The sequence below is a fragment of the Danio rerio genome, chromosome 6 (assembly GCF_049306965.1).
Source record: "Danio rerio strain Tuebingen ecotype United States chromosome 6, GRCz12tu, whole genome shotgun sequence".
Lineage (NCBI taxonomy): Eukaryota > Metazoa > Chordata > Actinopteri > Cypriniformes > Danionidae > Danio > Danio rerio.
In genome coordinates, this window is record NC_133181.1 from 19352707 (window position 1) to 19496885 (window position 144179).

Consider the following 144179-nt stretch of genomic DNA (forward strand, 5'->3'; position numbering starts at 1 on the left):
CTCTAGACCAAAGAAGAAAAAGGCCATCCAGATTGTTACCAGCAGCAACTCTAAAAAGCCAGGGTCTTCCATAGTATGGGGCTGTGTCAGTGCCAGATACCTGAAATTTATACTTTAGAAACAGCTTCTATTTCTTGTAGCTGAACAATAGAAAACTGACAATGATCACCTCAGGTACACCTCATGTGCTTTATTCAGTGTTGAATGCTAATAATGTGAGTTTGAATGCCATTTTACTAGACATTTATTGTCATACTACTGAAAGCAGCAGCAAACAGTTCACCTGCAACCAGTATCCCCCACATTTCGTATTTTAGTCATCGACGCATACTTTGGGAGGCTTCCTTACTGGATAAATAAATTAAATATGCCGTTTTCCACCGAGGCAACCCAGTGTGCTGAAATATAATTGGCTAAACTGGCATTGGGCAGGTTAAAGGGACCAAAACAAAGACAGTCATTCCGGCAAATAATGCATATTTTTAAAGCGGAATAACAAGAATGTTCACTTAGCATGTTTCTTAAATATCTGCAAACATGTTATGGTATTTCTATGCTTTAGAAGAGTCAAAAACTTACATACAGCACCTTTTAACATGACAGTAACATATTATTACAATCATGTCAATGATCTTTATTCTTTGTATCATCAAAGTGGCACAGAAATAAGGCACCAAACTGGTGTCATTAATTTTGAAATATTTCCATGCTGCTGAGGCTGACATTGTTTTTCTGCTGCTTGAACATCTGTGAGCACTGAAAAAGTTCTGTCAGTGAAGTCACTGGGTATTTGTCTTTGGTATGGGTGTGTTTTCATGAGTAGAAGTACATGAGCTCAGAACAAGATGGCAAAAATGTAACTTAAATCTAACTTAAAGAAGTATAAATCACTGAGGTATGAATTACACATTATTCTTTATACCTCCACAACAAGTCCACCAGTCCACAGCTCCTGTCATCATGAATATTCCAAAGCAATTTGTTAAAATCTTTATGTAATTGGTAACTAGAGGAACTGGGAATTTTAACCAGTGCTACAGAACTACACAATTGTTTGGATTGTTTATTATTATTATTATACTTAATATTATGACTATTTAGCATAGTTTGTTTTCTTCCCTGTTCCCTGAGTGGTGTCAACCAGGACAGTCTTACCAATTGTTCTTAAAATTCATATACAGTATATGCTCCTAAACTGTTCTACATTAAGCATCACTTTGGTTCCAATTGACCTTAACATTAGTTGCATTTAGAAGACACTTTTAGCTTAGCTATATATTTTAGCAGTATACATTCCCAAGGAAATAAATCTATTACGTTAGCGCTTTAAGCCATGCTCTTGTTGACCTACATGAATGTCTATAGTATTGACATGACTAATGTGCACACACTGACCTATTTCTTAGGTGAATATGAAATCATTCATCACCTAAATCATACATCAATAACATAATTTATGGAAGACATTTTGGTTTTAGGTGATATTAATCATACCCCCATATTTCTTGTAAACATCTCTATCTCACTAGAGCTTTGAATGTCATTTCACTCTCAGAAATAAAATGGGTAATGGGGTGGTACCTTTTAAAATTTTCACATTTGTACATTAAAGGTACATATTAGTACAGTAACTAAAGTTTAATGTCATTGATTAAAAAGTGCACATGTGTTCTGAAGTTTTGAAAAAGTTTCATTTCAGATGACAATTTTAAGTGTAAGTATATACAATAGACATTCACTGCTGTCAGAAATCCAAAATAAGATAAAGTTTCAACATGAAACAAGGTCACACTTTTTTCTTTGTTAGCCATCAGAGAGACTTATGTCCTATCACAGATGTCCTGTAGGTTTGCTCATGAATGGATACCTTTGTTTTAAAGCAGCTACATTTGGGGAAATGTGACCTCTTAAAATAGACGTGGCATGAACTGAATTGAAGGTTATAAGGTTCCTTGTTAAAACATCAGGGTGTGGTTGGGGTTGAGCAGTGACCTCAGTGGTGACACACTGCTGTCCAGTTATTTGCAACATATGTATGAGATGAGAGATTTGAGGGAATTAAGAGTAAAGGTCATCAGCATCAAAAGTTAAGAGCCATAAAGGTCATTAGCTCTGCCCTTTCCAATACTGTTTTTGACAGAACGTGACTTTTAAACATTGGAAATAACCTAATTATTGATTGCCGAAATCTCTGTTATCTTTACTGTTGCTATGCTAAAGTTGGGTAAATCTGAATGAATGATTATTTGCACAATGCCAGGATTCATCACCTTCATCCCCAGGATAAACAGCCCACCAACATCAATTCTACTTTCTGTTTCAAAATTGCTTTGTTGACAGTCCCGATTTAAAAACAATTTAAAACAATACATTACAGGTTCAGAACCATATAATGCTTAAAAATGTGAGACCATGGACCAAAAAACAGTCCCATGTGTCAGTTTTTGCAAATTGAGATTCATACATTTTGAAAGCTGAATAAATAATAATTTTATAATACATTGTCATTGGTCTGTGTATTGTTAGAATTGGAAAAATGTGAGCTATTGAGACTGGAATTTTTTATATTTTGATTTGTGGAGGAAATCTCCTTTAAAATTGTCCAAACAAAATTTTAATGGAATTAATCAACTCTTATTGTACTAATCAAGACAAAATGTTCAAGAGTTTAGATATATTTACACTAGGAAAGTTACATAATGTCTTCATAGATCATGATTTTTACTTAATATTTTAATGACTTAAAATAAAAACTCTAACCTAATCTACAGTGTACTATATATATATATATATATATATATATATATATATATATATATATATATATATATATATATATATATATATATATATATATATATATATATATTTTTTTTTTTTTTTTTTTTATATTTCCCAAATTATGTTTAACAGATTCAGGAAATTTTCATTTTTCAAATTGTTTTTTCTTCTGGAGAAAGTCTTATTTGTTTTATTTTAGCTAAAAAAAGAAGCAGTTGTTAATTTTTAAACACCATTTTAAAAACAAAATTATTAGCCCCTTTAAGAAATTTTTTTCGATAGTCTACAAAACAAACCATCGTTATACAATAACTTGCCTAGTTACCCTAACCTGCCTAGTTAACCTAATTAACCTAGTTAAGCCTTTAAAAGTAAATTTAAGCTGTATAGAAGTGTCTTGAAAAATATCTAGTAAAATATTATTTAATGTCATCACGCCATGATAAAATAAATCAGTTATTAGACATAAGTTTTAAAAACTATTATGTTTAGAAATGTGTTGAAAAAAATCTGCTCTCTGTTAAACAGAAATTGAGGAAAAAATAAACAGGGGTTACATATAGCATGCACTATGAGACTTTGGGTAGATTTTCATTCATTTGTTTGTTATTCATTCATGATTACCTATTCATTATAACCAAATCTAAATTACATTGGATTAAGTGTCTTAAAGTTAAAGGTGGTAAATAATTGTATTAAAATATTTAACCAAACTGTTTGGTTTATCTATATTTTACAAAATTGAGGCAATTTCTCATGAAACCCATCCAAAGTATGGCTATAACTTACTACCAATGTAATAGGGGTAACACAACGTGAAGCCTGATGATGTAAACTCTCTTTACTTAAATTTAGTTAACTCTAAACACAAATACAATTAATGTAGGCCTTACCCCTTTTAATTAAAGACAACGTTTTTTTTTTTTTTTTTAGGTCCGAGAAATGTCTTCATTGCTGTTGTCATTTTTAAAGTAGCAGACTTCTTTTATCTCTCACAACATGTTCTTGCTATCTTGTTTCACTTTATCTGAACCTGCGTTCATGCACAGCATCACTCCGGGATCCGCCCAAAAAGCACCAGTACCTTTAAATGTGCATTGCGCCTCCCTTTATCGTGGTGAACATGAGCAGGGCTTTCTACTGAGAGCAGCTCTCACTGAACGCTGTTCGCTTGATGCAGAACCGGCACATACTCCTGAAGTGTTGATATGCATTTTTGAGATCTGTGCTCTTTCCCCGAAAGCTGCTGAACCCATTTCATCACAGGACATTGCCTTAATTACTAGTTCTTAAATGCACCTTTGGATTATTCTGTCAAGTGGTGAGAGGATTGATCATTTGCATTTTTAAACACCAATACATAGGCTATATATCTTTTTGGTCGATATACTTTGGTACTCGGGAACCTTAAACGATACAAATCTTCGGTTTTGCCATTTCAAAGCTGGTGAAATAGGTGTTCTACAGTAGGACGATGCTGCTAAGTTTGTATGCTCTGGTGGCATTTGTATGGGGACTAACCGGCATTTCTGCGTCGTTCGTGCCATGTGAGCCGTGTGACCAGAAAGCAATGTCCATGTGTCCTCCGGTGCGGAACGGGTGTCAGGTGGTGAAAGAGCCCGGCTGCGGATGCTGCTTGACCTGCGCGCTCATCGAGGGACAGGCGTGTGGAGTCTACACGGGTACATGTGGACGAGGACTGCGATGCCTTCCTCGGATTGGGGAGGAAAAGCCGCTGCACGCTCTGCTTTACGGCAAAGGAGTTTGCATGAACGAGAAACTAAGTCCATACAAATCAATGCATATGCCAAAGGGTATGTTTTATTGACTTGTAGTATTTGTTTTATATGGGACAAAAGTAAACGGACATAGTATCTATCTATCTATCTATCTATCTATCTATCTATCTATCTATCTATCTATCTATCTATCTATCTATCTATCTATCTATCTATCTATCTATCTATCTATCTATCTATCTATCTATCTATCTATCTATCTATCTATCTATCTATCATCATCTTTTATGCAGCCTTAAAAAATGTTCTATGATGGCATCAATGGAACCATTGACATCCAAAGAACCATTCCATTTCACAAAATAAGATTTAGAATAAAAAAGGCAAAATATATGTATCTATCGATCTTTTTTATCTATTCTGTCTGTCTGCTGAGTTATCTAGGTCAGGACATCCGTAGCAGAAAATCTTGTAGGATTTATTTCACATCGTCTGAATGAGTTTTTCCATTTGCTGAATACAGAATTGGTATTCAAATCAAATTCCTTCTTAGCAGCCCTCCACCTACACACCCTTGGATCTATCTCTCTATGATCTATTCTCTTGAACACACAGTGTTTCACAGGCATTAGCTTTCCCCTGCCTTTTTTCAGCTGTATAAAAAAATATGTGATTAACTCTGTCAGCACCCTTATGACTGTGCTTATGCGATCTCATCACATTTACTGAAAACAGCTGCTGCAGCTATTTCATTCTGAATTCATCTTCTTGCAAGTCTGTAAAAAGGTAGCTCTGAATTGAAGGCTTAGCAATGTTCACATAGAAAAAGAGTTGGAAAAATGAGGCAGCATTCAAAAAAAATGCAAATCCAAATTATATGTGAAAATGCAATTCTGCATAATGATAGTATACTATAGATATTCCCCTAAGTACTAAAAGTAAAAAAAAACACTATAATGGAATGGAATTATGTTGGTAAAATCTTACATAGCGATATTTTGTTTTGCTGCGATACATATTGCCATATGACAACAATTTTACTAGATGGCTTGAATAACTCCATTTGTGAAAAATCAGTCATTTGGATTGGTTGAGTTGATTTTGTAAGGGTGTAAATCATGTAAAAAAAAAAAGATAAAATTGCAAGAATAATTACAAAAGAGCAAATAAAAAGGTAAATAAACAGTTCTTTAAGGTTTTCCCGGAGAGTTAAACAGTATTCATATACAGAAATTTCGTCATGTAAAATATAGTCGTCATTGTATTAATTAATCAGTAAATTATTCTACATTAAAGTTACACATGTTTTATGTTATTGTGCCCTAATGCTTGATGCTTTCTTGAAATGCTTTTAAAACACAAGCAAATAAAAAAAGTTTCAGTCTGTTATGGTTATACATTGCAGTGACTCTCACTGATAAATCTCATGTATACTCAATTGTTGATCGACTATAATCCCAACTTAACATTGCATATGTTGCAATGTGACTATTGCGGACACACACATTGTGATATAGATGCCGAAACGATATATCGTGCAGCCCTAATGTCTGGCATCCAAAACGGGATGCAGTGTCCGCAAATAATTAAATACTATTCAACAACATATTTGTGATGTGACATGGCTACCTTTAAAGATGGAGAAATTTGATTGAGTTCTGTATTTCTTGAGTCCTGGAATTGTTGCAATATAGATATGTCTAAACATTACATTTAGTAAAATGTTCTCACATTGAGGGCACAAACTTATAAAACACTGCCACAATTTTATAAAATGTGGTTATAACTAAACTAAAATTAACTCCTTATTGAACAAAATATGCCAAATTTTGTGGTATAATTGATATTTGTGGCGACAAAACCTTTTTGTTTTAATGTATGCTTGTCATGTGTTGGACTTTCTTTAAACAGTTTGTATGAATACATTGCTTTGGTGCCACCTTAGCACTGTGGTGACCCCTGATAAATCAGTGACTAAGCCTAAGGATAATGAGTAGTGGTGCCACCTTTGTAGTGTACAATTGAGACAGTAAAAGGCATGTTTTACAGTATGTAACAGAAGACATTGAGAAGACAAAGCCAAAAGAGAAAGAATTAGCACACCTCCTCTCTCAGGGCCACATAGATCTCAGATTAGCATGCATTCCCAGAACAATACCCGCAGATTACCAGACTTGCAAGTGCACTGAATGCACTAACACCACTAAAATAAAACACAATATCCCTCAAATATAGCATCCGGTTAACCAATGCATGCCAGATGATAAAAAAACAGATTAAGAAAGACGTGGAAACACAATGTTGTCTGTGACGTTGTCACAAATGGCTTGGGAGATTTGCTTATCTGTTGTGACCTCTCCTGCTTAGCTTCTTCCAAAGAATACACAGAGGGGCGAGGAAAGGGTCAAGCCCATGAATCTGATTACTCACTGTACAGCTGGGCAGCGTAGTGACGTGTGTGTGAGAGAGAGAGGAAGAGGGTATAGACCAGGCAAATTGAAGTTGGCATCTGGCATCTCTACTTTCAATTAAAGACAGAGTGGGTGGTTGAGTTCAAACTGTTTAGAATTTAAGCTTGATTTTATTCTATGACGAGTGAAAGTGTAACTAAACAAACAAACAAACATACAAACAATTAACTTTTTGAGGGTACATTACGGCCACTGATATTTCAGTGCAATTTCCTTTTTTTTTTGGCCATACTTGATTGGTTTCTGCTAAGACAGTTAGTTGTATAATGTGATAATGAGAACTTGACCTTGATGAAGCAAACAGCTACAGACACAATCATGTTGATCTGTTGTTTCTGGATGGATTTCTGAGTACATTTACACCTCAACTATGTACTATACTCATTGTTCTACACAGAAACACAGCCATTCAGGCTGCTATTATTGGTTTGATTATCAAGTACTCTTGTGTTTCTATTAACTGAAGACATAATACACATGCATGACATCAATGATTTTTCAAATGTACGGTTTTTAAATTACACCTAGATGATTATGATGTCATTTTCAAAAATTAATTTTCAGTGGTGAAGTACAAAATTCAAGTGCTTGAGTAAAAGTACAGAGAGTCAAATAAAATATTATTCTAGAAAACACTTCTTTTTCTATTTACTTGAGTTAAAGTACCAAAATTACTCTTGATTTTTGATGTATTTAAATATTCAAATTAAATCTAATGTTTATTTATTTTACATAAAAATGTAATATTATTACCCAAACATGTCCTATAATGATAACCATACTAATTGCACAGAAAATTAACCATACTGTAACCATATATATGCAAGAAACCATACGATAACCATACTAATGCAAAAAAAATATATAAAAAAATACCATATAGCCTAGTATAAAGCAAAAATTAAGAAATAAAAAGTGTGTAAATGTGTACTGACGAATATAAAATATATCAAAGATTTTGATAGGAACACTATGTAACCATACTACTACAGAAGCAGGGAAGATGCATGAGCAATAATTGGTGTTGTTCTAACCTTTTGTTCTGTTTTTAAAGTTCTTACTGTAAATAAGTTTTTAAATAACTCCTGTTTTTAAGTTCAAGATTTTCATACATCTAAACAACTCAACCTTTTACAGCAGATTTACTTCACAAACAACTGACAAGGTTGTCACTGGTCAAAAAGGTACCAAAGTGAATACAAAACCAACTTTACCTCAGTAAAGGAGGCTAGGTGGAATAGTGCCGTTTACTTATGTTTTGTTGTTAAATAAAAAAAACTTGTACATTATCAATGCTATTTAAGGTCCCTTATGAAATTGAAAATAGTCACATCAAACTTTCGCTGGAAGATTTCAGTGGCTGAACAACACTTTATTGCATATAACCCATTTGTAAAACAACAAAATCTTCATAAGCTTTGCGTGACTAAAATACTTTGAAAGCATGACATGACCTCTCTGAAAGAAATACTTCAGCCATGGTGTCATCCTTCCTCCAGTCACTCGTACACGCAAACGGTGGCTCTGCTTGAACAGGGGTGCTCAGATGGACAAATCTACATTTACTGAAAGACAGTTTGGACTACTAATCAGGATTATGGGAAATGTCAACCCACAAATGAACATTGTTTAGTCTTATGCTTTACTTAGAATATAAAAATACATTTAAACACATTTAGATCGTTTATTTTAATCATTACTGTTGGAATGTGAAGAGACTTTCAACCAGCACAACAAAAAATGTTTCTGAAGACAATCACCTACTGCACCTTTAATTAGCAACATTCAGCTTATTTACAAAAATCAAAACAATGCTATTGCGTCTCTTTGGGGTTGGCAGTTGACAAAAAGATCAGAAAAATATTCATGACACACTTCTATTGGCCTAATGACAATCATGTTTATAACACATTTACAGTGCATCCGGAAAGTATTTATAGCGCTTCACTTTTTCTTCTTTTTTATGTTACAGCCTTATTCATTTATTTCCTCAGAATAAGTATTTACACCCTTTGCTCTAAAGCTCTAAATTGAGCTCAGGTACATTTTGTTTTCACTGATCATTCTTGAGATGTTTCAGCAGCTTGATTGGAGTTCACCTGTGGTAAATTCAGTTGACTGGACATGATTTGAAAAGGCATACACCTGTCTATATAAGTTCGCAGGGTTGACAGTGCATGTCAAAGCACAAACCAAGCATGAAGACAAAGGAATTGTCTGTAGACCTCAAATACAGGATTGTATCAAGGCACAAGGCTGGGGAAGGTTACAGAAAAAAATTCTGCTGCTCTGAAAGTTCCATTGAGCACAGTGGCCTCCATCATCTGTAAGTGGAAGATTTTTGGAACCATCAGGATTCTTCCTTGAGCTGGCCGGCCATCTAAGCTTAGTGATTGGGGGAGAAGGGCCTTAGTCAGAGAGGTGATCAATAACATCGTGCTCACTCTGTCTGACCTGCAGCGCTCTTCTGTGGAGAGAGGAGAACCTTACAGAAGGACAACCATCTGTGGAGCAATCCACCGATCTGGTCTGCATGCTAGAGTGGCCAGACGGAAGCCACTCCCTGCCTGGAATTTGCCAAAAGGCATCCAAAGGACTCTCGGACCATAAAAATCAAATATTTCTGGTCTGATGAGACTAATATTGAACTCTTTGGAGTGAATGTCAGGCGTTACATCTAGAGAAAAGCAGGTACCGCTCATCACCAGGCTGATACCATCCCTACAGTGAAGCATAGTGCTGGCAGCTTTTCAGCAGCAGAAACTGGAAGACAAGTCAAGATAGAGGGAAAGATGAATGCAGCAATGTATGGAGACATCCTAAATGAAAACCTGCTTCAGAGTGCTCTTGATCTCAGACTAGGGCGATGGTTCGTCTTCCAGCCGTAAAATGACTCAAAGCACACAGCCAAAATATCAATTGAGTGGCTTCACAACAACTGTCCTTGAGTGTCCCGGCCTGAATGTTCTTGAGTGGCCCAGTCAGAGCCAGGCCTAACTCCTATGGAACATCTCTGGAGAGATCTGAAAATGGCTGTACACAATCACTTCCCATCCAACCCGATAGAGCTTGAGAGGTACTGCAAAGAGGAATGGGCAAAAATTCCCAAAGACAGGTGTGCCAAGCTTGTGGCATCATATTCAAAAAGTTGAGTTAACTTAAGAGTGTAATTGCTACCAATGATGCATCAACAAAGTATTGAGCAAAGGCTGTAAATACTTATGTACATGTGATTTTTCAGGTTTTTTTATTTTATTTTACCACCTTCACATAAAGTGCTACCGAAATTTTAAACTGTTGATCCATTAACTATTAATCTCTCTTGGCTTTTAGTGTACCATTACATTTTACCATTGTCCTCTTTTCAGATCAAGAGTCAGATGAAGATGGCATGGTTTCAGAGGTAACAGAGGATCTGCTTCCTCAGGCCAAGGTTCCATTATTCCAGCGAGATCATATTAACAGCAAGAAGGCTCAGGCCATGCGAAAGGATCGGAAGAGACAACAAGCTAAGCTCCGGACCAGGAGCCATGTTGACTACTCACTTTTTGGAATGGAAAAACATCAGTCTGACATTGTAGGTTTCTTTATAAGCATCAATCTGATATTAGAAAAAAAACAAAAAAAACTAAAATAACAATTGTAACATTTTCATTTTGTTTATATTCATTCCTGACACCTTTTCCAGAGTGTTCTGTTAATAGCATGTTTGCTAACTGTAGGGTCCATGCCGAAGAAAGCTAGATGGAATTGTACAGAGGATGAAGGACACTTCCAGAGTGATGGCTCTTTCTTTATACCTACCTAACTGTGACAAGAAAGGCTTCTTCAAGCGCAAACAGGTTAGTTCTGCACTTCAGCATGTTTATAGATGACAGCTACTGGCAAGCTTAGTTGTCGGAAAGTTTTCTTTCCTATAAACACTTGGCTCTTGGCTGAGGGCAGGGTCATGTTACTTTGCTTACTTTGCTTTGTCCATTTTTGGTTTATGTCACAGTGTAAGCCCTCTAGGGGGCGCAAGCGGGGCATCTGCTGGTGTGTAGACAAGCATGGAGTTCAAATGCCGGGCACTGACTTTAATGGAGGCAACATCCAGTGTAAAGAAGTTGAAAGCCACAGCAACAACAACGAATGAGACTACTTAAATTCGATCACGTAAAAGCATCATACACTCTCATCTACTTTATTATGTGATTTGCCAATCATTTCTAATCTTAATCTTAAAGAGTCTGACATTTGTTTGTGAAATGCTTTAGTATACTCTGAAAGAGGATATGCAGAAGACAAGCTTTAGTTACTAAATTCTTCCTCTTGTGTCAATGGGATCATGGACTTAGGGATAGCTCGCCCAAAACTCAAAATTCTCTCATCATTTACTCAACCTTTGTTTGTTCCAACTTATTCTTTCGAATACAAAAGAAGATATTCTGAAGAAAGCCAGAAACCTGTATCCGCTGACCACTGTAGTATTTGTTTGTCCTACTCTCACTGGGGTGATACCTTTTCAAAAGGTACAAATTTGTACCTGAAAGGTCCATATTAATACCTCAAGGGTACATATTAGTAGCTAAAGAGTACAAAAGTGTACCTCCTAAAATTTTTAGTTATAATTATTTTACTTTTGAGGTACCAAAATGGACTTTTCAAGTACAAATGTGTATCTTTTAAAAGTTACCACTCCAATGACAGCTCGTGTACTTTTATTTCTGAGAGGGTACTTTAGAAGTTAGGTTTCAGCTTTCTTCAATATATCGCCTTGTGTGTTCAACAGAAAAAGAAAAAAAAAAAACATGTGAAGGTTTGGGACCACTTAAGAGGAAGTAAATAGTGAGTAAATGATCATTTCTTGGGTGAACTATCCCTTACGTATCTTATATATACACACTATATTTTAGAGACCTTTTTTTATGAGATTAGGGATAGAGATTAGGGATGATTTGTCCAAAAATGAAAAGGATGTTATTAACTCACCCTTATATTGCTATGTAACATTTTTTTTATTCTGTGTAACACAAAATAAGAGACTTTAAATGTTAAGTGTTTTGTTCATATAGTGAATGATGGTGGGGTCAAAAACAACACTGGAACCTATTTTATTTCATGCAGAGAAAGAAAAACATTATTCATTTTACAGTTGCAATCAGAATTATTAAACCCCCTGAATTATTACCCCCCCTGTTTATTTTTTCCCCAACTTCTGTTTAACGGAGAGAAGATTTTTGCACATTTTTAAACACATTTTTAAACATAATCGTTTTAATAACTCATTTCTAATAACTGATTTATTTTATTTTTGCCATGGTGACACTAAATAATATTTGACTACATATTTTGAAGACACTTTGTCACCTTGGAATTATAAGGTTCTATCTGTATTCTGAATGATTTTGAGATATTGAGCTTTAAAGTTTTTGCATTCCATAGCAAACAGTATGTGTGTAACATTTTGTTTTTTTTAAATAACACGTCTTAAAATGTAAACAACTTATAAAAAAACATCCCATAATGTAAATAAGTTGTCATTTAATAAGAATATGTTAGTAACTCAATTTTGACAAAAATGTCAGTTAGAACCTTGTAATTCTTAGGTGATGACTTCTATACAGCTTATAGTGACATTTAAAGGCTTAACTAGGGTAATTATTGGTACATATTATTGTATGATTTGTTCTGTAGACTATCAAATATTGCTCAAAGGAGTTAATAATATTATAAATATAAATAACCTAGAATAAATTGCTTTTATTCTAGCCGAAATAAAGCAAATAAGACTTTCTCCAGAAAAAAAAAAATATTCAGACATACTGTGAAAATGTCCTTGCTCTTTTAAACATCATTTGGGAAATATTTAAAAAATAAAAAAAAATAAAAGGGGGTTTAATAATTCTGATTGCAACTGTGGCTCCTCAGAAAAAAGAAATGGATAAAATCAGGTTGAGTGAACAGAATTTTCATTGGTTGAACTGTCCCTTTAATATGACAGAGCATTTGTCCATGACACAGCACTTACTTACTAAAGAGTACAGTGCACGCACACACTTTAGTTTTGTACAAACCTTTCCAAAGATTATAAGAAATTAGCTTATTGTCTTTTTTCTCATGTTATTGTGCCACCTTGAATGAAACTTTATTTTCCAACAGCCACTGGTTGTGCACTACAAAAGAAAAAATATATATACCTGAAAGAAAAATAAGCAGAAATTCACCATAAGCTATGACTGTTTATGTGAATGACTACAGAATATGAAAGAATGCTGACAAGCCAGGCTGTCAGTAATTTTTGTAATTGTTTTGAAGGTTTAACAGATCAGGGTCCTTGGGTTCTTATGGAAATGTCAGTGCCTTTTTCTACTCAAATATTTGAATAGTGATTTACATCACAGGCATCAAAGGGGCCACAAAGGCAAAACACAAACACTCCAAATGCTGACCTTCAGCTTGCAGGACTGTAGATTCAAAACAGCAAATTCAATGTTCTCAAAAAGCAGGCAAATTGAGATTATTTACATCATGAAAATGACTAGTAATAGGGCACCAAAGGTACTATTAGGGTTTGGCTCACAGAGTAGAATTTAGTGCAATCAGTGTTCCTCTTTTTATAGTAACAAAAATGCTCTTCATGCTTATGTGATTATATGGATTGCTTGTGTGTTGGATCAGAGGATGATGGCAGAATTGTTTTCTGTTTGTAGAACTGTAGAAAATCCTCTGTCATAAGCATTAACATGACATCTAAACCAGATTGACTTTATTTTAGCCATAATCCTCAAAGTTTATGAACAATGGATTCTGAATGATACCGCTCCATGTTGGGGATTTAGGCTCACTGTAATGAGACAACAAAAAAAGCAAAGCAGACCAGTGTGGCAAACCCTTCCAACTTATTAATTGTGTTTTTTTTTCTTGTTTTTTTATTTAAAATCGGTTGACTGTCTCCATTTTTTTTTTTCAGTTTAAGGCTTTATTTAAGCACATTTAAGCTGAGCCCAAATCAAGTAACACGGGTGGTCAAATTCTTAGTTTGACATCTACATATCTGTGTGCAATATTTATTCACCATGTAATTTAAATAATCTTATTCTTGTCTCTTTTGAAAAGACAAAACATTTATTTAATAAATATATAAACATAAAGCTATTCAGTTGCAGGGATTTCTTGTTTCCAGAATCTTACATATTGTAAGAAAGTGTTTCGTTTTGTGTCTGTGTGATGTGCTTTATCAAATACAGTTTGAGATGAACACACTATGGTGAGTAATGTCAAATATTTAACTTGTGCATAAATTAAGTATACAGTTGAAGTCAGAATTATTACCCCCCCCCCCACCCCCACCCCCCGTTTATTTTTTCCCTCAATTTCTGTTGAGAGAGTATTTCAACACATTTCTAAACATAGTAGTTTTAATAACTCATTTCTAATAACTGACTTGTTTTATCTTTGCCATGATGACAGTAAATAATATTTTACTAGATATTTTTCAAGACACTTCTATACAGCTTAAAGTGACATTTAAAGGCTTAACTAGGTTAACTAGGCAGGTTAGCGTAATTAGGCAAGTTACTGTATAATGATGGTTTGTTCTGTTGACTATCAAAAAAAAAAAGCTTAAAGGGGCTAATAATTTTGACCTTAAAATGTTTCTAAAATAATTAAAAGCTGCTTTTATTCTAGCTAAAATAACACAAACAAGACTTTCTCCAGAAGAAAAAAAAAAACATTATCAGCTCTTATCATTATCATGCTCTGTTAAACAAAATTTGGGAAATATTTAAAAAAGAAAAAAAATCAAAGGAGGGCTAAAAATTCTGACTTGTATATACATTTTTGGTAAAGCTGTGCAAAATATTTTTTATTAATTCTTCACATATTTTATGTATTCCAGTTTTAGTTATTGTGCTTTCTGACTTCACTTCATAAAAACAGAAAAATCATTTAGTTTCTCAATGCATATAACATCTTGAAATAACTTCTTTATTTTTGTACATGAAAAACACAGGGTCCAAAATAGCAAGCGACAATGGCATCTAACAGAAAGATTAAACTGTTTATTCAGTTTGCACAAACCACAATGTGTAGTTGAAATAGTTAACAGTTAGGAGCAAATCTGTTTAACACTTCTGCAGCAGGTTTTATTCAGAATTATGCATTCTCTTCCTTAGTGTCACCACCAGGTGGAAGTAGTTACTTGCAATTGTAACAGAACCTCAAATGAATTATTACAAACGGTGTAGCCCATTTGAAGGAAGGCACTAGCTTACTAGTTTATTAGCAGAACACTGTCCTATCCAAAACAAACCTTTTCCTTACCATGTTCTGTGCAGTGTGAAAGGTGCACCCTACTTTCTGTATTGAAACAAATAGCACCAGCAACTTCGTGAAAGAAAAATAACAGTGTACATCATGTTTAGCACAAGATACCTACTACTGTAAGTATGTGAAAGTGTTAAAAACACATCTCTTGTTAATATTCTATAGGACAAGTAGTATTAGTAGTATCAGCCTGCTAACATCAGTCCTCTGGTCATATTTAATCTCTTAGCTTAGATTTAATGGGTAGGATCAGTTCAGATAGAGCAGTACATGAACTGTAACAATACTGTTTTGTGTAAAGTTTCTCAAACCTACAAGCGCAGACATGTCTACACACACTTAAGATATAATTGTAGCTTGTTTAGAGAGTGTAAAACACTGACTCCTCTAGGGGCTTAAAGGGCAAGAGGGTAAGGGATGGGAAGGTTCGGGACACTTCTAGTTTGGAGGGTCGACAGATGGATCCATCTCTTGACCGTCAAGATACTGGTTGCAGTTTGGATCACCTCTTATCAGTGGAGAGGTGGGCATGGGACGTCCTGTGTGTGGATTTACACACCAGCATTCGCCACGATAGCCATTCACTGACATCTTACACTGAAACACACATGAGAGTCAGTCAACACAAGGTTCATTCATTCATTCATTTTCTTGTCGGCTTTATTAATCCGGGGTTGCCACAGCGGAATAAACCACCAACTTATCCAGCAAGTTTTTACGCAGCGGATGCCCTTCCAGCCGCAACCCATCAATTTTTATTCAACCCAATTATTATTCAACCTTTGGACTTTGGGGGAAACCGGCAACATGCAAACTCCACACAGAAACGCCAACTGAGCCGAGGTTCAAACCAGCGACCCAGCGACCTTCTTGCTGTGAGGCGACAGCACTACCTACTGCGCCACTGCCTTGCCATCCAACACAAGGTTCTTTTCGGTTAATTTACCAAAGACATATAAATATCTCAGATTTGATTACAATGCCTTTTATTCATGTTTTGAAGGTGAACACACTTCCTATGGGTTTGGAAAAAACATGAAGGTGAGTAAATAATGATAGAATTGTTCAGAAGTGACAGAAGTGATTTTTATTTGTATATGTATATGAATGCAGCTTATATGAATACAATTTTAATCAGTTTTCAGAAGGTTAAGGTAAAGGATCCTGCCATGAATTTTAAAGTTGGTAAACAAATCATGAGTAGTTTATTAATAGCAGGCCATGGTTTAAAAGGCTGCTTGCTTGCACATTAACAATAATGAAAATGAATAAATAACACAAATCTACTTAAAATAGGTTTAGATTTAATGGTTAATATTCAGATATGGCAAACGTTTACAAATGTGACTTGTTTTGATCTGCAGAGTATTGAATTAAATACCTGTTTCAGGTTGTACTGCCCCCTCTTGTCACAGTTGGGTATGTGCAGGGAATAAAGGTCTTCCAGGGGAGTCCTGTTATCTTTGAAAGTTATTTTTGAGATCCTTTCCAGCACCTGGTCAAGCTCCTGCTGGCACTGGCTCTGAAATATGGACAATAAATGTGTTGGATTTTATGTTTTTTCACAATTATGACTTGAAGTGTTTGGTAAGAAGTTATGACATCTGGGCCAAATATTTACAAACTTTTCATTTTTAAATACAAATTTTAACCCAGTTGTTCGCTTGTCCATAATTGAATCCATTAAATCAACTCTGAATTTTGAAGTGTGTACATATTCAACAACATTATTTATGAGGATCTTTCTTACTACAACTAAATATTAAGAGTATTATTAGACTGTTTAGCAGAATGAGTATTCCTATAAGTTATTTATAGTCAGTAGAATATTCATGAAGGTGCCATTAAAATAAATTATTATTTGATATCAAGCCAGATGGTCCACTGATACTTTAAAAAAGAGGGTGACTTTAGCTATACTCTAAAATGACAAAATTTGCCTTCCCAAATGACAGTTTTTCTCTTTAATGCAAATATAAGTAAAATCAGAATCAAAATCATACCTTACTAAAATTAGTAAAAAAGCTACAATTAATAATGCTTACTAATACCGTCATAAGCAGGGATAAAATCTAATTCGTATTCATGACGTGTCATGTCATGTCATGATTATAAAGCTTTCATGACAGTCTTAAGAAAACCCCTTTAAGTAAAGTGTTACCAAACAATTTTACTGGTTTCATTGTTTACATCACCTACCTGTTTAGCATGTGGTGCTTTAGGGTCCTCTACTTTGTGGTACTTCATCTTAGACTTCAGCTGTTGGCGGTGCTGAAGAACTGCACTCTCTTTCCATGGACTGTCTTTGGTGGGCTTCCTTATTGGAGGAACCTCAGTCAGACCAATATCCAAAGGGTCCTGCACCTCACCTAATAATAAATAACAAACATTTTTCAATTTGTCAAAAAAAGTTTACTCAATAAAAGTATAAATGTAAGACTAGTTTTTGCTCTCACTTTTCATGAGCTGACCTCAAAGATCTAAAACGTTTTTTATTCTGTATAAGACCTATTTCTTTCAAAATTGTCCATAGTGTATGAGTGTGTGTAAATGAGTGTTTGTGGATGTTTCCCAGAGATGGGTTGCAGTTGGAAGGGCATCCTCTGCGTAAAAAACGTGCTGTCAACCCCAGATTAATAAAGGGACTAAGCCGACAAGAAAATTAATAAATGAATGATTATTGCACAGGTGTGCCTTAGGGTGGTCACAATAAAAGGCCACTGTGTTTTCTCACACAGTACAATGCCACAGATGTTGCCAGTTACAACTGGCATGCTGACTGCAGGAATGTCCACAAGAGTTGTTGTCTGTAAATTTAAAGTTCATTTTTCTGCTATTGACCTTTTTCTAAAATGCGGAAATGCACCTGTTTTGCGATTGTTTTAGAACTTCCGATTCAGTCACCTATATGGGAGTAATGACTAGGAATAATAAATGGCAGAATACTGTCAAACTTGCTCTACAAACAAATGTTTGCATCACTATACAGATCAAGTAGAATAATATAATAAGAAAATATCAGTTTGCAACATTAAGCAGCGTAACGAGCAGTTTTTAACGTCTAAAAATGAATGGAAGTGAATGAGACCTGAAGTCTCGAGCCAAAAAGATTTAAAAGGCTGCGACCGCTCGTCGCCAAAGAATAAGGTGAATAAGACATCTTCAAAGGTATTTCAGAGAATTTAGCAGTAAATCCATCTGGTGTCACAACCACAGACCAAATGCATCTTCACTTTCAGGATTGTCTGAGACCAGCACCCAGACAGCTGTTTCAACAACTGGTTTGCTGAATCATTGAAACTGAATTTAGTTGGCAAACGCACACATTCAATGGCATCTGGCACTTTGGAAAGTTGGTCTCTTTACAAACAAAAAAAAAAAAAACCCAGCAAAAAAACAAAGCTCCTGGGATGTATTTTGCTTTCTCTAGAAATGTATATAGGTGTACGTAACCAGAATGAGCCTGGGTTGGCAGTTTTCTTATATCAACGTTGTGAATCTAGCAGCTCATGGTGGCAGTGGGGTTGTGATATAAGCAGGCATATGTCATGCTACTGATGGCATTATGAATGCACAGAGACACTGCGACAATTCATGGAAGCTGAAAAAATCTCAGTTCTTGCATGGCTAGCAGAGTCACCGGACGTGTCACCCAATGAGAATGTTTGGGATGCTCTGGATCACCATATACAGCAGCCTGCCAATATTCAGCAACTTTGCAGAGTCATTGAAAAGGAGTGGACCAACATTCCACAGGTCACAATCAATTACCTGATCAAATCTAAAACTGACAGTTTTTTTTATTTTAAAAGCTCCATTAGTTATTTGCATACTACAAAAAAGTTGCCATGTTCATAGATTTATTTCCAGATTTCAAAATATCAATGTTTCTAAACTCAGAAGAGTAAAAAAAATAAATATCTGATATTTTTAATGCTTTAAATGACTAAATTAGGAAGAAATTTTATGTTTACATGAATGTTATCAAAAACATTAATGACCTTTACAGAATGAAACATTAGATAGAAGATATTATAATTTTAATATACACTATGTTCTAGAGTTTTGGGACAACGGTCTTTACATGCACATGGACTTTGTTGCCTTTGTTGCCACACATTGACTTGCCAATCTTAGTCTGTAGGGCTTAATATGGAGTTGGTCACCCTTTGAAAGTACAGTGTAACACAGGGTTGCCCAAACTTTTTCGTATGAAGGGCCAAAAACAAAAATCATTGAGATCCGTGGGCCAAAGGTAAATATACCAATATTATATTAAAATTGCCATGGGTAATTTTTCAAAATAAATAGAAACATTACTTTAAAATGTATTGTCTAATGCAGTATAACTGTTGAAATGATAACTGATTGCAATAAAAACATAAACAATCACATTTATAACACAGTGGAGTTCAATGGTGAATACACTAGCCAAGCAGAATCTGCCTTTGACTTGATTTCCTTACCAAATTCTCTGCATTGTCGGGTGACAGTTCAGTGTGTACAATTCAACAAAATCTGATTCATTTACACCATTTGATTAAAACATTTAGTTTCAGTTTAACAATAAAACAAACAAACAAGGGGTTACATTAAACTTGAACTGATGATCTTAAAACCATCAAGGGCATTTTCCCTCTCTTCTCAGATGGGATGGCTGGGCCAAATTAAAAGCCACCATGGACCCTATAACAGTTTCAACATCTCCACAAGGTGTGTTTATGGGAATTCTTGACCCATCTTCTGGAAGTGCACTGATGTTGAACAAAGTCTGGTTGACAGTCTGCACTCTAATTCATTCCAAAAGTGTTTTGTACGGTTGAGGTCAGGACTCAAGTCAGGCCAGTCAAGTTCCTTCATTCACACATGTGTGATTTTTTTCAAATTCGAGTTCATTAGTGGTCTGCTTTAAAATACTGCACCCAACACTTTACATTGCACTTGGTGATGTAAGGTTCAGCTGCTTGGCCATGGAAACCCATTCCAGAAAAGCTTTTATGTGCTGTTATTGAGCTAACCTGAAGGCCACACAACGTTTAGAAGGTTGTAGCTACTCATTTTCTGCAGAAAGGTGCCAACACTGTGCACCTCAGCATGTGCTGACCCCACTGTGATTTTTCATTGCCACTTCACACATCACTTCATGGCTGAGCTGCTAATATTCAATTGAGGTTTAACTGACCAAATAACATCTTGATTTTATCTTGGATGTTTGATGTTCAACATGATTCACGGTGAATTTTTCTTGCTCATTGTGATACCAAATGTTTAGCTTGATAAAAAAAACTTTTCTCTGTGTGGATAAAACATGACACACACACAAGGTGAAATGACACATGTATGCAATTTCTTGGTCTTGTCAGCTCTAAAATATAATTTATTGTAAGTTTATTTTTTTATTGTAAATACTATTATTGTAAGTGTATTAAAAAAAATTCACAAAAAAAAAACAAAAAACTGTAAAGTCAAATAACATTTAGAAATACATGTACAAAGGTAAAACCTGACATTGAAAGACATGAAAAAAATACATTTAGAAATTGACTGATTATTCTGCATTCTCTGTCTGTTTTACGATGACAGGATGTCATGTGTGTCATTCAAAATAGTAAGTTGTCTTAAATTTGTTTTTTGCAGTAAAGCAAAACTGATGTTGACAGGTTATGTAACAATGAGTACATGGCTAAGAAGTCTTTTTTTTACTTTCATAGAAGTAATATTTTTGCACAATAATTCCATCTCCTTCAGAAACTCAGAGATTTGTATTTGGATAGCAGCTAAATCAGCACACTACCTTGTTGTTTGTCACAAAAAAGTTAATAACAATAATAATAGTAGCATATATATATATATGTTTTTTTTTTTTGTTATGCAGAGAGAGAGAAAAACAACATTCTGGGTTCGATCTGCTTCAAAATCACCAGTTACGCCTTGTAAATGGTAAAAAATTCTCTAAGCGAAGTGAAGTTAAATGATCAAATGCAAGAGATGGGCTTTCCCACGCCCACGGTTTACAGCATCCTTGCTTTTTCCAAGGAACTTTGGACACAGTCTGTTTTGGCATGAAGCAGGATAACCCCAGCAGGCAGAGGCACGAGTCCTGCACACCATGTCCCTTCTTATCTGAACACTGAAGATTAGAGCTCTTTCCCCTATCTTTACATAGACTATGAATCTAGATGACTTAGAAATTTGAGTATTGTTACTGTTAAACTTTACAATGAAGTTTATACTATTCCAGTATAGTTTATATTTATACTGTACTATTAGTTTTAACATTTGTCAAAATACATTTTTAAGTTTATTGCAAATGTTAACATGCTTTGAATCCAAGACCTACCATATTTTATATTTTTGTTAAATATTTTTAAAAATGTGCTTTAGAAAATAAAAACATTATGGGTATCTTGAAACTAAACGAAGAAATAATACATTTCTTACAAAAGTTATTTACGTACAAGACAGTCAGTGCTTTCTTTAGTAAATATTATTTTAACCCTGACAATTCAGAAAATAAGCAAAGGGAGAGTTCACCAAAAATGAAAAAGGGGTTTCAAAAATATATGAGTTTTTTTTATTATTATTTTAAACAAAAAATAAGATATTTTGAAGAATGTTGAAAACTGTGTGTCAAAGAATGTCTATGGGTGTTTCCCAATGTTGGTTTGCAGCTGGAAGGGCATCCACTGAGTAAAACATATGCTGGAATAGTTGATGGTTCATTCCACTGTGGCGACCCTGATTTAATAAAGGGATTAAGACAAAAAGAAAATGAATGAATGAGTTTTGTCTAAAAATTGTTTTATTAGTTTGTTTGTTTATTTACTGTACACATATTGTGCTATGATATGCTTCATATTCAATTATTATTATTTTTTACTTTTTTTTAACTTTTTTTTTTTTTTTAGCTAGAATGATTTTGTTTTGTATGCATACATGATACTTTGCAGTTATCTATAATTAAGTCTTATGATGACTTACTGAGTCTTATCTTTATGTTATTTGTGCTTATGTTAGCATAGTAATGGAGGTAAAATCCTAAAGAACTGTTTAGAATACAGGGAAAAGCTGCACTTTGGGCATACTTTTCAGTATTAAAGCAAGTGGAAACAATTAAATATTTAAATAATTTACCATGCAGAAATGGTGCTCAAATGAGCTATGCCTAGAAAACACATAAACCATGTTTTTTATTTCTTTTTTGGTTGTTACACACTGCAAATGTAATAATATTATTTTAGGTTTTATATCTTGAACTGCTTTATTCAAGTCTAAAAACTATGCTTGAAGGCTTATCTTCATGTTTTCCATGAATTTGTGTTCACAAGCCACCCTTAATAAGCTGCAGCGGGCTTTTTGGATGTCTTCAAAAGTTCCCCAAGAACAAGCATTCAGTGGAAAGTGGAATAAACTGTTTTAATCTGCAGATGTTTTCCAAGTCCTTGAGGAAATAAATAGGGGGAGGGATGCATCCATAAAGGATGGCAATTCTTAAAATAGTCCACATGGAAGGTTAATCATCACTGTCAAGCCGGGAACTCAGGAACACAAAATGAAAGTTGTTTATTTTTTACAACTGGGGTCAGAGTGTTTTTATTAAGTGGTATCTATTACTTTTATACGAGCATGTAACTGCATGGATACTCAATATTTATGCTAGTTTGAATGGGTATAAACTTACAGTGCTTGAAGGGATGCCAAGTTGTTGGCGAAGGGTTATGCCAACTAGCTTAATCACAACCATCTTATCTGGCATCCTTCTGTGCAAACTCCACACTGGAACTCTGGCATAGTTGCCAGCACTCATGGTACATAGGGAACTGCATGCTCCTTACCTTAATATGCTTGTTTGCTTTCTTTCCTAAAATGGGTAGCAATATATCTTTCAATTGCTTCCAGGTCTTCATCAGTAAGAGTTGGCAGAATTATAATATGGAACAAAAAAAATTCCCAAATGTCAATTTAATATTGAATGCATTTCTGAAAATGATAATATGCTACAGTCAAGTTCTCCTAGAAACTTTGTATTTACAAACTGACAAGCTGTAAGATTGGTTCAAGTCACATTGGAAAGATTAATTTTTATTAATTAAAATTTTTATTAATAGCTATTTGTAGTACTATGTCATTATTTTTTTTTCTCTGGGTCTATGCTACAAAATGTAAAGGTACAAATAGAATCAAACATATAATTTGTCAAAGATGCGAAAAGGATAAAATATGTCATATAAAAGGAAGCGATAAGTAAAAGAAGAAATAAGTTTAAGTAATAGACGAATGATGTGGTAATGGGGTGGGAAAATAATAAGCTTGTGCTTTATCCCACTCCATTTTCGACCATGTTGAAATGTAGTTTTTGTTAATGATATTTTATGTATGATATTTTGTTCGGACGCCCTTCCAGCCGCAACCCATCTCTGGGAAACCTCCACAAACACTTTCACACTCAACAGACAATTTAGCTTACCCAATTCACTTGTACCGCATGTCTTTGGACTGTGGGGGAAACCAGAGCACCCAGAGGAAACCCACGTGAAGGCAGGGAGAACATGCAAACTTTACACTGAAACGCCGACTGAGCCGAGGTTCGAACCAGCGACCCACTTGCTGTAAGGCGACAGCACTACCTACTGCGCTACTGCCTCACCTTCAAGAATAATGTACATTTATATTTATATTCAACATGGATGGAATGTTTTATTTTCAAAATGATCAATGAACAATGTCATCTCTGTGTTTAGCGCTTTTCCACTATCATGAAAAACCAATCTAAACCCAGCAGGCACCTTCATGTCAAACAACATCAAAAAGCACATCAAAAACGCAAATTGATCTGTTGTCATTTGACTGTATATCAAAACAACGCGAAACTGGACAGGATTTTCCTGTAATTGATTTTTATGTGTACTCTGAGCACAATGTTAGATGTCAGTTTGATGTAATGGGCATATAAAACCCAGTGTGCATATACATTTTAAGAAGAACATAACTGTTCATGTATTATAATACTTTTAGTGTTCTATTTAATTGTTATTTTGGTGGTCAAAGGGCAATAATATGTGGGTGTCAAAAGAAAATCAAGGTTTTGACATAAAAAGTCATTGTTTTAGAACGTTAATGTCATTTTTGTGACATCTAGGTGTTTGCTGGGGAGAGCTATCGCGTACGGTTCCAGTTGTGTTTCAATGTGAGCCTAGAACAGCGCAACACAATTACAAAGCGTTCTTGGCCCAGAAATCTAGGCATGGTTAGACAACTGTGCTGAACTGGTTGGGAACATGTGCACATGATGTTGCATGGTTGACAGTTTCTCTATAGTTTGCTAGATAGAAGAGTTTATTTATTTATTTATTTATTTTTGTTTGGTATTCAACTAACTAGATAAAACTATAAATAAAATATTATAGAGTAAATATCAGAAAAAAAAAACATTGGATCATCATCAAAATCGCTGTTTATATTACACTTACAGTGTATTACATTCCAAAGATTTCTATTATCAGCAACACAATGGAAAATGAAACTGTTTTTCTGCACAGATCGAAACTGTTAACTGTGTTAAGCAACAGAACTCTTCAGCCCTACAGTGAGAAAAGCAGCTTTAGGTTTTTAAAATCAGTTTTTAATCGTAACAGCACAAAATGATCATATTTTGAAGATGCAACTTAGTATTATTGTAAATTACATAAATTGATAATAAAAATTTAATCAATTTAAACAAATTTACCTCCAAGACTGGTGAATTATACATATTTTCTCATAGACATGGGAACATTTAGAAACTCCAGGCTTAAAGAAAATACAGAACTTCCCCTTTCATAATTATGATGTTGTAGTCAAGTCTAGTTACATTTCGTTCAATAGAGCTTAATAACGTCTAGATAGTATCAAAGCATCTTCACAAGGATGTGATAATAAAATCAGGTACAAAGTTTAATCAGTGTGAAACATGCTTGATATATCGAGAACAATTAGTTCATTAAATGCTGGTTTTGTCTTGGTTGGTAAAGATTCAGTTCAGATCATTACATATGACATTGTGACAGACACAAGGAACCAATAGCCTGCAGTGCACTTATCAGTGGCCTTGAGCATAATTAGCACCCTTCTTGCTAAACATGCAGGTTCCAGTCAGCTCTTGGTGGTGTGGGGTTTAAGTTGGCCATGGGATCTAGTTGAAATCAGAATTATTAGCTCCACCTTGGATTTTTCTTCTTCTTTTTTTTCTATTTCCCAAATGATGTTTAACAGAGACATGGAATTTTCACAGTATGTCTGATAATATTTTTTTCTTCTGGAGAAAGTCTTATTTGTTTTATTTCAGCTAGAATAAAAGCATTTTAAGGTCAAAATTATTAACCACAATATCTTGCCTAATTACCCTAACCCTGCCTAGTTAACCTATTAACCTAGTTAAGCCTTTAAATGTCAATTTAAGCTGTATAGAAGTGTCTTGAAAAATATCTAGTCAAATATTATTTACTGTCATCATGGCAAAGATCAAAATAAATCAGTTATTAGAAACAAGTTATTAAAACTATGTTAAGAAATGTGTTGAAAATACTTCTCTTCGTTAAACAGAAATTGTGGAAAAAAGTAAACATAATAATTATTCAGGGGGTTAATAATTCTGACTTCAACTGTATGGCACATATAACAATTTATCTCATCACTATGTTTTTAATGAGGATCAATCATGTGGGCTCATCTCAATTATGTCCCTTTTAATGTTGTACAGCTGTGCTTATTCTCAGCACATGCCAATCATCTTTGCTGGATAAGGAACAGATCCCATTGAATATATTTGTGACTTGTAGTGGTGTTTATGTGCTTTCATCTGATTAAAAAGCCACTTAGTAAGTACTTATAGGGCGGGTTTTAATTAAATCATGAGTAAGTCTTAATCTAGAATAGTTAATCATATTGGCTTTAAAAGTGCCTTTCTGAAATACAAATTAAGTACTGATTGCTAACACCTGGACTATAGAGTCCCAAACTAAAATAATACCGCAGTCACACAAATTCTGTCGTACAGTGCGGCAAAAAGAGGTGGGATTAAACAAGATGATTAGACATTTAAAAAAATCAACAATTGGTCCATATTTTAAGTTTCTGTCCAGAGAGGTCATGTTTTTATCCTCAATTAGTCTCACGCAGTGCAATTTTAAATGTCAGAGTTTACCAAGCTTGAACTTTGCAACGTTTTCAGTCTGACACATTCACAGGTGTATGAATGGAAGTCTATGGGGAGGAAAGTCCAATGTGACTGCAGTTTAATCGATTAATTTCAAAGCACCTTTGCAAATCAGAAACAGCTGGGTTGAGGTTGACAATAAAATATGGAATGAATAAGCCAAGAATATTTTAGTATGCAATAGCGATGGGAAGTTTGGATCTTTTCCACGAACTGGCTCTTTTAGACCGTTTCATTGAACCAGTTTAAAAAAAAAAACAATCACCAGATGTTTAACGCTACAGTGTACTTACAGTATCCGCGATGATGTAATAACAACCCTACGTAAGTACTCAACATATAAAAAATATATATTCAGCAATAATAATTTCTGTCAGTTAAAACATCACCATGATCTGAAAAGTTGCTTAAGTTTTAAGAAACTTGATGACATATTACATTTTAAGAAACTTAACACCTGCAGCTCAATCAGTTGTCCAAGTTTGGTTCACACCGTTCTGTGCTGCAGTGTCAGTCACAGCAGGCTGTCATGTACTCTTTGTGTTTGGTTCCCGACCGGTTGAATCAAGCATATGCAGTATTATCAGTTCACCGGTTTTTAAATCTGACCTCAGTCTATACAATTATAGTAACTGAATAACTCTGAAAATTGGTTTATTTCAAGTCAGAGTGGGAATCAGGCATGCAAAAAGTAAGCAATTGGTGGATAAGTGCTACTGGAGACGGAGACCATTTCAAATGATTCTGTTTTATTTGGTGAACTGGTTTGACCAGTTCACACACCAATCCTGTTCCTGGAGATCACCTTCCTGCAGAGTTCAGCTCCAACCTTGATTAAACACAAATAAACCAACTAATTAGGATCTGAAGGATCAATTGGTAATTAAAGAGGTGTGTTTGATAAAGGTTTCTCATATACTTAGAAAGAGCTTGATTAGCTGGTTCGAGTGTATCTATTTGGGGTTGGAGCTAAACTCTCCAGGACACCGAAACTCCATGACCAAGTTTGGACACCCCTGGTTCAGTGTTAAAAAATAAAAACCTAAACTAAATTAGACTTGTCATACCATTTATTTATGTTGCTTTTGACTTTCTGTCCCTGTGTTCCTCAGCATCTGGAGTAGAGGGATGCTTAATGACATTTCGTATTCCATCTATGCATCCTGTGACTCCTGGGGTCCATATTCATAAAATAGTATCTTGTAGTTAGCCTGGGTTGTAGCATTAGCCTTTTTATGTATGGCCTTAAATCACAAAAGCTCTGACATACTGTGAATGACTTTGAATAATGTTGGTTCACTGACACCACATAAATTCCCTGTTTCTCAAAGAAAGGCACCACATGCCAAAAACATTAAATTTATGAGCACTAGGAGACAAACTGGAACAGGCTGTCCTCTTAGGGTCGCAGATGAAAGCTTGGGTTCTAAAAGTGAAATAGTGTCTACTGTATTTATGTATGTGGAAACTTATTTCATCAAAATGTTGCTATAGGTCACTTTTGTCTGCAAGAACATGAATAGCTGGTGGTAAGGGCTGGTTTTCAATGCATAGTCCAAGTAATCCATGTGTTCTCCAAATGACATTAACTTAAAGTTAAACTCCTGCATCCTGGTAGGATTAATTTTGTTCTGAGAAACTGCCCTATAAAGTTTAGCAAACAACTAGGTCTAGTGATCAATGTGTTGAATGCAGAAGAAATGGGCAAAGTCAAAGGTCTGAGAATCAAGGATAAAGATCGAAATCTAAATTTAAACTTACAACCTCAAATCAGAAGAAGTTGGGACCGTATAGAAAATGCTAATAAAAAAAGAAAGTAGTGATTTCCAAATTTACTTTGACTTGTATTTCATTGAAGACAATGTGAACACAAAATATTTCGTGTTTTGTCTGTTCAACTTAATTTCATTTGCAAATATACATCCTTTCCTGTCATTCAGACCTGCAACACATTCCAAAAAAGTTGGGACAGGAGCAATTTAGGTCTAGTAATCAGCAAAATTGGTTAAATAATGATGTGATTTGAAACAGGTCATGTCAACAAGTGATTGTATTTATAATTTTGTACAGAAGCAGCATCCAAGAAAGATCTAGTCTTTTAGGAGCAAAGACGGGCCAAGGATCACCAGTTTGACAAAAACATATGTGAGAAATGTACTGATGTTTAAAAACAATGTTTCTCAAATAAAAATAGAAAGACATTTGGATATTTCATCTTCAACATTGCATAGCATATTTAAAAGATTCAAGGAATCTGGAGGAATTTCAGTGTGTAAAGGACAAGGGTGCAAGCCTAAGCTTAACTACAATGGTATTCGATCCCTAAAGTGGCACTTCGTCAAGAATCATCTTCATCTATAAGTAATATCACCACATGAGCTCACGATTTTTCCAGCAAACCTTTGTCAAGTACCACAATATGTATTTACATCCACAATTTCCAGTTTAAATTGTACTGTGCTAACATGAAGTCCTATGTTAACAGTGTCCAGAAGCGGCATCGACTTTTCTAGGCTCAGAGGCATCTGGGATGGACCATCACACAGTGAAAATAGGTACTGGTATAGGTTGAGTCAGTGCCCTTGGAAAAGGTAACTTGCACTTCTTCTATGATGGCACCATTAATGCTGAAAAGTACAGCGATATTGGAGCACAATATGTGGAGGAAGAGGATACAGGTTTTTGACTGGCCTGTCTGCAGTCCCAACCTGTCTCCAATAGGAAGGATAGGCTACAACTACACCTGAAACACTTTATGACTTGGTGTCTTCAGTCCCTAAACGTCTTTTAAGTGTTGTGAAAAGGAACAGCAACATTACAAAGTGGTAAATTTTTTAATATTACAACATTTTTTTAAATATGTTGCAAGAACAGAAATAAATAAAAAAATGTTTATTTAAAAATAATTAAATTAAAATCACACATTAAATGATGTGGTGTTGTATTGTTTCCAGTGAAATACATGTCAAAGTAAATTTAGAAATCACTTCTTTCTTTTTTATTTCCATTTTCATAGTGTGATCACTGTCCTTATTTTATTAATTTGTATTATCATTGTTTATATTTTTATTTATTTAGTTTTGTTTATACTAATTTTATTTTGCAAAACAAACACATTAACACATTCATTCATTAATATTGATTCAATGCAAGTAGAACTTGCAGTGATGGTAAAAAGCAACATTATTATTTTTTAAGTTTTGGTAATTATGACAAACAAATAAGCATTTTCAATTAAATTGATGAGTGTGTTTGTGTAAACCTTGGAAACAGATACACAAACACTTCATACACAAGTTCAGAATGTTCTATTTTTCACACTGAGAGCTACTAACTCAGACATTATCAATGGTTCTATTCTTTCCCCTATTTGAGCCATGAATAATTTGTTCTTCTTGCAGTGCTGATTTTGATTTATTAGGTTGAGGGATTTATTTCTTTCAATTGTAACACCACTGACCACTTGATTGGCAGTAATAGTGCATGTGCTTTTCCATTTTCTTGATAAAACTCAGAACAGTGCCAAAAATGGCTGTATACTCATGACTCATAATTTATGTTCTTGCTTTCATTATCACTATTAGCAAACGTCACAATATTTGAGTTCTACACTTACAGCACATCCTTTTCAGTTATAGCTTTGCAATATTTATTTCATTTCAGTTTATAAAAATTCAACATTTCAGTTTTTATTAAGGGGATGGTCCACTACGATGTCATATTTTAAACTTTAGTTAATGTGTGAACATAAACATCTCTGAATGTAATACACTCAAAGTTCAATCCAAAGGGAGATTTGCCTTTTACAAAATTAGCTTAGCAAAGCATACAGTGAATGAAGTGACTACAAAAAATACATCCGGGTTAGTGAGATCACAAATGCTTCAGATTACACTAATTTATCATGTACATACACCCCGCGCAGCAAAGGGACGTGACCAGATTAAAGACCTATCTTTTTAGTAAAGCATACACACAATGCATCACATTACGGCAAGATGCATGAGTGTGCTCTATGCAGGTGTGCGGGCTTGACAACCAACTGTAGGACACACTCCATCTGTCTTAATGCACCAGACATTTTGTTAGAAACACTCATATGCTTTACATGTTTGTTTCTACTGTATGTCTGCTCATATAATTACTGTTTTCATTTCATTAAAGCACTTAATTTTTGCATCTCATGTATAAATAGACTATTAACAGCAGCTACACTAATTATTTCCTTTATTCTCTATTTCCACCGGGGGGTTCTCATCCTGAGGCCCCCCAGAGATTATGCAGCGCCATTGATGTGATCCAAGACCTGTGAAAAAATGATGCCAAGGTATCCATAATCCTGGACCAGGCCATATCGTGAGCTGATGTTATGGTGGTCAGCGAGATGTGGATTGCATGAGACTGATTCCTGAAAGACCACAGTGACAGACGAGTCCCCACATTGATCTTGTGGGCCAGCCTGATCACCCACCGGAGTCACACCTGCAGTTCTCCACGATGGACGTCCAGCGTTCTCCAGCTTCCAGCGCCTAGACTACAGCTCCACTCAGGAAGTTTGGCCAGAGGAAAAATGGTCATGCCCAACAGAGCCTGGTTTCTCTCAAGGTTTTTTATTACTTTGTCAGTTGGTAAAGTTTATTTTTCCCCCTCCACTGGCTTAATTGGAGTTGCGCATTGATGGATTTGCTCATCAGTGTTTGAAATTTAAACCACACTGAATTGAAATAAACTGAACTTCAACTTTGAAATCTAGACTTTACTAGAACTTCTATGTTAAGCGGCTTTGACACAATCTACATTGTAAAAGCACTATATAAATATACATGAATTAAATTGAAAGCGAAAATGCATTCAATTTCTACAGAGTTTGTTCTGTTTCTGTATTTGGGCATCCAAAGGACACGCCACAAAGAGAGAAGTGCTTACAATGTAATTTTAATTGTGTACTAGAGAATTATGAAAAGTATATAGCTAGCATTTGACAAAGGTCAGCTTTAAGAATTTCTCCCAGTTCAGTGCTGGATTTAGTTAAAACTCCTCAAAGAAGGATAGATGAATAGATGAAGCTGTAGATAGCGAGCCACAACCTGTAAGAATTTTTATTTGTTAAAATTGATCTATTAAATGCATAGTGTCTAGCCTTAACGGTATGTTGTAGCAAGGACGTAAACAAGGATGTAAACAATTGGTAAGGCTGTTTAGAACCGTTAACAATTTAGTTTCAAATTCATATTTATCTGTTAAATCTCTTGTAAACACCCACAATCTTCACCAGCGCTGCAGTGTCTCTCTATGCAACTGCTTTCCATGTGTTCTACATCTCAAATAACAGACTCTCAAAAATTTGTGAATGTTTCATACTAAACATGCTTATTCTGAATATATGTGAAAGACATTTGTCACATTTTATTTTAGAGACCAGGCGTAAGGTTCAGCAGTGTCCTCTGTGTCATTTTCTGTCTGATTTAGGTTCAAACTGATATGGCTAACAGCTACTCTGACTGACAGCATTTACACAGCAGAGGCAAAGCAAATGCATGCTTGTAGGGGAGTGACACTTTTACTGGTGATGTGGAGCCTTTCCGCGAATCACAGCACATTATTTTAGCTGACCAATCAGAGCCTCATAAAGAGCAGGCCTTTTGGAGGAATTAGGAAATAAGACAATCGTTTTCATGTCAGCTGAGTAGCTGTATATAATTAAAGTAAGATTTATAAATAAATACCATGATTTTCTAAAAAAATGAAGCATGAACACACATTGCTTAGCATCTTACAAACAAAACCAAGCCTTAAAAATATACTCTAGACCACCCTTTGGATAACACTGACCTGGTAACATTAACATTAACATTTTCTAACTACTTTGCACAGACAAGTAACTACCATCTACTATAGGTTCCCATTCAGTAAATAACTACAAATTAGGCCAAATGATTTTCTAGGGGATCCACATAGAAGACAAATAACTCTCTGATTTGTATAAAAATGGGCCATTGAAATGTCTATGACATTGACAAATGCAGCTTTCACAGGTGCAGCCACATTTGCAATTATACGAGTAGTGCCTGCAGGTTAGCACAGCACACTAACACTTCAGAGCCCCACTTGACTCTCAAGAAGAAGCATCAACTGAGAAGCTTGCAGAGTGGTCAGCAGGAAGTACACTGAATTTAGTGGCAGATAATCAGGGTTTTCTGTCCTTGGGTACTTCAACTATCTCTGAGTCAACCATCTTCCAGCCTCAGGGGTGCCTGCGGTCCCAGATCTTGACTTGGAGATGGTTTCTATGCTTTCCCAGGTGGAGGTTTCACAGCCATTAGTGCAACGGCCTTGGGGATAACAAAGGAGTAAAACCATTTGGCCTATTGTCCTGCTTTTCTGAAGCTGCATGGTGAGCTTACCTCCTTCACTCTCACTACCTATTATTGTGGGCTGGCCAGGTGAAGAAGGCAGTTGCGGTCAATCTTTGTGGGATGTGCCACGCCTCTTGTCCAATATATGTAGGCTTTCTGCATCACTTGTGACCAGAGCTTCAAATCACAGGCATTGACTGAGCTGCATGCAGGCAGTCCTTCCCCATGTATCATGCACAATTTCCAGACAGCTACTAACTTTGCTCTGATAACCACCAAACAGCTGCCTGTGCCCTGGGGAGGACAATGGCCACCATAGTGGTCCAGGAACTCCTCTGGCTGACCCTGGCCGATAAGGGAAGTCATCAAAGTTCACTTTCTTGAAGCACCTATATTCCAGTCTGGCCTAATCATCAACATTGTCAGGGACTTCACTCAGGGTTTCTCGGCAAAGATGGAGCAATCTAGTGCAATTAAGGAGGTCATCTACCACCTGCCTAAACCTGGCACCACTGTTCGTCATTGAGAATGTCCCACTGTAGTGCCTACCATACCTACCATGCTCTGTCTCAACATCAGGACTGCATCCGCTGTATTACTGTATTAGCCCTTAACACAGGGGCTGAATCACAAGCTGAATGCCTGGTAGAGTTTGGCCCTTCAACAATAAGCTTGTTGAGCAAGCCTACAGGCACGACTCATATACTCCTGATTGCTGGGAGGCTACACCTGTGGGAGCTGCACTCACCAATTTTAAAGACGTTTATTGGTCTGTTTTATTAGAAATCAGAGTAATTGGGATTTCAACCAATTCTCGAAGTCCACTGGTGTCAAACTCAGTTTCTGGAGAGCCGCACCTCTGCACAGTTTAGTTCCAATCCTAATTAAACATACCTGATCAAACTAATTGAGTCCTGTAGGCTTGCTTAAACCTACAGATAAGATTGTTAAAGTTGGAACTAAACTCGGCACGGATGTGGCCCACCAGGAACTCAGTTTAAAACCCCTGTCCTAGTCAATCATTTGACAGTGTCTCCACTGTTTTTTACCTATTGTCACTATAGTGACCTAGTGTCACTATTTTACCTATTATTAGAGTGATTTGAAGTTTATAGGATGTGATGCAACAACCATTTGTAAAAAAAACAAAAACAAACAAACACATTTTTTTTGTTCTGATGCATGACAACTTTTTGTCTTTGATCACTGCATTTTTTCACTGAACATTTGCAAAATAGCCAGACAACAGCCATCCATTTAATAGGTTAAGAACAATAGTCTCTTATGAGGTTTGCTTTACAGAAAGCAAGAAAAGCAGGATAATACAGTTAGTTTAGTAGCTAACAATGTTTGCTGAAAAACCATAATCTCGGCCTTGGGGAAACAATGTTGCCCTACATCCTCACCCCAAGACCAACATGGATGAACTATAACTATACCATAAAAAACACCACCTCTGCAAATTCCAAAGAGGTTCTTAGACCATTGCTTACTTCCACCCCAAGCTCACTCGCCTCAACATTTCTCACATTGTTTGTGTTATCTCCAAGCTGCTGCGGGGAGCTAGAGAGTTTATTCTGGACACAGACACAGTAAGATTCTTGGCATTTGAGTTGCTGAGTCGCCCTGGGGGGGATGGCAGCCATGCCCGCTCTTGCAGAAAACTGGGGGATTAGTTTGCTCTATTTTTGTCCAACGGGTACCGCTTATCCACAGCCTTGTAGGTACAGCTCTTAAGCAGTTAGTTTATTTTTGAATCCCTTCTGCCAGGTGCTGAAGGCTTTGTGCTGCCTATTTTTTCGGGTCATTGAAAATGGGAAGGGGGTCACCAGCCAATTCCCTATGGGTAAAGATGGGACCAGTATACGAAGATCTACTTACTTAACACTACTGGGGGTTTTCCATGACCCATTTTTTTAAATAAAAAACTCTTGCACCAACACAACTTGTGCTATATAATTAATTGATACATATAGGCAGAGATGCTGCGATTAAGATATTTGCAACTGATTTGCAATACTGGTTTCTTATCATCACAGTTGTCTGATATAGATCATAATCCAGATCATTTGAGCATTTTATAAGTAATATTAAATCCCTTTGTTGACTGACCTTTTTTCAGATAAAGAAATAGCTCAAATGTTGTTTTGGTTATGATTTGTTGCCATATAGTATAATGCTGGTTTAAGTAAAAATCAAATCATTTCAAATTGTAATCGACATTTTTAATAGTTTATCACTATCCATATAAGAACAGTAAAAAGGTCAGTGGTTCGAGCCCCGACTGGGTCAGTGGGCATTTCTGTGTGGAGTTTACATGTTCTTTCCTGTGTTTACGTGGGTGCTCTGGTTTCCCCCACAAGTCCAAAGACATGCACTGTAGGTAAATTGTGTAAGTAAATTGTCCGTAGTGATGGGTTGGAACTGCAAAGGCATCCACTGCGTCAAACATATGCTAGATAAGTTGGTGGTTCATTCCGTTGTGGTGACCCCAGAATAATAAAGGGACTAAGCCGAAAAGAAAATGAATGAATTAATGTAACAATACTTTGATGATTTAAGAGTCCACAAGACAATGTCAATCTGAACTTATAATATCTGCAACCTAGAATGTGTAATTAAGGATGACATTCTGGAAACACAGAAAACATGTATGCAAAAAGTAGAACAAGTAGAACAAGTTATGCAAAAAGTCACAGAAGTTGCAAAATGAATCTCTTACTTGCATCATTACAGAACTTTGTTAGGATAATTAACAAGTACTGTAATTGCATTCGCTTAGTTATTTTAGAAATTGTGATTAGTTGTGGGATCTTACTGATTCTGATCTGCAGTTGATCAAGAGCATCCCAACACTTAGAGTCTCACAGGTAGCAAGATGTTCAAATTCAAATTATCTTTATTTCTTTAGCACTTTTTACAATGTACTGTAGATTGTGTCAACACAGCCTAACATAGATGAAGTTCCAGTAAATTTAAAATGCTTCAGTCCATTCATTCATTCATTCATTCATTCATTCATTCATTCATTCATTCATTCATTCATTCATTCATTCATTCATTCATTCATTCATTTATTAATTAATTAATTCATTCATTTATTCATTCATTTATTAATTCATTTTCTTTTCGGCTTAGTCCCTTTATTCATCAGGTGGGGTCACCACAGCCGAATGAACTGACAACTTATCCAGCATATGTTTTACGCAGCAGATGCCCTTCAAGCTGCAACCAATCACTGAGAAACATCCATACACACTTATACACTACAGTCAATGTAGCCTTCCCAATTCACCTGTACTGCATGTCTTTGGACTGTGGGGGAAACCGGAGCACCCGGAGGAAACCCACACAAATGCAAGGAGAACATGCAAACTCCACACAGAAATGCCAATTGACCCAGCCGAGGCTCGAACCAGCGACCTTCTTGCTGTGAGGTAACAGCATTACCTACTGCGCCACTGCGTCGCCCTGCTTCAGTCCAGTTAAAGTTTTTCACAGTTGAAGTTCAGTTTAGTTCAGTTCGGTGTAATGTAAATGACACTATTGGAAGCCAAAACACTTCCACTAGTCAAGACAGTAAACACAATGTACTGTTTTTATGCTGTCATTGACACCATTTCAGGAGGCTGTGTCAAGTGTTTCAGCTTTGAAAAATGCATTTTAAGACCTCCTTGAATATGTATTTTTATTGAAGTGTTAACAACAGCTGCTTTATTACACTGGCTTTGTCAAAAAGCTGAAAAATGCTGCAGCATATAAAGGCAAGAAAAAATCTGATGGCTGTCACATCATGTCTACAAAAGTAGCTTCAATTTATCACTTTTTGAAGGCAGCATAGATATGTGCCTTGCTGTCTTTTATTTTCCACTTTCCTGTGTGATCAAGTGTGTTGAGCTAAAAATAATTGAAGTTTAAAATTAAGTTGTTATAGAAGCCTTGCAGACTGGATTCAGGTGAGTAAGAATGTTTTTTTGGGAGTAATAGTGTGATAGTGCAAATTCTGTGACACTTATGATTAGTTTGTGTGTACAGTGAAATGAGTCATATTCTTTTTAATCCAGTTTTTAATACAAATTAGGTGCGTTCACCTTTTGCAGAAATTACAGCAGCACATCTCTCTCACACAGTGTCAGTATATTTCCTGAGAACTGAAGCCTTTGATTTTTGTGTATAAGCAAGTCTGTGTGCTTTAACAGTGCAATACTTGGGGAGGTTTTGTGGAACCTTTAACTATATACCTTTATGCTTTAAAGCAGCAAAAACAGTTCTGGGAAGTAACTTTGGCCACAAATGCTGCCTACAAAATCAGTAACTCATAGGGCAGAGAGGCAACAAGTCAGCTGCCCAAGCTTTCGGATGCAGCCACTGAATTAATTTGTACCAGGTTGCCCTTGCACTCAATTAAAGCCTATTGCATTACTCTTTCATCATTTATTTTCACTTACAAGAGTAGCTGTTTTTTTAAAGGAACACCTTTTTACTTTTAACTACAACAACCAAATTAGAAAAACCTAAACTAGAAGTGGGGCATCACGGTAGCGCACTGGGTAGCACGATCGCCTCTCAGCAAGAAGATCTGAGCCCCGGCTGGGTCAGTTGGTATTTCTGTGTGGAGTTTGCATGTTCTCCCCTTGTTCGGTGAACACTTTGGTACAGGTGAATTGAAGTAAAATTGGCCGTAGTGTATGTGTGTGAATGCAAGAGTGTGTGGGTGTTTCCCAGTTTTGGGTTGTGACTGGAAGGGCATCCGCTGCGTAAAACATGCTGGATAAGTTGACGTTTCACCCCTGATTAATATAGACTCTAAGCGCAAAAAAAAAAAAAAATTAAAGAATGAATGAATAATCTAGTAGTTGTTAGTGATTCAGTTGAGAAGCACAGTTTATTTCATATTTTTATTATATTGTATTTATTTTTCTTTCCTTTGCAGAGTGGAAAATAACTGTATATATGCAGTTGAAGTCAGAATTATTAGCCCTCCTGAATATTAGCAACCCTTTTCCTCCCCAATTTATGTTTCATGGAAAGATTTTTTTCAACTTATGTCTGAACATAAAAGTTTTAATAGCTCATTTCTAATAACTGATTTCTTTTATCTTTGCTATGATGACAGTAAATAATATTAGACCATTTTCAAAATACAAGCATTCAGATTCAAAGTGCATTCAAAGACTTTATCAGGGTAATTAGGCAAGTCATTGTATAACGGTAGATTCTTCTGCAGACAATCAAAAATATTTATTGCTTAAGGGGGCTAATAATATTGACCTGAAAATGGGTTTCAATATATTTAAACCTGCTTTTATTCTAGACAAAAAAATAAAAATAAATAAGCCTTTCTCCAGAAGAAAAAAAAAATTGATAGGAAATACTGTTAAAAGTCCTTGCTCTGTTAAACATCAGTTGGGAAATATTTATTTAACAAAAAATAAAAAATTAGGAGCGCTAATTATTTTGACTTCAAGTGATAATTGTTTTGAATAATCAAGATTACAATTATGACCAAAATAATCGTGATTAGGATTTTTCCCAAAATCGAGCAGCCCTACGATAAAGTGATGAGTCTTTCCCAAAACCTTAGTTTCTCTGTCATAGATCCATCGTTTGAATCATGTTAGTTGGTACGTAAGACGTCCATAATGACTGCCGGGAACTTCCCCATAATTTTTTTTTTGTACAAATTATAATGTTTTACACGAATGGTCTCAAACTCAATTCCTGGAGGGGGTGCAGATCTGCATAGATTAGCTCCAACCACCTCCAACTCACACCTGCTTAATAGTCTCTAGTTATCTCGAACACCTTGATTAGTTAGACCAGCTATTTTTGATAAGGGTTGGTGCAAAACTGTGCAGAGTTTCGGTCCTCCATGAATCACATTGTTAAAGAAATTCAATATTAATTTTTTTCCACAATTTTTGTTTAACAATTTATCCAACACATTTCTAAAGATAATATTTTTAATAAATCATCTCTAATAACTGATTTCTTTTATCTTTGCCATTATGACAGTAAATAATATTTTACTAGATATTTTTAAGACACTTCTATACAGCTTAAAGTGACATTTAAAGGCTTAACTAGGTTGTTTGGGTCAACTAGGCAGGTAAGGGTAATTAGGCAAGTCATTGTATAATGATGTTTTGTTCTGTAGACTATGAAAAAATACATATTTTTAAAAGGGCAAATAATTTTTACCTAAATTTTATTTTTTATTTTTTATTCAAAACTGCTTTTATTCTAGCTGAAATAAAACAAATAGGACTTTTACAAGAAGGAAAATATTATCAGACATACTGTGAAAACTTCCTTGCTCTGTTAAACTTCATTTTGGAAATATTTAAAAAAAGAAAAGAAAATTCAAAGGGGGGCTAATAATTCTGACTTTAAATGTGTGTATGTATATAAATATATATATATATATATATATATATATATATATATATATATATATATATATATATATATATATATACATCTTATGCAATTTAATTTAGTGGATGTTTTTATCCCAATCACAAGGAAAGGGTAGTAAATTTGAACAGTGCACAAGCGCCAGTTAAGTCTAAAAATTGCACTTTAAGCTTAATACTAGTGTCCTTCGAAATAAGTAGAAAATATTATGCACTGTCACCATGGCAAAGACAACAAATTAACCATTATAAATTAGTTATTAAAACTATTATGTTTAAAAATGTGTTAAAATATATCCCCAAAACATTTTGAAAAGAATTCCAATTTCAGAGGAAAGTTAATAATTTTGACTTCAACTGTTTATATATGTATGTATGTATACTATCATCATGCCTTAATAATAAAACAGAAAAAAACACTTAAACTTATGATTAAAGGAATCTTTTAGGATTTTCAAAATTTGACTTAGGATATACAAATCATAGCCAAAATCACTGTGTGAGCTGGACTTTAGTTGTTGGTTGTTATCTGCTACACCTTTTTCTCATTTCCTCGCCTATAACTCTTGCTTTGACTGCTGTGAAGTGCTAGATTGTCTTGTACCCTATTTGCCCTGCCTTTTTTATAATAAAATAAAAAATAATAATTTCTATTAATATTAATAAATATTTAGCTTAAATTGATCATTATTATAAACATTCTTTTTTTTTTTTTTTTTTTTTAGTAAAACAGACATTATTTTCATTTACTTTTATTATCTTAGTGTAGTATTTCCCAAAGATGGGTTGCGGCTGGAAGGGTATCCGCTGCGTAAAAATGTGCTGGATAAGTTGGCGGTTCGTTTCGCTGCGACCCCGGATTAATAACGGGACTAAGCCAAAAAGAAAATGAATGAATATTAGTGTAGTATTAGTGATTCATCTCATCTATTAAATTGTCATCTTTGTCTGTTTATTATTTGTCTTTATTCATTTTTGTCAAAACAGAATGAATTGGTTGGCTTTAAAAGTGTACTCAATTTTGCAGTTCAACACAGCCAAACAGAAAAATTTTTCACTTATTTTTATTGTTTCTACCGATCCAGCAAAGTCCTTTCAAAAAAGTTCACTAAGTATTTGTTTGGCGTTTTATTTTAAAAGTAAGACTTTCGAAACTTCCCATTCACTGTAACATCAGGAGTCTCAGTTTTCTTAAAGGACAGGTATCATTTTGCTTAATCTCATATTAATCTAGAGTAGATGGACAGTTGTACTCCATGGACAATTTTAATCCATCTTTTCTCTAAGAGATCTTTAGCTTATAATACATAAAAGTAAAAGACACAACTTTTTTTCAGCTTGGAGGCATGCAGTGAGCTAATCTACAGTGTAAATGTGTGCATATAATGCTGTAAATAAAACAGGGAGAAATAATTGCAATCTAGACCCTTTAACAGATCAGTCTAAACTGGTCCCTGGAGCACACAATTAAAATGTTCATAAATTCAAATTAGCACTGAGCCACAGAAAGATCCACTCATTACTGGTCAAAGATCAAAGCTACGGCAATGATAATGGTTTTACACCAAATCTGATGTTGAGTTATTCAAAACAGATACATCCTCTTTAGATAAATAAAATGTTTACTCTATTTCTCTCTCAGTTAAACATCCACTTAATTTCATATATTGTTGTCAGTTGCCATAGTTCCACCCTTAATAATAATAATAATAATAATAATAATAATAATAATAAAGCTTCTAAAACAAGTTTCAACCTGAAAGTACTATTTTTGACAAAGAATTACTCTTTCATACCTACTAGGCATGGGCTGGTATAAGATTCTGACAGTATGATAACCCTGGATAAAAATATCACGGTTTCACGGTTTTAAGGTTTTGTGATTACTGGTCTAAAATATATTCTTTGTAAATGTCTGGATAAAACAACTAAAACTTTTTATTTCCTTTTGAACACAGTATATTTCATTTTGAGAAACATATATAATATTTTGGAGCAGTAAACGTGTCGAGCTAATAATTGACTTCTGTCTTAATTTGTTTCAAGAAACAGATTTTTTTTTTTTTTTTTTACAAATTAAAACATCATCTTTGGATATCTTTTCTGCTGGAGAAACTGTAGTCCTAACAAGTTTCAGTATTAAAATATACAGTGGCAAAAGTTAAACTATTGAAAAAATTGGCCATGCCTGGTGTGTGTAGGAACAGCTGATGGTGGCCATAGCAATGACAAACAGCAGGAAAGTACGAGTTCATAAAGCATTTAAATTGGTAAAGGTAAAAACATGCGCCACATTTTTAACGTTATTTTAGACGCGATATGTGAATATCCCCATAAAGATTTAACCTAAAAGATACATTACAACGACTGATCTATAGTAGATAAGTGATTACAAGACACACAACGTTATTACAATTTAAAACACATAATTAAATACATATTTTGCAAACTGCAGAAAATGAAGCAACTATTTTTTTCACCCTGGTGATTTGAAGAAGAAACTGTTCACGTTGGGAGGAAGAAAAAACTGTGTAATAGTAACTGACAAAGTCCTATACTTTGCAAATACTCAGCAAATAGTCTTTGCTCACTCTCCGCTTGCATACACTCCGCTAGTGTTTGAAGGGAAGGGCAAATTCACGTTTTACTGGATCCAGCACTTCATATTTGGCTCGTATCAACGTTGAGGCAAAAGATTCAGATGCAAGACATCATTTATTCGACTCTGAGTTGACTATTTCCTTCAAGAATCAATCATTTTAACCACGGTGCACTTTCAAATTTAAACCTCAGCTGGATGTTTCATTCACTTAAAGCTGTGTAACACACTGCATGAAAGATAATTTTCAAAAACCCATAATAGGGGCTTTTTAATCAATAAGTAGTATTCAATTGTTTTTATTGTTTTTGTTTTTGTGTAAATGTAAAGGTAAATCTACTAAATCATCTAGTAAAAACCTAAAATAAACCTGTGTGATAAGGTATTTGCATTCAAATGTCACACAAAAATGATTAAATAAATAAATAAAATTGCTTATTCAGCCAAAAAAAGATACTTATTAATACTTAATAACCTTATAACTATGTCAAATGTGTCATGAAAATATATTATAAATTAAGAGGCCCTGATGCTAAACGCAGCTACAGAATGCTCGCCATTCAAAGGAAGTGTATGTTTTCCTCTCTTTCTCCAAAAACTTGACCTCCACCACAACAGGATTTGGAGAACACTTGTGAAACTTCAAAGCACAAAGATCAAATGGGCACTGAGAATGTTCAAGATTTTAAACAAAAACACTGGATTCCTAAGCCCATTCTCACTGGGCACAAAAATTCACCCATAGACAGACCAAAATTGTTTATTTTTATGAGGAATTTTTGGTCATGTTTTCCAAGTGCTCTTGCTCAGCCCTGCATGTTGGTGCTGCTAAAGCTATTTAGACGACACTGGTGTTTGACATGGGGATGCATTTGTACAGTTCATGAGCCCCTGCTGCAGTTTATATAAATTAGTCCTGTTTTATATGAGTCCTGTTCTGAAAGTCTGCTAATAATGTGCTAGGCATGGGACGATAAAAGTCAAGGAAAAGTCAAGGTTTTAAAACCATTCAATTTTTTTAACTGTTCCTATGGAATAAGTAATTTTTTTTTTTTACACAACATTTTATTTAACTATTTTGGGCAACATCCAGCATCCCAGCATGCTATAGTTGCTTACTTTATATGCAAAGAAAAGAAAGATATCCAAAGATGCCTTTTCAAGTTGTAAAAAAAATCTGTGTTTTTAAACTAATGGAGACAAGAGAAGTCAATGATTTATTTGAATTATTAAGCCTGATATGTTTACAGTTCCAAAATACTTAAAATGTTTCTTGAAATAAAATATATTGTGTTCAATGGGAAAAAAGTTGTAGTTTTTCAACCAGACATACTGTATTTTAGAGCAGTAATCACACTACAGTAAAACCGTGATATTTTTATCTAATGTTATTATACCGTCAGAATCTTATACCAGCCCATGCCAAATATGTAGAAATAAAAGGTTACCTGGTATGTATTATACATTTTGACAAATTGGGAAAAGGTCCTTTTAATTTTTGTTTTGGTTTTTCTATTTATTTTTTCACTTTAATTCCTTTAATATACATTTTTTTATATTACCACAAATTATAAACTTGCTTGCATTGCACTTTTGTTCAAGGTTATTAAAATTCAAATATTTAAAAGTTTTGTCCTCACCACTGGCTTGCTTGGTTTGGGACTCGTGGAGCTGTGCATCGATGGATTTGCTCTTAAGTTTTTGGACTTTAACCAGTGAAAATTTAACCACACTGAATAGAACTAAATTGAACTTAAACTCTGAAAACTGGACTGACACAGTTTCAGTTTATTAGAAGTTCTATGTTAAGCTGATTTGACACAATCTACATTGTAAAAGCACTATGTAAATCAAAATAAATTAAATTGAATAGTATAAATATAATAAATGTAAAATATGGTCAAATAAATATATGAGTTTATAACACCTGAAGCTTCCAAAATGCTTATCTACATGATTTTAATAGTGTACCCTGCTTTGGATGTAAGATCATTGAAGTGTAGCTTAAACACTGTGCAGCTTTTTATATAATCTGGTCATTATACTGTCAAATATTGTTTAAAAAAAAGTATTTAGTACTTTTGGATGCTGTTTTCCGTCATTCGGAATTCCTTTAAAATATGGTCCCAGAGACTACAAAAACATCTAATCAAGTATATATTTTAATGCTATTAACTTTAAAATCCAAATAATTTTGCCCTTTGGCAACCTTTAAGTTATGTTTTTTATGTCTGCTAATGCATGCATATAATCTATACACTGTTACCACAATTTTCCCCAAAAATCCATATCCAATACAAAGTCAAAACTAATTATGTGCATACCATGACATTTTGCTCAGGATGTAAATCTAGCATGCTTTTTTTTGCCACAAGTGCTTAAATATCCTCTGTTTTATGTTGTCTTGCACAAAACAGACTCTTGTTGTCACTAGTCTAGTTTATTTATAAGTAAAATCACATAAGGTATAGCATAAGAAAAATCTACAACATACATAAGGGGTAAAATATTATGGCAAGGCACTTTTATAGGCTACTTTTTGGCATGCCACTTTAACCTTTTTACTAAACCCATCTAGCCACCCCATTAATTGAATGTCCTTAAGGCGCCACAGCATGCTCTCCGTCGAGACCCGTCCTCTTGCTCTGCTTGTTCAGACCCATCCTCTCTATCTCTCTCGTGCACAGACACACACACCGCGCGCGCCACGATGATAAATTTACTGCAGGAAAGGGTCAAAGCGCAAAATCCGTCTTGCTATCACTGTTGCATTCCACTACTCCCCAGTTCTCCAGAAAGCTCTTTCGTCTTTATTTCTTCCTTCCTCCCTTCGTCGCCTTATATTTAATTTAAGAGGGATAAAACACTTAATCATAGGCTTACTGCCACAACAGGTGCCTAATTAACAGTGTGTTAAAATAATGCAGTTTGAGTAGCCTGCAAAAGACTGACTCCAGATGCTGACGCGCTCAAACCAATTTATCGATGACCGCCTAAACTGCTACTGCAGAATATGCAGAAAACATAGCTTTTAATCAAACGTGTTGCATTCGGGTTTTTAGACTGCATTTGATTATTAACAATTTAAGGTGCAACTTGATTTGGTACTTTTACATTATTAAATTCATTCAATCGGCTTTCTACCAGCATTCCAAGCAATCAACTTGCAGATAAAAGTTGTGCAAACCTTTTATTTGCAGTACTGCAACAAATAAATCAACTGCCATCCATTAAAACACATACCGCTGACTTCCCGAGGCTCTGCGCTTCCTGTGGGCTCAGTGTCCACTTTACGTCCGCATCTCCCGAGCCCTTGAACCAGCAACTCCAGGGGCAACTCCGAATCCGGCTTGGGATAACACCGCAGACCACTGGAGCATCTCGGTGTGTAAACGCCGCACTGCTCACCCTCTTGTCGGGCACACACGGGACAGCAGCCGCAGCCCGGCTCGCGCACAATCTCTCCGCACGTCTCCGTGAGCATCGGGCAAGCCGCCTGGCGCTCCGCGGTGCAGCTCGGACAGCGGAACACCATTTCTGAGCGAGCGGTACCGTGAAAAGTCACCAATGCCAGCAACAAGCCGCAACTCACATAGGACAACATCGTGTCCACGATATAAAAGGTCTAAAAATCGGAGGAATAACTTGTGCAGGTAAGAAGCGCACTCGGACAGGTGACGGCTAACTGGAGCTGCTGCGGCTCCTATCAGTGTTCATATGCCGCTGACATCATAGGAGATGACAGGCGGGCTGCAGCTTTGTCAAACAAATCCTCAAAGGGCAACAGTGCCAGAGCCGTTTTCTGTTAGGCCTGTCCTGCCTCAATTTTAGAGCATATATTTTAATACTAGCTAACGCTTTTTGTGTTGTTTAGACTGTCAATCTTATTTAACAATATTGCAGCTCCATGGAGCAAGTAACCAGTCTGAGCTCCAGCAGACATTAAGTGAATTCCTGAGTTAAGCTAGACCAGCAGGGTCTTGATAAATTCAATGGCTTAATTAAATCAGATTCTTGGTGATAATTACCCTGAAGTGGAATTTTATTTATTAAAGTTATTTATTTTCAACTGGGGGAACCCGTCCTCCTCTAAAACACCATACAAAAATTCACTTAACAATGTGCAGATCGGCTTATGCTTATCAAATACATGTAGTATTGTAAATATTTTAAAAAAATAATTACAAATATTTTATTGATGATCTTTATAAATAGGTATTGCTAAGCAAATAAACAGTTGAGAAAATTTTGTGCTGTAAACATATGCATATCAAAACCCACTGACATTATAAATGACACCTATACCTATACAGGCTGAATGTTGTAATCTCTCAGTTGCCTATTGATTACAGGGGCCAGGAATCAAGATATCATGCTTACCATCCAAACAACCATTAACCCATCCACAGTAAAGCCTGCACTCTGTTCCCCTTTGAGAATTCCTTGTTGTTTATTTAACAGTTCAGAAATATCTGCATGCTTCATGCCAGATTGGCTATAGTTGTCAAAGTGAAATAAATGAGTATTATTTTTCTATTCGGGTGCCCTCTAGTTTTATGGGATGTTATTTGTTGACGGCAGGATTTTATTTAACCTTAATTTTGGTAAAAAAGGGGTACTTTAGAAATAAGCTACCTGGTGGGTATCGTGCTGAATCAGGATAGTGTTTGAAAAACATCATGTCAGCTTTTTGGAATCTCCTAAGCACTTTGTCAGTGAACCCATAGCTTGTACATCTGGTTTTCTGTAGGATTTTGAGGGTTATAAGCCCTCTTGCTTTGATAGTTACAATACTATCTCCAGTTGTTTAAGTGCAACTCTCTATCAAGGACATTTCTGAGTAGACAAGTGACACACTTCACTAATGATCAGAATAACTTCAGTAGCACTGTTCATATCAATAGATAGAATTGTTTTTACTAAGATTAATTTTATTAGTACATTTTAAGTGAGAGGTTTAAGCAAGGTTTTTACAAAAGTCTATATCTTTATAGCTATCTATTATTTTGAATATTAAAAAATGCACACCATTTTTCTTCAGTAGTTTCCAAGTAAATACATTTTACATTAAAAATTATGTTTTAAATGATAAAATGTATATATAATTTATATAAAATTATACATTTATGTAATATTAAATATGATTCATAGACCTAGTTCAAATTTGTTTTTTCAAAGAAAAAAAAATGAATCCCAATGAGGTAATAACATTTTGGATGTGCTTAATAAGGACTAATTATTTTATTCTTCATTATTTCTATTTTACAATAGGCCTATAAGCAAATGATTTTAAATTGTGTGTAGTCTTACTGAACTGTGTACTCAACTGACTTGTTCAGTGCATAGAATTGAATTGTGTACTTTGGAATAGTTTTCTGGGGTTTAGTGTTTGATTTCCAAGAAAAGCAGATTTTTGTGTAGTCAGTGTGGACACAAGCAAAAGAACAAACATTTTTGGACATACAGTTTTACATGTCTACCATAAAACGACAGTTTCACAGTGATGTAAATACTGCTGTTTTGCACTTTAAGACATTGTAAAGATAGCACTTTCAATGAGATACGCAATTTTTGACTGAGCTGTGAGGGTGAATCTTCAAAGAAACAAGATTATTCTTTACCTGTTTTTATGTTTTGTTTTGTTTTTACGCATTTTTATTATTTGTTTTTATTTTTATTTTACTTGTTTCTTTTATTATTGTTTATGTAAAGCACTTTGAATTGCCATTGTGTATGAAATGTGCTATATAAATAAACTTGCCTTGCCTTTAATAAACAAACAATTGCAGTTAAATCAGGATAATCGATGTAATGTTCTAAAGCCATTACAAACAACTTACATTGAAAAGATGTTAATCTTTGGTATTGTGATGGATGTGGAAATAAACGCAGGAGGGCGCGCTTAGTTAAATAAACACTTGTTTGGCTGCTTCGGGCCGCCGTACCTTTAAGAAACAAGATCATATGACCGTTACCATCAGGATGTCAACAAACGTGAAAGGGAATTTAGCTGAACTAATGCCATGAATCTTAATGCTTGTTCAAAATTGAGCTTAATCTTAATTGTGACTACGAGTCACGTATTTTTGGAAACATAAGGTATGTTGCAGCTCATTCCTGAGAACAAATATGAAGCGAGACTATTCTTAGAACGTCAGTAAGAGTTGCCAGTTCCGTTCTTGGTTAAATGTTGCTAATGTGTTATAGTTTTATCAGGATTTGTGATAGTATATTTGCTACATACGATTGGAGCTTGTCTAGAACCCTGGATTTTTGTGAACATATTTTAAATACAAATAATAATTCATCATCTTTACCGTAGAAATGTTGTATTGCCCAATCTAATTTAACGTTATAGAAAAAATACAATTATGCTTACAAGTTAATAATGGTCCCCACTTGTAACGTTATGTATTTGGGTTAATTCTGTTAATATGTTTCACTCTCTTTAGGATGTCATCCACTCAGGCTGGTCAGTCAAGGGTTGTACACAGACTTGCCACATTACTGCGAAATAATGGTACAACAATTGCTGTTTATTTTTTTGGATTGTTTTGTTTATTCCAGTAGTTTAACCAGGGACGTTTTTGTTTACAGTAGTATATACTGTACATAGGGGATACATTTTACAAACAACAAATCAAACCTGTTGTTTACTTAAAGATAATGTTAAGTAATAATTACCAGTAGTATAATTACATGAAAATGAATCATGCCTGAATAGCGTAACTGAAAGTGCAAAGATAAATTATACATGGACATACTTTTTCTTTGCATGCAAGCATTTGGAATTTGGATGGAGTACAATTAAGACAGAAAACTGTTGTGAGTTTAGAATTAAAAATCGCTTTATGTTAAAGACATGGGAGACAAATCAACTAAATCATTCCAAACAATTCAATGTTCTTCATAATTTGCAATACATGTTTATTTATTTAGCACATTTCATACACAATGATAATTTAAAGTGCTTTACATAAGCGAGAATAAAAGAAGCATAAAGTACAAGAAATAAAAACTAAAAAGAATAAAAATGATTAAAACAGAAACCAAGTTTTAAACAGATTAAAAGATGTTTATATGTTAAAACATGGAAACAAATCAACTAAATAATTCTTAACATTTCAACATTCTCCATAATTGAAAACAATAAATCTGGAGACTCCAGAAAAACAAACAATGTTAAGTATTTGAAGATTTTGTCTTCATGTTGACTTGGATTGAGTCATTCAAATTAACTGTGCTTTTATAATGATGTACAGCTGCTCAATATGTTTAGGCTTTGCCTTTGAATGCTTGCCGTCAGTTTTTTTTAAAAATTATAACAATCAGGTTCTTGTTAATTTTTGCATAGGTGACTCTGTACTGGATGGTTCCAGCACGCTCACTCTGCAAGTGGGATGCTTACAGCACCTGACACAACTCTTCGAGCGGCACCTTCTTTCACGCACACATCAGCATGGTTTTCTGGCTCTGCCTTCGCACCCAGCAGACACTGCCTCCCTGCTGGAAGTCCAATTTCTATTTGACATGCTGCAGAAGACAGTATCACTCAAGGTATTGAAGCTTTTGATGATGTTCTGAAGTGTTTATTATTTTAAAGTAGAGTAATTCAAATGTTAATCATCTGAGAAATTTTGATTTCATGATAATAAAGAATACATGAATTTTTGTAAACAACTTCCATTTTCCAGGTTTCTTAAGGAATCATTATTATTCATTCATTCATTTAAATACGTTTTTAAATATAGGGTAATTGTGGCAATGATCTGATTTTGTTCATCTGCAAAACAGCTTGTTAATCCACCTGGTGTGAAACTACAATATGTTGTGAAAATCTTCCCTTTCAAGTCCCTCAAACACTTAGAGGTATTTCAAAATAATTTATCCATCTAGTTCAGTTATACGTGTTATTATGTATTATTCTGCCCTGATATCTGAAAATGTGTTTTTGTGGTTGGTTTTCTTTCTGTTTAGCTAAAGCGCATTCCTCCTCATTGTCTGGAGGGTCTTAGAGGAGTGTATTCTCAGTTGGAAGTGTTTACTTGCTCAAAAGGTGTCAGCTCTCTAGAGGTATTTTTTTGTGCCAGAAAGCACTGACGTAGTGAATAATGAGCATTTACAGAAACAAAGTAATTTTGTGTGTCTTTTAACAGGAGCTTCTTTCTTTGTGTGGAGGAGATCTCAGTTCAGCTTTACCCTGGTTAGAACTTCAAACCCTGAATTTCAGTTACAATTCCATTTCCTGTCTCGACGAGTCGCTAGTAAGAATCTTTAAAATGGAAAAGCTGAAATAGAGTAACTTATACTGGAATCTGCATGGAACACTTTTGTTTGATGTAACACTTTTGTTAAATTATTCAGAGTCTATTAAACGTGCTGAAGTGGCTAGACTTAAGCCACAACAAGATAGAAGACTGTGCTGAATTTTTAAAGGTAGGCTGCTCTTATGCATTTATTTATCAAATACCAAACAGAATCATTGCCTCTCTCTCACTTGCTTTCGCGCGCTCTCTCTCTCTCCCTCTCTCTCTCTCTCTCTCTCTCTCTCTCTCTCTCTCTCTCTCTCTCTCTCTCTCTCTCTCTCTCTCTCTCTCTCTTTCTCTCTCTCTCTCTGGTTATACTTTATATACAGAAGTGCTAATTCTTTTATAGTTTTAAATACGTAAGGAAGAAAATATTGCATTGCCAAATGTAAACTCTTATCATAGGAAAAAACTAGCTGTATATGTTTGTAGAAATGTGGTTAAATTTTTTATAGCATAGTACAAGCAAAAATCTTTATTTTAATTTTGCTAAGTTTGCAGACTGCAACAGTGCCTTGTGTTTTGTAGTTGAGAAAAAAAATGTTTTTTTTTTTTTTTTTTTTTACCTTTTTGTAATATTGTGATTGGTGAATGCTTTTTAAACAATGTTTTTAAAGAATTTTGGGGGAAAACATCTGGTTATGACATCACATAGTTAACCATGGCCCTTCTTGATTTGCTGTTTGTAAATATCATAAATATTAGAGTGAATGTATTTATTTATTTATTTATTTATTTATTTATTTATTTATTTATTTATTTACTTATTTATTCTCTTTACTTTCTCCATCAAGCCACTTACTGAACTGGAACACCTGAATTTAGCTTATAATAACCTCCAGAGAGCACCTGTGCTGGGCTTGAGTGCTCAAGCCAAACTCACCACCTTGATCCTTAGAAACAATGAGCTGGAAACAATCAATGGTGAGTTTTCTTTTTGTTAGCAGAATTGTATTACCATGATTATTTTCTTTGACTATTTTTTGCTCTAAATATGACTCTATATGTTTTTTATTTAACACTTTGGCTCTTTTTTGGTTCTTTATTTTTAAATTTATCTTAGTACTGTGTGTCTTTGTTTCTTCAACCGCGTACAGTGTGTGCTTTTCAGAATGAGACAATTTGAAAGAAATATCCTGGAACTAAAGTAAAAAAAAAATATAACTACCGGAGTGTTAGCAAAATAATCATTGCTGTATTTTATTTTAGTTTAAAACATTTTGTTCAGTGCTTATTTGTTACACATTTTAGTATTAAACAGCTACATGTACAGAGTGTTATTGATACCACATTTTGTATGTTCTGTTTTTGAATAGCTATAATTGGTTTGAAGTGAATGTACTAAAATAAAGGTTAAGGGTATTTCATCTAAAATGTATTATCCTAACTGCAGGGGTGGAACAGTTGTCGTCACTTCAGTGTCTTGACCTGGCTTATAACCTTCTTATGGAACACTCTCAGCTGGCTCCTTTGTCTCTCCTTCATAATCTCAATACAGTAAGTTAGACTTAAGTTGCCTAATTCATCCTCAGCTAATCAAACTACCATATTTACCAAAGTGATTATGCTGAATCACAGATGTTGGTTCCAGCATAATTATGATGCTCGGGTTTTAAATCCGTGCTTGATGAAGTTTTTTGGGGGGTTTTAACAGGATCTAGGCTTTGCTACAGTCTAGATAAGACACATCTTTGGCAGGTTTCCAGCTTTAGAAATTGGATCTTAGAATCTGAATCTGAATATTTCTGTCTGAACCATGTGACTTACAGTATCTTTGATTCCTCTGTCTTCCCCTATATATCATCTTGAAAGTTTTCAAATCTATTTTCAGTTAACTCTTGAAGGAAACCCATTGTATTTTCTGAAGACACACAGGGCATCTGCTGTCTGTCATCTTTCTCCAAGAGCTGCTTTCAATGGAGTGAGTCTTTCTTGTTTTTTGTGCATATTTTCAGATGAGACGTCCGTCTTTCGCATGAAACGTTAAACCGAGGTCCCGACTCTCTGTGTTCATTAAAAATCCCAGGATGTCCTTCAAAAAAGAGTAGGGGTTTAACCCTGGTGTCCTGGCCAAATTTGAACTCTGGTCTCTGTCCATCATAGCCTCCTAATCATCCCATAATTGGCTTGATCACTCTGTCTCCTCTCCACCAATCAGCTGGTGTGTGGTCTCGCGCAATATGGCTGCCGTTGCATCATCTAGGTGAATGCTGCACCCTGGTGGTGGATGAGGAGATTCCCCCTATTGTGTAAAGCGCTTAGAGTTTCCAGAAAATCGCTCTATAAATGTAAGACATTATTTTAATAAGGAAACTGTACTGTACTTCATATAAGTGATATGATGCTTCATAAGACGTGGCATCCTTAACATCTCAATCAGTCACTCGATTGATCCAAATATTACTTAAATGAGCATTTACTGTACTGTGTAGGTAAACAGATTGTGTTGATTTCTGTTTTCATGTTTACCATAGTAACCAGAGAGCGGTGCCAGATATCAGTCTCAATTGTAATCATGACATGTTTGCTTGTAATTCTTTCTTGCTGTTCTGCAGATGTTTTAGAGTTGTATACTTAGATTTAATTTTCATGTCATATTGTGTTTCAGCTCCAACTGGATGGCACCCCTCTGTCCCAGTCTGATCTGCTGGTGGGTATCAAATGTCACTTTGTCATCTCTAATCATTCCACAGTTTTTTTCTCATTCATTTCATGTTTCATTGTGGGAGGCATATCGGCTTTTTTTTTGGAGTAGGCAACAAAGTGGTTTACTTCCTCTCACTAAATGGAGTTTTCAAACTTCAGATGTACATGTTAAAAGGGTGGTCCACTACGCTGTCTTACTTTAAACTTTAGTTGATATGTAATATAGCGGTTTGAACATAAACAACATCTCTAAATGCAATTTGCTCAAAGTTAGATGCAAAGGGAGACGCTAGCTTTTACAGAGTTAACTTGGCAAACCCTACAGCGAATGAAATTTGGGCACTACAAAACTATACATCTGGGTTAATGAGATCATAAACCCTTCAGGTTAATCTGTCAAACCCCTGGAAACACCCACAATCTTCACCAGCGATGCAACATCTCCCTAGCAGCCGCTTTCCCTGTGTTATATATATATATATATATATATATATATATATATATATATATATATATATATATATATATATATATATATATATATATATATATATATAACTAATTTGTCTGACGTCTTAAAGGCTTTGTTCATCCTTAAAATGATCATTTACTCACAATTTTCTCACCCTCATGTGTGATTAACTCTTACACATGAGGGTGAGTTTCTTTCCTCTGGTAAAAAGAAGATATTTTAAAGAAAGATGAATACCTGTAACCACGTTTAACACATGTAAAATCCAGGTAGATTTTAGCTGTGGCAGAAAAGACTCATTGCCACTAGCAACTCTGGTGGGTTGAGCATACTCTTTAAATTGTAGTTAAAAAAAAAAATCCTTGTAAAAATAAAATTAAATACAATTTGATAGTAAGAATCCACAACACTCATGAGCAATCCTTGCAAACACAGTGCTAGCTAATGTGCACTACTGAGTCACACAATACACACACACACACACACAAAAATATTAGGAGCTGAGTTCACACCAAGCATGGAGCACCACGTAATTTACAGTCAACTATTTGAACTTGCATGGTGGACACAATTAAGACGAGTTTCCTGCATTTGCAAACATCACTCATTCCATGTCATTCACACCACAACATGATAATTCATGATAATTAAACAACATGAAAATTTTACCTATTTGCATTTAATTTGCATGTAATTTGCTGTACTATATAATATACTGGTGTGAACCCAGCAGAGACAGAATGAATCACTTTAAATCTTGGCACCCACAGTAATCACAGTAAGAACAGTAATCCACATTCTTATATCACTCATACACATAGAAAATGTAAATTTGCTTTAATGAGTTTTGTGGATTGTAATTGATTAGTCAAGTTGATTTTTCTTTTTAGTATTTTAATGCAAAGACTTATTCTTCTTCTCTGCAGCATTACATAATTAACTGCTGTTGTTAATAATTTTTATTTTTTTTGCGTTAATATTATACACATCTGCACCACTTTTATTGTATTTATTATGACCTGTAGGTATATCGGGTATATAGTAGACAACATTTAAAGTAGTTAAACAAAAATACAAGTAGTTTAAGACAAGAACAGGTATTGCTTTGTGTTTAGGTCAACTATGATGAACAGTTACCAGTTGGTTTAGCATGTGTTTCAAAATTTGTTTTGCCAGATGGGTTTGAAATTTAGTAATTTTAGCATGGCAAATTTTGTAAAGCTACTTTTGCAAGTTGTGCTTGTAGCCATTGACTTTTAAGTAAAGCAAAAACTATGGACGTCAATAGTTTACAGGTTTCCAACATATTTTCAATGTCTGTTGTGTTTGAAACGAGTGAACAATGACATTTTTTTTTTTTTGAGCGAACCAGGTATTTAGCAGTGATTACAAGCCAAAGGTAGCATTCACTTCATACAGAGAGCTATTAGTCCCATAGAAAATTACACGATTTAAAATTTTACTCCTAAATTAATCACATAAGCTATTAAATTCACAGATTACATGATAAAGATGTAGTAACATATGTTGGAATGTCGTAAAATAAACAACATTCATAATGTTAAGGATATTTTGACCTATGGTGGGGAGTTATTACATTTTATAACCTGTTAAAAGTGTTTATGAGTAATATACTTATATAACAACAAACTTGCTGTAAACTTAAATTGTATATGACTTATGCATTTTTAATAATAATAATAATAATAATGATAATAATAATGCAAAAATAAGGATTATCTTTTAAAATTTACAGTGTAGCATTGGACCAACTTTTTAATATATATATATATGTGCAGCTCTTGTTCTATGATTTATTTGCATTTTCCTTCCAACAGCTAATACCTAAACCCGGACAGTTGGTTGGCCAGCTGTCCCATACTTCTTTAGTTGCTATGGCACAAGACCAAGATGGGCAGGATGTGTCCAGTGGTGGTGGGGACATGACTGACAGTCTGTCTGTTTCAGGAGCAACTCGAGTTCGAAAAAAGAAACAGAAAGTAAGTTCATGTCTAAAACCTCCCCACATGTTTTTGTATACAATTAAACAGCCTAGTTTTGAGCATTACCTTCATGTAGAGGTAACACAATTGTGTGCATGTAATATATCAGTTTTTCAAAAATCATAAATAGGCCTGTCACAATATTTATTTATTTTTTGTTATATAAAAAAAATTGTTTATCACAAAATAAATTGTGATAAACAATATTATTTTCATTTCAAGATAATTTTATGTCCCTCATGATATAATGTCAGAGCAATACTATAATAGCATCAAAATGCAAGTAGACTCTTTCAAAGAACACATTGGGCTCTATTTTGACGATCCAGGTGCAAAGCGCAGGGCGCAAGCGCATTAAGGGCGTGTCAGAATCCACTTTTGCCAATATAAGGATGGAAAAATCTGCTTTGCGCCATGGCGCATGGTCTAAAAGTGTAGAGCTTGTTTTCTTAATGAGTTATAGGTGTGTTTTGAGAATAAACTAATCAGAGTCTCATCTCCCATTCCCTTTAAGAGTCAGTTGCATCGCGCTATATCACATTTGCTATTACATGACGGACTTTGTAAGTGAAAAAACTGAACGTTTCACTAGCAAGAAAACAGTTAAACAGAGCATCTGCAGCGTGAGAATGAGAGATGAGGCCTCTTTGTTATCTACTTTCACTTTCGCTATCGTGGATAAGGAAACCTTGTATGCACAGAAATAAATTAGCCTATAAATAATTAATTTAATTTGTTAAGCGCAAAGATTTGTTTCAAAACTATTTCTAAATTCAGTTCTAATTTCCAGCAAACGAATAAATGAACAATAATAACGAAGTGTGCTCAAAAAAGAGTTATATCCAAATACACATGCTGTGCCCCTTATGTTCTAAAACCTGACAGGTCGGCAAATCTAAGCTTGTTTTTAATAAAACAAATATAAATATGGATATAATAAATAATACTGCTAATAATAATAACATTATACAAAAGCAAAATGTCACGAATAAACTGAAAAAGCCCCTGAGAGGAAGAAGGCATGAAAGTATGGTTTTTATATTTATGTAGGCTAGAAAATATGTTTTGTAATATTATAATTCTTTATATTTATATACTCTATGTATATCTTTATTACATTCTATATATAGCCTTAATATTTAAATTATTTTTTAATATTCAAAGATATTTACGCTGGACTTTAGACCGGCTTTGTTCTGGTCTATAGAACAGACTATTATAGTTTCTCAAAATAGCCACACGCCAGCAATGCGCCTCAACACGCCTCCTTTTTTAGACCAGAACGCCTAAATGAATTTGCTATTTAAACAGCGTGGCGCAACACGTCAAAATGGCTCTTGCACCAAGCTGAAACTAGAAAACAATAATTGCGTCGCGCCTTGTGCCACATTGCACCGGGTGTATGATAGGGCCAATTGACTTTTATTCTTAAGTACATTTCATTTAATTATAATCATTTTAAAAATCTAATAATGAGGCTTCGGAATCAGAATGTGAAAACGTATGTCCTAAACAAATAAATATAAAAAAATATGAGAACAAAAAGTAAAACGTAACAGAGGCTGCAATATCTGCATCCAGACCTATTTTCAGTTGTGATACACCCACATGAAAATAAAGTAATTTATAATAATTACTATATTGTTTTTCTTTACCCATACTAACACTTCCAAAAGACATAGAGAGATTGCACAATCGGTAAAATGTTGCTAGAGTTGTTTTTTTATGTATGGGAGATATATATTGCATCACCAAAAAAGAAAGGTTTAGGATATGTCCATGTGTTGTGCAATAAATCGATATATTGATTATTGTGACAGGCCTATGCATAATGAATAGCTTTTTTTCTTAATGCTGGCCTATAATCTTTATTGGCTGCCTGTGAAAACATGTACTTTGATCCACCCTCAAACAATGTAGTCGCTGAGGTTTGTAAGAGTTCATGTTAACATTTATTATTATTATTAATATTACTATTATTATTATTATTATTTTTATTATTATTATTATTATTATTAAATAATAATGAAAAAGTAATAATGAAATATGAAAGAAAAAGCAGGCAGAATTAACCTGATTCTGGTTTGGTTTTTATTAGTGTATGGTCACAAAAGAATTGATTGATTGATTGATTGATTGATTGATTGATTGATTGATTGATTGATTGATTGATTAAGAAAAGCTCTTATTTGTGATACAATACACTAACTCCTGTCATTTGCAGAACAAGGTGAAGGTGAGGAGAGCCAGTATTTCAGAGCCCAGTGACACAGACCATGAGATCACAGTCGTGTCTGCTGTACAAGGTGATGAAAACAAGGATCACAATTACAATTACAAAACAATGGATTACTCAAAAAAATGTCTTATGACTATTAAAGTATGACCTTCTTCTGTTCTGTGGAGCATAAGAGAAGACTATTTTTATTTATTTTATTCCCTCAGAGTAGATTTTAGAATTAGTTTTTCAGAAATCCATCGTGTCTACAGTTGATTAAGTTACTGTACATGATGCTATGACAAAATAACCCATTTTATACTGTAAATCTGTGTACACTGGATGTGCCATGGCACAAAAATGCCAAATTCACGAAGTTAACTGATGTCCCTTTCTGTTTCTCATATGTTTACAACTTGTGCTACTACTGAAGAAAAAAATTACAAATATAATTGTAGTTTGGTTTATTGCATCTGTTGTAGACAGATATTGCAACTTGACAATGGCTGTCAGGTGTACACTACCTGACAACAGTGTTGTCGTCGATCCTTGTTGTAAGAGCAACATATAATGACCTATTGGACCCAAGATTCTCATAGAATTCAGTAAAGTTTGGTGAAGTAAAAATCATGGTTTGGGGTTACACTCAGTATGGGGGCATGCGAGAAATCTGCACCGGATGGCAACATCAACAGCCTAAGGGATTAAGACGTTTGTGCTGTCCATTACATTACAAACCACAGGAGAGGGCAAATTCTTCAGCAGGATTACGCTCCTTCTCATATTTCAACCTGCACATCAAAGTTCCTGCAGGCAAAAAAGGTCAAGGTGCTCCAGGATTGGCCAGCCCAGTCATCAGACATGAACATTATTGAGCATGTCTGGGGTAAGATAGAGGAGGTGGCATTAAAGATGAATCCAAAGAACCTTCATGAACTCTGGGAGTTCTGCAGAAACGCTTTCTTTGCCATTCCAAATGACTTTATTAATACGTTATTTGAGTCATTGCAGAGATGTTTGGATGCAGTCGTCCGAGAGAGTCCTACACAATATTCATTCTTTCTACCCTGTACCATGACTTTATATTCTGTACTTTACATTATTTCTGTTAAGTGACAAGACTTGTCTAGGCAAAGTCAGACCTTACTGTCCTATATAAATAATTATAAATCAAGGCATGATAATATTTTATTTTGGTAGAACAAGTGTAATCTAGAGGCCTTTGCCTTTCATATAAGCCACCTTTGATACCAAATGACCAACTAAAAGTCAAGTTATTATTTGTTGTTCCCAAAGCTTTTGTCAGGTAGTGTATACCCAATTTTTAATGCTCAGAACAGTATGATATGAAAATATATATATTACAGAATGTTCGTGTCAGCCATCCTTTTACCTCTTCTAAATTAAATTATTTTTAATGAATGTTAACGTATCAAATTGATATGATTGTGCATATATTATACATTTCCAATGTGAGTGTCTTTCTCAGATGAGATGTTTGGCTGTTTTCAGATATTGTTCTCCCTCATAAGGAGGACATTGAGAGAATGGACAGTTTTCGAGAGCAGTTGGGAGAAGACTGGCTACGCTACCAGCATCATCTTCATGATACTCCAGTCATCCCATCTTTCCCAGAAGCAGACACTGTAGTGAACACCAACGGTCGCTGCACACCACCGTCTCCCCTGCTTAAAACTCACTCTCCTCCAACCAGTCTGGTGTTGCTCCCCCCTCCATTGCTGTCCTCTGAAATGAAAGAGGAAGAGGCGAAAGAAGAGATGGAGAGTAGTGATGTGCAGCCTGAGACCGAATCCACCCTGCAGTGGTCTGGTCACAGTCCCCTGAACACTGAATCTACGATTGAGACAAGTCTTGGAAACACTCAGGCTGCAACTGATGCATACTCTGACCCACAACCACCACCAGAGGAGGATGAGGACGATAGAGGAGGTTTGTCTGCTTTTTCTCAGGTGTTTATTAATGCTGATGAATAGTGGACAAATATTATGTCTGTGAAATCTATTTGTACTGTCATGATATCATCTGAAATCAAATTTACTAGCATGTTAGCCAATAGTTTTCATGGTACTTTAGATTTTATATTTACATTTTATCATTAAAGAGCTTTTTATTTGATTGATTGATTTATTGATTGAGTGATTGATTGATTGATTGATTGATTGTCAGTTTTAAGTTTGTTGCTATTTTTAGGCAACTGAAATAGATTGCCATTAACCAACTAAATGCTGGATTGATGTCAATGGAGTTTTTATTTTTAATTTATATAAAGAGTGTATTAGTGATAGGTAACACAGAATCTGCATGTGCAGAAATCCACAGATTTTTAGCCCATCATTGAGTCCATGGGCTTTATTTTGACGGTCCATGCGCAATGCATGTCCATGCATTTTTGCTAATTTACGGACGGGAAAATGCGCTTTGCGCCAAGGCGCATGGTCTAAAAGGGTTGAGTTTATTTTCTTAATGAGTTATAGGTGTGTTTTGAGAATAAACCAATTAGAGTCTCATCTCCCATTCCCTTTAAGACCCAGCTGCGTCGCGCCAAGAGCGCATTCGCTATTTACAGGACACAAAGTAAGTCTAAGTGGAAAAAATGAGCATTTCACAAGCAAACAGTTAACTGTTGACAGTTTTTTAACAGAAAACTGTTAAACAGCATCTACTGCGTGAGAATAAGAGATAATGAAACTACTTTCATATTCCCGCTTGGATAGGGAAACCTTTACGCACAGACATCAATTAGCCTATAAATAATTAATTTCATTTGTTAAGCACAAAGATTTGTTTCAAAACTATTTCTAAATTCAGTTCTAATTTCTAGTAAACAAATAAATGAACAATAATGACCAAGTGTGGTCAAAATACTGAGTTATTTCCAAATACACCTGCCATGCCCCATATGGTCTAAAACCTGACAGGTGGGCAAATCTAAGTTTGTTTTTAATAAAACAAATATAAATATGGATATATTAAATAATACTGCTAATAATAATAACATTATACAAAAGCAAATTGTTATGAATGAACTGAAAAAGCCTCCCGAGACATACAAGCAGTGATTTTTCATATTTATGTAGGCTAGAAAATATGTTTTGTAATATTTTAATCCTTTATATTTATATCCTATATCTATTCTTATTATATCCTATATCCTTAATATTAAATTTTTTAAATATGTAAAGATATTTGCCTGTTGCTCTCTTGTGCGTATTAAGCAGTGTGTAAGCGAGGCGCAACTCTGCGCCGGAGTTTAGACCGGGTTAGTTTTGGTCTAATGAAAATATATTATAGTTTCTCAAAACAGCGACGCGCCAGCGGTCCGCCTCACAACGCCTTCCTTTTTAGACCAGAACGCCTATGGGCTCACAAATGAGCGCTAATGCATTTGCTATTTAAACAGCGTAGCACAACACCTCAAAACGACTCTTGCGCCAAGCTGAAACTACCGAAAAACTATTGCGCCGCGTATTGCACCACACTGCGCTGGGTGTATGATAGGGCCCCATGTGTTTACTTGTGTAAATGTATGTACATTTATATTTATTCAGTTTTTAAATTATTAATTATAATTTCACTAATATTATTGTGATATAATAGTAATATGAAAATGTTCATATGGTTTATGCAAAGTAATATTTTCTGTCCTTTAGTAGATATATTATTAGAGATACTTGATTTGTTTAGCAAATAAGTGGATCTAATTGGATTTGCATTGTAAACATTAAATAAAAGTAAAAAAATGTATTATTTTTTATTCAATATACAAAGTTTTTAGTCATGATACTCCTAAAATCATTCCATATAAATCTTCAGATTTTTTTTCAAAATTCTCAGCAGAAATGACAAAAAACTCGAAAATTCGTCTGGCCCTAGTGATAGGTGCCTTTAGGCAGGTCCAAAACACACATATACATTGCTAAATTACACACAAGGATTCACAGCAGCACTGAAATATGTCCAAACATGTAAAAATGAAGGATTAAAATGTCAAATATTACTAGTGTCTACATAAAAACAAAAAAGCTACCTCCTCCCATGCCTTCTTTGCCTCAGAGGGCTTTGGTGGAAACTGGCTTGTTTAATAGATAGTGTGCTCATTTGCTTTAAAATCTGCCATGAAAACAGCAAATCTGCTTGTGGACTTGTTAGAGTCACTGCTGGTAAGAGAATGGCGAGTCAAACTTGTCCTTTTAGATGTCAAAGTTTAAATCGATGCAAGCTGGTTTGTTTCAACAACCCGTCCCATTATGTTCGAGAATAGAGAACAAATGCAGTCTTAGTAGCTGTTTGAACGGATTCAGCCATGTGATATTCTGCAATATGGGGCAGGGATGGGAATGAAATAAGATAAGATAAACTAAAATAAAAATAAATAAATAAATAAATAAAAGACTATGAATTTAGTGCAAATAAGACAGTACAGACAGGACAGGACAGGACAGGAAACAGTAATGCCGACCAGTACTCTACGGATATTGCACTGATATTAATATGTTGGTTCTGTAGTGAGATTGCTTATTATTTAAATTTCTTAAGTTTCATTGGATGCTAATATTTAATAACAGTGCATTAACTATTGTACAAAATAACAACATAACTTCTATTTTCAACTGATACAAAATGATTAACAATTAATTTATTTGTTTCAGAAATGTTTAACCAATACCTATATTTTGGATGTTCTGTTTGTAGCATAGTAGCTTGACTGTTTACCTGTTTCAAATTAAAATGAACTTGGCAAGTTGCACTTTTAAAGCAGCGTTTTTAACATTCTTTCCAGTATAAAGTTATAACACTAACAGTTTGAAAAACAATAAGTAATATATTTGAAGTATTGGCTCTTGTACTTGCATACAAAAATACTGACACATCTCTATTGGTTTGTAATAAAATAAAATTACAACAGCTGGGTTTGTAAATTGCCACATCCAGGTGAGTATAGCATGACCATTAATTAAACAGTCTTCTTTTTTTCACCGTTGCACTTTGTTTAACAGTGGACCTATGCAGGCCAATGCTGGTGGGACTGCTGTCAGAGGATCTGGAGACAGATCAGAAAAGAGTCTCTGAACCACTCTTCCTACGAGTGCGGCAGGGCCACCTGCTGGAGGTGGATATGCACCAGGGGTGTGTTAAAACACGAGTGGAACTAGACAGTCTGCGAGATGTGGTGACCACTGAGGCTCTCTGCACAGTGGAGGTCAGATGACATGTTTTACTTATATGAATCTATAAGATGATTACATTATCATGTAAGCGTTTTTGTCTATTTTAATCTCTTTTTAAATCTTACAGAAGGTGAATGAGACTCAACCATCCGTGGAGCTCCATTTTCGCTACATTAGTCGTGAGAGGCGTAAACGTTGTTACATAATGCTGGATGACAAGCCTCAGGAATCGTTACAGGTCAGGAGGAGCATTCATTATTTATCACAATCATTCATAATCAACAAGTACATGGGACTTAATGGTAGAATGAAAACATTTCAAGTAGGGGTGCAAAATGCATATTTTGATATTTTATTATTACATTTAATATATGGGTATTATATAACAATATTAATGAATTATGTTGTCATTTGGAAAAATATTTAACATTTTTAAGAAACACTCCACATTTTTTAGACGTAAGCACATTTTATAAGTCCCCTATAATTAAACAGTTTCGTTTTACCATTTTAATCCATTCAGCTGATGACAGCTGTCTGGTGGGAACACTTTTAGCTTAGCATTAATAAGTGAAGTGGATTTGACCATTAGCATCTCACTCAAACAGCAATTTTTCATTTTAATTTGATTCATCCCTTTTAATTAAATTCAATTATTTATTTCCTGATTGGTTAAACACCAATTACAAGTTGCTTGGTTGCTATTTCTCAAATTGTACTATCTAAACCAGGGCTTAGCATTAACTTTTTTCATCACCAGCCACTGTGGCTAGTAGTTTTTCAACATTACTGGCCACTCTGCATTTTTTCTAACCACAATTCTGTTGTTGGGAAAATATATTTCTTGTGCATAAAAATGACTTTGACATGCTAAAATTTCTTGATTTAGATTTTGTGTTATGTCAACATGCCTCCTCATTAATTTCACTTTTTGTGTGTTGTGTATGAGCTTGCTCAATGAGAATGCGCAAATGTTTAAATAATGGTTAGCGAAAGTAACCGGTGCTTCTTACAAAAAGACAAATCTAGAGCTCTTGAAAGCAGCAAGACGGTGGGTGCATGAGCATAACTTTTTGTCTAGTCTATTTGAAAGAGAAGCAATCACACCAGTTGTGTTTCTAGGCACAGTTGCTTCACGCAAGGAAATGGGAGCGCGCACTTGTTTTAAACAGCCGCGCGCATCAAATCAGCTGTTAGCATCAGTGATCATCCTCTTATTCAGTATTCACCTGCTTTCTTTTGCTCGCGCGAACACAATTATTTTTGTCGGTCGTGCTACTTCTTGATTCTAAGATCGCCATTGCACGCATATTGGGTCATCCTTATTGTTGAACCTAGTTTAAGGAAAACTACAATTTAAAAATTATTTTCAACCGGTCAAAGTGGCTAGTGGAGGTGCCTGTCTTACCCACCACAGCTGAAATAAACCTGCATTTGGCGGGTTAGCGGGTGTTAATGTCAAGCCCTGACCTAAACCTTTGCAGTATTTGAAATGATTGATGTTACCAAATCTACGAATAACAAAAACGCATGCTTTTTTTAAAAAAATCTGTTTTGACACATTCCAACACAATAGCATCCAATTCCATGGTTAAATAGTTCAATATTTTGACTCCTCAGGTATTGGCAGAAGTTCTCTTAAGAGTTGTGGAAGAAAACAAGCAGCAGGTGGATGATGAGAGACCAGAGACCATTTGGCTGCAGTGCCTGAAGTGTCAAGCTGAATTCTGCCAGCCGGCCAATGAGTCAGACAACTGCCTTAACCACCTGGATGAGCAAGGAAATAACAGTAAGGCTTCAGAAGAGCTTTTTTTCTTCTTTAATTCCAGGGAAATGTACAACCACATGCACCTTGCAAAACACTTTTCGTTAAATGTGTTGCAACAATTCGAATCATTCTGTGATTTGATTCCCAAATGTATCATTAGCTAACTATTGTTGCATACTCTGTTTAACTCTGGTGTGAACAACGGAACTTAAAAATACACTATAGTTGTTTTTTTTGTGAAATGCATGCTGGTTTCCTCACTGCAATTGCCACCATGGTACAATCAATTATTTACAGGGTTCATACGGCAGCATTTCCTCTAGGATTTTTTCCAGCTGTGGCGGCAAGTCTTTTTTACACAGATCTACCAACTGCCTGTGGTGTTATTTCAACGACAAATGTCTTGAGTGCAGTATTACAAGTCGAGATCACATTTATGTAATAGCCTACGAGCATGCAAATCTCTTTGCTTGCGTGCCGGTTTCCTCTGCTTGTACACAAAACTTCTTGCATACCTCCTCAAATATACGCTGCTCAAGCGCAGATCTTCTTGTGCGCTGTCAAATAAATGTTGTTGAAGTGCGATTTAGTGCGTTTATGTATCAAGTATGTCTCCAAAATTTATTAGATTTATAAGTATATTTAAGAATGTCTCCAATAGACCTAAAGAGCGGTAATAAGGCATCCTGAAGTAAAGTAAAACGGCTAGGCTATACCTCGTGTTTGCTGGTCTCACGCATCACGCACCTGTCAGTCCAACGCAATCTCATGGCAATTCATAACTTTTTGATTTAGTGGCTAATTTGTATAAATTTGTACGATCTAATTCGTACAATTTAGTACGATTTGCTCTTTACCCAATGACGGTTAGGGGTGGGGTTGGATGCCACGCCTCTTTCTTTAAAAAACGTACATTTTAATTAGCCACTAAACTGACAAAACGTTAAATATTAACGTTTCCTCGTGAGATCAGGCTGTTCAGCCAGTTAGCAAGTGACCTCAAAGGGTTAAACAAATAACACACAGCACTACAACGGTTACAGAAAAGTTTGCGCTGTTAAAATTCACTTACCTTTTAATACGTTTTGGTGCGATCATCACCCGCTATTTAAAAAAACTAAACATGACTGAATGTTTTGAATGAAAAGCTGTAATGTAGCCATGGCGGGATGAATTTTGGCGTGGCACCCCACCATGGAAGAATGAATGTAGCGGAAACCATGTACGGTCATGAAAAACCTGGAAAAGTCATTGAGGTTTGACATTTTTGAGGCCTGGAAAAGTTTTGGAAAAAAGAAAAGCCCACAAAGTCTTGGAAAAGTCATGGAAATTAGTTTAACAAATATCTGTAAACTTGAATATAGGTCAGTTGTTTTTACTTCTTTTCTGTCTTCGGCCAAAAACATGGTCTCACATCATAATTGCTGTGTAAGCATTCATTTATTAATTCATTTTTCTTGGGCTTAGTCTCAATTTTAGATGTGGCACAGCGGGAATGAACCGCCATGTGTAAGCATTATCTAAATAAATCTTACATAAAATATATATAAAAAATTAATTCAAACTAAATAGATTGTTGTGTGTTTTATGATATGCTATAATACTTTTAAACATGCATTGTTTTTTATTATTATTTACCATGTATACATAGACATTACATTAAACATTAAGTCAAGAAAAAATCATAGAAATTTAAGTAGTGAAAATGTGTATTAACCCTGTATCTAATACAGTCGTAACTGTTACTGCAATTAAACACAGTATTTCAATATGCAGGTTGACTGTTCTAGGGTTGCACGGTATACCTGTACTTTGGTTGCTATGCGATACTATGGCTCCAAAATACTGGTGGTGCCTCTGTAGTTTGTAAACGGTAGTATCGTCATTAACTATTCTACAATAGTTCATGTTGCGTGTGGAAAAGTCTGCTCACACATTTGTGCAAATAATCAATATATGTGTTTAGTATTTGTGCTGTTTATGGTATTGCACATTTTCTGATGCTTCAAACACACATCTAAATCAGTTCAGTTTTGTTCCTGTGAATATGATTAGCTACAACGGCCACGGCAAAAAAATGGAAATGTCCAGATACAAAATATCTACAAATTATAGGTTTTCAATAATAAAGGAATTTTAAGTTAAATTTCTGTATTATAACTATAGGTGGGCATAAATTATTATTTTTTTTATCTAGATTAATCTCACTGTAATCTTGGAAATAATCTAGATTAGTCTAGAATAAAATGGCTCATTTGAATTCTGCCAGAGGCATTCAGAATATGTGTGCTACCCAATTAATGACTAAAAGTAAGTCTTTGAGAATGTGTTTCTTGAGCCAGGTGGCAGATTAGACCAGGGGCTCATCTCCTGTTTCCAAAATGCATCACAAACTGCTTGAGGAATTGTTCTACTATGATAATTGGTGATGAAAATAAATAATTTTCAATAAGATGTACTTGTGTTTAGTAACTGTTTTTACAGTTAAACATAAATTTTGAACTGTAGGCCGATTTTTGATTACCTTAATCTGACTAAAGTCATAACTGAACTAAACAGAAATGGAATTAAGACGTGGAATATGCATATATTAGTTGTCAGCAAAGGACCGTACACACACACACATCGCAAAATGCGGAAGCTTTTTCTCTGCATTTAGCGTGCGTTATTAAATTCCATACACTTTCACCAGCTCGTACTTCTCATTTACGTCTAATTACCCAGTTTGTCACAGCCCCATGAATGAAATGAGTGAAGGTGAAACTGTCGAACTGCAGTTTCACCCTCAAAGTCATCCAAAATTACAAGAAAGTCTTACATGAAAGCACTTCACGTAAACAACTTAATTAAATTAAGGCAAATAACTAGATTACATATGTCCATGTAAACATAGTCAGTAGTGTCTTCGAAGTAAGTGAAAGATCCAGAAAGGCATCCTGCTGATTTTAGTCAGTAGGGCACTTTTTTGTCAGACGGCTCACCAGTTTGACTTTCAATCACCGCCATTCATTTTAAAAAGCACCCGGTTCATTTTTATTTGTATGCTTTATTTGAACACATAAACTCTACAGGAGCCTGATAGTTAGAGGTGGAGCTAAGATTAATCAGATTTACTCTAGCGAACTGCATCCATGTTTGCACGTCACGTTTGATGTAGTAATTTCACAGCAGGAATACACACAGGTTTGAAGACTCGTTCTCGCCACCAACAGTGCGATTCGGCCAGGTATACATCTACGCTAAAATATCAAGGTGAAAGTCATCATAGCTTGCGTAGAATAGACCCAGCTCCCAATCCAACTTTGAGAATAAATTAACGGCGATATTTAATTATTTGATATTTTTTATTTATTTTTCAATATTTATTATTAGAGAATAGATTAACGGCGATATTTATTTTATTGCCCAATAAGAGTCTTGCGTCAACAAAGCACGTTAATGCCGATAACAGCCCACCACTAACTATAACATATAAAATATAGTATTTGTGACAATTTGCTTTTCAAAGATTTGATTTATGTATTAATACAGTATCGCAATACTACCTGATATCATGATACTTCAGCGAGTATAGTATGGTGGCCTAAATTTATAGTACCATGACAACCTTAGACTATACTAGCTAATTGATGCTCGTTAGTACCATGGCGGCACCTCTAGGGGAAAAAAACATGAATCAAACTTATCATGACTGTTTAATCATCTTGTTGGAGCATGATAGAACCTGGATAAAATATGCCAGTAAAGAATTGCCTGAATACTGAAAGGTTGCCAATTGTTGGGTGTGAGAGCTTGGGACTCTATCAAGCAGCCAGTGAATATAATATTTGACCCATTTTCAGTATAAAACTTTTAATTGTAGAATGTTGTTTTTTTTTTACTCTCAGCTGTTTTGATTTTAATGATTGGTTTGTTACACATTTCATCTTTCCATGCACTGCATAGTTTTGAAACGTGCTTTGACACGCCCCGGAGGCTCTGGGACATTTGTTCAGCTGTTTTCAGTCTGTTTGGTGTCCTGCAGATCATCTGGACTAAACACATGATTGTTTCTGCATGGGGGAGAGATCAGTGAAGGTGTTTATTTTGAAAGCGTTAACGCTCTTATAATAAGTCCAAAGTAAAAAGAAAATGTATTGTCAAAGACTATTCTGTAAGGAGTTTAACCTTGAATGACATGAGTGTGTCATATTGATTTGTCTTTTAAGCTTCAGTCTTGTTTTAATAACTGAACTGAATTAGATTGTCTGGATACATCAAAAGCTTTAGACTTAACATATGTCATAGTGATTGACTGGCTGATGATTTTTTACAGAGTGCACTGTCATCTGCTCAGAGTGCAATAGCGATCATGTGGTTCAGTTAGCTGCCCAATCAACTCCTTCCACCAGTACACCATTTGAACAAAATGGTGAGAGATACTTTACTTTTGATGACCGGGATAATGCTGACCATCTCCAGCACAGCGAGGTCCAGGTATTTATGTTTGTTTAATATTATTAATATTGGTCCATGTATACTGCTTCATTTGTTAATTAATCTTAATTGGCTTCATTCCTTCAGAGTTTGGTCCTATCCCACGGGAGCCCACTTCATTTGACTCAGCAATCAGAGGTCTCTACAGAGGGAGCTTACTTTCACACAGCCCATAGTTTTCTGTCTAATTGTTTTCCCAATCAGAATGAAGCTGAGCAGAGAACCTCTCCACTAATCAACTTCAGCATAACTGATGGAGAAGCGCAAAGTGACTCAGAGGGAATGAAGGAGAACTTGGCTGACAAATCCTGCTGCAACAGCTATGAAAAGCAGGCACTGCTGTCACCAAAGTATACCGGAGGACCAAACACTGGTAGGCGGTCTATTAAAAGATAATAAGAAGATAGGAAGAAACTGCTATGGCTCAAAATATAAAGCCTACATGATGGTGTATATAATTTTATTATTTTCTAAACACATTAGCATTGAGGCCTTTAAAAATACAAAGAAACAAACAAACAAAGATGGATTAAAACTATCTTTGTAAATTGCTACTGTATAGTTACTGGCCTAAGCTAGGCCTGTTTTAGAATGGTCAGTTAAGTACTGTAGTGGAGTGTTTTGTAAACATGACCGGAATTACAGAATAGAAGGTCATTTTTTTTCCTGTTTTTATTTTTCTTTTCAGCTCAGTTTGACCTGCTTTCAGAAGCTGTGGATCATCGGCTTCAACTATTCCTGGATGTGGAAGTGTTTGGGGGAGAAGAGGAGCTTCGCTGCTTTTTAAAGGCACTCTTAACATAGCCACCAATAACACTGACTAGAAAAATAACATTAACTATTAACTAACAGGGAGATTAGAATTGTAAAGAGCTTGATTTAAATTACACAACCAATAAACTTTAGTGTCTTAAAGATATAGGGCCCTATCATACACCTGTTGCAATAAGGCACATGATGTGTTTGGTGAGATTTGTTGCTGTTTGCAAACCAATGCAACCCTTATTTGCCGGTTTTGCAGCCCGTTGTTTAAATAGCAAATCCATTTGCACCACTTTGTGGACTCATGGGTGTGCCGATCTATAAATGAGGTGTGTTAGGGCCCATTGTTGGTGCATTGCTACTTTGAGGAACTGAAATAGACTGCGCAATACACCAGCTGAAAATATTACCAAAATTATTATTTTCTACATAAATATAAAAACACTTGCCTCCATGCCTTTTTCATCTCAGGGGGCTTTTTTCAGTTTATTCATGACAATTTACTTTTGTATATATTAGTAATATTATTATTACTACTATTATTAGTGTTATTTATTATAAGCATATTTATATTTGTTTTATTAAAAACAAGTTTAGATTTGTCCACCTCTCGGGTTTTAGAGCAAATGGGGCATAAGAACAATGTGTTCGGATATAACTCAGTTTTTTGAACACACTTCTTTATTATTGTTTATTAATTTGTTTGCTGTAAATTAGATCTGCATTTAGAAATAGTTATGAAACAAATCTTTGCACTTAACAAACTAAATTAAATATGTTGGCTGATGGATGTATTCAGTGGAACAAGTACAACACCGTTTTCTTTATCCACAAAAGAAAAGGAGTAAAAGTAAAGTATAGTGTAAAGAGGCCGAATGGAGGAGGGTCGTTCTTTATCCTCTCGCTGCAGATGGTCGGTTTAACTGTTTTCTCGCTAGTGAAGCATTCAGTTATTCCACTTGCAAAGTCTGTCATGTAAATAGCAAGTGCACCATGGCGTGATGCAACTGTCTTATTAAAGGAATGGTAGAGCAGCCTCTGTTTTCCACTATATATCATAGTTGATCATATCCAGGCAATAATCAGACTTTCATCCTGTCTAGGGTACATTTTTCAAACACAAGGGTGTGTTTCTGCCTTAACCATTTGTTTTTTTCCAAAAAAACAAGGAAACCCAGAGCAGCACAATTATTTTATTTACATTTGATTTGGCACACTCCCTTCACACTCGCCTTTTAATTTCTCAAAATTCATAAATAGTCTCCTTTTGTTAAGTTTAAATTCTAATGTTTTAATAGCACTCAAAATCCTAATTCCATTAAACTAACCAATGCATTCTTTTGTTTATGTTCCAAATATGCTTGAGTTTTTATCCATCATTAATGAATGTGTTAAGTAAATGCTTAATTTGTAAGTGCTCTGTTTAAAATCTTCCCTTTACCATTTTTGTGTTTTCACTTTTTTCAGATGTCAATTGTGAAGTTTGGAGATGCAGTGGAGTTCCATTCCCTCATGGTTGTGTCAGACCAATACATCTACATCTTAGAAATCACCTCACAGTCTGAGTAAGTTATTTTTTCAGTTAAGTGGAGGCTATAAAACAGAAGCTAGGTATTGTCAACTAAAATCTTTAAATATGCTAATGTTGGGTGAATGTAATAGTCATGTGTGCGCACAACATCAAATTGGGTAAGTGATATAAAAAAAGAGAAATTGAGAACGTGAATGAAAAATCCATGTTAAAACACATAATGTTGCTTTTGGACTTTTATATCAGTATTTTTATCTTATTTATAAGAAGAAAAATATGATGAGCACAAAGTTTCCTGGTATCAACAATACAGCACTGATACAACATTTTAGGAGAAAACCAAAACCTAAATCCTTAACCTGCCTTAACTTTAAGTATGTTGCAGACTTGTGATAAGAGAGTGTTTTAAAAATCCAACACATTATTTTTATTGACTTTACATACATCACACCACGCCAATTGTTTTTAATGTACAAAATGACTTCAGCCCTTAACAGGGTACATTATGTCTTGACCTTTTTTTGGTGAGGTTTTCTTTTTTGACAAATCAACAGATTGACAAATTGACAAATATTGCAAAATGTACACTTAATCATCCTTGCAATCTTGTAGTTTGCAGTGTTACACCATTTCATACTAATCCAAACTTGTTCATTCTTGAGTAGAACATTGGTATGTACAGGGATAAATGGATTTCCAATTGAAGTACAGAATGATGCATCTGCACTCAGTTCTTGTGCCTTTTCACACCCTTAACATGATGGTACATGGTGCATCTTGCAGTGTTTAAATGACCGATAGAATAGTTCACCTGAAATTATCTTTATTTACTCATTCTTATATTGTTCCATGATAAATAATGATGTTTATTTAAAACCTTAAAGATCCCACTACCATGTGAATTAAGTGGTTATTCTAAATAGATATCATGTCTGAATGGAGGAACTATACATTTAACAATTTCTTCAACCTTTGTCTTTGTTCGTGAAATGAAATTTTACTTTTATAAATTTAACACCATCTGAACTATCTTATGCCTGTCACTTAATGGACAAAGGAAATGTATCCTGTTTTTAAATAATGAATAGAAAAACAATTAAAACAGCTATAATATATACTGTATTTTTCATAATATACTGCATTTATCAACTTGGCTCATGATTTACAAGAGTATTTATTTTCTGTTGCAGAGGGCAACCTTCAGACTGGCTGCGGAAAAGAGAAAGTCATCAGTTGTGTGAGCTCAGCTATCTGGAGGTGGGTTTGGGTTCTCAGACTATACACCTGGAGTTTGGCGAAGGGGAAGCAGCGTACACATTACTTGTGCGAAACAGCGCCCGCTGCAAATGGTTTTTCAGCAAGCTTACAGGCAAGACTTCCTTTTTCACACTGTGTGGTTTCTTAGAAGGAAACGAGAAGTAGAAAAGACTTGCGCATTAAAAATATGTTGGTGAGCAATGGTTTAGCAAGTTGATTGATTGGTTAGCAATTCACCATGACAAAGTGAACAAAAGATGTTCTTTCTTGATGAACGGTTCTTTATTCAGAGCTGTTTTTAACTTGTTTGTTTAAAGGTGTCGTCTGAATAGGAGGTGTGTGGCTTAGCTAAGGGCAAAAAGTCTCTAGAAACATATTTTACAGGTCCCTTTTCAACCTCAGAAATTGGCTCAATATAATTTGAGCTGTTTTGATTGTATTTTGAAGCATTATGAATAATAATAGCTCTGCACTGATGCTTCCGCAACTTATTTCAGTGTCTGATGCTCACACACACAAACATGCATCTTTCCTTGTAAAGTGACTAGCTTTTCATGTATCTTCGGGGTGGAATTGAATACATTTATAACCCATATATCCCGCATTTTGCATTCTGGCTCGCTGTGAACAGATAAGTGGCTTCACAGAACTTCTTACTCTTCTTTAAAGCCTGTTCAATTTTCAAAGTCCAACCTACAGTGGGATATACTATAAAGCATAAATAAGAGGAAAAAAATAAATATTGTTGTAATCTCACTAGGAAATGTGTCCAATCAAATGGTGCCTAGAATGTGCGTATTAATGGTCCCGCGTGGATTGTCAGAGTCTGTTTTGTTCAAATTGCCTTGTTTTTGCATCAGGATTTCACACTCACAGGATTTACAAAATAACATGGAAATGGATTTAAGGCTCACGTTGTGTCATTTAGACTCACTGGCCACTTTAATAGGTACACCATACTAATACCAGTTTGGACCCTCTTTTGCCTTCAGAACTGTCTTAATCTTTCGTGGCACAGATTCAACATGGTACTGGAAATATTCCTGAGAGATTTTGGTCTATATTGACATGATAGCATCATGCAGTTGCTGCAGATTTGCCGTTCCACCACATCCCAAATGTGCTTTATTGCAGTGGTCCCCAACCCCCGATTAATCAGTACTGGGCCGCACAAGAATTAATTATCTTTAAGTTGGCAGATAAAGTAGCTGTATTTGAAGCCAAACTGGATTTGTTGGGTCGGCGTGTGAATAGAGGCATATTGGACTTGCATGATTTTTTTTCATTTGTTGTACGGGCACACTTAAAGCTTGAATGTAAACAAACAACGGCTTATCATAAGCATCTTATCGATAATTATTTACACGGTTGGCATTAAGATGAACATATAAACGTTATCTGCCTAATTTCTAGCACCTAAATATGTCTGGAAAAATATTCAAAGGCTTTTATTCTCATAAACCGCAACAAACAAAGGTCTGTATGTGTGAAAGGGGCTTTAGTCTGCCATTATCCCCAGATGGGACCATCTCGTTGCAAAGAAACAAGCTCAGGGCTCCCATTGATTTAGCGTTACGGACAGTTTTTAATGTTATAATATGTTATATTGTTGGAGCAATGTGTTAATAAAGTTATTACTTCCTAATGTTATAATAGCATTGTAATGTTGGAGTAATGTGCTAATAAAGTTCCATATGAGTACACAGTGGATTCACGTTTATTATTATTATTAATATTATTATTATTATTATTATTATTATTATTATTTCAACTCCCCTGGTCTGCAGTAAAATTGTCAAGCGTTGACCGGTCCACAGTAAGAAAAAGGTTGGGGACCACTGCTCTATTGGATTGAGCGCTGGTGACTGTAGAGACCATTTGATTACAGTGAACTCATTGTAAAGTTCAAGAAATCAGTCTGAAATAACCCACTGTTTATTACATGGTGTACAATCCTGCTGGAAGTAACGATCAGGAGATGGGTACACTGTGGTTATAAAAAGATGAATAGGGTCAGCAACAATACTCAGGTAGGCTGTGGCATTGACACGATGAGCTCAATTGGTATTAATAGGCCCAAAGTGTGCCAAGGAAATATCCCCCACATCATTACACCACCACCCCCAACATAAACCATTTATGCATCCATGTTTTTATGTTGTTGATGCCAAATTCTGACCCTACCACCAAAATGTTGCAGCAAAAATCAAGACTCGTCAGACCAGGCAGTTTTTCCAATCTTCTGTTGTCCAATTTTGGTGAGCCTGTGCAAATTATAACCTCAGTTTCCCGTTCTTAGCTGACAGGAGTGGCACCCGGTGTTGTCTTCTGCTGCTGTAGACTATTTGCCTCAAGGTTGGATGTGTTGTGCGTTCAGAGATGCTCTTCTGCATCCCTTGAACTTAACGAGTTCAAGGTTAAATATTTCGGGTTATTTGAGTTACTGTTGCCTTTCTGTCATCTCAAACCAGTCTAGCCATTCTCCTCTGACCTCTGCTATCAACAAGGCATTTGCACCCACAGAACAGCCGCTCACTAGATTTTATTTTTTTCGGACCCTAGAGATGCTTGTGCGTGAAAATTCCTGTAGATTAGCAGTTTCTGAAATACTCAGACTAACCCATCTGGCACCAACAACCACGCCACGCTAAAAGTCACTTAAATCACCTTTCTTCCCCATTATTATGCTGGGTTTGAACTGTAGTAGATCATCTTGACCATGTCTACATCCCTAAATGCATTGAGTTGCTGCCATGTGATTTTACTGATTAGAAATTTGCTTTATAGAGCAGTTGGATAGGTGTACCTGATAAAGTGGCTGGTGAGTGTATACTGAACCCTTATATTCAGCTACCCTCAATTTCTTTGTGTGGAATCTTTAAAATGTATTTTTGTCTAGTGTTAATTTGAAATGTCTTTTAAAACTTGTTATTTGCATATGTTTTTCAGTTTAATCTGAGATCACTGTAAACATGGGCTTGATGCTGGCATAGCATTAAAAAGTGATTAAATAATAAATAAATAATTAAATAAGAATTATAAGGAAGTAAAAAGATTTGAAAAATGACAGATAGCTAACCCTTTTTCATATTTCAAAAACTAGTTGCAACCAGCCTTTAAGGAATATTTACATTCATAGTTCATTATAGTTATCTTGTAGATGGTGTTCATTTTCACCATATACAAAAAAAAGTTGTGTATGAAAAAAGGGCGTTGCAAAGATCATAGTGCAGCAGCAGCAACACAAAACATTGACCTGAATACAGAAGAAGACTCCACACATTGACCTAAACAATGAAACTGACACTTTTTTTCCCACGCTAATCCATTTATTCCATAACTGATTAGGTTTCGTTTTTGTGGTTTTTCAATATGCCTAAAGCACTAGAAAAAACGTTATGGGCCTCTATTTTCTGTCAAGACATTACCCTTCCAGGATGTTTTTTGAAACTCTGTCTGAAATTTCACTCAAGAATCATTGTCTCTTTGGGTTAGTAGTGCCGTTGTGTTGGGGTTGTTTTTCAAAAGCATCAACATAAGATGTTTGATAATGGCTGACTTTCTGAATTTTTAAAGGATGTGCTTAATGCAAAGATAGGTTATTATAAGTTGCTTTTGTTATATATATTGATGAGTTATTGTAAGTTAGTTAGTTAGGTAGTTAGTTAGTTAGATACTTTATTAGATACTTTTTTTCATCGCGAAGGAAATTCAGTCATCCAAGTTTCCAAAACATAAAATTCCTAGACACAAACACACTCACTCTGAATAGAAAAACACTTTAAATACTTCGAAGCTATAAATGTAATAAATCATGGGTAAAAAAAAAAAATGTAAATACATATATATACATATAGGAATTCTGTGTGTGTGTGGCAGTCCCAGTACTGTTATGATATGGGGTAGTAACTCAGTCGTTTAATTCCAGCACACCTTCTCAGTGCCATTATAGAGCTGGAAGACCTTTTGGGACAAAGGAACTCCTCTATCTTTTTAACATTTCAGAGAAAGTAACCTGATGTTGAACATGCTCCTCTCTTTAGAGAATCACCTTTGAGGGGGGTGACTGTCATTGCTCATTGCATTGCAAGTTGCATCAGCATAGCGCAAAAGGCACTTGAAACAAAAATAAAATTTTCACACTTTACAAGTTTTAGAATACTGAAGCATAATGTCTGTGCTTGAATATCAACAGTAAAATATAATAATAATGATGATAATAATAATAATAATAATAATTATTATTATTATTATTATTATTATTATTATTATTATTATTATTATTATTATTATTATTCACAGACAAGTGGGTATTCAGGCTTTTACATTTATTTACATGTATTTTTAAATTTTTAGCCAAGTGTTGTGAGACTGATGCATGCTGTCCTGTGCTTTTATCTCGACTAGATGTACAGTATCATTTGCAAAATGGTGATCTAGCTATGATTTGTGCAATGCACTCTCTCACAATGCATCTCACACCACAACATTTCCTTTCGATCATTCAGTAACTTTGTCCCTGCATGATTATATGACATTATGAGAACTTCACCCAGTTGAGATGCTTTCTAAAGCACATATTTTGTAGAAGAAGTTCTTTGCTAAATGTAGCTCTACAGTAATTTTTTTTTAATTCACAAAAAAAGATTTAATAGTTCTTTGAGAGTTTCCACATTAGGAATCATGTGCTTCATTTTTGGTGTATATATTAAATAATTTTAGGTTGAGTGCTAAATGTGACAAAAATGTATATAAACCACAAAATATTGGTTTAAAAATAAATAATATACAATAAATTAATAAAATACAAATATTTCAGTTCAATTATTGCTCACTGGCTGAATGTAAATCAGCATATAATGCAACCACTGTAGTATTACTTATGAATTGTTCCTACTGTTTGAACAAGATTTATAAATAAATAGGTCAAACTACTTGAACCAAGTAGTCTTTATTGAATCAAATCCATATAAGCTATTAGCACATCTGAGTCATCTACTGACCTGCAAAACCTTTACTTTCAGTGTAGTCCACATCAAAGTGTGTCTGTGTCATTTAGTAGTTTAGAAACCTGCAGGGATCTACACACCTAAATTGACTCAGAAACATTGATGGATTAGTCTACATTTTAAAGTAAGCGCACAATTTGGGTCTAACATCCCCACCCTTCAAGTCATACGTGATTCAAGTTGGATAGTGCTGAGACAAGCTTGTTGGCAAATTGTGCTTGTTAGAGTCATAAGCAATCACTTGGAAGACAGATGTGAAAAAAGTCACAGACAACAACATTTGGGAACAGCACAGAGTTTTACACTGTTTCCTTATTCAATAGTAGCCAGGGGTGGGCAGCTTGTTCCTTTTATCAATCTTTTCTGTTTTTTTTTTTTCTTAATGAGTGATCACTGATTTTAGAATATTTTAATATTAGTAACAATGAAAGTGCCGCATATTAAATAAATATGTACTAAAATAGGGACAGGAATGGGAACTATAATATTCCTTCGCTGTAACTCCGCTAATGGGTCAGTGTTTGCTCATAGCCTCACATGTTCAAAGCACAGTACACAGTGCACACACCCAGCGCAGGTTTTAAAACTTGAGTGTGGGGCTTTGGTCATCACGACTGAACAAAAAAGAAGCTTACTTTGGAGCTATTTTACTTCAGTTAATAAAGTTGAGGCTTTGTGTGACACTTGTCACAAAACAGTATGCCACTGATTAGTCAAAAAATATTTTTTAACGATCTAGGTACAAAGTCTATAGCGCATGAGGAAAAACCATTAAAGGCATGCTGGAATCCACTTTTGCTATTTTTAGGACAGAAAAATATGGTTTGAGACGCGCTGCACAGTCTAACAGGGTTGTGCTTATTCTCTTATTAAGTTATGGGTGTGTTTTGAGCATAACGTGCATTAAACCAATCAGAGTCTTATCTTACATTCCCTTTAGGAGTTGTCACGCCATGGTGTATTTGCTCTTTACATTGTGGACTTCGTGAATGGAAAAATATTATGCTTCACTATGAGAAAACGGTTAAACAAACCATCTGCAGTGCGAGAATAAAGAACTAGCCTCCTCTATTCTGCCTCTTTACTTTTAATCTACTCTTTTACTTTCGTAGATAAGGATACAGTGTTGTACGCACTCTACTGAAGACATCCATCAGCCTACATATTTAATTTAATTTGTTAAGTGCAGAGATTTCTTTCAAAACTATTTCGAAATTCAGTTCTAATTTCCAGCAAACGAATAAATGAACAATAATAGGGAAGTGTGGTCAAAAGTTACAAAGAGTTATATCCAAATGCACATCCTATTCTTATGCTCCATATAGTGACGCATACATCTCCAAAACCCGACAGGTGGACAAATCTAAACTTGTAAAACAAATATAAATATACATAAATAATAAATAATACTTTTCATAATAGCAACATTATGAAAATGCAAATTGTCCTGAATAAACTGAAAAAAAAGTCCCCTTGACATAAAGGCGGCATGGAGGCACTGGACTTTAGACCAGGTTTTAGTTGGTCAATGATGTCTATTTCAGGTCCTCAAAATAGCAACGCACAAACAATGCACCTTAACAAACATCTTTTATGAGTCCACAAAGTGGCACAAATGGATTTGCCATTTAAACAACATGTCGCAAACCGTGAAAATTAGGGTTGCACTGGTCTGAAAATAGCAAACAAATTGCACCATACATGTTTTGCACGTTATTACGCCGGGTGCATGATAGAGCCCTTGCTGTTTATAGCCAATTTTCATTTAATAATGTTAAACAATTTAATAAACATAAAAAAGAATTATGTCTGTTGTATTTTATTTAAATACATTACTGAAGGTGATTAAAAACCATTATAAAATCACTATAAAATATTTAATTGAAGTATTGTTATAGAGAACTGCAATACTTCTTGGATCGGAAAGAAAATAACTGGTATTGCGCATTCCTAATAGTAGCTGTTGTGGCCTGTCAGGGGTTTCTTTTATCCGCAGTTATCAACATTTAGTAAGTATTATCTAAAGGAGAACAATATAATTTACAGGTACATGAGATTTTAAGGTAAAGGAAGAAAGCCATGCTCTGCATTATTTGGTCATTTACACTTGAGTTTTAAATCCAGTGGCTGACTTCTGTGCCTTTTCTCTGCTACAGTACTTGAGGCTCTTATCAGGCAGTCAACCTTCCAAACAACCTTGAAAAACTACTTCCATGTTTACCTTTACTTCACAGCAATGCATTGTAAAAGCTACTTTTTATTAATTCAATACCACCATTATTTAGAGATACAAGCTACAAACAAGCACAGTTTATAGAATTATGCATAACGTAGTAACAACATGAGACAACATAAGAACAAACATAAAAACTGATTTAATCACAAGTTTCTGTAATTACAGTTAATTGTACAGTACCTATTTATTTAAATGTGTAAACCTGTCTATCTGTCTGGCTGGCTGGCTGTCTGTCTGTCTGTCTTTCTGTCTGTCTGTCTGTCCGTTATTTAATGTAAAATGAATAATGTTAGGCATTTAGTCATCTGTGTGTTTGTAATAACATTGTGTAAAGAGGGTAGGTTCTGCGTTCAGCTTTATAAAGGAGATTAACTATGACATTTGTTCGGTCTATTAAATGCTAAATTGTTTAATTATACTAAATAGTTTAATTAAATGGACAGTGCAGTCTAGTATAATGTCATGCAGCAATTATGTGAGCATAATTGTGAAAGCTGTTTGGTAAGGCTAGTTTAAGGTATAAGAAAAAAAAAAACTGGTGTGAAAATTCGTACTCATTACAGCTCTCTGCCTTATTGTAGAAGTTGCAAGGGAATTGGCCCCCAAGTCTGACAGCAAGCTGAAGGGAATCTCCACCACTCGACTCAACCCACAGCACCACCTCTGGTATGCAGTACAAAGAGGCAGGCATTTTCCCTCTCCAACTCCTCTCTTTGTCTTTGCTGTAGGCTTTTGTTTGTGTTTTCTTTTGCTTTCATGTTTTTGTCTGTCTGTTGTACCCAAAGCCTATTCCTAGAGGGAGAGTTCACCCAAAATTTAACATTTCTCATTATTTACTCACCCTTAAGTGGTTCCAAACTTTTTACGAGTTTATTCAGTTGAAGAAAGTTGGAAATGTAAGCTTTTACTTTTATAGTAGGATAAACAAATACTAAGAAAGTCAATGGTTACAGGTTTCCAGCTTTTTTCAAAATTTCCTTTTTTGTGTTTAACAGAAGAAAGAAACTCAAATAGGGTTTTGGAACAGGTAAAGGGTGAGTAAGTGATGGTGCGCAAACTATCCCTTTAAATCCAAAAACGCGAGACTATTATGACTTTATTAATTGTATGGTTTAGTTAAACATTTTAGTTTGTGATCCCAAGGTAAACATAACTCTATAAATCATTTGTAAAAAAAATCTTATCTTTGTCCTGTAGGCGCCTAGTCTGTGAAGACAGCCTTCCATGTGATGAAGAAAGCCACCCTCCTTTCCGCTACCTCTTAGCATTCCTTCAGCAAGGTGAGTGTTTATGTTGTTCAGTATGAAAGCTTTTATCTTCTTCTTCCAAAATGCTTCTGTTGCAAAAGCCAAGCAAAGCGTGAGGAGCAAAATAAGAAATTATATGCAGTCCAAAAATGCTTTTCTTACTTCGAGGTTTTGTCTTGTTCCTAGTCCAAATATCTTGTAATTCTTAAAGAAGCACCTTCTAGATGAGCAAAACAGATATTGTCTTGTTTTCAGGTATAATAAGTCACAATTGTGTGAATTGAGTTCAAGTTGAGCTGTATTGTCATTCCACTACATGTGTAGACATACAGTGGAACCAAATGTCATGTCTCACAGGACCACGGTGCTAAATAAACAATCGTAAATATTAAAAACAACACTGAGCGTAAGAAATATTTTAAACCTATACATAACTACGATACCATAGTGGTAATCTAACGATAACTGTACTTCTACTATAAATACTCAAAATATACACATAACCTGAGACACACTATACAAGCACTATAACATAACACAGAAACATATTGTATAAGATTGAAGAAAACAAGTGGTATGTGGTACATTCACAGGTAAATATACACTGACTGGCCAGTTTATTCGGTACACCTGTCCAACTGCACATTAATGCAAATTTATAATCAGCCAATCGCATGGCAGCAATTTAATGCATTTAGGCATGTAAACACGGTTTATGCAGTTCAAACCATGCATCAGAATAGGGAAGAAAGGTGACTTTAAACATGGTTGTTGGTACCAGACAGCTGGTCTGAGTACTGTATTTCAGGAATTGCTGATCTACTGGGATTTTCACACACAACCATCTCTAGGATTTACAGAGAATGGTCCGAAAAAAAGAAAAAATATCCAGTGAGTGGCAGTTCTGTGGGTGCAAATGCCTTGTTGATGCCAGAGGTCAGAGGAGAATGACCAGACTGGTTTGAGATGACAGAAAGGCAACAGTAACTCAAATAACCATTCGTTAAGTTCAAGGGATGCAGAAGAGCATCTTTAAATGCACAACACGTCAAACCTTGAGGCGGATGGGCTACCGCAGCAGAAGACCATTCCGGGTGCCACGCCTGTTAGCCAAGAACAGGAAACTGAGGCTAAAATTTGCACAAGCTAACCAAAATTGGACAATAGAAGAATTGAAAAACATTGCCTGGTCTGATGAGTCTCGATTTTTTTGTGGCATTCGGATGGTAGGGTCAGAATTTGGCATCAACAACATGAAAGCATAGATCCATCCTGTCTTGTATCAATGGTTCAGGCTGGTGGTGTGATGGTGTGAGGGATATTTTGTGGCACACTTTGGGTTCCAATAGAGCATTGTGTCAATGCCACAGCCTACCTGAGTGTTGTTGCTGACCATGTCCATCCCTTTATGACCACAGTGTACCCATCTTCTGATGGCTACTTCCAGCAGGATAACGCACCATTTCATAAAGCGTGAATCATCTCGGACTGGTTTCTTGAACTGGACAATGAGTTTACTGTACTCAAATGTCCTCCAAAGTCATCAGAACTCAATCCAATGGAGCACCTTGGGGATGTGATGGAATGGGAGATTAGCATCATAGATGTGCAGCCAACAAATCTGAAGCAACTGTGTGATGCAATCATGTTAATATGGACAAAAATCTTTGGGGAATGTTTCCAGTACCTGGTTGAATCTATGCCAAGGATTAAGACAAAAGGGAGTCCAACCTGGTACTAGTAAGATGTACCTAATAAAGTAGCCAGTGAGTGTAGTTTTCCTTATTGAGTCCTTGTAAGATGATGTTTAGATAATGTGTCTGGTGCTTATAGAGTGTTTCTACATGTGGTTTGTCAAACTCAATTAGAAATGCTAATGCTAATTTTAAATGCTAATTTTATTTTATTTTTTCTCCCAAGAGATATGCATGGTGTACCCCTATCTGCCAAGGGGGTGAGCAAGATAATATTGTTTTTTTTTTAATTAAGTTTATTTTGCTTACGATATTGGCAGAATATTTACCTTTTAAACTTGCTTAATTTTGACACATTCCTGAAAACAAGACAATATTTTTTACTTTTCTATAAAATGCTTCTTGATTTAAGAATTTGTCGATATTTGGCCTTTTGAGCATTTAGAGCAGCATGGCCACTACAGCATGTATGGGCATGTCTGTGATGGAGCTATAAATGGCAGAATGTGTGCTGGTAGACTCAGAGAATGATTTGTATCTGATGCATTTAGAGAATTAGAGATTATTAGAGAAGATAATGCTTAACTTGGGTGTGATGTTCTTCTCCAGGCTGTTTATGGTTCTTTTAGCACATGTTCTTTTCAGTTCATCTATTCTCCAGCGTGATTCACACATTACAGGTCTTTAATGATTCACGCAGAATAGTTCTTCCCAGGTTAACACTAGGACATAAAGGTATATCTATCAGGGTTTGCTTTTATTAGGGTCCTGTTGTTATCCTTGGAACCAAACTCTAGGGTCTTGACTGAAAAAGGGAGAGTCATAGAAAACAGATTTATCTGATTCTTCTTGAGAGAGTGATCCAACTGTGAGCGGCTGGTTCAGCTTTCAAGAGCTCAGTATCCTGCTGGCTGACTCTTCCCCTGCCCAAAGGGCTCGCAGCATGCTAGACTTGTGATGTGATAAGTATTCAGCTGGTGTGACCAAACCCACGGATTTAAAAAAAAAAAGACAGGAACATCCTGAAACATCACCGATGCCCTTTTTTCTCCCACTCACAGACTGTTTCACATAGTTATTTGTGATTTCAGTTTTGTGCGCATGCCAAAACGCTCATTAACACTAACATGCATGCCACCAAACTTTGAAGAATAAACAGAAAGCACATCTAATATCATAACAACAGACATTTTGTTCTCTTCTCTGCAAGTACTTAATCTCTGTGGGTGGTCATTGAGCTGTGCTCTGCTGTGCTGTACTGTTGTCGGTGATATGCATCTGACGTGCTTTTGTTTTTAAATGATGGTTTTTCAGTTTTTTATGAGGGTTGCAGCTGCAGTTTATGTATGTTATTTTTGAAGCAGCAGTGTGGAAGATGTTTGTGCTGAAAAAGAACTAAAACAATTGTTGAGCATGTAAATAATAATAATTCAGTGTGCAAAGCTGTGTTCTTGCCTTATTTTGATTAATAAAAATTATTTAAAATTTGAGCCATTTTGCAATGTCAGTTTCACCTTTGCTTGGCTATAGTGCATTCATAAAAAGAAGAGGAAGTCTGGCTATTAAAACTCAATCTGTTTTACTGTTGACATATTATATACATAAGCAGCAGACAGGAGGGAAGATTTGGGAAAACGTTTAGAATGAAATGAAAATAATATAAACTAAAATATACAAAACAATAAAAGACTAAAATAAAACAGCCTTGTGACACAGTGGCACAGTAGGTAGTGCTGTCAACTTACAGCAAGAAGGTCGCTGGTTCGAGCCTCGGCTGGGTCAGTTGGCGTTTCTGTACGAGTTTGCTTGTTCAACCCCGTGTTTATGTGGGTTTTCTCCAGGTGCTCCACTTTTCCCCACAGTCCAGACATGTGGTACAGGTGAATTGGGTAGGCTAAATTGTCCGTAGTGTATGAGTGTGAATGAGTGTGTACGGATGTTTCCCAGAGATGGGTTGCTGCTAGAAAGGCATCCGCTGCGTAAAACATATGCTGGATAAGTTGGCGGTTCATTCCGCTGTGGTGACCCCAGATTAATAAAGGGACTAAGCCGAAAAAAATGAATGAATGAATAAAACAGCCCAAGTGCAATGGACAATACAAATGGGTTAAATGAATGTGCTCAGCTACCTCTTTCATTGAGCGCAGTCCAAATTTCCAAATTTGTGATTTAGTTTAGTAGCTAACTTGTCATTTCTTAGTAAACAAAGCTTTGTGCTGAAAAGACACAGATATTTGCTATAGACTACATATGTAATAAAAAATAAATATAGTGTCTAAATTAAAAATGACAGACTGCAGTTTTTTTTTTCTGCGACAAACCATTCATTCATTTTCCTTTGTCTCTTTTTGAGAGGTCGCCACAGTGGAATGAACCACCAACTATTCTCACATATATTTTACGCAGCAGATGCCTTTCAAGCCAGAACCCATTACTAGGAAAAATCCATACACACTCATTCACACACATACTCATACTCTATTAACATTTTAGTTTATTCAATTCACTTAGGCCGCATATACACTGCACTGTTCAAGTGACCCAATTCCCATTTTTTTCCTACCATATGGCACAGATCTGATATGGCCCATGTACGTGTAAGCAGGAACAAATCACCTGGATTCCGATTTACTCAAATGAGATTCAGGCCGTGGTCTCATACACTAGGACTTAACAGCTTTCATATATTTATATAGCACAGGTATTTAAGCATGTTCATGAGAGCGAGAGAGTGCAATGTCTGCCACGTAACCAATATAAACTAATATAAAACTAGCGCATAACTACATCACATGCATAAATCACGCCATGGACATTACATTAAGATGCCAAAAAGTTAAAAAAAGCCTATATATCAAAAGAAGATGGACAAATGAGAACCTTTCTGTCATAAACTAGAGTAAAAAAGCTTGTCAAAAGCTGTGAACAGATTACATACAGGAATAGAGAAAAGAGCACTCTTTAATTATCAGTTGTTAGTCAGCGCCCGCTCTTTTTTTTCCTGGTCATTGCACCTTTGCCGTGTAATGTGTAAATGCAGACGATCAGATATGAGTCACTTTTAAAAGCCGATGTAAGCAGGTCATTAAAATAATCAAATACAGTCACAAAATCGGAATTGACCATCTAGATCTGCAGTGTAAATGAAGCCTTAGACCACATGTCTTTGCACTGTGGAGAAAACCTGCGCGAACATGGGGAGATCATGCAAACTCCACATAGAAATGCCAACTGGCCTTTTCTCATCAGCTAATGTTTCGTCAGCTATTGGTGGCAACCTGAAGGCTCCTACACTGGGACGCTTTTCGTTTGCGTTTATCGTCAGTGTTTTACGAGACGTTTTTCCGCGTTCAAACCCAAGTGATTTTCACTTGTGTCAAGCATAAGAGTATGCAAAAATCACTCCTTGACGTTAGATGGCGCTACATAACTTTAAGCTTCCGACACCTGCTTGTAACACAGAAGAAGAGGAAGAGAGGAAGTTCACACGCTTGTTGTCAAAGTTACTGGTGACTCGAACAAGCAAAAAAATGCAAAAAAATGTCACGGTGTGCACGGGCCTTTAGTTTGGACAAACATGAGGTCAGTTAACCATGATAGAGCTGTCCTTTTTAAGCAAATTAAAACCAGCAAAGAAGAGAGCTTGTAGCACAGCTTATTTCAGCATTAGATCAAACATAACTAAACCAACTAAGTAGGAGCTGAAGGACATGGTAATTAAAGACAGGTGTGTTTGTTTAGTGTTGCAGCTGAACTCTGCAGGAAAGTAGAACTCCTGGATTAGGGTTGAACACCCCTGCTTTAATACATTCATGATATTTCAGCATCTGCAGAATATAATGAAGATGACAACTCCTCTGATTTCACTCTCAGTCCCTGCGTAATCAGACTGTGCTTTTGTTTGTTGTGATTATGCGCCCTCTAGTGGCAAAAAGTTACGTACACTACCAGTCACAAGTTTGAGGTCAGTTTTTTTATTATTAATTTTATTTAATAGTTTAAATAAAATTATTATGTTCATCAAGGCAGCATTTAATTAATTGAAAAAAAAATTTAATACTTATTTGTTAAATGTTTATTTATTTATGTGTAGTTTCAAATGAAATTATTACTCCAGTCATTGTTGATTTTATTGCTATTGCCATTAATAATAATAATGATAATAATAATAATTATAATTATAATAATTATAATAATAATTATTATTATTATAATTATAATAATAACAAAAATTATTAATATTAGAGTGATTTCTGAAGGATCATGTGACTGAAGAATAGAGTAGTGAAGTTGAAAATTCATCATTAAAATCACTGGAATAAATTATTCAATAAATTATAAACTACTTTTGAACATTTTTATAGTGCAATAAAATTTCACAATTTTACAATATGTATTGTATTTTTGAATAAATAAATGCAGCCTTGGTAAGCAGGAGAAGCTTGTTTTAAAACATTTAAAAATCCTACTGACCCCAAACTTTTGACCGGTAGTGTATGTGCCTTTAAACAAGAATAGACCATCACACCTCAAACTACTACATCCACCCACTGAAGCTTCTGTTGCTTTATCCAAGCTGCATGTAAATTTTTTTGCTGACAGTTTTATAGGTTGTTTTTACATGACGTCATTGATAACATGCAAAATTCAGATGGAGGCCAGGAAGTAATTATTCTACATAGGAATTGTTATCAGAACATCAAAATGTTTCTGTTTTATGTTGTTTCTAATTATTTAAATCGGCCAAAGTAAGAAATGCCAAAAAGCTTTTATAGACTTCCAAAAGGTTTTGCTCATAAAGGGTGAAAAGTTCAAGAAACTGGCTGAAAAAAAGGAAGAAAAGGCGGCAAATAATAAAAAATGTATTCAGTACACACGTGTACATACTTTTTTAAATGCAATCATTCATTTGACAGCATCAATAAAAATTATATACAGGCCTAGATAAGTGTATTATGTTATTGTGTTCTATAAAAATCAAATTCAAACACCACCACACTCATACAAAATCCAGGAGAATATAAATAACATAACTGCTATGTAATGGCTGTAACGAAATATCCATCCTGTTTTACAGTAATCCACATCTTTTCTAGAGTTTTGGTGGAATAAACAACCATAGCATTAACGTCTATAAAGGCAGCAGCGATGAATGTTTGTTGATGGTAAGTTCATCGACAGAGCAAAAAGATATGCAACCCTTGTGACAATAGCCGGCAGCTAGCTCTCTGCAACTCTCACATGGTCGCCCAATGAAGCTAAGCAGGGCTGCGCACGGTCTGTACCTAGATGGGAGACCACATGGGAAAACTAGGTTGCTGCCGGAAGTGGTGTTAGTGAGGCCAGTAGGAGACGTTCAACCTGCGGTTTGTGTGGGTCCTAATGCCCCAGTATATTGATGGGGACTCTATACTGCTCAGTGAGCACTGTCTATTGAGATAAGAAGTTAAGCAGAGTTAAACCGAGGTCCCAACTCATTAAAAATCCCAGAATGGGTTTATCCCCGGCATGCTTTCCAAATTTCCAAATTTTCCCACTGGTCACTGCATGTCCATCATGACCTCTTAACCATCCTCATGTCATAATAGGCAATATTATGCACATTGCATAATAACCAATCAGCTGGTGTGTAGTGTGCGGTCTGGTGCAATATGGCTGCCATCACATCATCCAGTTGGATGCTGCACACTGGTGGTGGATGAGGGGATCCCCAAAAATGTGTAAAGTGCTTTGAGTGTCCAGAAAAGCGCTATATAAATGTAAGGAATTATTATTATTAAAACTTGAGAGTTATTATTGTGGAGCAGTTTTTCCCCCTTACAGAAATAAAAAAATAATAATGTAGACTATGCGTCTACACTTTTGTGTGTGTTCAGCTAATATTTTGTGATGTCTGAAAGATATTCGTATGGGGAAAACTGTAGTAATTTATAATAAACTTGTTTTTGAACCACATAGTAAAGTGTATAATGTGTACAACTCGTTGTTAATGAATGAGACAAAATACTGTAGCATAGTAAACTGATAAACTGTAATAAATACTTTAGCAATAGTGTAAACTATGGTGCATTGTTATGGTGTGTACTTATAGCGTAGAAAACTGAAGCCCTTTGAATAATTTATTTACTATAGTATTTTTTTCATGTAAAGTTATAGCTTATACAGTATATACATTACCACCTCGACAGACAAATAAATTTTAGTTCAGTAGAAAACTTGGCCATGCCCAAATATGTGATTATTTTCTATTTATATCTCCATGGAAATAAGGTATAATAAATGAAAAAAGGTAATTGCAAAAATACAGACTTTCCTCTATGTCTCCCTTTCAGTTGTTTACTTCCTGCCCTCTCAATTTTGCTTATCACCAGAACCACGTGATTAAAAACAACCTATACCTTAACAGCTTGAAGACCAAGTCTTCCACAATTCAGCATTGCCTGCAGATTTTAAAAGGTTGTTGTTGTTTTAAAAGGTTGTTGTTTTTTTTTCCAAGATGAATCTTTGGACTCTGTGAGTGTACTTGCTACCAAAGAAATGCTGTTTCTCCTTGATGAAGACCACCAATGGAGCAAGAGCCAACCTGGAGACCAGATAAGCAGTGGGACAGTGACCATACAGGAAACTCAGCCAATCAGTTGTGTTAGTTCCATCCATCTGTTCTCATCCAATCCATGCAAGGTGGACATAAAACTGTATGATGAGGTGTGTGAGTCCAACATTACAGTACAGAATACAGTAGAAACTAATTCTCTGAATTAGATAATTGAATGCAATGGCTACAATATGGATACAAGTGGACGTTTACACTACAGTTGAAGTCAGAACTATTAGCCCCCCTGAATTATTAGCCGTTAGTGTAACAGAGATATTTTTTGACACATTTCTAAACAATAGTTTTAATAACTCATTTCTAATAACTGATTTATTTGATATTTGCCATGATTACTACATAATATTTAAATAGATATATTTTTGTATACTAGTATTTAACCTAAAGCGACATTTAAAGGTTTAACTAGGTTAATTGGGCTAACTAGGAAAGATAGGGTAATTAGGCAAGTTATTGTATAATGATGGTTTGTTCTGTAGACTATCAAAAAATATAGCTTAAAAGGTCTAATAGTTTTGACCTGAAGATGTTTTTAAAAAAATTTAAAAATACTTTTATTCTAGCCCAAATAAAACCAATATTTAAAAAAAATTCAAAGAGGGGCTAATAATTCTGAGTTTAACTGCAGTTTTCCTTTTTTCTTCTTTTTGACAGTTGGCCAAGGAAGAAAAGACATGGTCTTTAAATGCTGAAGATGAAGAGCTCGTACAAGACCTGGTTGGTTGGATAACAAATCAGTGGGAAACTATGTTTGGCGTCAAACTGGCTACAATCAAGCGGTAACCTCTAGTCATAACATTAAAGAAAGAATCGTTTCTTACATCATGAAGATTCCTGCCTCAGTCTACTGGACCTGTTTTAATCTATTGTCTTATCTTTAACGTGGACTGTTTGTCTTTTTTTTTTTCTATATATAATCCTACCAAATTCTCTTTTTACTTGTCTTGATGTCGCTAGTGTCTCCTCCATGTGCCTTTTTAGCTTTGTACAAGACACACCAGTACACCTTATAATACATATCTATGCATGCACAAAAGGGTTGTTTTAAATGCATTTCTGTAGATTGGTGTATGAATGTGGAGGTGTATTTGTATCTCAGGGTGAAAGAAAAAATATTTCATTGGGCTGTCAAAAGTTCATAATTCAATTATGCAGGTCACAGGATAATAACAGATTTACTTGTTAATGCAATGTTAGATGTTCAGACATGTTGGTGACCTAAAATACCATCTCTCACATTTTGTAAATGGGTACACATAATTTCCAACCTCAAGTATTTTGTGTGTTGATTTGTTTTGTAAGGAGACGGGTGTATATGTAGCTCATGAAGGTAACTACTGTTCTGTGTGAGTGTTTTTCGTTGTTAATAAATATTCAGTTTGAGCTGTAGTATAGTGAGCATTAAAAGGGAGCTAGCGATGACACTTTAAAACGTAATGGTTAGAAGAAAAACAAAATGTCATAATACCATGTGCAGTTTTGTGCCAAGTTGTTTCTGTCACCTAGATGTCCTGCACTTTTATTTCTTTATAATTGCTATAAAAGTTGTTTGTCTGCTTTATTTTATACAGTATTGTAAAAAGCCATTAGTTACTTTACTTAAAAAGTGAGTAAACCCATTGTCTTAAATGCGAAACAATTACTTAAAGTGAGTAAACCTGTTGTAACTTGGAACTGTTCAGCTTACCTAATCTATTTTTTTTTTATAATTATGCACATAGTTCATTTATTTAATCATTTTAATGCAATGGCTTTTCTCTCTTTAAATCAACTAATCACTTTTTACAGTGTGCAAACTGTTGATGTGTACCATGCATATTGCAAGAATATTTTCCGTAAATGTAAAATGTATTTAATGTGTATTTATTGATCTTTGTACTTGTCTCCGAGAGGGAATCCTAATCATTTTTATTTTTGTAAACACAATAAACTATTCAAATCTTATGCATCTTTTCATTATGTCCAAATTTGAGCAGCATAGAGAAAGATTATTATTGCTTGTAAAATAGATTGCGGCATTTCTGTTCTTTTCTATTACATTCATCAAAGATTAATTCAACATGTACTCCCTAAAGCACAGGTGTCAAACTCCGTTCCAAAAGGGCCGCAGCTCTGCACAGTTTAGTTCCAACCCTAATTAAACACACCTGATCAAACTAATTGAGTCCTTCAGGCTTGTATGAAACCTACAGGTAGGTGTGTTGGAGCAGGGTTGGAACTAAACTGTGCAGGGCTTCGGCCCTCCAGGAATTGAGTTTGACACCCCTGCCCTAAAGGGATGCAATTAATTTTTTTATTTATTTTTATGGCTAAAGTACTGGAATTCAAGGGTTGCATATTTTTAGTATGGCATACATGCCACATTAATCACAGTTTGTAAAATCTGTTTTTACATTTATCAGTTAAGCAATTCTTACACACTCCTATCAACCCCATTTCAGACAGTTACAATGACAGCTAGTTTATTTTATTGTAGATTTTAAGAATGTTCAAACATTCATTTTATATTTGCAGTTGACAATAAGGAGTATTGTGTAGCTGCATTTGTTGATCTGGCAAAAGCTTTTGACTCTGTGGACCATGAAATTCTACTGGATAGGCTAAGATATATTACTATCTGAGAGCTGTCTGGTCTGGTTCAAGAACTACTGTTCTGGTCGTCTACAATCAGTAAGGGTGCAGGAGCTTCTGTCGGATCCCCTGCTGCTTCCCACAAGGTAGAATATTGGGGCCTACACTTATTAACATTTATGTTAATGATATTGCTCCTGCTGCAGGTGATTCTTACATTCGTCTATACGCTGATGATAATATCATTTATACAGCTAGTTCTTATTTGACTACAGCACTTTCTTCACTGCAAGCATCCAACCTGCTTTTACCAATCTCCATTTAGTTTTAAATACTAATAAAACAAAATGCATGTTTTTTAATAGAAATTTACCACATGTTGAGTTTCCTCCTAAAATGTCCTCATTGGACGGTACTGAGATTGATTTTGTTGACTGCTACAAATATCTTGGTATCTGGTTAGATGGGAAACTGACATTTAAAACTCACATAAATTAATTGCTCAAAAAGGTCAAAGCCTGTATTGGTTTTCTTTACAGAAACAAATCTTCCTCTACCCACTCTTCAAAGCAGCATTTGTTCATCAAATTGAGAGTATAACCAATTCTGGATTATGGGGATTTAATTTACAGATCAGCTTCAAAAATCTCCTTCATAAACTGGATGTTATTTATCATGCAGCAATTTGTTTTGTTACTGCTGCACCATTTCATACTCATCACTGTCTTCTGTGTTCTTTACTCAATTGGCCTTCTCTTCAATTACATCGACACATTCATTGGTTTCTGTTCATTTACAAACTCTCATTGGGAAAACTCCATTATATTTACAATCTCTTCTTAACTTTCAGGAAACACGTCGAAATCTACGCTCTAGGAATGTTAATAACCTTTGCATACCCAAAGTTCACACTTCATTTGGAATCATCTGCAGCAGACCCTAAAGCTCAGCACTTTCATTCCACTATCATCTTTTAAAAGTTCAATCCAGTCAATACTACAATATCACTGTGCTTGTTTTTAGTTTTTGTCAGTTTTATATGTTATTATCTGCATTTGTGAAATTGTTATTGTTTTGTATCCTTGCTGCTTTGTAATGTATTTGCTTTTTATGCTGCCTCTTGACCAGGCCGTCATTGTAAACAAGAACTAGTTCTCAATTGACTTACCTGGATACATAAAGATTGTTATTTTTATTATAATTATTATTATTCAGTTTTGCCACTGCTGTTTGAATACTCTTTACATGTACATCTGTATCTAAAACTCATTATAATTCATAAAGCCTTAAAGTAGATGATCTGACCTTATTCCAGTTCCACCCAGAAGCTATGACTAACACTTCCCAATCGTTTCTGTCAGCCTATTAACAAGTTTTATATCAAAGAAAGAAGTGCGTCTCAATTTATAAACAATTAAATTTTTATTTAATAATTTTTACATTTTCTATTTTTTTATTATTTGTTAAAATATTTCCCAAGTGTTGTTTAATAGATTGTTTTCAATACATATTTAAACATAAAAGTTTTAATTAATTTTTAATAACTCATTTATTTTGTTCCTGCCATGGTGACTGTATAGTTCACTAGTTTTTTTTTTCAGGATACTAGTATTCAGAATGAAGTGCAATTTAAATAATGATCACTCTGTTGATTCGGCAAGTTAGAATAATTAGGCAAGCTATTGAATGGCAGTGGTTAAAAAATATCTATATTTTTAAAGGGGGCTAATAATATTGATCCTAAAATAATTTTTAAAAACTTTAAAAAATACTTTTATTCCAGCCAAACTAAAAGAAATAAGGCTTTCTCTAAAGGAAAAAATATATATATATATATAGGAAATACAGTGAACATTTCCTCGGTCTGTTAAACATCACTTCGAAAATATGTAAAATAATAAAAGAATATAAACTGAACAGAAGAGCTTATCAGTTTGACTTTAACTGTATGTAATAGATCAAATCAAATGAACGCTTAATAATATGAGCTTTGTCAGGTGCATGTGGAATAAATATTAAATTATTATGTACACAATATTAGTTATTAATGGTTTTTTTTAAACAATTCATTTAGCACCTCTACAAGGATTAGCAGCAATTACACTGGCTCTCAGCAACAGCAAATCACTTGATTGTATACCTTGTTCCATGTGTTGTGCATAGACAAAAGACTTGAAAGAGTTGTGGTTTTTCTGAAACGGAAAACAACAATAACAAATTAAAAATAACAAATTTAATTATTTTATTTGTATCTGGAGTGAACAACTACTGCAACATCTGCCACCTATAAAAAATGTATTCATAGTAACTGATACATTTTATCAATATCATTTTAAAATAAATTACAATTCTTTAGGGTGGAAATAGTACTTAATTACTTTAGCAGTTTTTGTATTTCTTTATTTTTAAGATTGGACAATAGTTTGTTAAGATTAAAATATTTGAAAATCTGGGAACTCAAAATAAATAAAGGAAATCATCTTCACAGATGTACAATTTACAATTTCAAAATTATTATTTGATTTATTTATGGAAAGAAACTCGCGGAAGATGATCTTTACTTAATATTCTAAAGATTTTTGGCTTAAAAGAATAGTATAACTTTGACTCATACAATGTTTTTATTTATTCATTCATTTATTTGTCCATAGCCAAAAATAAACCTGTGCAATAAAAGGTTTTGTGGTAAGTCACAAAGAAGCTTTAATCATTTTTCAATGTTATTGTAGATTAATTTACATTGAGAAGTGACCAACTAAGTAAATTTTCCTCAACAAATTAAACAGAACTAATTAATTGTTTCATTGGTTAATCATCTAAAATATAAAAGGTTATATAAATGGCTATTTGGGATGGAAAAAGATATTCTAAACACCGTTTACAACTGAGACTGCGAGACAGATGAGCTCAAATTTCAGGTTTAAAGGCCTCGTTAGGTGTGGGTGTAAAAGAGGTGAAGCCCTGGGTGTTCACGTGTTGTGGATTCCAAACGGTCTATGGGTTAACGTGAAAGTGGGTGGAAGTTAATTGAGACAAGTGACTGTGTCGGGGTTCAAACACAAGCATTGTTCAACAGCTGGAGACAGGAGCTACTAATCACTTGTTAGACGAAGGTATGTGCATGCTTGTGTTTCTGCTTAGTTTGTGCTTAATGTTTGCTGGGACCTCCCGTTTACCGGGACAACAAATGACTTTTGAGAATTCTGATTTATTTTTACTGATACAAAGATGCGGCTTGTAAAACTTAAAGGTTGGTTAAACAAAGTTTTGTTCGCGGTTAATGACCCGAGTGAGGAATTCTGACTACATTGTGGTAATTTAGCGCTACATCTTAAACAAGTTTAATCATGTTATGAATCGTAAAGTGTAGATTATTAGTATTATTATTATTAGTAGTATATACAATAATTTGTTTACACTATTTTTTGTAAGGCATGCACTGATTTACTTTATTTTTAATGTCAATACACTAAATAGACACATCAATACAAAACATACTTTAGCTAAGATGAATGTTTCAATATTTTGTGTGTTCAGATTTCTTTTTTTTTCCTCTGTTTAATTTCTTATCATCTTGTGGGATCTTCATTGCTCTGATTAATTTAATCTTTAATATGACCAGTTCTAAGATATTTTGTGTGGCCTTTAAGTGCCACGTGCCACACACTCTTTACAGTAAATCTGTTTAATGTATTGTGTTGTGCTAACACATCACTTTAACAGCCTGTGGCTTACTTGAACAGAGGAGTCAAATAGTGTCTGAATAAACCTACAGTTTAACATTTCACAACAGATTCTAAGCTTTCTCTTGACCACAGAACCTCAGTCTTGGTTCCTTGTGTGAGGCAATGACCTGCCGTGACTTGTCCGTATCTTTAAAGATTCAGCCCATAGGTGAGGTCGCTGATGTTAAAAAGCAAACAGAAGCTGCTCAGTACATTTCCATTACGGCATGTGACGTTAATTAATTGTCATTTAACTTGATTATTTTCATGTTCAGATAACTGTCATAATAATACAAATAACTACAGCAGCATAATAAATACATAGGCTAATAATAATGTTCAACTAAATTCGCTTGTAACAGTATTAAATATTCATAGTGTAAAAACTTTGGCATACTTCCAGCACACTATTATATATATATATATATATATATATATATATATATATATATATATATATATATATATATATATATATATATATATTTTTTTTTATAGGTTGTATGCATTAACCCGCATGTTATATAAATAACCCCTCAACTGTCACCTCCAGCATTTGGACATGGTGTGTAGATTTAAGCTTGGTCTCATTTTGAAGAAGACAATTGTCAGATTGTAGCTAAAGTGAAAAAAAGTTAAAAATGTTAAATGTCTTTAAGTGTATGAAAATAAAATATGTATATTTTATTATATTACATGCAATTTGAATCTATAAAAAATGTTTTAGCCCCCAACTGACTGAGCTAAATATCTGAACAAATTAAATTCCAATTTTGAAGCTAATATCTCAAAAAAAAAAAAAAAAAAAAAAAAAAGAAAGAAAGAAAAAGCTTTCAAGAAGATTTTGCATGGGCACTTAACCAAACATCACAACCAGATGACATTCAGTTTTCAGTCACAATGTAAGGGCGCTCCCTATTTTTGTGTGTTTTGAGGAATATGATTTATATTTTTTCACACTTTTGACAATATTTGCAAAGTAGACATCACTCTCTAAAGCAGTATGAACAGTTTGGTGGTATTTATTATTAAAATCTAAAGTAATCTAAAATAGTTTTACATCTTGGTTGCTGTATTAATGCTTTTCAACAAATTTATTAAATATTCATCATTAATATTAATTAAAAATCACCAGATATGGCCTTCAAATGATATATAGTTTCTCATGCTTGTTTTGTTTAGACTGCAATATTATGTTTTAAGAGTCTTAAGACTTTCTGGTAATATTATCTGTTGGCAATTAATTAACCCAGCATTTTAGATTACATGTTTATAAAGTGAATACAAACGTATTTTTATGCATAAAATATTAAAATGTTAAAAAATATGTATTTATTTATTTTTTACAGGACATATGTTAATTCCCATGACCATACTCTGAGTTTTTCAAAGAACATTGCACATGTTTTGAAGTAGATGCGTGTTTTTTTTTTTTTTTTTTTTTTTATAATTTCAGGCATTTTTATGACACTGAATCTTAGATTGAGGATGATTTAATTGAAGGGGGTTCACAGCAGCATGCTTTGTTGTTAAATGAGCTATACCTCTGTAGAGGGTATGTATGTGCGTGCATGTTTGTGTACTGTATAAGTACAGTATATTAACACTGACACCTGCTGGTGCTTTGACTTGTATTTCATCACCACATAGAAGTGAATCAATCACTTTTCATGTCAAATAACAATATAAACTTTCAGCATATGCAACAACTCATATAAAGCAGATTAATTATCAATGTGAGTTTTTCATTTTACTTGAATCAAGCATCTGCTAAATGTAAGTGTACTGAACTGTCACAATGGGCATATGTGGGGAAGGTGTCCAATGTGTCCATTTAAAAATAAAAGCACTATCAACAGAATACATATTGATGTGTTTATAAAAACAAATGTATCAACAAAGGTTTACAGTACACTGCAATTACAATTTTTGTTTTGTTTTTATGCTTTTACAATGTAGGTAAAGTTTGTTTATAAAAAGTTTATTTATAAAAAGTTTGGCTCTGACCAAATTGCGGAACAAAACCATAGCACATATTCTAAAACTGTAAAATAACAATACGTTAAATAAAGATTAAAAGCCAGGGAAGGCAATAGAACAAAATGTGTTTCAAGTCTGAACTTAAAAAGATGAGAGAGAAGAAGCACTCGTAATGTCCGCTGGCAGCAGGTTCCACAAATATGTGGCAAAGGCTCTATCTCCTTTCAGTTTAAGTCGTGCCTGAGAAATTTGTAACATTTTATTCTACGACCTAAGGGGCCAAGGAGTTAAATGTAAGTTTATAAGTTCAGAAATATAAGAAGGTGCTTGCCCATTTAGTGCTTTAAAAACAATAAGTAAAATCTTGAACTGAATTCTAAAATTAAGAGTAAGCCAATGAAGGGATGCTAAAAATTTCAACATGATTTTGGTTCCCGTTAAAAGTCAAGCTGCCACATTTTGAACCAACTGCAACCATGCCAATGAAGATTTAGGGAGACCAATATGTAAGGAATTACAATACTCTAGGCGAAATGTGTTAAAAGCATGTATGGCTTTTTTCAGATCTTGAAAGGAAAGGATGGATTTGAGTCTGGAGATAATCCTCTGCTGATAGTAACTATTCTTAACCACTGAGCTAGTTTGTTTTTCTAGGCAAAGCTCTGAATCAAAGTTAACTCCTAGATTTTCTCCTAGATAGATGTAGATTGTGTCAAAGCAGCTAAACACAGACGTTTCCTGTGTTAGTCCAGTTTTCAGAGTTAAAGTTCAATTTAGTTCAGTTCAGTGTCGTTTAATGTTCCACAAGTCCCAAGCCAGTGGCGAGAAACAAAACCTCACCAATTGACAAAAGTGAAGGAAAACACCTAGAAAGAAACCAGGCTCAGTTGGGAATGATCATTTCTCCTCTGGCCAAACTTCTTGTGCAGAGCTGCAGTCTAGGTTCAGGAGGCTGAAGAGCGCCGGACATTCATCGTGAAGAAGCTGCAGGTGTGAGTAAGGCACTGGCGGGTATTTAGGCTGGCCCATGAGATCAATGCAGAGACTCATTTGTCACTGGGTCTTTCAGGAATCCATCTCATGCTCACCACTCCTCTATGACCACCACAGCATCTGCTCAGAATACAGCCTGGTTCAGGGTTATGGAGACCTCTAGAAGTCCTCTAAGGTTGGCATCATCTCTTCACGGGACTTGGATCATATCTCTAGAGGCCTCGGGATAAGTTTCCCCTGGTGGAAATAGAGAGCAAATAAAACAATTAGCGTTGCTGCTGTTCATGGTGTGTTTGAACAACAGATAATAAATATCAAGGCAAAAAAGACGCGCTATAAATGGAAAAATTATGAACAATTAGAAAATATAAAAATTATACAACCTGTTTGTCTGTTCAAGAAAGCTACTTCAGTTAGTCCCCTGATTTGTTTAGAAGAGCAAAACTATTCAAGTAGTCTCTGTGTTGCTGGTCAAACTACTTTTATTTATTTTTTTCTTTGTTTGGATCTATTTAAATAACTTGCTGTTAATTACATAAAATAAGTATTAGATTGGCAATCAAAGCCATATCTATACTGCATGCTCCCACAATTTTTTTTTCTTTTACAGATCTGACAGGTCTCTTGTGTTGGTGGAAACATGAGTTGGAGCTTCTTGACACGTTTGCTTGATGAAATCTCCAACCATTCTACTTTTGTGGGAAAGATCTGGCTCACTCTCCTCATTATCTTCCGAATCGTCCTGACAGTGGTGGGCGGTGAGACCATCTATCAGGATGAACAGAGCAAGTTTGTATGCAATACACAACAGCCTGGTTGTGAGAACGTGTGCTATGATGCTTTTGCCCCTTTATCGCATGTTAGATTTTGGGTTTTTCAAATTATTGTGATAACCACTCCATCCATTATGTATCTCGGCTTTGCCATGCACAAAATTGCTCGAATGGCCGATGATGAATATCGACCACGCAAACGCAAAATGCTGTCTATGGTTCATCGAGGTATGAGCCGTGACTATGACATGGTTGACGAGATGAGTGAAGAAGTTCCCATGATCCCAGAAGAGATTGAGCCCTCAGAGAAAAACAACAAATCAGCAGCTTCAACCAAGACTACCGCTGCTTCTGATGCTGCCGTGAAACATGATGGCCGACGCCGCATCAAGAGAGATGGTCTCATGAAGGTGTACGTGTTACAGTTGATCTCTCGTGTTGCCTTTGAGATAGCTTTCCTCTTTGGCCAATATATTCTTTATGGTTTTGAGGTCTCTCCGTCCTACATTTGCACCCGAAGCCCTTGCCCACACACTGTGGATTGCTTTGTCTCACGTCCCACTGAAAAAACCATCTTCCTGGTCATCATGTATGTTGTCAGTGTACTCTGTCTGGCACTGACTGTATTGGAAATCCTGCATCTGGGAATTGGTGGCTTGAGGGACTCTCTTCGTAGTCGAGCAAATCGGAGACTCCCTGTTCATAGGCCATCCACGTCCACCATCTGTCACCGCCTTCCCAGTGCTCCACCTGGATACCAGGCTGTCCTGAAAAAGTACTCCTCAGGCAAGCTGAAGGCTGAGTTTCTAGCAGACTCGGGACGGGATTCAATGGGTGGTGACAATACTACTCGTGATCTAGACCGTCTGCGGAGGCATCTGAAAATTGCACAGCAACACCTGGACCAGGCCTACCACACTGAGGAAGTAGGGGCTTCACACAACAGCGGGCCTGACTCTAAAAGCATCGCTGCTGAGCAAAACCGACTCAACCAAGCGCAGGAAGGCTTTGGCAGCACTGAGGAGAAAGGTTAGTTTTGAGATGCACTTTATTCCCTCACTTAAACCCAGTCGAGTAATTAGGGTTAGATATTTACTAGGAATGTGACGAGATCTCGAGCTACGAGATATCACGAGACTAACTTGCACTGAGATTTCTTTTTGTGGTGAAAAGTTGTCTCGTGAGTTGTGATGTTATGATGGAGCGTGAGGGTGAATTTAGCACTGAAGATTGGAGGCAGGATTTGCTTATAACCGCACAAACATCAAGTGCTTTGCAATTTTCTTTAATTTATTTATTTTTTTTCTTTACTGGAGTTCAAGGGTTGCCATGTCCAAAAGCTGTGGCTGCTACAACGGCAGCCACAGGCACTAACCATGGCTCATAACATACGATGGAATAGCACTTTAGATATGCTTAAAGCCATAATCGTCATAAACACTAATTGAATTGAGACACAAGGAGTATTCCTTTTCAGTCGCATTATTGAAGCACAGTACAGACATGCAAACGACGTAATCAAATTATTACCATTGGGTAGGACTCTTAGCTGCGTTTACAAGTTAATTAAAAAAAACACAGTTTTGCAATTTGCAATTTTTTTTGTTGTTGAATAAAATATTTTCCATTCATATATTTTATCATTGAAGATTTCTTAAAAATACTGTCAAATTCTCGTCTTGTTCTCATGAACCCAATCCCATGTCTTGTCACACCCCTAATATTTACACTAATTTGGCAATGAAATATAAATTGCAGTCACAAACTTTGCTCGCTACAATTTGAAAGCAAGATCACGGCATCTGTGAATTTAGGAGATTTTCATGACATCTTTTTTTTATTTTTTTATTTATTTTTTTAATTCCTGCAGATTTCACTTCAATAGATATTCTATTTAATTTCAGCTTTTGTGTCACCAGTGGCTCCTCCTGTTAATAAAAACTAAGACCCTTTTTTTTCACTAAAATGTCTAAAAATCACTAATGTCATTGAAACAGTGCATCACTAATGTAAGCATATATTTAGCCTATCATTTCGCATACCATCACTATCAGAGCCTTTAGTTTCAGACCAATAATAATTAAGTAAAGTTTATTTATAAACTAATTTTGAGAAGATCACGTGATTATGATTGAATTTTTCAGTTGTCACTGTACCTGAACACCATTCTCAAGATCTGCTTTCTATTTGTACAATGTCCCAACATTTTCAAAGGACAGTAGATGACATAGCATTGCATTTGATGCAATTAGATACTGGACGCCCTATAGCTTTAGCAAAGTAATGCCATTTTATGAGAATTGTCTTAAGATATGCACATTATGTTGTGAATCAAGTGCTTCTGCTCTAAATAAATATGTAGCCTATTATAGTTTACTGATGATTGGCAAAGCTAAAAACCCAAATGCAGTCCAAAATCTGCCTGTGCATGTAGTTGCTTTTGTTTGGTCTATAGCTAAAATCATTATGTGTGTGTTCTATTACTAAATTCCTGTGTATTGAATTTTGTGGCCTTGTTACTGCTTTAAATCTAGCTATATTTGGAATTAGTGGTAATAATAATACAAAGAATTGTCAGGATTAAGTTTGTGGCACTAATCTGGCTTTACAATAAATATTTAAATATAAACTTTTTAAAAATTTATTTATCGCAATAAATTTGTAAAAAAAAATTTGCTAATGTGCTGACTTAAAATATTTGCCAATTTTAAGATGAAAAGATCATTACAAACCATACAAACAATTATTGTGTATATTGCCATGTTATTGTTATTATGTGAGTTTTTTTTCATACTCATTCTTTTAATATTAGTTAAAAATGAATTAATGAATGATGTTTTCTGTTTCTTCCGTTTTTAAAGAGGCTCACGCTTGAAGCAAGTTTTCCATCTGGCTCTCCGTTAAACAAACCAATTCCAAGCGGAGACGCTAATGTTGGAGGGCACAAGATTTCAACTTCACTATACATTTTTTTACTATATATATATATATTTTTTGTCTCTTCATTAAGTGGAACAACTCAAGTCTGAGATACAAACGATGAAGAAAAGTTACTGGCAAGATCTTCACATGTTCTTCTAACTGCATACCTTGAATATATTTTTACAGTATTATAACTATACATACAGTATTTAGTGACAAGAGAAATACAAGATGTTACAACCAGCACTACTGTACCATTCTCTTCAAAGAGTTATATTCGCCATTGTGTTTTTTGTATAAAGACTCATTCCATTGATATTTTTCTTATTCCTAGATATTGTCTGTCTTATTATTTTTTTTTGTAAAGTGAAACTTCCTGCCACAATTGACAAGTCTTTCTTTTCCGATCATGGAACGATCTGTCCTGGTGTGAAAAAGTTGTCACTTTATAAATGTAGTCTAATTTAACTGTACGGTCTGTTGTTGTTAAAATGTGTGTCCTGTGTAAATATTGTTTGGAGAGGGAAGATGTTTTTTTTTTTTTTCCAAGGGATGAAATTTTGTATGTGGCTGTTATTGATTATGCAGATTGAGAACATTGTATTTATAAATTATAAATAAAACTTTTGCAATACTTGTTTACATGACCAGATTTTAAATATTCATAAAACATGGAATAATTGAATTGTTTTATTATAAACTATTTTAAAAAGGTAAACATAAAATCTATGAAAATAAATTGGACACACACACACTTACACACTTTTGTATTGTATACATCATTAGTGGGTAAAGAAAAAACTTAGTTTGACAGGTTTGTTAGAAATGATGTGCCCTCAGTTTTGTTTGAGAAACTGTCATCCTTCATTTGTAAACCACTACTGCATCTCCTTAATGAATTTAGTCATGTAAGTGGTGCTAGAAATCTGTTACTGTGTAATAATAAAGCCATTAAATCAAAATCCTCTATTCTGTCAGTGATGTAGCAGTGTTTATTTGCCATTAAAAATAAAATGTTGTTTTCTTTAAGCATTTTTTTTTTCATTCATTCATTTATTTTGCTATAATTTAATTATTAGTTTTTAAAAGAATCACAAGGTCTGTGAGTATGTTTTCTCAACAATGAAATGAAAATTTAACTGTTTTCATAAAGATCATTTGTAGAACTGACTAATAATTGCACTGTATTATGCATATAAGGCCAGTAGATGGAGGTGCAATTTTTAGTGTAAAAAAAAAAACAACTCTGCACATGCTCGATTATTTGAGGTCTGTTTTGGTTATTAGGTACTTGCAAATCCCGTACACTAAAAATGCTCTTTCAGTCAAAAGTTGGGTCCAATATTGAATCATTTTGAAACATTTGTATTATTATTTACCCAGCTGTTGGGTTCATCCACATTGGACCTAAAATTAAGTTTTTCTATCAGCATTTCTATCAGTGTAGTGAACATGTAATAGGCCTATGCCCATGATATTTTTGTAAAAAATAATTTTTAAAGTTTACGTGAAGATGGTAATGGTGACATTTTTCACTTCTTGCTGTTTCTATTGTATATCTTTATATTTAAAAAAAAATGAGCTTTGTAAATAACCTTATTTGCTTACAAAGGGTACATATTGTTCCTTGAAAATAGGCTACTTTATATAAAAGGTACATTTTAGTACCTCTTAAAAGAGTGCACCCTAGTAGTTTTTTTCTTCAGTGTTTTTGAAATTCATAATCGTATTTGAATGTAACATTTGTCATTTCATTCCACTTTATTTCCACACATGTGGCAATAAAGCTTGACTTGACTTGAAAAATGGCCTAGAGCAGGACACCAGCACCCCAGGACTGAGTTTGGGCTCCCCTGGCCTAGACTAAGAACATATGTTGTGTTTAGATAGTTTTGTCTCTGGTGTAGTTGTAATTTTTCTTTGCTCATTTAGCAACGTGAGGATAATTGTAAGAGTGGATTAAATCTCTATTTAATGTTGACAAACCAGTTTTCTAAACATTCATTTATTTAATGTTATAATGCTCTGAATAACATTTGATTATACGATACAAAGTATTATTTAAAGAGCTTACAAGACTAGGGTGTTTTTCCCAGATGGTCTTATTTGTCTAAAAAAATATTTAGAGAAAAATTTCTCAAAAAACATAAACTTTCAAACTTTTTCACTTCTTGCTGATTCCATTTTTTATTCTGATATTTAAAGAAAAGTTTTAGCTTTGTAAATAACCTTCTTTATATATGGGGTACATATTGTTGCTTGAAAATAAGCTACTTTAGATAAAAGGTACATTTTAGTATTTCTTAAAAGAATGAACCCTAGTATTTTTATTATCAGTGTTTTGTACCCTAGTTTTTTCTTGAGTGTTTTTGAAATTCATAAACATATTTGAATGTAACATTTGCCACTTAATTCCACTTTATTTCCGCACATGGCAATGTGGCAATAAAGCTTGACTTGACTTGAATAATGGCCTAGAGGAGGACACCAGCATCCCAGGACTGAGTTTGGGCAACCTTGGCCTAGACTAAGAACATATGTTGTGTTTGTAAAAGTGGATAAAATATCTATATAATGATGACAAACCTTTTTTGTAAACATTCATTTATTTATTGTTATAATTCTCTGATAAACATTTCATAATGTGATACAAAGTCTTATTTAAAGAGCTTACTAGACTAGAGTGTTTTTCTCAGATGGTCTTATTTGCATAAGGAAAGAAATTGAGAAAAAGTCCTCACCGTATAAAAATACAAATACAGATTTTTTTCGCTAAGTAAGACTAGCATTTAAAGGTGCTGTATGTAAGTTTTGACTTCTAAAACAAAAAAATATCATAATATGTTTGCAGATATTTAAGAAACATGCTAAGTGAATTAGAATTAATTATTCTTGTTTATCTGAAAAACAATGCTAAAGTAAGATATTCTCCTTTGAAAATATGCTTTCCGTGCCAGAAAGCTGTCTTTGTGTAAAAACATGCTACATGATGAGATTTGCAGTGATAAGCAATTTGGCTGTTGGCACCAGACGAAACACGACAGAAATTTAAAAACAGCGATTCAGAAGCACAGAATATGCACTTGCTCACAAAATAGTAAGGTTTATAATCCAATTAATACATATTAAACCTCTTTAACATCATATGTACATGCTGAATTATTGATATTTGTTTGATTGATATTTGTTTTGTAACGGCTTGCACTGAGTCACTGTTTTCAAACAATTTATTTTATTTTCAAGATCTGAGTTGAATCTATCTGCTGTAGTAAAGCAATAAATGTCAAGTAAACTGTCATTCAAACTCACATTATTAGCATTTAACACGGAATAAAGCCCATGAGGTGTACCTAAGGTGATCATGGTTCATCCTGTTGTTCACCTATGAGAAATAGAAGCTGCTTCTTAAATAAAAATTTGAGGTGTTGCTTAGGACAAAAACTTCTTCTAGTATGGAAAATATTTCTTCTGCTGTTGCTTTAAGTTAGTAAATGGTTCAAATCTGCCTTTAGGCTTGATATTCAGGCACACTCACGTCAATCTGGCAACCTGCCTTGCATGTGTTTTGATCCAGCAGCGCAATATATAGTACAACCACTGGGTGTCAAACTAACATACTGCACCTTTAAGTAACAAAATGTTTCTGTTTTTAAAGGTTAACATGCTAAAATATAAAGCCAACTTCAAGTACATTCAAGTACAGGTTTTCTGTCATTAGCCATCTTGAACCACACTTTATTTGCTTTGATCAATTAATATGGCTGACTTAAAAAAATTTCAAAACTAAGAAATATCTAAGCCACAACAGAGTGTAATTAGATGCAGTTGCACTCTTCTGGTATGATGTTAGGCAGGGTCTTATATTTGAATGAGTATCCCCCGTCTGAGGTGGTGGTGAAACTGAGTGACTTCATGCTCTCTGGAACAGGAGCGCAGCACTGGGTGATCCCAAAAATGGTGGTGATGCGTTCAGCGCTGGAGCAGTTGCCATGGCAGTAGTAGAAGGTGAATGATTTAGGATGAACAATCCAGTTGTTCCATCCAAGGTCTTCAAAAGAGATTTCTATCTGCTCTCTTCTGCAGTCAGTGCCCTGAGATGCAGGTCTTTTGAGATTTTCAATGGCATCTGGTGACCATGGAATTTTAGGCCTCTCCGGCATAGAACCAGAAGTGTGCAGAAGTGATGACAGATTCCTGGCTGTCCAAAGAGGGCTGAAAATAATACGTGAAGTGACCAGGTGCAGCATCAGAAGAGTGGTCATGTATATCCTTACATGTAGACTCTGAAATACATTAAGAAAGGTCAGAATCTGTGAAATGAAAAAATGATAAAATCATCATTCATTCATTTTCTTTTTGGCTTAGTCCCTAATCTGGGGTCGCCACAGTGGAATGAACCGCCAACGTATCCAGCATATATTTTACGCAGCGGATGCCCTTCCAGCTGCAACCCATCACTGTGGAAATACAATAATCATGTTGCTTTAAAAGAAGAAGAGTAAAAATTCATTCATTAATTTTCATTCGGCTTAGTCTCTTTATTAATCAGGGGTCGCCACAGCAGAATAAACAGCAAACTTATCCAGCACATGTTTTATGCAGCGGATGCCCTTCCAGCTGCAACCCATCACTGGGAACCTATACACTCTCATTCACACTCATACACTAAGGACAATTTAGCTAGCCCAAATAACCTGCACCGCATGTCTTTGGGGGAAACAGGCGCACCTGAAGGAAACCCACACAAACACGAAGAAAACATGCAAACTCCACAAAGAAATGTCAACTAACCCAGCCAAGGCTCAAACCAGCGACCTTCTCAGTGTAAGGCGTCAGCACTACCTACTTGGCCACTTCTACAAAAGATAGCAACTCTTGAAACAAAGTTACTTGCGATTCGACCAGAACTGCCGGATTCCACAGAACCGCTTTGTGGACCCTCACAGCACACAGCCGGTGAGTCCCATAAATCTATTTTAGCTACGGTTTTGACAACAGAGAGTCAGATCTGAGTTTCAATAGTCATGTCAAAGCAGTTAGTAAATCAGCATACTATCATCTCAAAAACATTGCAAGAATCAGATGCTTTGTTTCCAGTGAAGACTTAGAGAAACTTGTTCATGCTTTTATCAGCAGCAGGGTGGATTACTGTAATGGCCTCCTCTGGTCTTCCCAAAAAGACAATAAGACAGTTGCAGCTCATCCAGAACGCTGCAGCCAGGATTCTGACCAGAACCAGGAAATCAGAGCACATCACGCCTGTCCTCAGGTCTTTATACTGGCTCCCAGTTTCATTCAGAATAGATTTTAAATCTACTTGTCTATAAATCACTAAATGGCCTAGGACCTCAATACATTACAGATATGCTGACTGAATAAAAACCCAACAGATCACTCAGATCTTTAGGATCATATAAACTAGAAGTTCCAAAAGTTCAGTCAAAGCAGGTTGAATCAGCTTTCAGCAACTACGCCCCTCGCTGCTGGAATCAACTTCCAAAAATGATCAGATGTGCTCCAACATTAGACACATTCAAATCAAGAATGAAAACACATCTGTTTAGCTGTGCCTTTACTGAATGAGCACTGTGCTGCGTTCGACAGATCACACTATTATGTTTTTATTTTCTTTTTCGTTATCTTAAAACCTATTTTAACACATTTTTATCTGTTTTATCTATTTTTTATTCTTATTTTTATAATTCTTGTTATTTGTTTTTATTTTCTTACACTTGTCTCTTTTATTTCTGTTTATGTAAAGCACTTTGAATTGCCACTGTGTATGAAATGTGCTATATAAATAAACTTGCCTTGCCTTGCCTATTTACTAACCCTTCCACTTCCAAACCATCCAAAAACTTTCTAGTTTCTTTTATCTGTTGTACACAAAAGAAGATATTTTGAAGAATGTTAGAAACTAGTAACCACTGACTTCCAAAGTAGGAAGAACAAATACCATGGAAGTCATTTGTTACCAGTTTCTAACATTCTTTAAAATATCTTCTTTTGAGTTCAACAGAAAAGAAAAACTTTAAGACAAGTGAAAGGTGAGTAAATGATGACAGCATTTTCAATTTTGGGTGAACTATCCCTTTAGATGTTTGCTCAACTGAGCTGAAAACCCTGTCATGCTTTACTCAGTTTGTTTTAAACCCATAAGACCTCAGTTAAATTAAAAGAAATGACATTATTTTTTATGAAATTTTAGAGATTTCTGCCCCTTCAGTAAAAAATCTGCAGTATTCTCTCAAATCTGTTGCTTCAAAAGAAAATGAAACAACAAAAAGGTTGTAAATAGATTTTTTAAGGTATAAATAATAAAATTTGGAATCATGTAAACACAGTTTATGATCAATGTTTATTTGTAATGAAATCTAAATGAACTCTGTTGATCAGGTTAAGTATTTCATAATTTTTTTTTTGTTCTTCCTCTTTCGCAATTCGCTTTATATAAAGTGTCTGATAAATGAAAAAGTGCATGCATAGTCAAATGTTAATTCTAAATGTACTAAACTAAACTAAAATGACTTTTTCAACAATATAAACTGTTATAAAAATGTAACATGACAATAAGAAATGGCTACAAAATGTAAAAGTACAAATCATCTTTTGGAAGCTGTTTGGACAGAACTGTGTGTAGGTATATTGTGTCCACTGTCATATTGGAGTGATATAAACACAACAAGTCTCTTTTGTTCAAATTTTTAGATGTTAAAATAGGATCTAAATTACTGCCATTTTGAGGCCCACCTAAACATGATGTAGGAGTGTGTTATTCCCCACACACCGTATTGATTGACAGATGCGCATTAATATGTCCATAGTAATTTGTATAATCATATCCACAAGAGTGCACTTGCAAAGTAAATGGGATTAAAAGATCTGTTTCTACTCTCCATGATCAGCTTTTCCTCAGGAATAAGTTTAACAAGCTTAAAATGTTTTTAAAACAGTGCATGTTTGTAATAAAAAAAGCAAAATCGCTATTTATTTCATCACCACAGCCGCATAGTGTCAGTACAATTACAAAATAAGATGCTTCACTCCCAGTTTGTGTACGTTAAATCAGGTTTATTTTGTACATTAACATAACAGAAATCCGGGCACTGCAGTGGCGCAGTAGGTCTCACAGCAAGAAGGTGGCTGGTTCGAGCCTCAGCTGGGTCAGTTGGCATTTCTGTGTGGGGTTTGCATGTTCTCCCCGTGTTCGTGTTGGTTTCCTCCGGGAGCTCCGGTTTCTCCCACAGTCCAAAGACTTGGTGAATTGGGTAGGCTAAATTGTCTGTAGTGTATGAGTGTGTATGGATGTTTCCGAGAGATGAGTTGCACCTGGAAGGGCATCCGCTGCCTAAAACAAATGCTGGATAAGTTGGCAGTTCATTCCGCTGTGGCAACCCCAAATTAATAAAACTAATCCAAAAAGAAAATGAATGAATAACGGATATCCACACAGCAGTGGATATTAGCAAACACATCAAATAACCATTGGAAAAGTTCCGATGGTTCCATTGAAAGTTCTTACTGTAGTATTTCTCATAAATGAGACATCTACTTGCTTCGTGTCTGTGGCTCTGACAGGCAAAAGTACATTGAAATGTATTTTAAAATAAACTACAAAATACCTGTTTTGCATGTATGAAAATAAACTACAAAATACAGCAGCCACAAATGTTTCAAAATGAAATACAGTATTTTGTATTTTGAAAATACTTTTACAAGGGAGCATGTCATTTATTCGCAAACCTTCCATTAACAGGCCTATTTGATCAATCCTTTCACCATTAAACTGACTTACTCTTTCATTTTAGCATAAATTTAGTACAAATTTCATACAGAAAGTTCTGTCTTGAAGATAATCTGTCACTGTGAAAACCATGTAATGCAGATAATGAGTTGGAATAAAGTACTATATCTCTTCATTGTGTTTCCATCTATTGTGTGGCCAGTGAAACTGCAACAAACTTTGTCAAATCAAAATTTTTTTGTTCAATAAATGTAGATTTTTTTACAATTGAAATCTTCAATGCTTAATGTAAAAACATGATTTCTGAAAACTACATGTCATTTGTCAGTTATTTTCTTTGGGCCCTATCATAAAGCCGGCGCAATAAGGCTCAAGATGTGTTTGGTGCAATTTTTTACAATTCTCAGACCGATGCAAGCCTAATTTTCCCGTTTTGTGGCAGGTTGTTTAAATAGTAAATCTATTTCACCACTTTGTTGACTCATAGGTGTTCCAGTCTAGAAAGGATGTAAGTTAAGGTGCATTGTTTGCACGTTGCTATTGTGAGGAATTAAAGTAAACTGCGCAATTAACCAGCTAAATGCAGGTATAAAGTCCAGCGCAGAGCACGTTTGTTGTGTGCCTTAAAAGCAGCTTAATACACACAGGATGTACAGCAATACACAAATATCTGTACAAATGAAAAATAATTAAAATATTACAACAATTATTATTTTATCGATAAATATAAAAACTCTTCTTAGACTCTGCGCCTAGATCGTTAAAATTGAGGCCTTTGTGTGTTGCATAATTTCCATTTACACACCAAGCTTTGACCACCTTCTTAATCAATTTTCTGTTCAGATCTCAAGCCCAGCAAAATAACTGAGAAAGCATCAATCTAATGTAATGTTGTCTTGATCTTGATCATATTTTTAATTACATAAATTTAAGGGCATTTTGCTTGAGAATTCAAACTGACCACATCAATCTTTGATTAATGGCAAATGCCATGTGTTTGCTTTTGCTGTTTGTTGTGCCATTTCGCTGTTTTGAAATACAGGATACACGGAAAAAAGGTTCACGTCTTCAAGAGAAGAGCAGGGTTTCACGGAATTCCTCAGCACTTATTCTTATGTAAGGACAATTTGCATACGAGCAGTGCAAAACCATTCAACGGAAGCCTCTCAGCAAAGATTGACAAACCTTTTACCTGCAACAAGCCTGGACAGGAAGCCCGAAGATGATACTAATAAGATCAGGGCCTGGTGTATGGACTTTGGGGGGTTTACGATGTGGTCACATGTTGATTGGTCAGTTTGAATGTCTCAGTATTTGGGCTTTAGTCACATGGTCAAGAAAGATACAAAATAGGTGGTAAACTCTGCTCTATCTCTTTTCCTGGCCTGTCTTTTCTTGGTTTGCACACTCCTGCTCTCCTCCTCTCCTCCTCTAGAGTCTATCTTCTCTGCCTCTTTGAGGTCTACTTGCTCTCTTTGTCTCTTCCTCCCTTTGTCTTTCCTTCTACCTCTGGTAACTTTAATTTTACATTTAAGCTGGGTACAATTATTATCATATGTTTTGATCAGTTCATATATTATCATTTTTTACAGTTATTTGTAATTATTCAGTTGTAACCATAGCCAGTTATTCTCATTAATTCATTTCATTATCAACTTTTGTGAATTACAGTATTTTGTTAAGATTCATTCATTAATTTTCTTTTTGGCTTAGTCCCTTTATTAATCTGGGGTTGCCACATTGGAATGAACCGCCAACTTATCCAACATATGTTTTTACACAGCAGATGCCCTTCCAGCTGCAAACCATCACTGGGATTGTTGAGATTCAAATATTTGCAAATCTGAGAACTAAGAAGATATATCAAGGAAAACATCTTGTTCAAATTAAGCTCTTAGCCATGTATATTACTAATCAAAATAGGATTTGCTTAATTTATAAAAAGAAACACATGGAAGATTATTTTTACTTAATATTCTAAAGATTTTTTGGCATAAAAGAAGAGTCTAACCTTGACTCCTGCAATGCATTTATGTCTATTGCCAAAAGTAAAACTAAGCTTTTGTGGTTGGTCACAAATAAGCTTTAATAATTCAACGCTATTGTACTGTAGATTAATTTCCATTAAGAAGTGACCAACGAGTTATTTTTCCCAAAAAATAACAGAACAGAAACTTATTAATTGCTACATTGGTTAATCATCTAAAATGTATAAGGCAAAATTTATGGATATTTGGGATGAAAAGCTATTCTAATCAAAGTGTACAACTGAGACTGCGGGACAGATGAGCTCAAATTTCAGGTTTAAAGGCCTCGATAGGTGTGTGTGTAAAAGAGGTGAAGCTCTGGGTGTTCACATGTTGTGGAATCTGAACAGTCTATGGGTTAACGTGAAAGAGGGTGGAAGTTAATTGAGAGACAAGTGACTTATATGCTTGTGTCGGGGTTCAAACACAATCATTGTTCAACAGCTCAAGACAGGAGCTACTCACTTGTAAGACGAAGGTATGTACATGTTTGTGTTTCTGCTTAGTTTGTGTTTTAAGTTTGCTGGGACTGCACATTTACCGGGTCAAGTGACTTACAAATTCTGTCGATGTGACAAGTAAAACTTAAAAGATGGTTAAACTAACTGTTTGACATTGTGGTAATTTTGCATTGCATTTAAAAGTTTAATCATTATGAATCATAAATTGTAGACTATAATATTATTTTAAGCATAGTAGTAGGAGGAGGCAGTTTTTACACATTTTTTTTGTAAGGCACATGCATTGATTTATTTTGTTGATTTATTTTTATTGTCAGAAAACTAAATAGACACGTCAATACAAATCATACATTAGCTAACGTGCAAGTTTCTATATTTGGGGTGTTCAGATTTCACTCTTTCTCAGATTATTTTCATTTTATCTTGTGAGATCTAAATGTTTTTGATTCATGTAATCATTATTATGCAGGCTTGCCAATTCTAAGAGATTTTTTTTGTAGCCTATTCGCTGTAAATGTGCCACGTGCCATACAGAGAACTCTTCATAGTAAATCTGCTGTTCATATTTCGAATAGCTGTATTGTGCTAACACATACCTTTACCAGTCTGTGGCTTTTTTGAACAGAGGAGTCAAATAGTATCTGAGCACACCTACAGTTTTCTCTTGACCACAGACCTCAGTCTTGGTTCCTTGTGTCAGGCAATGACCTGCCGTCGTGCCGTGACTTGTCAGTATCTTTGAAGATCCAGCCCACATGTGAGGTTGCTGATGTTGAAAGGCAAACAGTTGAAGCTGCTTAGTACATTTCCATTGCATGCAATGTTAATTAATTGTCTTTTTTTTATTTAGTTATTTTCATGTTCAGATAACTGTCATAAGATAACTGTACAATACTAACAACTACATAATAATAATAATAATAATAATTTTATTAATAATAATAATAATAATAATAATAATAATAATAATAATAATAATAATAATAATGTAAAGTATAAATTCGTCTGTGACAGTATGAATTATCATCATGTAAAAACGTTGGCTTATTTCCAGCACAGAATTATTTTTTTTTATAATATATATGCATTAACCTGCATGTTACATAAATAACCCCCTAACTGCCACCTCCAGCTTTTGAACACGATGGTATGCAGATTTAAGCTTGGTCTCATTTTAAAGATGACAATTGTCAGATTGTAGCTGAAGTTCAAAATGTTAAATGCCTTTAAGTGTGTGAAAATAAAATATGTATATTTTATTATATTACATAAAATATGTATTTATAAAAAATGTTTTAGCCCAAAATTGACAAAGTTAATATCTGAAAAATGAAATTCCTAGTTTGAAGCTGATATCTCTAAAAATGGAAAGGTAAAGAGCTTTTAAAAATTTTTGCTTGGACACTGTACCAAACATCACAACCAGATGATATTCAGTTACAATATGTAACAATGCAAGGGCGCCCCCTATTTCTGTGTGTGTGTTGAGGAGTATGAACCCTATTTTTCACACTTTTGACAATATTTGCAAAGTAGACATAACATTCTAAAGCAATATAAGCAGTTTGGTAGTCTTTAATTTTAAATTCTAAAATAATCTCAAGCAGTTTTACATCTGGGTTGCCTTAGTAATACATTACAACAGTATTCTTGCCACAAATTAAAAAAAAATTCATCTTTAACAGTTATCAAAAATCACCATTTATGTAAAAAAATTTCATGTTTGTCATGATTGTTTTGTTAAAACTGCAATATTATGGTTTACTGGTCTCATGACCTTCCGAAATTTTATCTGCTGGCATTTCAGATTACATGTTTATAAAGTGAATACAAATATGCATATATATATATATATATATATATATATATATATATATATATATATATATATATATATATATATATATATCATATTGTCATATATATATATATATAGTTGAAGTCAGAATTATTAGCCCCCTTCAATTTTTTTTCTTCTTTTTTAAACATTTTCCAAATGATGTTTATCAGAGCAAGAAAATTTTCACAGTATGTCTGATAATATTTTTTCTTCTGGAGAAAGTCTTATTTGTTTTATTTCGACTAGAATAAAAGCTTTTGAATTTTAAGTTTTACATTTTTTAAACACCATTTTAGGGACAAAATTATTTGCCCCTTTAGGCTATATTTTTTCTTGATAATTTACAGAACAAACCATTGCTATACAATAGCTTGCCTCATTACCCTAACCTGCCTAGTTAACCTAATTAACCTAGTTAAGCCTTTAAATGTCACTTTAAGCTGTATAGAAGTGTCTTGAAAAATATCCAGTAAAATGTTATTTACTGTCATCATGGCAAAGACAAAATAAATCAGTTATTACAGATGAGTTATTAAAACTATTATGTTTAGAAATGTGTTGGGGAAAAAATAAACAAGCAGTCTAATAATTCAGGGGGGCTTATAATTCTGACTACAACTAAATATATGTATATATATATATATATATATATATATATATATATATATATAGATATTTTTTGGATTTAATTTAATAAAAAAATTTTATAGGATCAGTGTAGATTCCCATGATCGTATGTCAAGCTATGCTCTATGCTCATGTTTTAAAGTAGATGCATGTTTTCATAATTTCAGGCATTTTTATGACACTGAATCTTAGGTTGAGGGTGATTTAATTTTAAGGGGGTTCACAGCTACAGCATGCTTTGTTGTTATAGCTCTATATATGATAAGTGTGTGCGTACATGTTTGTGTACTGTACTTTGAATTGTCTTTCGTTACCACATAAAAGCGAATCAATCAGTCATGTCAAATAAAAATATAAACTTTCAATAAATACAACACATCACATAAAGTGAATTATCAAGAAGAGTAAAATTATTCTAGAAGTCTCTGTGTTGCTGGTCATACAACTTTTTCATTTATTTTGCTTTGTTTGGATCTATTTAAATAACTTGCTGTTTATTGCATGGTCACATAAAATAAGTATTACAGCAATCAACGCAATGCCTGTACTGTATGCTCCCACAATCTCTTTTATTCTTTTCTTTTACAGATCTGACAGGTCTCTTGTGTTGGTGTAAACATGAGTTGGAGCTTCTTGACACGTTTGCTTGATGAAATCTCCAACCATTCTACTTTTGTGGGAAAGATCTGGCTCACTCTCCTCATTGTCTTCCGAATCGTCCTGACAGTGGTGGGCGGTGAGACCATCTATGATGATGAACAGAGCGAGTTTGTGTGCAATACACTACAGCCCGGTTGTAAGAACGTGTGCTATGATGCTTTTGCCCCTTTATCTCACGTTCGATTTTGGGTTTTTCAAATCATTATGATAACCACCCCATCCATTATGTATCTCGGCTTTGCCATGCACAAAATTGCTCAAATGGCCGAAAACGAATACCAACCACGCAAACGCAAAATGCTGTCTACGGTTCATCGAGGAATGAGCCGTGACTATGACATGGTAGACGAGATGAGTGAAGAAGTTCCCATGATCCCAGAAGAGATTAAGCCATTAGAGAAGGACAACAAATCAGCAGCTTCAACCAAGACTACCGCTGCTTCTGATGCTGCCGTGAAACATGATGGCCGACGCCGCATCAAGAGAGATGGTCTCATGAAGGTGTACGTGTTACAGTTGATCTCTCGTGTTGCCTTTGAGATAGCTTTCCTCTTTGGCCAATATATTCTTTATGGTTTTGAGGTCTCTCCGTCCTACATTTGCACCCGAAGCCCTTGCCCACACACTGTGGATTGCTTTGTCTCACGTCCCACTGAAAAAACCATCTTCCTGCTCATCATGTATGTTGTCAGTGCATTCTGTCTGGCACTGACTGTTTTGGAAATCCTGCATCTAGGAATTGGTGGCTTGAGGGACTCTTTTCGTAGTCGAGCGAATCGGAGACTCCCTGTTCATAGGCCATCTACGTCCACCATCTGTCACCCCCTTCCCAGTGCTCCACCTGGATATCAGGCTGTCCAGAAAAAGTACTCCTCAGGCAAGCTAAAGGCTGAGTTCCTGGCAGACTCGGGACGGGAGTCACTGGGTGGTGACAACACTACTCGTGATTTAGACCGTCTGCGGAGGCATCTGAAAATTGCAGAGCAACACCTGGACCAGGCCTACCACACTGAGGAAGTAGGGGCTTCACACAACAGCGGGCCTGACTCTAAAAGCATCGCTGCTGAGCAAAACCGACTCAACCAAGCGCAGGAAGGCTTTGGCAGCACTGAGGAAAAAGGTTAGTTTTGAGATGCACTTCATTCCCTCACTTAAACCCAGTCGAGTAATCAGGGTTAGATATTTACTAGGAATGTGACGAGATCTCGAGCTACGAGATATCGCAAAACTAAATCAAGATTTCTCATTGAGGTGAAAAGTTGTCTCGTGAGTTGTGATGTTATGATGGAGCGTGAGGGTGAATTTAGCACTGAAGATTGGAGGCAGGATTGGATTAGAACCACACAACAGATACTCTGATACTCGTTTGGGGTCGGTGAAGGTGACGTAACAGATTTATTATATATATGTTTTAATTAAAAAAATGTTTTTGGAGTTCAAGGGTTGCCGTGTCCAAAATCTGTGGCTGCTACAACTGCAGCCACAGGCATTAACCACGGCTCATAACATACGATGGAATAGCACTTTAGATATGCTTAAAGCCATAATCGTCATAAACACTAATTGAATTAAGACACAAGGAGTATTCCTTTTTCAGTCACATTACTGAAGCACAGCACAGACATGTAAACGACGTAATCAAACTATTACCGTTGGGTAGGACTTTTAGCTGCATTTTGCCATACACACTCAGCTGTTTGACCCTTCTCTGCACCCATCGAGTCAGTAAAGGACCACTGACACACATCTCCTCTGAGTGCATGCACATAAACAGTGAACTCCTGGAGACACATACACCTGTCATTGTCATTCTCATCATTACTGAACACGCATTGATGAAAAAGCAGAAGCTGTTGCTGAATGAAAGTAAAACTGTTGAAAATTTAACATTACATAATGTTTTTTAAGTTCAATTTATGGAAAGGAGCTTGATTCTCACGTGAAATTGTACAGGGAAAAAGACAGTCAGTAGAGTTTATAGCTAAATATTTAGCAGCATTTGCTTGTCCTTTATGGCACAATTCATTAAAATGAATGTAAAATAAAATTTTTTTGATTTAAAAAGCACCTGAATTGTTTTACATTTTGAGATTTTTTTTCAGTTGAATAAAAATCTATTTTTCATTCATAAATTTGCTAAATATTTAGTGGTGTTTGCATGTCCTTTCCAGCAAAGAAGTAATTAAATTAGAAGTAAAATAACATTCATTACAAGTTTTCTTAAAAAAGCACCTAAATTGCAAATTTGTTTGTTGAATAAAATATTTTCCATTTATATATTTTATAATGGCGACGCAGTGGTGCAGTAGGTAGTGCTATCACCTCACAGCAAAAAGGTTGCTGGGTCGCTGGTTCGGTCCTTGGCTCAGTTGGCATTTCTGTGTGGAGTTTGCATGTTCTACCCGCGTTTGCATGGGTTTCCTCCGGGTGCTCCGGTTTCCCCCACAGTCCAAAGACATGTAGTACAGGTAAATTGGGTAGGCTAAATTGTCCGTAGTGTTTGTGTGTTTGTGTGTGTGTGTGTGTGTGGATGTGGATGTGTGCGGCTGGAAGGGCATTCGCTGCGTAAAAATGTGTTGGATAAGTTGGCGGTTCATTCCGGTGTGGTGACCCCAGATTAATAAAGGGACTAAGCCAACAAGAAAATGAATGAATGAATATTTCATCATTGAAGATTTCTTAAAAATGCTGTCAAATTCTCATCTCGTATCTCGTCTCACACCCCTAATATTTACACTTATTTGCCAATGAAATATGAATTTCGGTCACACACTTTGCTCAGTACAATTTGAAAGCAAGATCAAGGCTTCTGTGAATTTAGGAGATTTTCATGAGGACATCTCTTTTTTTATTTTAATTTTTTTTAATTCCTGCAGATTTCACTTCAATAGATATTCTATTTAATTTCATCTTCTGTTTCACCAGCGGCTCCTCCTGTTTAAAAAATTGAGACACTTTTCTTCACTAAAATGTCACTTAAAATTACTCAAATGTAATTGAAACTAGTGCATCACTAATGTAAGCATATATTTAGCCTATCATTTCGCATACCATCACTATCAGAGCCTTTAGTTTCAGCCCAATAATAATTAAGTAAAGTTTTTTTATAAACTAATTTCGAGAGGATCACGTGATTATGATTGAACTCTGCTGGCCTCGCATTAACGCATGATTCACCAATCAGATGATTTCTAACTCACTATAAACATTCAGAGTTTCTTACTACAGTAATCTTTGACTTGAAAAATCCCCCTTCCATCCCTACTCCTCCAACTTTCCCTCTGTAGGGTGGCATGGTGGCCCAGTGGTTAGCACTGTTGCCTCACAGCAAGAATGTTACTGTTTCAAATACTTAACAAGCCAGCTGTCATTTCTAAGTGGAGTTTACATGTTCTTCCCGTGCTCACGTCAGTTTCCTTTTGTGTTCTCTGGTTTCCTCCCACAGTCCAAAAACATGTCATAAGTAAATTGATCAATCTAAATAAGCACTATAGTTGAGCTCTTAACCAGCAGTATATATCTCTACATAGCAATTATAATCTGTGATCAGTCCTTAACAAAGGGGGAAATTCTTGAGACCTACCTGAGCTCAAACTCCCCTCTCACCCTGCAAATGTGTCATGTTTACCAGCGAACAACCACCAGATGTCGCTGGTAAACACACACACACTTAGAACTACACTTTTCCTGGACTACAACTTCATACATGCTCCTCGCCCACACACCTGCTTTCTCATTTAGCTTGATTTACATTCACACCTGAGGACTTTCAGAGACTGATTAACACACACTATTTAAGCCACACATTCACTCCTTCAGTATGCCGAGTGTTTATCTGTAAGGTGACATTACAACGCGTTATCCTGGTCTTGTTTTCCCGTGTTTTGTTCTTAGCCCTGTTTATCCTTGTCATCCTGTTTAGCCGCCTGCCTTACGACCTATTGCCTGTTTACTGACTACGATTCTGGATTGTCTACATATATCTGTTTGCTCCCGTATTGACCACTGCTTGCCTGACTGTGAATAAAACCTGCATATTGGATCCTACCTTCTGTTGTTGGTGTCACTCCCCGGCGTTACAAAATGAGAGGGAGCCCCCGGCTCAAGGATTTTTTTGAGCTCAGGGCACTCTCCTGGAACAGCATGCCAAACACGCTTTATAATTAATCATCAGATAAGTGTGAACTCTTGAAGAAAGAAACTATGCAAGAACCATTGCCAGTTAACCCATAGGTTTCAAGAAATTACATTTGCAGTCAAATACTGATGGGAAATTTATAGAAATTTTATCATTGTGAAATTTTATGCTGGACTGTAATTTTGTCATCCAGACATTTCTGTGCTTCATGATTTCTTTCTCTTAAAATAAATGTCAGATCGTTTTTAATACATAGTTCAGCCCACTGATTGTGAAAACACCACTTGTCACTATGAAATGACACCTTGTTTGTTAATTTGCAGTTTATTTACATTGATAATGACGCAGTACATAATCCTGCATACATAAAGAATTGGAAAAAGGCAGTAGATCCTAGTGGATAAGCACCAATTTTCCAGTTGTCACTGTACCTGAACACCATTCTCAAGATCTGCTTTCTATTTGTACAATGTCCCAACATTTTCAAAGGACAGTAGATGACATAGCATTGCATTTGATGCAATTAGATACTGGACGCCCTATAGCTTTAGCAAAGTAATGCCATTTTATGAGAATTGTCTTAAGATATGCACATTATGTTGTGAATCAAGTGCTTCTGCTCTAAATAAATATGTAGCCTGTTATAGTTTACTAATGGGTAAAACTAAAAACCAAAATGTAGTCCAAAATCTGCCTGTGTGCACTGCTTATTGCATGCAGTTGCTTTTGTTTGGTCTCTAGCTAAAAACATTATGTGTGTGTTCTATTACTAAATTCTGATATATAATTTTTTTTCTGGCCTTGTTACTGCTTTAAATCTAGCTGTATTGGGAATTAGTAATCATAATAAAAGTATATACAAAGAATTCATTGTTTTAATATTAGTTAAAAATGAATTAATGAATGATGTTTTCTGTTTCTTCAGTTTTTAAAGAGGCTCACGCTTGAAGCAAGTTTTCCATCTGGCTCTCCGTTAAACAAACCAATTCCCAGCGAAGACGCTAATGTTGGAGGGCACAAGATTTCCACTTCACTATAAATTTTTTTTTACTATTTTTTTACTTTTTTTTGTCTCTTCATTAAATGGAACAACTCAAGTCTGAGATACAAACGATGAAGAGAAGTTACTGACAAGATCTTCTACATGTTCTTCTAACTGCATATCTTGACTATATTTTTACAGTATTACAACTATACATACAGTGTTTAGTGACAAGAGAAATACCAGATGTTACAACCCTCACTACTGTACCATTCTCTTTCAAGAGTTATATTCGCCATTGTGTTTTGTAAAAACAGCACAAGTACAAAGATTCATTCCATTGATGTTTGTCTTATTCCTAGATATTTTTTTGTCTTAGCTAATTGTTGTAAAGTTAAACTTTCTGCCAAAATTGACAAGTGTTTCTTATCCGATCATTGCAAAGAATGAAGAGATCAAAGATCTGTCCTGGTGTAAAAAAGTTGTCACTTTATAAATGTAGTCCAATTTAACTGTATGGTCTGTTATTTTTGAAACGTGTGTCCTGTGTAAATATTGTTTGAAAAGGGAAGATGTTTTTTTGTTTTTTCCAAGAGATGAAATTTTGTAAATTATAAACTTGAATTATAAATAAAATTTTTGCAGTACTTGTTTATTTGACCAGATTTTAAATATTCAGAGAACATGGAATGTTTGAATTGTTTTATTATGAACTATTTTAAAAAGGTAAACATAAAAACTATAAAAATAATTTGGACACACACACACACACATACACATACACACACACACGCACGCACGCACGCACGCACGCACACACACACACACACACACACAAACACACACACTTATACACTTTTGTATTGTCTACACCATAAGTGGGTAAAGTAAAACTTATTTTGACAAGTTTGTTTGAGAAACTGTCATCCTTCATTTGTAAACCACTACTGCATCTTCTTAATGAAATTAGTCATGTAAGTGGTGCTAGAAATCTGTTACTGTGTAATAATAAAGCCATTAAATCAAAGTTCTCTATTCTGTCAGTGATGTAGCAGTGTTTATTTGCCATTAAAAAATAAAATGTTATCTTTAAGCATTTTTTATGTATTCATTCATTTGTTTATTTTGCTATAATTTAATTATTAGTTTCACAAGAATCACAAGGTCTGTGTTTTCTCAACAACATGTAACATGTAACTGTTTTTATAAAGATCATCTGTAGAACTGACCAATAATTGAACTGTATTATGCATATAAGGCCAGTAGATGGAGGTGCAATTTTTGTATAAAAAAACAACAACTTTACACATGCTCGATTATTCAAAATACATGAACTTTCAAATGTTTTTCACTTATTGCTGATTCCATTTTTTATTTTGATATGTAAAGAAAAGTTTTAGCTTCGTGAATAACCTTATTTGCTTATAATGGGTACATATTGTTCCTTGAAAAAAGGCTAGTTTAGATAAAAGGTACATTTTAGTTTCTCTTAAAAGAGTGCACCCAAGTAGTTTTTTTCTTGTGTTTCTGAAATTCATAAACATATTTGAATGTAACATTTACTATTTCATTCCAATTTATTTCCACACATGGCAATGTGTCAATAAAGCTTGACGACTTAAATAATGGCCTAGAGCAGGACACCAACACCCCAGGACTGAGTTTGGGCACCCCTGGCCTAGACTAAGAACATATGTTGTGTTTAGATAGTTTTGTCTTTGGTGTAGTGCCAATTTTTCTTTGCTCAATTAGCAACACGAGGATAATTGTAAGAGTGGATAAAATATCTATGTAATGATGACAAACTTTTTTTTTTTTTTGTAAACATTCATTTATTAATTGATATAATTCTCTGATTAACATTTGATCATGTGATACAAAGTCTTATTTAAAGACTTTACAAGACTAGTGTGTTTTTCTCAGATGGTCTTATTTGCATAAGAAAATAAATTGAGCAAAAAAGTTCTCACCGTATAAAAATACAAATACAGATTTTTTTCGCTAAGTATGACTAGCATTTAAAGGTGCTGTATGTAAGTTTTTGACTTCTAAAACATAAAAATATCATAAATGTTTGCAGATATTTAAGAAACATGCTAAGTAACTATTCTTGTTTATCTGAAAAACAATGCTAAAGTAAGATATTCTCCTTTGAAAATATGCTTTCCATGCCAGAAAGCTCTTTGTTTTGTTTATTTCAACCCACCCAATGCCAGTTTAGCCTATTATGTTTCAGCACTCTGGGTTGCCTTGTTGGAAAACTGTGTATTTGATTCATTCAGTCATGAAGGCTCTCAAAGTATGCGTCTGTAACTGAAATGCGACCTCCTGTGGACAGTAGCAGACTCCGAAAATTAGACATGATGAGATTTGCAATGATAAACAATTTGGCTGTTGGCACCAGACGAAACACGACAGAAATTTAAAAACAGCGATTCAGAAGCACAGAATATGCACTTGCTCACAAAATAGTAAGGTTTATAATCCAATTAATACATATTAAACCTCTTTAACATCATATACACATGCTGAATTATTGATATTTGTTTAATTTTTGCACTGAGCCACATATTTAAAGTTCAATTTCAAACGATTTATTTTATTTTCAAGATTTTAGGTGACTCTATCTGCTGTAATAAAGCAACAAATGTCAAGTAAAATGTCATTCAAACTCACATTATTAGCATTTAATGCGGAAAAAAGCACATGAGGTGTACCTAAGGGGATCATAGTTCATCTTGTTGTTCAACTATGAGAAAAAGAAGCTGCTTCTTAAATAGAAATTATAGGTGTTGCTTAGGAGAACAACTCCTAGTATGAATAATATTTCTTCCGCTGTTGCTTTCAGTTAGTAAATGGTTCAAATTAGCCTTTAGGCTTGATATTCAGGCACACTCACGTCAATTTGGCAACCTGTCTTGCGTGTGTTTTGATCCAGGAGTGCAATACCTAGTACAACCACTGGGTTGTACTAGGTATTGCATACTGCACCTTTAAGTAACAAAATGTTTCTGTTTTTAAAGGTTAACATGCTAAAATATAAAGCGAACTTCATACAGGTTTTCTGTCATTAGCCATTTTAAACCACACTTTATTTGCTTTGATTAATTAATATGGCTGACTTAAAAATCTCACAACTAAGAAATATCTAAGCCACAGCAGAGTGTACTTAGGTGCAGTTGCACTCTTCTGGTATGATGTTAGGCAGGGTCTCATATTTGAATGAGTATCCCCCATCTGAGGTGGTGGTGAAACGGAGTGACTTCATGCTCTGGAACAGGAGCGCAGCACTGGGTGATCCCAAGAATGATGGTGACTGCTGGACTGCAGTTGACAAAGCAGTAGTAGAAGGTGAACAATTTAGGATGAACAAACCAGTTGTTCCACCCAAGGTCTACAAAAGAGATTTTCTCTTCTTCTGAAGTCAGTGCCCTGAGATGCAGGTCTTTTGAGATTTTCAATGGCATCTGGTGACAATGGGATTTTGGGTGATGTTTTCACTATGTTTGCTCCCTGTTTCAGACGTTCAGACGTCTTTGCCTACTGCTCTGCTCCGCTCTTTGCACTCTTGCTTTAATATTTTAATTTTAACTTGAGCCTATCAGCACAGTGCTCAAACAACACAGCTTGAAGATCAACATCAAATCTACAAGCCTTTTGGAATATAGCTTTACTAACAAAAGCGAATTATCGACCAAACAATCCTCCCGCTACCCAGCTGCTTACATTCCTGAGACGGGAAAACACGGCTGTGTAAATGCCTCTGGATCAGATTAATTCAGAATCTCACTGCTGCACAAACTGCCACAAACTTCTAAAAAAAATTGCAGTTTTTGATTCGACCAGAACTGCCGGATTCCACAGAACCACTTTGTGGACCTTCACAGCACACAGCCGGTAAGTCCCATAAATCTATTCCAGCTACGGTTTTGATAACAGAAAAACAAAATAAAACTGTTGAAAATGAGTGTGATAACAAATGGCAAAAACAAGGTGCGAGACCAAAAGGTACTCGTGGGGTCAAATCATACGCTGCCAGCATTAGTGTCCTCTACCCCAAATACAGCTCAGACTCCAATACAGCTTGCCCTCTGCTCAACTAAGACAGACTGTGACGCATCAGAACAGCATCAAGTCTCGTCACTCAACAATGATCCTCAGGAAAACAGCCATGAAAATATATTTCAGCAGACAGAATCTCCAAACCCACAGCCTCTGTCACCAGACACGTTCTCATTGTCACCTTGCTCGCCTCTCTTGGGTTTTTCAAAAAAGATGAAGGAACTAGTGTTTTCTAGAACTAAACTTTCACACTCCATTGCCGCAAGCCAAAACAACTCTATGGGTGTTAATTTCAACACTTTGAAAGTGTCTCATGAGTGTCCACTCCCAACAGAGTTAAATCAACACTTTCAAAAGTGTTGGCACATTGACACTGAAGTTAGGGTTAATTTGAACTCTGGGCAGAGTTAAAAATGTAACTATATTTAACACCGCCTGGTGTAAAATAAATTTTATGTTGGTGTTCGGTGTAATATTTTTACTACAATATATTGTTATTTTATTCAACTCTCTTGAGTGAAAATATGGCAAAAAGGTAAAATAGACTGTAAATTATATAAAAAACAACAACATTTTATTTAAAAACGTTCACAACTTCAACAATTCATTCAGTTTTTAAAATGCAACAATATGTCAAATATGCTTTATATTTTTTTACAAGTACAGACAGTATCAAGAAAATATGTTTGACCAGTGCTCGAAGGGCTGTTTTAGTCATTTGGTCCAAACTTGATGTTTCATCAGAGCAATTTAAAAGTTCAATTTAGCGTCACTCATAGGTTACTTCTGAACACATACTTTTCTTCTGAAATTACATTTTAAACAACTTGGCTTGCAAATCTTTCACTTCTGGTGTTTCCTTGGTCATCAATATTAAAGACAGCAGTCTAAATGAAGGTATAAATGCTGTAAACTTGTGTGAAAACAAACTGGACCTAGGGAATCTCATCATGCACGTTCTGTGAATGATGTGCTTCCCAGCCACAGGATGACCTTTTTATCCATGACTATGTAGTAGCTGCTGATGGCTCGTCTGGTGGTTCCTGTTGCACGGATACAGGGTGATGCTCATCTAAGAACTCTTCAAGAAAAATTATTGAAAACAAATTGCAATCAAATTCTTTGACATATTCAAAAGGACATTTAAAGTAAAAAAAAACATTAAATAAATCTAAACTCACCTTTTGAAAATCTACATGATGATCCACAACTTGACTCTCCCAGCTGGTTGAGGTGACAGGAAATGTAAAAGTAGAAGAAAAAAAACATATATCACTGTTGTAATCTCCAAAAACAATTAGATTAACCACTATGACTAGAAAAGAAAGAACAGGCAGCTGTCTGCCCAGAATCCTCAATTTAACACAACATTTGGAGCAAAATTTAGAGGAGCTTAAAATCTTTTATATTATTTAGTGATGCTGACTTCCTCAAAATATTGGCCACAGTGCAAAAATATCCACAAGCTAACAGTTTTCCGCATTTTGTGATTTCTGTTAAATTCCATAATGTGATCTTGATCTTTTCTTTAACAATTATTGACTTTGAACAATTACTTTTAATGACATTTTTAATAGTCTGAAGTGAAACTGTTTATTGTCTGGGTTGGTGGTGTACATTATGGCACAAAAGCTTTGTAATAAACTGCATGAACATTTTCTGTCTGTTTATGGGCTTAATTCCCTCTATATTATTTCTTACACAATATAATATTTAAAACTACACAAATGTCAAAAAAGTCAAATACAAATTTCAACATCAATTATTGACCAAGTCGAGATCAATGCTGAAATTTGTACACAATTAATAATAGTAAATAAACAAAAACAAAACATAAATTATGAAATACGGAAACTGTTAATTCACATATATTTTTTGCAACCAGTGCGCGCGTGTGTGTGTGTTTGTGTGTGTGCTTGTGCGTGTGCGTGTGTGTCTGTTTCTTTACCAGATTCAACTTGTTAGGCCCTTCCAGGTACAGTATTGATGCCACTTTTCCTGGAGACTAGCAGATGTTTCAGCTCCAAGTAGAATCCAAAATATTAGGATACGCAGAAGGGAAAAAGTGCAAAGCAAAGAACAGAACATTATTTAAGTAAAAGTTCACCCACGATACAAAACGTATCACCTTCATGTCATTTGTTATTCTCTAATGCTCGAATACCATTTCAGCTTATTGTGAAACAAATACAGAACTTTATCAAACATACCTTCATTATTATCACCACAAATGACCAAGAAGGTGTGCTTGGTCATTCCACCAACTCTGGAAGTACACCATCTCAATCAGTCTCTACTCAGCCAACATCACAGTCAGGGTCTTGTATTGTATGGAGAACTGTGGCTGTTAAAAAAACAACAACACATTAGTATCTAACACTTATGCATAACCTACAGATAAAAAAAGGGATTTTTGATTCAGGTGTTGATTTTTGATAGTAATTCTACAAATCAAAACTGTAAATAATGCAATAAATAATAAGTTTTATCAAAATGACAAGCAATTTCAGTGTTTAGTTGCATTTGTAAGCAACTATCTAAAGGCAACAAATGATCCATTAAAATATTAATGTATAAAAAAGAATTAAATAAACATTACATGGTGACATGCATCCATAAAATGCAATATTATCTGGAGATATTGCAAAGGCAGATGCAGGGGGCTTCCCTTGCTAGTTTTGGTACTAAAATACAGAAAGTGTCAATTTTATTTTATAGGTGAACAAATCCTTTTAATTTTTTAAAAAGGCAAAAAGTGGTCATTTGAACACACCTACGTGTATTTAGTTATTAAAATAATGTTAAAACTGTCAATATGAAATTGTATTCAAGTACTAAGCAACCACAAATGATCCGTGTGGGTGCTCTCTCCTCTCCCGACTGCTCCTCCCGTTTTCCTTAAGAAGGGTGTCTCTCCGGCTAAATCACTAGAATAAACAGGTGTTATTTATTATTTCTGATTGGCCTGCTGATAGCCGCCGGGCTCTGAGCATGCTCTCCCCCCTCATTGGGTGTTCGATCATGCTTACCTCTCCACATACCCCCACCGCCCGCCTCAGGTCGAGGAGCCGTCCGGCCTGCAGTCCCCCCCCCCCCCCTTCACCCTGGAGAGGAAGTCGGCTACAGCCATCTGCGCCCCCGGCCTGTGGATCACCTTGATTTTAAAAAGTTGGTATCCTTCATACGGTGGAGCCACTGGAGAGGAGCATGATCTGAACAGAGGACGAATACCCTGCCCAGGAGGTAATAGCGAAGAGTAAGAACGGCCCACCTTATCGCCAAACACTCCTTCTCTATGGTGCTGTACTTAGCTTCACTCTTACTGAGTTTGCGGCTAATGTACAGAACTGGCCGCTCCGCTCCTGCCACCTCCTGGGACACCGCCCCAGACCCGATCGGACGCATCCATCTGTAAAATAAAGGGGAGAGCAAAATCAGGAGCGTGCAATAGCGGCCCCCCACAAAGTATAGATTTTACCTTTGAGAAGGCCTGATGGCACTGACATGACCATTGGACGGTATCTAGTCCCTCCTTTTTAGTGAGATCGGTCAATGACAAGGGCCGAATAATTTGGGACAAAACGCCTATAATATCCTGCCAGCCCCAAAAACTGTCTCACCTCCTTTTTGGTCTTAGGTCTCGGACAGGTTGCAATAGCTGCAGTCTTATTAATTTGGGGTTGCACCTGCCCGTGACCTAAGAGGAAGCCCAGATACCTTACCTCCACTCGCCCAATTGCACACTTCCGTGGGTTGGCCGTGAGCCCGGCCCGTCTCAGCGCTGACAATACCGCTCTCAGATGTTGCATATGCCGTCGCTGCCAATCATTATTGTAAATGATGATGTCATCTAAATAAGCAGCGGCTGTGTGAAGGCCGAGTATTTTATCCATCAGGCACTGAAACGTTGCCGGTGCCACGAACAGCCCGAACGGAAGCGTCACAAATTGGTGTAATCCAAACGGCATAGTGAAGGCTGTTTTTTCGCGGGGTATTGGAGATAAGGGGGTCTGCCAATAGCCCTTCGTTAAATCCAATGTCGAATCATACCGAGCAGTACCTAACTGGTCGAGCAACTCTTCAATATGCGGCATTGGATAAGCGTCAAATTTCAACACAGCATTCACCTTGCAATAATCTACACAGAACCGGACCGAACCGTCCGTCTTAGGTACCAAGAAGATCGGGCTGGCCCAGTCGCTGTGAGATTCTTCTACTACTCCCAATTTCAACATATTACTCAATTCTTCCTGAATCACTTTTTTCTTGTGATCAGGTAGGCGATACGGCCAGGTCCTAATGACCACGCCCTGTTCGGTCTCAATATGGTGCTGGATCAGGTTAGTACGACCGGGCAGGGGCGAAAACTCGTCAGAGTACTCACGTTGGAGGTGTCGGATGTTGAGGAGCTGGCTCGCTGAGAGATGATCGCCCCCCGAGACCAGAGTACTCGGCCGTTCCCGGCCGGAGCTCTTGGGCCCCAAGTCATCCTCGTTAGTAACAAGCGTAGCCAGCGCCACGTCCTCCGGCTCCCTCCACTGCTTAAGCAGATTAACGTGACAAATCTGACGCAAGTCAGCCCTGTCCGAATGAACCACCTAGTAATCGAGATCACTGACTCGCCGTATGACCACAAACGGCCCTTGCCACTTGGTGAGTAATTTAGAGCTGGAAGTGGGTAGCAGTACAAGGACTTTGTCTCCCTGTGAAAATTCACAGAGTTTAGTGCCCTTATCTTATCGCCAGCATTGGTCATCCTGGGCCTTAAGCAAATTCTCTGTAGAGAGCCGCCCCAGTGTGTGGAGTTTTGCTCTAAGGTCCAGGATATATTGAATTTCGTTTTTACTATTAGAGGCTCGTCCTCCCAAGCCTCTCTAACAACATTCAAAACCCCTCTGGGCTGTCGGGTGTAGAGAAGCTCGAAGGGGGAAAACCCCATGGAGGCTTGGGGAACCTCCCACACAGCGAATAATAAGGGCTCCAACCACTTATCCCAATTTTTGCGTCCTCGTGAACGAATTTACATATCATTGATTAAAGTGTGCGATTAAATCTTTCCACCAGCCTGTCTGTTTGTGGGTGATAGACGCTGGTGCGAATAGATTTAACGCCCAATAATCCGTAAAGCTCGCGCATCGTGCGTGACATGAACGTCGTGCCTTGATCAGTGTGAATCTCCTTGGGGATTCCCACTCGGGAGATTTTACAAAACAGAGCCTCCGCAACACTCTTTGCTGAGATGTTACGAAGCGCTACTGCTTCCGGGTATCAGGTTGCATAATCCACCAGAACTAATGCAAACCGGTGCCCGCGGCTGGATCACTCTAATGGCCTGATGAGATCCATACCAATTCTCTCGAAGTGGATCTCCATAATTGATAATGGGCGCAAAGGCGCTTTTGGGGTGGCCGGTGGATTTACCAGCTGACATTTACGGCACGCAATGCACCATCTGCTGACATCACCGTGAAGGCCCGGCCAAAAGAATCGGGTCATGAGGCGATTTAGTGTGGCTGCCTGACCCAAATATGCGGCCATAGAATTAGAATGAGCCGCCTGAAAACGCATTTCCCGGCGGCTCTTTGGTACTTATAACTGGGTTGTATCTTCTTTTGTCTGAGTGTCTTGGGTCACTCGATACACCCTATCATTAATAACCGCAAAATACGAATAGGAGAGGGGTCGATCAGGCTGGAGAATTTTTCATCAATAACCTGCACTCTTTCGAGTGCATGTTTTAGCGTGTCATCACGCGACTGCTTCAGGGAAAAGTCTTTACACTGGGAAATTCCCAGCCCTTCCCCTGAGTCAGCGCGTGACGTCACCGCTTGGGATTTCCCCACCTGAGCGACACGCCCCCTATCCGGCGATTTCTTCTTCCAAAAAAACACCCACACATAAGACTCCAAATAATCTATTAAATCCAGGCCAATTAGTTCCCAGAATTAGCGGGTGTTTGAGGTGCGGCATAACTGCTACCTCTACGCTATGCTTTTTTCCCCGAAATTGAATATCTATTGCCGTTAGCGGTTAGTGAATTACATCCCCGTGCACACAACTCACCGTGCGGCTCATATCCGATGCCGGGTCTTGAAGCAGGCTTTGGTGGATGGAGGTTTGGTTACACCCCGAATTCACCAAAGCTTGATATGTACCCCCTTTTATACTCACAGGTATCCGGTATAGCCCGTCGCGACCGGGGTCGACAATTGGCGTGGTGGGAACGTGAATCAGCGCACTCACCTCCCTTATGGAGCAAACTTTTGGTGCACTATCCTCGTGCCCGTGGCGCCAATACCTCAGTCCAGACCTTCTCACTGTACCCCCGGGGCCAGCAGGATCAACCGGTTGAACATGAGAGAGACCTGTCGTTGTCTGGGGTACCACCAGGGGTTGTGGCTCCACCTCTCCGTCCAGATAAGGCCCCGCCCCTCTTGGGACGTTCGGCGGATCCGCCTCTGTGCACCGTCGTCTGGGTGCTAGTGTGGGCGGTCCCCGCAGTCTGGGCCTGGAAACAGGAGGAGAGAGAGAGAGAGGGGGAAGAGAGAGAGAGAGAGAGACTTTGACTTTGACACACACTTTATTAAAACATCTAAAACCAAAAATTACATTTCACCTCATACGAAGTCACACTGAAACATGTTCAGGAGACAAAAGAGGTGGAAAAACAAAAATCTAAATATATATACATAAATAAAATAAAAAATATATATAATAATAAGCTATACACAAAAATAAATATTTACACAAAAAATTAATCATTTATCACCAATTAAATATTATTTTCCCATCCTCACAAATTGACACTAAGGCCCCATTAACACACCATTTGAACTCAAACTCAAGCAAGTTATTTGTCATTTGAAAGAATCGATGTTCTGTTCTTATTCTGGATTCCACCAAAGCTAAGAAAAGTTGAAGAAGATTTACATTTCGCCCCTCAGCAGCTAGTCTACATGATTTCCAGATGGCTAAATTTGGGTTGAATTTAGAAGTGTGAGAATTAGTGGGCAATGCACAGTGTAATAATCTCCACTGCAAATCTCCAGATCGTCTAGGCAGAGGACCTTTATAAAAAAGCCTCCAAGAGGGAGGAAGTTCAGCAGGGATGGTTAAAAATCTTCTCCACTTTGTATCAGCTCTGTCTTTGATCTGCTCAAAATAGGCTATTTTAACACAAATCTGATAGAGATCTCTCTTTCCTGCCACCTGAAAGTCAATTTCTTGTAAGTTGTTAAATTTCAGAAGTTTTTCTTTCCAATCATCGTCAACACAGCACTTGGGAGACACAAATAACTTAGGAAAAGGTACTTTAGAAGGACCTCCAGACAAGAAACAGTTGACAAACAGAAGAAGTGTAGAGGGAAAAGCGGCTTTCACCCCACCAATGAGCTGCTTTACCATTCTAACAGATCTGAAGCCGGCCTGACTGCAAATGTCAACCTCTGACTTCCAAGTTTTAGTTGAAGTATTTATCAAGTCAGAAACTTTGATCAATTTCTTCTCCATAAAAGTTTTAACAATTGTATTGTATGTGCAAACATTTACTTCTAAAAGTGAGTTATTAAAAAGTGGTTCTTCAAGACCAAAATGATTGTTTTCATGTCTAATCAGTTTAAACCCTTTCCAAATGTTTAGAACAGAAGCATAAAATTTTAAATCAGTTGAAAAATGTCCATCATAAGAAGACAACAGAAACAGATGTCTATCAAGGCCAAAACCACCAAAAGACCTGAGCAGAGCCCGACCAAAAGACACCCAAGGTCTAGCATCTACAGAGTAGAGTAGGTTTTGGACTGCATTTAGCCTCATAGCTTTAACCTTAGCTACCAAATCAATTACTCCTTGGCCCCCCTCATTAACTGGCAAGTAAAGGATTGCAGGGGGAAGCCAATGGTATCCATCCCAAAAAAAATCTACAAAAATCTTCTGTAGTCGCTGCAGCAAGTCTTTTGGTGGTTCAAGTACATTTAAGCGGTGCCACAACATAGAAGCTGCCAAGTTGTTAATTATAAGCACTCTTCCTCTATAAGATAATTGTGGGAGAATCCATTTCCACCTTTGCAAACGTCCAACAACTTTTTCAAAAATACCATCCCAGTTCCTCTGAATATAATGATCAGTCCCAAGAAAAACACCTAGCACTTTAAACCCTTCCCGACTCCACAAACAGTTCTGGGGGAGTACTGGGTGGTCTCTATCGTCCCATTCTCCTATCAAATAGGAAGCACACTTTTCCCAGTTAATTCGAGAGGAGGAGGCTTTTTGATAAACCTCCAGAGTAGCACTCAGGTCCTTGACATCCTGAGTTGATCTGATGATAACAGTCACATCATCTGCATAAGCAGCGAGTTTGGTTGTTGCTAGTTCCAAGGGGGATGAGCAAACTGTTGATATACCACTCAACTTACTTCTTAGTGCAATCAGTAAAGGTTCAATTGAAATGGCATACAGAATTCCTGAGAGGCCACACCCCTGCCGTATGCCTCTACTCACTCTGAAGGGTCTTGTTAAAGTGCCATTAATTTTTAGCATACTGTGTATGTCCGTGTACAAGAGTCTTATATGGGCAATAATAGATGGCCCGAAACCAAATGCCTTAAGGCACTTAAACAGAAATTCATGATCTACCCGATCAAATGCTTTCTCTTGGTCCAAAGAAAGAAAACCAACATCGAGATTGTGTAATTTAGCAAAAGAAATTAAGTCCCGAATCCAAAAAATGTTATCAAAAATAGACCTTCTTGGAATGCAGTATGATTGATCTGCATGAATTATTGAGGGAATGTAAAGTTTAATTCTGTTCGTAAGACACTTTGAAAGTATCTTGTAATCAACTCCTAGTAGGGAGACTGGACGCCAGCATCTGATGTCTTCAAGATCACCTTTTTTTGGGAAAAGAGTGACTACAGCTCTGCGAAGGCTCATAGTAAGTGTGCCCCTTTTTAAGCTCTCTATAAAAACAGCAAACAAATCTTCTCCGATAATCGGCCAAAACTGTTTGTAAAATTCTGTATTAAGTCCATCTAGTCCTGGAGTTTTGCCCGAAGACATCTCCTGAACAGCTGTAGAGAGTTCATCAAAAGTCAATAATTTATCCATCATGGATTTCTCTTGATCTGAAAAATTTGGTAAATCCTGAAGGAGAACATCAGCCATTTCTTCATTGCATGGTTCAGCACTGTACAATTCCTCATAAAAGGACAAAGCGTGTGAAATGATTCCATGAGCATCAATAATCCTTTTTCCATCTGGACGTTTTAAACAGCTTAAAATCTTCTTATCTACAACCTTCTTCTCCATGCCGAAAAAAAAAGACGTAGGGGCATCCATATTATTAAAAGTCGTAAATATTGCACGGACAAGTTTTTCTTGAGCTTTTTCTTTCAATAAATTCCGCAAAAGAAATTTGTTACGCTACAAAGTCTCCACAGAATCAACAATGTCACCTTCAAAATTAAGTTGAAGAATTTCCTGCTCAAGCTGTGCCATCTCATTGGCTAGAGAGTTTTTAAAATAACCAGTGTACTGCTGGCAAAACAGTTTGATTTGAATTTTGCCAATGTCCCACCATTGACTCAGGGACTTATATTGTGTTTTTTTCTCTCTCCATGTCTCCCAGAAATAAGTGAAAGAGTGCACAAAGTTGTGATCTAATAATAATCTGCTATTAAACTTCCAATATGCATTTTTAGAAGTGCTCTCTGCAGTGGTGATATCAGTAGATATGAAGTGATGATCAGATAAAGCAGTAGGAACTATACAACTCTTATAGAAGTGGCTTCTTTTACTTTTTTGAACATAAATTCTATCTAACCTAGCTCCAGAAACCATGTTGCGGTTTACTTTCATCCATGTATATTGTCTAGTCTGGGGAAAAGATTCTCTCCAAACATCAACAAGGCTATGATGAATTATCAAGGACTGAAGTACATCTGCTGATTTACTGTGAGGTTCTTCATGGTTTCGATCTAATGTATGATTCAAAGTGCAGTTAAAATCACCAGCTAGTACAATGGTCCTGTCAAAAGGTATGTGACTTAAAGCTATTTTAAGTTTTTCAAAAAAAGAGACACGATCTGACCCAATATTGGGTGCATAAACGTTAACAAAGGAGAAATCAATTCCGTGAATAGTCACATCAACTCTTAACAAGCGACCAGAAACTATATCAAAAACACTACAGGGTTGTTCTTTATAATTAGGTGCCAGCAATATAGCCACTCCTGCACTAACACTCGTGCCATGACTTAAAATCACCTGCCCTTTCCATTCATTCAACCACTGTATTTGATTGTTAACATCTGTATGTGTTTCCTGCAGAAAAACCACACCAGCACTCTTCATCATAATATAATCAAAAAGACTAGCCCTTTTCATAGCATCACAACCTCCATTAATATTTAATGAGCTGAGTCTCAAAGGTGCCATGAAAATAAGTATAAAAAGGGCCTTCAATAATACCAATCCATTAGAATAAAACCTCCATAACCAAGACATGCTCATTTTAATCTTGTCCGTTTAAAGTACTTCTAACATTACCCATGAGTTTTCTCAAACGATATCTTTTAGGTTTGTCAAGTTCATATATAGATGCTTTTCTCATTGCCATTGTTACAGACAGCAGAAAGAGTTTTAAATCAGGAAAATAAGATTCTATTTTGGGTTTGCGAAGACCTTTTGTAAAGTCAAGAAAGTTGTTAATCTGCTGAACTGAGTAAAGTTTAGTCTTACCTCCAGAAGTAGGCCGTAAATCCATCATTTTTGGTTCCATTAATGTTGCATCATCCTCATCTTCCTTGTCAGAACAATCCATTTGTACATTTAAATCCGCAAAGTCTTGAGATGAAATATCATCTTGACTTTGATCCAATGTATCATTTATATCACTCTCAGTTTTGTCCGCGTCGGTTTGTTTATCAAAACAAAGTGGATCGATCTCAGACGCTTTTTCCAAGCAAATCTGTTCCAGGCTCGTTTCTGCCTGCAGTACAGCATTACTCGGTCCGGCCACCTCCTCAGGAGCCCCTTCCAGGCCGTCTTTAGAGGCGACTAGCACCGGGTTATCGGGCAGGTCGCCCGGCACCTCAGTCGCCTCACCCGGTCGGGGTTCTGAAGCCCCGGCCGCCGAAACAACCTCTGTACCGAGCGCCTCCTCGCTGTTCTCCGCATCTGCAGTCGGAGCCGTAGGAGCGGCCACAGGTCTGTCTCGATTTGGACAACTTTGTCTAACGTGATTAAAACCGCCGCAGACAAAACACTTCATAGAATCTGAGGTGATAAAAATTGTATAATCTTTACCATCAATACTTAGTTTCACTGACAGATTTAGTGGATCATTCGGAGAATTCAAAATCATAAAGGTCTGACGCCGAAAAGACATCACATGTTTAATTTCAGGGTTTTTGCATCCAAGTGGAATCATTTTGATGGGACTTACTATTTTACCATACTTCTGGAGTATTTGATCTAGTTTTTCGTTTTTAACAAACGGAGGTACGTTTGATAAAACAACTTTCTTGGATGGACTTGACAAAGGCAAAACCGGTACGAATGCATCTTTGATTATCAGCCCCGATTCAATTAGGTTATCTACCATTTGACTTTCACTCAGAAAGAACACAATTGCCTTATTCATACGGGAGGCTGATTTGATATTAGTACCACCGATCGCCAAACTAACAGCGATGAGACAGTCCTCCACTGAAACCTGGGCTTTTCACTCTCACAGAGAGGTTCTCTCACCCGAATCTGTCCACACACTCCCAGCATGCACTCGCACAGAGAGAGAGAGAGAGAGAGAGAGAGAGAGAGAGAGACAGAGAGAGAAAGAAGAGGTTCTTTCACCGACCCTGGACCCTGCCACCAGGTGATCCTCTGCCAGCCGGATGGCCATTTCCAGATCGTTTGGCCGGTACCACAGCATCCACCAGCTGGGCTGTGGTTTGGCCATCCTGCATCAGCCATCTGCGACAGGCGTTACGGAGCTGCTGGGTGAACACGAAGGGCCACTGGATAATGGCTCGCTTCAGGTGAGCATACTCCAGGAGATTCTGGGCAGGTAGCTGCTGTGCGGCGATCTGGGCTTCAACCGAGAGCAGCGGGATGACTCATGCCGGCCACTCGGCCTGCGGCCAGCCACAAGCCTCCGCCATCTTCTCAAACAGATCGAGGAACACTTCCGGGTCGTCCTCCACCGCCATTTTCTGGAAAAAGATGGGAGGGTGGGCGGCAGATGTCGGAGCGGGCCGGATCTCCTGGGACAGCAGACTCCGGATTAGCTCGCGGTCCTCCCGCTGGGCCCCCACAAGGACTTGGAACCGTTGATCCAGATTTTCTCTCAGCTTCACCAGCGCAGGATGTTGTTGTTGGTGGAGGACTGTGAGCGCCTGGATGACTTCCGCACATGGATCGGTAGACGGAGTAAACATTCTCGGAGCGAACTTAGCAAATCACTCAAATCTTGTGTCTATTAAATGTAAATCTGAGACTATTGTAGTAAAAATGGCTAAAACTGGCAAAGAAAGAGCCCCTTGGAAAAACTCAAGAGCAGTCCAAATGATGAAAAGACAATGCAGAAAAGCTGAGCTTATGTGGAGAAAGACGAAACTAGTAGTCCATTTTAATATCCATAAAGACAGTCTTCATGCTTTTAATATGGAACTAAACACTGCTAGGCAGACTTTCTTTTCAAGCCTTATAAACAGCAACGTAAATATTGCTTGTACACTCTTTGCAACAATAGAGAGACTCACAAACCCCCTTGTCAGATTTCCTGTGAGCTACTCTCTGAAAGCAAATGTACTGAGTTCTCTCATTTCTTTACTGAAAAGATCAATAATATCAGAAAGGCAATCAGCTCATCCAATCTGCCAAGTTGTGTCGCAGTCAAACTAGCTCAACCACAACTTAAAAAATCAGACATTAAGTCTGATTTAATGGCAATTAATGGTAAAATCTTAGAAGAGATCGTGCAAATTATGAAAACATCAACCTACAGTCTTGACACGCTCCCCACATCATTCTTCAAAATGGTGTTTAACTGTTTAGAAATGGATCTTTTAAAAGTGGTAAATGCTTCACTGCTCTCGGGGATTTTTCCAAACTTACTTAAAACTGCAGTTGTTAAACCCCTCTTGAAGAAGAGCAACCTGGATAACACCCTATTAAGCAATTGCAGACCAATCTCAAATCTCCCTTTCATTGGCAAAATCATTGAAAAAGTTGTTTTCAACCAGGTTACAAGTTCTTAAACTTCAAGCGGTGTTTAGACAATTTTCAATATGGTTTTAGAGCACATCACAGTACATAGAGCGCCCTTATTAAGATAATCAATGATATATGCCTAAATACAGATTCAGGCAAGCTAACAGTGCTGGTATTGCTGGATCTCAGTGCTGCATTTGACACTGTCGATCACAGCATACTACTGGATAGGCTGGAAAACTGGGTTAGCCTGTTATCTGTTACGGTCCTCAAATGGTTCAGATCTTACCTTGAAGGGAGAGGTTACTATGTCAGCATAGGTAACCATAGGTCAAGGTGGACACCCATGACATGTGGAGTCCCACAAGGCTCGATTCTGGCACCTCTCCTGTTCAACCTTTATATGCTCCCTCTGAGCCAAATAATGAGAAAGAACCAAATCTCCTACCACAGCTATGCTGATGACACTCAGATCTACTTAGCCTTACCGCCTAATGACTAAAGCCCCATTGACACCCTCTGCCAGTCCATTGATGAAATTAACAGTTGGATGTGCCAAAACGTTCTTCAGTTAAATAAAGAGAAAACTGAAGTGATTGCATTTAGGAACAGAGATGAGGTTCTCAAGGTGAATGCGTACCTTGGCACTAAGGGTCAAACAACAAAAAATAAGGTCAAGAATCTTGGTGTGACTCTCAAGTCAGATCTGAGTTTCAAAAGTCATGTCAATGCAGTTAGTAAATCAGCAGACTATCATCTCAAAAGTATCGCAAGAATTAGATGCATTGTTTCCAGTGAAGACTTAGAGAAACTTGTTTATGCTTTTAACAGCAGCACCGTGGATTACTGTAACAGCCTCCTCTCTGGTCTTCCCAAAAAGACAGTCAGACAGTTGCAGCTCATCCAAAACGCGCTGGCCAGGATTCTGACCAGAACCAGGAAATCAGAGCACATCACACCTGTCCTCGGGTCTTTAAACTGACTCATAGTTACATTCAGAATACATTTTAAAGTATTATTACTTGCTGTGCCTTTACTGAATAAGCACTGTGCTGCGTCCGACAGATCGCACTATTATGTTTTTATTTTCTTTTTCATTATCTTATAACCTAATTTAACACATTTTTATCTGTTTTATGTATTTTTATACTTATTTTTATAATCCTTATTATTTGTTTTTATTTTCTTACTCTTGTCTCTTTTATTCCTGTTTATGAAAAGCACTTTGAATTGCCACTGTGTATGAAATGTGCTATATAAATAAACTTGCCTTGCCTATTTACTAACCCTTCCACTTCCAAACCATCCAAAAACTTCCTAGTTTCTTTTATCTGTTGTACACAAAAGAAGATATTTTGAAGAATGTTAGAAACTAGTAACCACTGACTTCCAAAGTAAGAAGAACAAATACCATGGAAGTCATTTGTTACCAGTTTCTAACATTCTTTAAAATATCTTCTTTTGAGTTCAACAGAAAAGAAAAATTTAAAGACAAGTGAAAGGTGAGTAAATGATGACAGAATTTTAAATTTTGGGTGAACTATCCCTTTAGATGTTTGCTCAACTAAGCTGAAAACCTTGTCATGCTTTACTCAGTTCCCCTTCGGATGGGGAACTTCAATGCTATTAGTGGATTTATTCATTGATCCACGAAATGGGGAATTTTGTTTCAGAAAGCCAATCGTCTGAAAGAGTATACAACGGGCCAATGAAATGCCAATGAATTGGCAGCGTAAGCTTGCGCACGTGTGCCTTATTGCCAATTATCTCCGCATATAAGCACAGCTGAAGCAAGGAAACACCATCCTTTTCGCTTCAGAGACTTTACAGCCTTCTGAGAGAGTCGATGAGGGTTCCTGCTGCTATTATCAGCAATTTGAGCGAACGAGAGTTCTCCCGGTCCAGAGTGGGTACACGCGGCGGCAGACGGTCGAGCTGGGATTCTCCCTTGCCTGGTGTTCTTTGGGTCTGGTCCTCCAGAGCGGTGCATATAAGTTTATAAGCTTATTTATTGATGGGCACAATTACTGCATTGCATGCTTGGGGGTCCAATATGTTAATGCTGTATTCACGGGCAGTTCATGTCATCACTGCGATGCCATGACTGTTGCGCAATTGAGATCGCGGCTAGCCCTTGTGAAGGGGCGAACCACCCCAGCTGTCCCCTGCACTGCAGCGGGCACTCGGGCAGATCTGAGGGTTTCAGTTGGAGATAATCCGCCGCCCACGGGCCCGCAGACCTCCCGCTGCTCCAAGCACTCCATCCAAGCTTTGGGCGGGGGAAGCGATCTGTCTAACCAGATGGTAGCCCTTACGCTCAATGACACCGGAGACCAGACGTCCACCGCGGCATCGGAGGGTGGGCTTTTATTGTCTGATGATGATGCAGACCCGCTCGCCCCCTCCGGGCAGGTGAGCGCTGTCAAGACGGATCCTGAAACGGACATGTTAGCCGTGCTTTCCCGGGTTGCTTAGGCCGTGGGGTTGGAGATGGTTTATCCTCCAGCTCCGCGGACGGACCGACTAGATGGGTGCTACGTAGAGGACCAGAGGGCGAAGCCTTCAAAGCCTCTCGTCCCCTTCTTCCCGGAGGTGCACAGTAGGCTCATTCAGTCTTGGAGGGCACCTTTCTCTGCCCGTGCTGTGTGTTCCTCCGCCCTCACCACTCCTGACGGTAGAGCGGCCAGGGGGTATGAAGCGATTCCGCCGGTTGAGCACGCCATTGGTCAATCAGCGTGGCACCTCTTCTTGGCGGGGTCCGCCTCATCTCCCGTTCAAAGCCTGTTGGTTATCTGCCTCATCCGGAGGCTGCGGGCCAGGCTGCTTCCACCTTGCATGCGATGGCCACCTACCAGCGCTACCAAGCGCAGGCGCTGGCCGAGCTGCACGGGGGTGTGTCCAACCCAGGCTTGTTACACGAGCTTCGCACCGCAACCGACTATGCACTTCAGACTACTAAGTCTGCTGCGTGTGCGTTGAGGAGGACGATGTCCACACTAGTGGTCCAGGAGCACCACCTCTGGCTAAACCTGTCTGAAATTCGCGAAGTCGACAAAGTTCACTTTCTTGACTCCCCCATATCCCAGACTGACACCGCCAGTGAATTCAACCAGGACTTAAAGGAGGTGAGAGAGCAGTCGGATGCGATGGACAATGTCATGTATCGGCGGGACTGTAAGCCTGTTACGCCCGCCGAACCATCCACATCTGCTGCTCCTTGCCGAAGGGCGCCCGCCCACTAGTGCCACCCCTGCCCAGGGCGCCGTTAAGTCCGGTAAATGAACCGCGAAGTGTCCCTGAGACAGGTCATCCGGAGAAGAGGAAATTTGCTCTTTCCCCGCTGGAGGGCGGGGCCCCAATTCCAACGATACTTTTCAGTACCACGAAAACATCAATGAAAGAGCACCTTTCCGCTTCCCGGATGTGACAGCACGAACCCTGCCAGTCCAGGACGCTCTGCTTCCCAGCTCGCAGGCTCTGTGTGCTTCGCCAGTGGCTCACGAGCGCTGGGGGGACGGTCTTCTTTCCCCCACCCCTCGAGCATTCTCTCCGGAGTTAGGGTGCGGAGTGAAAGCGTATCGAAACAAAGGTTGGCCCACTGAATAGTGGATGCCATTTCTCTCGCTTATCAGAGCCAAGGCGAGCCGTGTCCCCCGAGAGTGCATGCGCACTCCACTCGGAGCATCGCATCCTCTTGGGCGCGTGCACGCGGTGCCTCTTTAACAGACATCTGTAGAGCTGCGGGCTGGGCGACACCTAATACATTTGCAAAGTTTTACAATCTGCGAGTGGAGCCGGTTTCCTCAAGGGTATTAGGTAACCCTTGGTGAGGAAACAATTCGGTTAAGGTGTTGAAACACGCTTGCTGCGCCACTCTCCCTAACACGGAGATACGTGCGCCTTTTTATCTGTCAGTAAACTTCCCCGTCAGGTGAGCTTTGCAAATTCCTCTGAGGCCCCCAGCACTGACTCAGCGGAGGAGTCACTTGCTGGCCCACTACATTGTAGGTCTGCCCACTGGTCAGCCCGCGTTTTGTCTTCCTTCTCCGCTAACCAATTTATTATATGCATACTCCCCCTTTTCAGGGCTAGTCCAAATGTAGCAGATGGCCTCCACAGCATCCTTCCTATCGGGACTGCACGCTTTTCCAACGTACTGTCGTATTTTCCTAGAATTGAAAAGTTGCTTGCGACTTTCCAAAAAATATATCTAAATCCGTAAAACTTCTTTTGAAGTGGGATAAATAAGATGCAGGAGCGATCACGCTATGCTTGGCTTCCTCTCATCGGAGGCGAAGGTAAGGTGCAGTCATTATGGCGTTTTTCAGACATTTCCCCATTTCGTGGATTAATGAATAAATCCACTAATAGCATTGAAGTTCCCCATCCGAAGGGGAATGCTCTGGTTACTAAAGTAACCCTCGTTCCCCGATGAGGGGAACGGAAATGCTATTTAGCATCGCCATAATGACTGTTCCTTTGCTGTAAGTATCAGTCTCTTCAGCTTAAAAGGATGGTGTTTCCTTGCTTCAGCTGTGCTTATATGCGGAGATAAGTGGTAATAAGGCACACGTGCGCAAGCTTACGCTGCCAATTCATTGGCATTTCATTGGCCCGTTGTATACTCTTTCAGACGATTGGCTTTCTGAAACGAAATTCCCCATTTCGTGGAATAATGAATAAATCCACTAATAGCATTTCCCTTCCCCTCCTCGGGGAACGAGGGTTACTTTAGTAACCAGAGCGTTTGTTTTAAATCCATTAGACCTTAGTTATTTGAAAGAAATTACATAATTTTTAATGAAATTTTAGAGATTTCTGCCCCTTCAGAAAAATCTGCAGTATTCTCTCAAATCTGATGCTTCAAAACAAAATGAAAACAACAAAAAGATTGTAAATATAAATTTTAAATATATATTATATAAATGATAGGATTTGGAATGTTGTAAACACTGTTGATGATCAATGTTTATTTATAATGAAATCTAAATGAATTTTCCTGATCAGGTTAAGTATTTGATAAATTTCTTTTGTTCCTTTTTCACAATTCGCTTAATATAAAGTGATAAATGAAAAACTGAATGTATTGTCAAATCTAAATTCTAAATGTACTGAACTAAACTAACATAACTTTTTCAACAATATAAATTGATATAAAATGTAACATGACAATAAGAAATGGCTACAAAATGTAAAAGTACAAATCATCTTTTGGAAGCTGTTTGGACAGAACTGTGTGTAGGTATATTGTGTCCACTGTCATATTGCTATAAACATAACAAGTGTCTTTTGTTCAATTGCCCACCACAACATGATGTAGGAGTGTGTTATTCCCCACACACCGTATTGATTGACAGATGTGTATTAACATGTCTAAAGTAATGTGTATAATCATATCCACAAGAGCGCACTTGCAAAGTAAATGGGATTAAAAGATCTGTTTCTACTCTCCATGTTCAGCTGTACCCCAGGAATAAGTTTAACAAACTTAAAATGTTTTTAAAACAGTGCATGTTTGAAATAAAAAAAGCAAAATCGCTATTTATTTCATCACCACAGCCGCATAGTGTCAGTACAATTACAAAAGAAAATGCTTCAACCCCAGTTTGTGTACGTTAAATCAGGTTTCAAGAGTTCCCACTTAGATATGCTTGGCATTTAAAGCAGATTTGGCATGCTGTCCTGGGAGAGAACCCTGAGCTTGGAGATATTTGAGCCCAGGGCTCCCTCCTGGTCAATAAGTATATCAGGGGATCCGAGATCAGGTAGGTCTCGATAGCTCCCTCTTTAGAAAAAAAGGGGGAAAAGGAGGAGATGGGATGGACGGGGGAATTCTTCCAAAATGATGATAGAACAGTCAGGAAAACATTATCTATTTATAGTAAGCTAGGATCACTCTGATTGGATTGTTACTGGATGAATGGCCAGCAGTGCTCAATCATATCACGTGCTCCTCTCGAAATTAGTTTATGAAACTTCACTTATTTTATACATTAACATAACGGATATCAGGGCACTGCAGTGGCACAGTAGATAGTGCTGGTTCGAGCCTCGGCTGGGTCAGTTGTCATTTCTGTGTGGAGTTTGCATGTTCTACCCGCATTTGCCTGGGTTTCCTCTGGGTGCTCCTGTTTCCCCTACAGTCCAAACACATGCGGTACAGGTGAATTGGGTA

The 144179-nt window shown here is 36.1% G+C and overlaps 5 protein-coding genes across 14 annotated transcripts; 4 read left to right on the top strand and 1 right to left on the bottom strand.

The window, feature by feature from the left end:
- Positions 1-3897: 3897 nt before the first annotated feature.
- Positions 3898-14128, top strand: igfbp5a (insulin-like growth factor binding protein 5a). 3 transcript variants are annotated; one of them, XR_012407469.1, is made up of 5 exons: positions 3898-4595; positions 10360-10568; positions 10714-10833; positions 10989-11502; positions 11640-14128. XR_012407469.1 is itself a non-coding variant. In XM_073953419.1 (4 exons), the coding sequence occupies exons 2-4, from the start codon at positions 10383-10385 to the stop codon at positions 11124-11126; spliced, it is 444 nt and encodes a 147-aa protein (XP_073809520.1). In that variant the 5' UTR covers positions 3898-7562; positions 9106-10382; the 3' UTR covers positions 11127-14128.
- An 818-nt stretch (positions 14129-14946) lies between these two features.
- Positions 14947-45581, bottom strand: igfbp2a (insulin-like growth factor binding protein 2a). The gene is given in 4 exon segments (NM_131458.2): positions 14947-15898; positions 16683-16823; positions 17501-17670; positions 45110-45581. Coding segments are annotated over 4 exon segments (831 nt in total). The 5' UTR covers positions 45471-45581; the 3' UTR covers positions 14947-15739.
- A 2222-nt stretch (positions 45582-47803) lies between these two features.
- On the top strand, positions 47804-91237 carry stk11ip (serine/threonine kinase 11 interacting protein). Of its 5 annotated transcripts, none has more exons than XR_012407462.1 (26): positions 47829-47965; positions 48319-48386; positions 49221-49423; positions 49661-49735; positions 49844-49939; positions 50023-50130; positions 50231-50302; positions 50967-51096; positions 51566-51669; positions 52004-52093; positions 52781-52822; positions 55129-55290; positions 57518-57599; positions 59024-59461; positions 62530-62732; positions 62828-62938; positions 64321-64489; positions 68784-68944; positions 69032-69317; positions 69633-69733; positions 71174-71271; positions 72428-72628; positions 80246-80405; positions 80937-81019; positions 89177-89385; positions 89948-91237. XR_012407462.1 is itself a non-coding variant. In XM_073953418.1 (26 exons), exons 12-26 carry the CDS (start codon positions 55186-55188, stop codon positions 90074-90076), a joined length of 2439 nt encoding a protein of 812 aa, XP_073809519.1. In that variant the 5' UTR covers positions 47829-47965; positions 48319-48386; positions 49221-49423; positions 49661-49735; positions 49844-49939; positions 50023-50130; positions 50231-50302; positions 50967-51096; positions 51566-51669; positions 52004-52216; positions 52751-52822; positions 55129-55185; the 3' UTR covers positions 90077-91237. The 5 variants fall into 5 exon arrangements, 3 of the variants coding, with proteins under 3 accessions (NP_956582.2, XP_073809519.1, XP_005166285.1); XR_012407461.1 differs by having other exon boundaries at positions 72428-72606; positions 80321-80422; XM_073953418.1 differs by having other exon boundaries at positions 52004-52216; positions 52751-52822; positions 72428-72606; positions 80321-80405.
- Positions 91238-94924: 3687 nt separating this feature from the next.
- gjc4a.1 (gap junction protein gamma 4a.1) lies at positions 94925-103286 on the top strand. Of its 3 annotated transcripts, none has more exons than XM_021476749.3 (3): positions 94925-95177; positions 99173-100364; positions 102197-103286. In XM_021476749.3, the coding sequence occupies exons 2-3, from the start codon at positions 99203-99205 to the stop codon at positions 102208-102210; spliced, it is 1176 nt and encodes a 391-aa protein (XP_021332424.1). In that variant the 5' UTR covers positions 94925-95177; positions 99173-99202; the 3' UTR covers positions 102211-103286.
- An 8087-nt stretch (positions 103287-111373) lies between these two features.
- Positions 111374-121387, top strand: si:dkey-91f15.8. 2 transcript variants are annotated; one of them, XM_002662403.7, is made up of 3 exons: positions 111374-112506; positions 115545-116736; positions 120680-121387. In XM_002662403.7, exons 2-3 carry the CDS (start codon positions 115575-115577, stop codon positions 120700-120702), a joined length of 1185 nt encoding a protein of 394 aa, XP_002662449.4. In that variant the 5' UTR covers positions 111374-112506; positions 115545-115574; the 3' UTR covers positions 120703-121387. The 2 variants fall into 2 exon arrangements, with proteins under 2 accessions (XP_002662449.4, XP_021327426.2); XM_021471751.3 differs by having other exon boundaries at positions 112375-112506; positions 120689-120769.
- The last annotated feature ends 22792 nt before the right edge of the window (positions 121388-144179 follow it).

Excerpts from the sequence above, each read along its gene's own strand:
- igfbp5a (XM_073953419.1), top strand. The coding sequence starts at position 10,383 with ATGGTTTCAGAGGTAACAGAGGATCTGCTTCCTCAGGCCAAGGTTCCA. Across the intron at positions 10,569-10,713 it reads AAAAACATCAGTCTGACATT|GGTCCATGCCGAAGAAAGCT; the intron begins GTAGGTTTCTTT and ends TGCTAACTGTAG. Across the intron at positions 10,834-10,988 it reads GCTTCTTCAAGCGCAAACAG|TGTAAGCCCTCTAGGGGGCG; the intron begins GTTAGTTCTGCA and ends TTTATGTCACAG.
- stk11ip (XM_005166228.6), top strand. The coding sequence starts at position 48,320 with ATGTCATCCACTCAGGCTGGTCAGTCAAGGGTTGTACACAGACTTGCC. Across the intron at positions 49,940-50,022 it reads AAGGTGTCAGCTCTCTAGAG|GAGCTTCTTTCTTTGTGTGG; the intron begins GTATTTTTTTGT and ends GTCTTTTAACAG. Across the intron at positions 62,939-64,320 it reads AGCCTCAGGAATCGTTACAG|GTATTGGCAGAAGTTCTCTT; the intron begins GTCAGGAGGAGC and ends TTGACTCCTCAG.
- gjc4a.1 (XM_021476749.3), top strand. The coding sequence starts at position 99,203 with ATGAGTTGGAGCTTCTTGACACGTTTGCTTGATGAAATCTCCAACCAT.
- si:dkey-91f15.8 (XM_002662403.7), top strand. The coding sequence starts at position 115,575 with ATGAGTTGGAGCTTCTTGACACGTTTGCTTGATGAAATCTCCAACCAT. Across the intron at positions 116,737-120,679 it reads TGGCAGCACTGAGGAAAAAG|TTTTTAAAGAGGCTCACGCT; the intron begins GTTAGTTTTGAG and ends CTGTTTCTTCAG.